The 102518-nt window shown below is 42.3% G+C and overlaps 3 protein-coding genes across 3 annotated transcripts; all 3 read left to right on the top strand.

The window, feature by feature from the left end:
- Positions 1–10238: 10238 nt before the first annotated feature.
- LOC308308576 (E3 ubiquitin-protein ligase TRIM35-like) lies at positions 10239–11690 on the top strand (the record flags this gene model as incomplete). Its single annotated transcript, XM_080753995.1, has 1 exon — positions 10239–11690. One exon carries the CDS (start codon positions 10239–10241, stop codon positions 11688–11690), a length of 1452 nt encoding a protein of 483 aa, XP_080610121.1.
- Positions 11691–18164: 6474 nt separating this feature from the next.
- Positions 18165–24244, top strand: LOC308308473 (vesicle transport protein SFT2B-like; the record flags this gene model as incomplete). The annotated part of the gene is made up of 9 exons (XM_080753888.1): positions 18165–18227; positions 18345–18434; positions 19042–19127; positions 19235–19316; positions 20418–20453; positions 21032–21090; positions 21201–21230; positions 22377–22434; positions 24089–24244. 9 exons carry the CDS (start codon positions 18165–18167, stop codon positions 24242–24244), a joined length of 660 nt encoding a protein of 219 aa, XP_080610014.1.
- Positions 24245–25315: 1071 nt separating this feature from the next.
- chd1l (chromodomain helicase DNA binding protein 1-like) lies at positions 25316–96750 on the top strand. The gene is given in 28 exon segments (XM_080722744.1): positions 25316–25482; positions 26869–26981; positions 28344–28450; positions 28884–28995; positions 30551–30582; positions 36396–36477; positions 37192–37354; positions 41783–41938; positions 42485–42577; positions 44755–44768; positions 44770–44816; positions 45379–45423; positions 52358–52431; positions 53470–53580; positions 61479–61593; positions 64739–64892; positions 66145–66346; positions 67790–67935; positions 71515–71678; positions 74498–74694; positions 82741–82839; positions 84943–85013; positions 87826–87940; positions 89193–89301; positions 90554–90730; positions 91147–91277; positions 92310–92398; positions 95022–96750. Coding segments are annotated over 28 exon segments (3138 nt in total). The 5' UTR covers positions 25316–25388; the 3' UTR covers positions 95148–96750.
- Positions 96751–102518: the final 5768 nt, after the last annotated feature.

Genomic DNA, 102518 nt, shown 5'->3' with positions numbered 1-102518 from the left:
CCGTTTGTTTCTTCTTTAACCTCCAGTGTTAGTAGTGTTGCTGCTACGTCAAACTGTAGCTTGTTTGTGAAAGCTTCAGTGATGCTTTGGTTTGTGTAATGAACCTTTATCAAGATGTAACTTGATGTATGTGTTAGTGTGATATCTTCAGTGGTTGTTGCTCTGTTGATTTGAAATCCAAAATATTTGATATTCCTAAGTATTTTCCACATTGAGTTACAACACTTTGCACGATGACAAAGGTCTCCAAGCAACACAAACAGTGGATTCTGCCCATGTAGAAAATGACAAAAACCAGACAGCGTCAAAACAACAACTTTTGAATCCTTTGAAGTTCCATGTTTTGTTAGTGTGCATGTAAAGGCCAGACCACAGCAATGCAACTCCTTGCAACATGCAACTACTTGCAACCTCTCACAGCCATTATCCTCAATGGCAGTTGGAGTGAAATGGCCTTAAAACTGTTATGTTGCAAGGACTTGTGCAACTAGTTGCATCGGTACGGTCTGGCCTTTTAGAGAAGTTTAGCTACGCTACATTGTGTCAGAATGTGCTTTGCTCTGACTTGGAGACCTGTTTGAGCGTTGAGTGTAACTCAATGTGGGAGACAAGAATTTAAATGATCAGTTTATTATCAACAGAACAACTGTTGCCGATTGCAACATGGTGAGGTAACTACAGAACCCAAACCTATTCTCCAATCCACAGAGCGTTGCCACGCTGTGGATTTGTCTATAGCAAAGTGTTGTTTATTCTTACATTTTTGTTCCTTAATTTATAATGAAGTGAGTCATATTGTGGCAACCAACTGGCAGTGCCAAGAGACATGATGTCTGTGGTGTTGGGGATATTTGATGTGGAGATCATATTGTTACACATGTAGCCATCATCATCATCATCATCATCATCCTCACAGCTGCAGCTCTGTGTCAGTGTGTCTCTGTGAGTCTGGGCCCTCCACGGGACTTCATCTGATAATAACAGCTTTTACACAATTCCTAAACCTGGGCTAGAACTACAGCAATACACTGTATAACCTCCATACATCTAGAACTACAGCAGTACACTGTATAACCTCCATACATCTAGAACTACAGCAGTACACTGTATATAACCTCCATAAATATCCATATTTTTGTAAGTTAAATCCCTACTTGATCATACTGCTGCGTCACAAAAGCATCAAAAGTAGCAGATCTACAAGCTCAGAACTCGGAGTCCCTTGAAGGGGTTCCAAATGGACCCTTACTGTTCTGTAACTCTGAGAGTGTACAACACATGTGCACACTCTCAGAGCTCTGGGTCTTTGAAATCAAAAAGGTTTGACAACCACTGAAGAAAGATGTTGACAAAAGTATGACAGTTTGTTCAATTCATCTGGGACAATCTATAGGAAAAGTCTGCCCCCTGTCTGTCACCATGCGGTAGTGCAGTAGATAGATACCAACCTACAGTTGCCCAGAGGCAGCACAGCAGTATAAGGTTAGTATTTGATGCCCATAACAGTCAAGTGAACAGAGAGTGCTTAAAGCCTAATCTTCACTAAGCACGTGGCAAGTTCCAAACCATCTTTCTAAGTATTAGGTCGTTCCAAATAAATAGGCTTCCATTTTTATTTGCAATTTTCATGGCCATGAAGTATTCATTCTAGTTTTATTGTATTGGATTTATTTTTACATGGTTCTTGTTAAAGGCCATAAATATGCCATTTTGAGTGAACACTCCTGTTATTTTATGCCATGTGGTTTTTCAATGTGGATTTATACTGTATCATATACTATGTCGATTTTTAATCTTCTTTGTTATCAGTATCGAGGGATTTATCCTGCAATTTACAGTACAGGAAGGCAGGCTCAAAACGAGCCTTGTCCAAAACTGTAAAAGTAATTTATATACGCACAGATATGAGTTCCTATTTTAGAAAAGTCCACTTTGAAGGTAAGTAGCGTTTAACCACTTAAACCCCAGCATCTCTATTATATTGTGGGGAAATCTTTTGTCAGAAAATAGCAGATCAACAATAACAGAAAACAGAACATACACTAGTATAGAGCCCTGAGGGACTCCGGTCAATCACATAGGGTTTAAGAGGTCAATGTTTTAACCCAAGTATATTTGCACTGATTAACCAAGAGTTTATGCTTCCTATGATGGTGAAGTTGAAAGGAGTAGGTCTTGGAATATATTTAAGTATAAAGATTATTAACTTTGGAGCAATTGTTTTTTTTGTAGTGTGTGACTGTTCAAATCTATTGAAATGAAATGCATTATTAAGTATGTTTTATGGTAGATTTGAAGCTATGTTGGTTAATGTGGATCTGTTTTAATATGCAAAGATGATAATAAATTGACTACAAACAGTCTCTTCTCAATTCATTTGTTTGCTATCATAGACCCTTCTTTGCTCCCTTTGAAAATAAAGTTGGATTTGTATTACTGTCCAGACAAAACGTATTAATTAATCTGGATTAACATCTGGCTTGAGAATGGGGGGAAAATACTTATATATGCTGTGTGTGTATATATATATATATATATATATATATATATTATATATATAATATATATATATATATATATATATATATACCAGTAAGACTCCCTAATCAGGAGATAAGCGACCGTAGGTCACTTATCTCCACAAATAGGGCAAAAATGTGTTTTTCCAAAATCTTCCTGATCCATGTTGATGACATGAGTGTCGACATACTGTGTAGTGATTTTCGTGATTTCCGGGCAAAATCTGTAGGAGCAGTGTCCAAAAATGTGTTTTTAAAAATCGGCCTGGAGGTGGCGCTATATGGGAGAGATTCATGTTGATGGGATGAGTGTAGACATACTGTGTACCGATTTGCGTGATTTTAGGGCAAACATTTTAGGAGTGTCCAAAAATGTGTTTTGCAAGAATCGGCCTCATGGTGGCGCTAGAAGAGGGCCATGTGAAAAATGAGGGGTGGGGCCTCCGCGCCGCCAAGGCGGACGAATAGGTACCGGCCCCGGCTGTCCCGGTCGCTTCTAGCCGGAGTTACGGCATTTTATGTGAGCTGCAGTGTAGGGGGTCCTCCACTGGGGGCGCCACCACTTTTGCATCCGTTCTGGAGCACCAGGAGTCGGTGGTCCCCGGGAATTCCCCGTGAGCAGCCCCGTTGGGGTGGTCATTTGGTCAGTTTAGCACATTTGGTCATTTTTTACATCTGGGGGTCCCCCAGGGACCTGGGGGTCCCTGGAGCTCCGGGGGTCCTTGGAGGTTGTAGTTTGGCCAATCTGAGTTCCCAGAGGTTCTTTTTCTCGCCACTAGGGGGGCGAGAAGAGCCTCTGGGCCAAAACTATGATATTCCTGGGCAGGAAGTTGTCCCAGGCTCAGAATCTGAGCTGGGACAATACAGGAAGTAGAGCCCTGTGCAAACCTTCAAAACATTCAGAACAGAAACCAACCAAAAACACTACAACAATATGCAGCCCATGTTTCAAGGTAGGGCTGCACAATTAATCGTTTTTAAACCGAAATCGTAATTTGGAACCACGCAATTAGCAAAATCGCAAAGGTGCAAATAATCGCAAAAGTGATTTCTGTGTGACGGTGGCTCCCCTCCTCCGTCCCCTGCATACATGTGGAACATGGTGTGTCTTAGGGTGCATTTTTTTTGCGACATACAGTACTTTCTTTCTTGACTGAATCAAACCATTTGCATGATTGCCAATAGAGAAACGAAGCCATGTCGTCATTTGTGCGTAATGACGCCCTCTAGGGGGTTCATGCTGGTATTGTTTTGTATTCAAATCGCCATTGGGAAATTTGCGATTGCCGCATATAAGGACTGTTAAAAAAATAAACACACCATGTGCGCGTTTCTGTCAGCGGGGGGGGGGGGGGGGGGTTCTGCATAGTTTATGATATTCATTCATATCTGATATAGCCTGTTGTCAGAGAAAATGTAATCAACGCTGTCCTAAATGTTGGAAACTACAGAGAGACACTCGTGTCTGGGGACAGACTGTCGCTGAGAGCATGTCCGCGCACATGGTGTGTTTATATTTTTAACACAGTTCGTATATGCGGCAATCGCAAATTCCCCAATGGCGATTTGAATACAAAACAATACCAGCATGAACCCCGTAGAGGGCGACATTTCACGCCATTTCACGGAAGTGACATCACACTTCGCTGCTGAATTAGCCTAGTTATTAATAATCAGTTTCTTTTCAAATATGTACAATAAATATTCAACGGAAGCTTCGGAAGCTTTACTTAAGTAGTGAAGTGATTTTATTTGTTTAAAATAATTTATTATATCAACCTTTTAACAAAAAAAATAAAAATAAAAAAACTATCACTTATCCTACCTTAAAATAAATATCGCGAATAAAATCGCAATCGCAATATTAGTCAGAAAAATCGCAATTAGATATTTTACCAAAATCGTGCAGCCCTATTTCAAAGTGAATCCTACCAGACTATAGTTTGGCAGGTAAGGAGTGTGTGTGTGCAAAATTTGGCATGGATCGGGGCAACGGTTGCGGAGATATGAGCAGGGCAAGAGTGTGACGTGTGACTGACGGACGGACTGACTCACTCACGGACAGCCTGTGGAGGTTTTGGTAGTAAATGCGACCTACGGTCGCAATAATTTTATTTTATTGACAATTAAATGATGACAGAGGTAGAGGGAATGAGTTTGTCATTGCTGACACCTCTCCTCGTTTCTTTACTTTGTGCTGTCTTACTTATTAGGCTGTCAAAGAAAGTAAGTTCTGATTTTCATGATTTTATTTGACAGAAAATCAATCTGTGGTTCGCAGTCAGACCATTCAGACCTGTCTCACTGTGTGGTAATATGAGTTATATGAGATACTTGAGATACTAAGGTGTGGTTCCTGTGGAAATAAGCCTCGGCTTTCTAGGCTCTCCTTTTAGTTGACCTTGTACCAGTGATTTGTACTGTCATGAAACTGTACTTGTTTCTATTGCAATCTTCTAATAAATTCTTCAATCAATCAATGTTTCTGAATCTGCCCGGAACCAATATAGTGGTGTGTCAGGTGAGGGGGACACTTTAGTGGTTGCACTTTCTTTCTCCATTTGAAGAACACGTGCGGGAGTTTAAGGTTTGTTATTGTTTGTCACGAGTAAGTTTGTTAAAGAATATGATATTGTAGTCCCTATAGTTGTGTTAGAGATTGTTGTAGCAATTTGCAGGCATTGTTGTAATGTTATGGACGTTGTGTTATCATATTACAGTTTGTTTACAGGCAGCAGCCGTTCGCAACTGGTAAAAAACTAACCTAGCCCAACCCTACCCTCCCCTGCCCCTTCTTTGTATATACTGTTTGTTTAGACTTACTGTTTTCTTTTTTCTTTTTCTTTACATATCTACTGCATAGTACTGTGTTCTATTTGTCTGTCATTCAATGTTATATGAGATGCTTCAATGGTTTCCAGTGGAAATAAGCTTAGTCTTTTCATGGATCTCCTTTTAGTAGACCTTGTACCAGTGAACTGTACCGTCATGAAACTGTACCTTTTCCTATGCAAACTTCTAATAAAGTCTTCAATCAGTCAATGTAAATACATGGACGTTATGTTATTATATTACAGTTTGTAATGTTATGGACGTTGTGTTATTATATTACAGTTTGTAATGTTATGGACGTTGTGTTATCATATTACAGTTTGTAATGTTATGGACGTTGTGTTATTATATTACAGTTTGTAATGTTATGGACGTTGTGTTATTATATTACAGTTTGTAATGTTATGGACGTTGTGTTATCATATTACAGTTTGTAATGTTATGGACGTTGTGTTATTATATTACAGTTTGTAATGTTATGGACGTTGTGTTATTATATTACAGTTTGTAATGTTATGGACGTTGTGTTATTATATTACAGTTTGTAATGTTATGGACGTTGTGTTATCATATTACAGTTTGTAATGTTATGGACGTTGTGTTATTATATTACAGTTTGTAATGTTATGGACGTTGTGTTATTATATTACAGTTTGTAATGTTATGGACGTTGTGTTATCATATTACAGTTTGTAATGTTATGGACGTTGTGTTATTATATTACAGTTTGTAATGTTATGGACGTTGTGTTATTATATTACAGTTTGTATGCAGGACAGGACGCAGCTGTTCTTGGACTCATTCATTCATTCTTCCATCTTCCTTCAGGTATGTTTGTTTGAAGTGCACGCAGAGGTGGAAAAAGTACGATTTGTTTTAAGTGAAATTATCAATTAGGCGATTTAGGAATACTCTCTTAAAAGTCTCAAAATGTACTTGGGCCTAGCCGCCTATATCAAAACGTACGTAAAAGTAAAACTCTTGTGCAGAATGTATGAAATACGCCCCATAGTGCATTGCGCAAACGTCTGCATCGATCTTCCGCCGCCGATTTACAAGCTCACAACGGGTTGCATCTGCGACGCGACGTGAGCTTGTATGTCTGCTGTTAAACCCGGAAGTTTGGTCCTGATAGTCTCCAGAGGGGCCAGTTGCACCACCAGAACGTAACTTCTGCCCTAAGTTAAGGCCGTATCAGAGTGTACGGTGGAGAGCTATCCACCGGTGGAGAGCTTTCCACCGCAAGTCAGAAAATAAGTGCAGGACATCATAGTCACGGGGCCCACGGTGAAGTCCTCCCCCGCCTCCCTCTGGTTCAGACGCAAACTCCGACCAGGTCGACCAATCAGTGAACGAGGTGTAGAGCCCGTCTGTCTGATAGTAAAAACAGAGAGATGTGTTGGGACTTGCGGTGTAAAGCTCTCCACCGCGAGGAATGACGTAACGTTGTAGTTTCATGACTCAAAAAGACTCGAAAAGACTACACGGCGGTGTAAAGCCTTCCACCGCCCAGGCGACTATGATGTCGGCTTAAGGGAGTAAAGTCCTTACTAGATAGAGGCTTAGTAACTACTAGTTAGTTTGTAACTAAGTGAGTTACTAACAGGTGTTGCACCATGACTTCTTAAGGCATAACGTAACTAGTAATGCGTAGACTGTTCCCAAAGTAATGTATAGTCGCATAAAATGACGTCATAGCTCCCGAATCCAATGAAAGCGAACTGTTTCTAGTAAGGAAATAAAGCTTGTATCGACTTTTGTCAACAGAGACCTCCGTCTCTCCACTGGCATGTACAGTACACAAGTCACTGATAAGCGCGCACAGGGCGAGCGCATCCCTGCGCAGCGCACTGCCCTGCAAACGGATTGTATCCCCCGTTGTGAAGTAACGCAGAGCAACGCATAGACCTATTTGGAGACAAAGGGGAAGAGAGCGCACCGTTCAATTCGCTGTTGTGCTGTATATGCAGTGGTTGAAAAGTACTCAAATGAATTAAAAAAGTATCAATCCTGCAATATAGAAATACTCTATTAATAGCAGACACATCGTGTGCTTGTAGATCGGCTATTTTCAAATGGCCGAAATATATATAGGGCTTAATGTATGTTTTAAACAGATGGGTCGTTTCATTGTTGAATTAATTAGATAGCCGATATAATGCTGTCTGCCACGTTAGTAGTGAAAGTTGCTCTACTCCCATAGAGATAGGTTACTTAGTAAAGACTTAGTGCTGCCCAAGGGATGGTGTAAATATTTAGTTGTTACTTAGAGATACGTAATAACTAATTTGTGTGGTGCAACACCTGACATTTTAGTAATGCGTAAGTCTTGACTTAGAAGCAATTTACGTTGCAACTAGGCTACGTTTGAACTTAGTAACAGCTGGTGCAACCCCGCCCAGTAAACTCCCGCGGAAACTTGTGGATAAGATTAAGAATCTTTTGAAAATGGACGAGATGTATATAGGCTATAATAGAGTCCTACAGTGGCCATATGTTGGGTCAAAGGTGTTTCAAATGTTTGATTGGCATAGAACCAATGATCTACCAATCAGTACACCTGTGTTTGACAAAATATGGCCGCTGTAGGACTACAATTGGCACACTATAGGGCTTAAAGGAGTAGTTCACCCCCAAAATGACTTTTTTTCTATTGATTACTCATGCCTTGGAGACTAGAGTTCAATAATATTTTTAGTTTTTTGTCGCATTCCTAAAACAAAAATGTGATAACAATAAATGTACCCCCATTCATTCCGGATAAAACGGGTCCCCATCCGGAATCAATGGGGGTACATTTACGAATCATATTTTTGTCTTAGGAATGTGACAAAAACCAAAAAATACTATTGAACTCTACTCTCCATGGCATGAGTAATCAATAGCCGCAAATTGCAACACTAGATTTTATTTTAATCGGATGAATCTAGGGTTGCAATACCTCCCATAGGGATCCAATCCATCAAAACGTTTTTTTTTTTGCTATCTGATTGTATACGACTTCAAACTCACCAATATCGTGGCTCTATGGAAAGCTTGGAATTTACTCTTGCTATCTGCAAAGTGTTTGTTTCTGAAAATCCAACGTAGAATTGTCATGATTTATTTTCTGTCAAGAAATCCAAGCAGACATGGTTTATCCGAGCAGACATGGTTTATTTTCTAAGTGTTGAACTTCGGAAGCACTCGTCTTCCATTACGCAGCGTCCCGCTGCCTCCTGCATTATGTGACATTTAGAACCAGCTGGTACACAGGACCGCTGAGTGACTTCCCACAAGCGCTTCCAATCTCCAGCACTTAGAAAAAATAATCACCTGAAGCCAATTTCTTGATAGAAAGTAGCTCCTAACATTTCTACGGTGGATTTTTCAGAAACAAACACTTTGCAGATAGAAAGAATACATTCCAAGCTTTCCATAGAGCCACAATATTGGTGAGTTTGAAGTCGTTTAATACAATCAGATAGCAAAAAAAAAACTTTTGATGGATAAAAACGTTTTGATGGATTGGATCCCTATGGGAGGTATTGCAACCCTAGATTCATCCGATTAAAATAAAATCTAGTGTTGCAATTTGCGGCTAAGTAATCAATAGAAAAAGTAATTTTGGGGGTGAACTATTCCTTAAGTGGTTAAGTGGTTAATTAATGTATGTTTTGTAGTAGCCGCAAATTGCAACACTAGATTTTTTTTTATCAGATGAATCTAGGGTTGCAATACCTCCCATAGGCAGCCAATGCATCAAAACAGTTTTTTGCTTTGATTGTATTAAACCACTTCAAACTCACCAATATTGGTAGCCTGCTTCCAGACCATAGACCCCGCCCACTCTCAGAGTGGACTGTTTCTGGAGAGCTTGAAGAATCATCTTTCTATCTGCAAAGTGTTTGTTTAATAAAAACCCAGTGTAGACATGTTATGAGCTACTTTCTATCAATAACTTCAGTTCAGGTGATTATTTTTTCTAAGTGCTGGAGTTTGGAAGCGCTTGTGGGAAGTCACTCAGCGGTCCTGTGTACCAGCTGGTTCTTCTTCTAAATGTCACATAGCCTTGTGCAGGAGGCAGCGGGACATGGTGTTACAGAAGACGAGCGCTTCCGAAGTTCAACACATATCTTTTACAGAGACTGTTAGGAAATAGCCGATCTACAAGCTAACATTGTGTCACTGTCTGTCCACAGCTACAGGAGGGAGCGCTGACCCAGACCTCTGGAACCTACAGGAGGGAGCACTGACCCAGACCACTGGAACCTGCTGCTACAGGAGGACTGCTGACCCAGACCACTGGAACCTAGAGGAGGGAGCGTTGACCCAGACCACTGGAACCTACAGGAGGGAGCACTGACCCAGACCACTGGAACCTACAGGAGAGAGCACTGACCCAGACCACTGGAACCTACAGGAGGGAGCACTGACCCAGACCACTGGAACCTACAGGAGAGAGCACTGACCCAGACCACTGGAACCTGCTGCTGACTGGACTTTAACAAGAAGCAGGATTCACCGTGGAAGTCAACTTCAGGGAACATTCTAGTGTTGCCAACATTAACTGACTGGCTGGTGTCCTTTATCGAGCAGAGTGTTTGTAGCTTCACTAAAATTAACTGACTGGCTGGTGTCCTTTATCGAGCAGAGTGTTTGTAGCTTCACCAACATTAACTGACTGGCTGGTGTCCTTTATCGAGCAGAGTGTTTGTAGCTTCACTAACATTAACTGACTGGCTGGTGTCCTTTATCGAGCAGAGAGTTTGTAGCTTCACTAACATTAACTGACTGGCTGGTGTCCTTTATCGAGCAGAGTGTTTGTAACTTCACTAACATTAACTGACTGGCTGGTGTCCTTTATCGAGCAGAGTGTTTGTAACTTCACTCGGCAAAATGGCTTCCATGTCCTCTCTTCCAGAAGAGGATCTGACCTGTCCTGTGTGTCAGGACATCTTTACAGATCCTGTTGTCCTGTCATGCAGCCACAGCTTCTGTAAAGAGTGTGTGCACAATTGGTGGAGAGAGAAGAGAACAAATGAGTGTGCAGTGTGTAAGGATGTTCATCCGACGGATCATCCACCTCGTAGCCTGGCTCTGAGGAACCTGAGTGAGGCCTTCATACAGGAGAGACGCCAGAGAGCTTCAAAACGTCAGAGAACTTCATCAGGGTCTGAGGATTTCTGCAGTCTGCATGCAGAGGAACTCGAACTGTTCTGTCAGGAATGTGAACAGCCAGCGTGTGTTTTCTGTGTTCATTTAGAAAAACACAGCGGTCACAGTTACAGACCCGTCTATGCAGTTGCTCTGGAGCGCAAGCTGGAAGTCGAGAAAACACTGAAGACGTTACAGAGGAAACTGAAGGTCTTTAATAAAGTTCAAGTAGACGGTGCGATCACAGCAAGACATATTGCAGCCCAGCTACGACATACAGAGAGTCAGATTAAGGAGCAGTTTAAGAAGCTTCATCAGTTTCTGAAAGATGAAGAGGAGGCCAGCATCACTGCACTGAGGGAGGAAGCAGAGCAGAAGAGTCAGATGATGACGGGGAGGGAACGTCTTGAGCCTCTGAACATCACTATAAAGACCCTTTCACAAACAATCAGAGCCATCAGGGAGGAGCTGAGAGCTGACAACGTCTCATTCCTGCTCAACTACAAGACCACCATGGAAAAAGCGCAGCTCTCACTGCCAGACCCACAGCCGGCCTCAGGGCCACTGATAGACGTGACCAAACACCTGGGCAACCTGACCTTCAGAGTCTGGGAGAAGATGAAGGACATTGTCTCCTACAATCCAGTCATTCTGGACCCCAACACCGCCCATCCAGAACTCCTCCTGTCTGATGATCTGACCAGTGTGGGACAACGAGAAGACAGACCGCGGCTTCCTGACAACCCAGAGAGGTTTGATCTCAGTCCCCGTGTCCTGGGTTCTGAGGGCTTTAACTCAGGGACTCACAGCTGGGATGTTGAGGTTGGAGACAACGATGGGTCCTGGACACTGGGGGTGGTAGCAGAGTCTCACCAGAGGAAGGGGGGCGCAGGCCTAGGGGCTGAGGAATGGAATATAAGGCTGCACAATCATGATTACTACACAGCTTCCACTCGTCCAGGGCACCAAAGCTTGGGGTTGTTTGTCAGACTTCTGCATTTGAAGCAGGATCCCCAGAGGATCAGAGTCCAGCTGGACTGGGATGAAGGAAAGCTGTTGTTCTATGACCTTGATACCCACACACACCTGCACACCATCACTCACAGGTTCACTGAAACTCTCTTCCCGTGCGTTGGCACAAATCATGCTCTGAAGATGCTGCCAGGGAAGGTCAGTTGTAACTCTAGTTTAGGATTGTACTGACATGTAGAACCCTGTAGGAATCAGAGAGCCCTCGCAGCGTGCTGGAGGAGATTGGACTGACATGTAGAACCCTGTAGGAATCAGTGTAACTCTAGAGGATTGTACTGACATGTAGAACCCTGTAGGAATCAGTGTAACTCTAGAGGATTGTACTGACATGAAGAACCCTGTAGGAATCAGTGTAACTCTAGAGGATTGTACTGACATGTAGAACCCTGTAGGAATCAGTGTAACTCTAGAGGATTGTACTGACATGTAGAACCTTGTAGGAATCAGTGTAACTCTAGAGGATTGTACTGACATGTAGAACCCTGTAGGAATCAGTGTAACTCTAGAGGATTGTACTGACATGTAGAACCTTGTAGGAATCAGTGTAACTCTAGATGATTGTACTGACATGTAGAACCCTGTAGGAATCAGTGTAACTCTAGAGGATTGTACTGACATGTAGAACCTTGTAGGAATCAGTGTAACTCTAGAGGATTGTACTGACATGTAGAACCCTGTAGGAATCAGTGTAACTCTAGAGGATTGTACTGACATGAAGAACCTTGTAGGAATCAGTGTAACTCTAGAGGATTGTACTGACATGAAGAACCTTGTAGGAATCAGAGAGCCCTCACAGCGTGCTGGAGGAGATTGGACTGACATGAAGAACAAACCAGACACTCATCATCAACATCACTCGTCTTCCACCAGATACCCTCCTGTATGGAGTCTAGTACGTTGGTTCTCAACCTGTGCAACATTGTTTCCTCACTCAGTAACAGTAAACAAACCAACAAAGTTTAAGTGTATACAGGGTTTATCTGCACATTTCTAAAGTGACAATTTAAGGACGTTTTAATAGCTCTAAAATGACAAATTAAACATTGGCCAAATTGTCAAATATTAGAGGCAGACATTGTGAAAATAGTCAATCTACATGCTCACAACGCCTCGCAACGCTCTCGGGCTGTAAAGTCTCATTGATTTTACAGTATAAATATTGGCGTCTCAGAGATTTGTCATTAAATACTAAATGCATGTCAAACTGCGGGTCCTTGAAATTATAATGATTGGGAATCACTGCTAGAGCTGTAAAAATCTCCTCTAAATGGGGGTCTCTGGCATATATTTTCAATTTGGGGTCCATGGGTTAATAAGTGTCAATTTGGGGGTCCCTGACATGAAAAGGTTTGGGAACAAATGGTCTAGTTTACAGTTTCCAAAAGAGTGGGTCTGACTCTGGTGTCAGGGACCAATTTTCTTTTTTCGTGTCACGAGTCACGACCGTACGTTTTTTTTTTTCTTCTTCGAAATTACATTTTATTCATAAGAAAAAGGTTGCATAGTTCTACAGTACGTTGAGTTTTCTGTATATTCCAAAGCAGCAGTTACACTGTATTACAATATTACTGATCTGTGAAGTGGATTTATGTTGTTAGTTTATACACTTGATTACAATATTACTGATCTGTGAAGTGGTTTTATGTTGTTAGTTTATACACTTGATTACAATATTATTGATATGTGAAGTGGATTTATGTTGTTAGTTTATACACTTTATTACAATATTACTGATCTGTGAAGTGGATTTATGTTAGTTTGAACCACGGTTATTATAGTAGTAACTAAAACTGAGGAAATGACAAAAAACACAGGTGAAAACAAAGCCCTACTACTAGGTTTGCAGATCTTCAAACTCACCACAATGTGGGCTTGTAGATCAACTAATTTCACACAGTGTCAACCCTGGGGGGGCTACGGTTCATTGGAATATACACTGCTCAAAGAAATGAAGGGAACAAAATGTTCCCTTAAAGGAGTACTACAGTATACTATACTCAAATAAATTAAGGGAACATTTTTTTCCCTTCATTTCTTTGAGCAGCAGTACTATACAAGTATACATCATAACTAAAATCATTTAGAAAATGGCTGATTGTCATTTTCTATTCCACAATACTTTTTCTGACCTGTTTTGATAAATACCCCATATTACATTCTAATAATAAAAACACTGCATTAAACTAAACTATGCCCTTTTCACAGAATTGGCTAAATTAAACTAGCAAACCCGCTTTGAAAAGAAAAATAACCCCTTTATTGAAATAGAAAAAATAACAAACATAAAAACTATAATAACCTTGGTTTGAACTAGTCCTGACTCCTGGGTTTAGAGTCTGGCCAGAAGTGAACAGGCAGAAATCCTTGTTATTGTGATTAGTCACCTTGTTGTATAAAAGGAAAGTCTTAAAGTATTCCATTTATTAAAACCAAAGAGTTCTGTTTCCTCTTGAGGTTTCTTTCACCTTGCATGAAGAATTGCACACTGTTCTGTTAGGCTGAACTATAGCTTTTAATATTGGGTCATAGTAGTTGTAACTTGGAAGCACAAAGCCAGGTGCTTGAACTCATGACCCTGAGTATTATTGTTAGAAATGTCCCACTTGTGCAAAATGTAAGACTAGAATAAAGTGCTGTAAAATATACAATTGTTGTGCCTTTACTAAACATGAACAACTTGTGATTTAAAGCTGCAGAGTGTAATCCTCGTGTCCCACTCCTACCCAGGGATTCCAACCCCAGAAGACTGGCAACATCTATACTATAATTTTGCGAATGTCTGTCTGAGTGAGTGTCTGTCTGTCTGTCACAGCGTTTCTCCTCAGTGGCTGGAGCAATTGATCTGAAATCGCATCACCATTAGCATATGAACACACCTGACATAACTGTGAAGCCCGTTTGTCACTTTCACAAATCATATGCTGTATATTAGCATTTTTATGGTGTAACTACTATCTATTCTGCATCTAGCATGAGGCATATCTATTCTAGCATGGGGCAACATGTTTAACCAGCTCTGTGTGTGTGTGTGTGTGTGTGTGTGTGTGGGTGTGTTCACTGTGTTGGCTGGCCCTCTTTCAGATGTTGTCATGTAGATCGGTACACAGTATCTCTGTAGCCTTTAAACGAAACAGGTATTTCTTACATTGATGCTCCTACATATTATCATGCAAGCACCAGTTAAAGTTACTTTCCATCCCTCATACTGTGTGCACAGTGCACACCCCATAACCCACACACTGCACATCATTTCGGAGCTCATATCTTTGAACGGTTAAGGACTAGTTTCAGTAATCTAACTTTAAAGGAGAGCTCGCTGGGGAAATGATGGGAACATTTCTTTGAATGTCATGCAATACCTCTTTTCAACCAGCAGGTGTCCTACCGCACCACAGGATCTAATGTCAGGCCTACAATCACCACAGTTATGTTAAATACGTTATATTGTATTATCATTCTAGGTTGGTTAAATTAAAGGGCAAGTTCACCTCTGGGACAACCTGATCTTATTGTATTGTTGTTTGGGACAAGATCAACACAATCCTGAGATATTTCTTTTGGGTTCAATCTGTGTTTTAGATATTTTAGTATTTCAGCATGAATGAATCAAGTCTAATTTTGCTGCATGTATGATGCATTTTGCATGATATGATGCATCATGCTGCATGATATGATGCATCATGCTGCATGATATGATGCATCATGCTGCATCATATATGATGTGTTCATCTTGTCCCAGACAACAATAAAATAAGATCAGGTTGTCCCAGAGGTGAACTTGCCTTTTAACCTTTTATTCAACGGTATGGATTGCATTTTTAACTCTGGAAGGGTAAAAATGTATCCATTTGTGTTGATAAAGACACCAGTGCTGTTGAAGTATGTTCCTTGGCAACCAGAGATCCATGTATTGAATTGTGTGTGCAATACAATAGACTCATATTTGTACTATTCTGCTTGTTACAGGCATGTTAGATTAAAAAATAAAATCCTCAATAATAACAGCGACAATACAATCCATGTAGGCCTACTGTATGAAGAGATGAATGACTTGGTTTGATCGAGCCTGACCGATACTGTATGTTATGATCTACATTAACACTCAACAAAAGTTGAAGCCTTTTGTTCAAGGACCACTTCACATGTTTCTTCATATAATATATAATTGGTCCAATATGACATCTGTATATTTTACTTACTCTGTCAGAGGATGGCTGTGGACAGTTGCTACATCACAATCAAGTCCTTATGCCCATACTGTATGTGGACGTCGCTGATGTCATCAGTATATGCCCAAATATGGGCATGCCCCCTTTTGTGCCCAAGTGCCTATATATGGAGCTGACTGATTTGTTTGCGCCTGATGCCATGCGTATAGCTACATTGGGAACTAGACCTAAGATAATCAAGTTGGGAGGTCTGATGTTTTATTTGAAAGATAATATATGAAGAATATTTAATCTAAGAGAAGAGTTAATTTTGTAATTTATACAATTATTGAGATGATATAAATCCAAGGGCCGGTTCCTGGCATATAAGCAACATAAGCGGCCGCTTAGGGCCACAACCATGGGGGCCACATCAAGGGAAGAAGATATTTTTTTAAACATCCATCCAGCCATCTTCAACCGCTTATCCGGAATGGGATCGCGGGGGTAACAGTTCTAACTGAGAGCTCCAGATTTCCTTATCCCGAGTAGTGGCGGAAAAAATTACCTCTGGGAACTCAGATTGTATCCCGAGCAACTTCCTCCACTCCCTCAGGGAGTATACCGAGGCGTTCCCAAGCCAGTTTGGAGATATAATCCCTCCATCTGGTATTTGGCCTGCCACGGGGTCTCCTCCCAGTGGGACGCGCATCGAGGACCTTCCTAGGAAGGCGCTCGGGGGGGCATCCGTACTAGATGCCCGAACCACCTAAGCTGACTCCTTTCCAAGTGTAGGAGCAACGGTTCTACTCCAAGTCTCTCTCGGGTGACTGAACTTCTCACCCTATCTCTAAGGGAGATACCAGCCAGCCACCCGTCTGAGGAAACCCATTTCGGCCGCTTGCACCCGCGACCTTATACTTTCGGTCATGACCCACACTTCATGACCATAGGTGAGAGTAGGAACGAAGATTGCTCGGTAGACAGAGAGCTTTGCCTTCCGGCTCAACTCTTTTTTTCTTCACCACATTTTTTTTAAACATATTGTTACATTATGTCATGTATCCCCAATCCAAAAACTAGCGTTATTATTTTAATATGCGCTCCCCTTCCTCATAATCCCAAACTTCACTCTATGCCTGGCTGCCTGTACTTGATTCATGAGCAAGTCAATATGCACATTTTGATCTGGTGCTACCAGGCCTGGGATTTTGTCATTTTAGGGGCAAGGCCACTTGGCCTTTGATGTTGTACATTTTTTGAGGGCACAAAGGCCAAATGCTAGGGCAGGAAGGCCATCAAATGGGCAGGAAGGCCATCAAATAAAACAAGATTTTAGTCCATTGAAATAATTGTTGAATGTTTTGGGTTCGGTATGATAACCTAATCTGCAGTTAACTAGATAAATTATGATATTTACAATCTGATCCATGGTCAGATCTGCTCCAATCAAAGTAACTGGATTGTTTTAAAGATGGGGACCAGGGGGAGTTAAGATTTTAGAATTTCAACAAAAGACACTGGTGTCTACATGACAAGATAGAGACACTGGTGTCTACTGTTTACATATAGATAAGAAAGAGACAGAGTAGAACGTTGTACAGTCAGCTAGGGCATTAAGGCCACTGTGGCCTCAAGTCATGCCATTGTTTTGAGGGGCACCAGGCCAAACTGAGGGGCAACGGTGGCCATGGCCTTCACGGCCTCCATGAAATTCCTGCCCTGGGTGCTACAGATTATTTTAGGTGGCCCCTCACTAACGGTCGGATGTGCGCGTATGCGCGCATTCGTTAGTGAGGGGCCACCTAAAGTAATGCATAGGGCCACCTGAGTCCTAGAACCGGCACTGATTTATCCAAAAGACATGAGTAGGCCTATAAGTGCAGTACCAAAATAAGGGAGATACATGCAGTTTCCTCAGCAAATCAATCTTAGAAACCTTAAAATATTGTACAAACACTAAAGGCTAAAGCTATGAAACCAGAAGAATCTGTGATGAATGTATTGCCTATTACCTCGAGCTTATTATTATTATTATTTTACAGTAATGTGACTGCTTTTTGCCTTGTTCCTTTTGTATAGGCCTGTATGTATTATTGATATTTTGTCCAAAAAAAAAGGGAGGTGTTGGTGTTCTTCTGGTAGTCCTCCTTCACAGGTAGTCCTCCTTCACTTTTGTACTTTACCCAAGTGAAAAAAATGTATAATCGACAAGTAGGTCTATATGTCTACATTGTGGTATTCCACCTCTTAATATCATTGTGCTGCCACGGGCAACTGGTCCCATAGGCCGGCAGGTTAGTGACGTCGCTGATTGGAGGAGGAGTAACCCGTAGCAACAGGTAGCAGCACATGAACGAAGCTGATTGGAGTTGGAGAGGAGTAGTATCCCGGAGCAACAGCTTTTACGCACATGAATGAAGCGCGCCGCACACAAAATCATCAAAGTGTCTCCACAGTGGAAGCAGAGAGACGTACTGTGAGGATCTGAACTGTTATGGACAAATTAAAGTCTGTGGTGACTGGACAGGAGCGCTCACAGGACCGCACCGTACTGCAGGTAAAGTCTGCTTTATTTATGCCATTAATCCAGGTTAACATTTGATCCATTACGCACACAACAACTGTGTTAAAAACAAAACAACAACATTACAAACGTGACAACTTTGTTTCGTAGGCTGCCGAGGAAGCGTCCACTCTAGGCTGGGGTACACGTGTGAAGGGCTTCATCGGTTGTTTTGTGATCGGGGTGGTGTGCACTGTACTGGTAGGTAATGATATCATTGTATTGATTTATTTAGTTACTAAATGTAATCGTTGAGTTCCATCAGCTTTGACGCACAGGATGACAACACGAAGAGCCACCAGTGCTGCTCTACTGGTCTATCTGGCTCTGTGGAATGTCTTCTCCATTGTTCTTCCTCTTAAACTGTCTTTCTATTAGAAGAACACACGCCATGCAAAGATGGGGATTTCTCAACCTATTTCAAGGAAGTTATGGAATGATAAGGTCACAGAATGTAGCAATTAATTGACACTTATTTGTATTTTCTCTTGGCAGCAGTGCAGGGGAGCACAATCTGTAAAACAAGTGTTTATGCAAGTTTGAGAGTGTACAAATGGTTGCATGTGTACACAGACTACACACCCTGAGTTATAGAGTTCCTGCATGCAAATGTCCATTTGGTTCCAAAATATTTAATCATTTAGCTGGGGAGTGGGGACCCCCTGAACCCCCTCCAGGACTCCTGGTGGGGTGGGGGTCCCCACTCCCATAGCCCTGGTTGAGAAGCCTTGCTTAAATATGTGATCGATAAGCTAAACAAAGTACAGAACCCAAGTCAATGTGACATCTTTATGTTCCATCTCTGCAGGGAGTATGCATGCTGTTCATCCCCAAGATTGGGATCATTCTCTTCATAGTGATGTACACGTTTGGGAACGTGTGTTCACTGTGCAGGTAAGAGTTAACACCACATCATCATCACACAACCACTGATAAAGTGTGAGTGCTTGTTTCCTGGAAGGTTGTGACTGTGTATCGTTGTGTGATGTGTGTCCCCACAGCACCATGTTCCTGATGGGTCCAGTGAAGCAGCTGAAAAGAATGTGTGACAAAACCAGAGCCCTGGCCACTGCCATCATGCTGGTGAGTGTACTGTATATAGTGTTAATTTATTTCAGGGGTTCAGGTGAAGGACCCACCACATTGATATGTATTTGACTGCGTGAGGTTAGATGTGTGCTGAGCACTACACTGGCTGCGGACCCCCGTTTGAATGGGATTCATCTGTGACAGGGATGTGTAAAGCACCAACCTCTTTATTTTAACAACATTAGACGTTTTGTAGTTTTTGTATTTTTGTACCAGCACCCGCCACCCAACGATGTGCAACAAGTTCTCCAAGTTATTCTGTGCCAGGGACTACCAACATAAGAATTGTGCTGTTAAGGTTTTCAAAAGGACCTCCATAAGAGAAGATTTGTCAAAATGTTGTTATCAAACATCAACCTTTTCCCCTGAAAGTAGCCGACAAATTAAGTGTTTAAAGTGTTTTGTTGTGGACCCCCCTGGAACCTTTGAGGGCCTTAACAACAGACCTCGCCTCACTGCACAGACCTTAGTTTGTGCTGTCAGCTGACTGTCTTGTTCTGTTGTCACTGCTGTCACTGTGTGCTCATGTGTGCTCTTGTATGTTTTGTTGTCGAACAAGAACAGAACAATTTGCCCCATGGGAGTATAAAGTCTTATGGTCTCATAGTTTTGGCAACCTAAAACCATAACATTTAATGCCCTCAAAGCCAAATAGACTATCTACACTTGGATCTCGTTTCTTGGGTGAAAAGTGCGCTCTTTGTTGAATTGTCCAAAAACTATTTTCTGGTCAGATGTGTCAAACAAAAAAACATCCTCAGTCGGATTAATGAAAGAACGAATGACTTAATTCAACTTAATGTCACAAGACATGAAGGAGTGTGGGGACAAATACTTTTTGATAGATCAGTTTTAGTTTAGTTTTTTAAACCGAAACCAACCTCAACCTTTTTGGTAGCACTTTTGAATGTTGTCATTATGGATCATTAAATAATAGTAATGTAGCATCTGCCAAACCTCAGTGGACATTCATTCCCTTTATGTTAGTGAGCGAGCGTTGCTTGTCTTCTTGGCCATGTCATATTGACAATGAAAATGCAGAGTTAAAGTATTAATCTAATCGTTCCATGTTTCTTGTCCCGTCCATTTCTTTAGACGTGCCTTGTGTTGACTCTCTGTGCAGCGTTCTGGGTGAGTAAGCCTACATTTGATGCAAACAACAAAAAAAGTGCTGTTTTATGCAGATATATTATGCAACACAGAGTGTTCCATTGACTCTGGAACTGGGAAATATGAGAATTAATATCAATATTGTGATATGAGACTGGGTGTAATATATAATGGCTGTTTTGTTTCCTGGTTTTAATCACTTTAATAGGGCACGGTCACCCCGCACGTTTATTCTACCTCTGGTGGATTCTGCCAATGCATTTTAATGGGAATGGAGCATATTGTTTGCAGAAATCTGCAAATGGCAGCAAACTGCTTCATTTCCATTGAAATGCATTGGCAGAATCTACTCTCATAGATAGAATAAAAGTGTGGCAAGACTGTGCCCTTAAGCCTTATTTTATGCTTAAGTGATGTGGGCTTGTACATTGGCTATTTTTACTGTTTCTGAACAATTCTTTTAAGAAACCTTTACGTCACAATATCTAGGTATTTGGTTAAAACTATTGTGATATTAGATTATCCCTAATTGTCTCTTTTGACAGAGTCCTCTATATGCTTCTATCCAAGTCACCACTGATGTATTATTTCTCTTACAGTGGAAGAACTTTGGTCTGGCGTTGTTATTTGTTATTCTACAATGCTTATCGTTTGCCTGGTGAGTTACAGTTTGGCCTCCATTACATTTAAAGATTGTACTCACGTTCTTATAGTACGACTTGACACAAAGAAAACCTTGTGACACAACAAATCCTGTTCTGCTTTCAGGTATGGCTTGTCGTACATCCCATTCATAAGGTTTGTTAACTTTCACGTTTATTTATTCAAAGCTACGGAATAAATGCACAACATCCAAAAGTGGGGAGCACGCTCTTATCATTCTATGCCATAACTTAATGTATGTGTTTCTATTGCTTCCTAGGGACGCGATACTGAAGGCTCTTTCATGTGCAATTAAGTGACACCGTGTCACTGGGATTGGACACGAAGGAGACTTTAATGACAGGTGGGTGTCCTGTTGTTTGCTCTTTCTTTTTCAAGGATGGCAGGAGAAGAGGAGTGCTTGTTTTTCTTTAATCAACGTTCTCGTACGTAGCCTGGCGTCCCTATTTTGTTGGAACATTAAGCAAAAGTTTCAGATCCTCAGAATGCGTCGCATTGTGACACTTTGTGAGCTTGTAGAGTTTGTAGAGCTTCTATCTTCACGAAGAAGATATTTATTGTTTATCAAAAACCTGAGGGGGGCCTATTATAGAGCCCTAGCCGAACTAAGTATATAATAATAATAATAATAATAATAATACATTTTATTTATAATGCGCTTTACATTCTTGCGAATTTCAAAGTGCTACAAAGCAGAATACTAAAAACAGGCAGAGAAGAAAAACAGCATAAAAATAAAAAAATAGGCAACCAGTCCACAAAGGACATAAACATATAGGACCCAACCTATAGTAAAAGGTCGGATCAAACTAAGCTAAAACAGGGCATAGACTAAGTTAAAAATGCTTTGTTAAAAAGGTGTGTCTTTAGTCCATTTCTAAAAGCATCAGTGGACTGTGGAGCTCTCAGGTGCTCAGGGAGGGCGTTTAAAAGCATCAGTGGACTGTGGAGCTCTCAGGTGCTCAGGGAGGGTTAGGGTTAGGGTTAGGGTTGTGGAGCTCTCAGGTGCTCAGGGAGGGTTAGGGTTAGGGTTGTGGAGCTCTCAGGTGCTCAGGGAGGGTTAGGGTTAGGGTTGTGGAGCTCTCAGGTGCTCAGGGAGGGTTAGGGTTAGGGTTGTGGAGCTCTCAGGTGCTCAGGGAGGGTTAGGGTTAGGGTTGTGGAGCTCTCAGGTGCTCAGGGAGGGTTAGGGTTAGGGTTGTGGAGCTCTCAGGTGCTCAGGGAGGGTTAGGGTTAGGGTTAGGGTTGTGGAGCTCTCAGGTGCTCAGGGAGGGTGTTCCACAGGCTGGGGGCTGTGAAGCTGAAGGCCCGGTCACCCATGGTGCGGAGGTTGGTGTCGGGGGTAAGGAGAAGGTTGGTGTTTGAGGAGCGGAGGCTTCGGTGTAGCAGTTCTTTGAGGTATAGGGTGGTTAAATCACTTGACGACAATACACCAGGGGTACCGACAGTGAGGCCCTGAGGCTTGAGGGAGCTGCAAGGCTGAAGTTTGACCATTATAATACTTCTTTAGAATATTGTGGGACAGTCGATGAGTGCGCTGTCTGATCGAAGTCGTGGCGGACAGAAACGTGAATCCCAACCAGCTTGGGGAAAACAATATGGTGCCTGTTGAAGTCTCTGAAATGGACTGAACTCCTATTTGATCTATCTTCACAGTAATATCCTCCTATATGGTTAGTTAATAATAATAATAATAAAACTTTATTTGTATAGCACCTTTCATGACATGAAATGCAGCTCAAAGTGCTTTACAGAGCAGAAAATGAAGCACAAGTGCTTAACAGAGAGAAAGTAAAAAAAAAAAAAAAAAATACAGAATAAAAATAAATAATTAAAATGATTACAATTAAGCAGAGAAATAACAATTTCAGAACAGTGCGGACGTCAATTAGCAGCACAGGGATTTAAACATTTAGCTAAAAGCAAGAGTAAAGAAATAGGTCTTGAGCTGTGCTTTAAAGCTATCCACAGAGGCTGCCTGTCTTAGGTGTAGTGGGAGTTTATTCCAAGCTGCCGGTCCGTAGAAGCAGAAAGCTGCTTCACCATATTTTTGTCATTGTTGGCGCCTCAAGTAGGTCTGCACTTGACCTGAGTGGGCAGGTTGGAACATATCTATGCAGGCAGTCATAGAGGTACGAAGGTGCCAGACCATTTAGAGCTTTATAAACAAGTAAAAGTATTTTAAAATCAATCCTAAAAACAACCGGGAGCCAGTGTAGCGATGCTAAGACTGGAGTAATATGTTCTCTTATCTTAGTTTTAGTTAAAACTCTGGCTGCCGCATTTTGAACAAGTTGTAGTCTGTCAGTTGTTTTCTTTGGCAGACCAGAGAGAAGTGCGTTGCAGTAATCCAGCCGAGAGAAAACGAAAGCGTGGATCAGCGTTTTTGCATCGTTCAGCGACAGATAAGCTCTAATTCGTGCAATATTTCTAAGGTGAAAAAAGGCAATCTTCGTGACATGATTAATGTGTGTATTAAAATGTAATTCAGCATCAATGATCACCCCCAGGTTCTTTACAGAAGTGTTACTTTCTTTAGCCAGGTTACCAAGTCTACTTATTATTGATTCTCTTTGGGCAGTAGAACCAATTATGAGAACTTCTCATAATTGCAACTTCTCCTTGCAACTTCTCATAACGTTGCAAGGAGTTGCATTGGTGCGGTCTGGCCTGTAGTGTAATACTAAATGTCTCTTTATGTTTATGTCCATTTGGTGTCGTTGTGATCTTGTAGATCCGCTTTTTGGCAAACGTTCTGTGGCTTCCGCCCCAGAATAATGGATGTGGGGAATATTTTGATTATCGCTGTGATATCGTAAATCACAATTATTTGGGTCACAATAATCGTGACATGAAATGTTCATATCGTCCCAGCCCTGCTTCATATTGTCTCAACATTAATAAACATAAACTTGATTTAGCTGTAAAGTAATAAGAATATAATTGATATGTCTGTATTGACACAACCACATGTTTCTCTCGTTCCTCCTCTTCAGATGTTCTTCATCTTCTTCTCAGAGGTAGCCTGTCTCTTCTCCCTGCTGCTCATCATATCCATCAAAGATGGCACATTCTTCCTGAAATTAAAGTCCCTCCACCAGGATCTAGAGCTAACAGACCCACAACAGTCAGCTCACCCATTGCTACTATGAGAACAACATAGAATCCCTTCTCTTTCTGACTCAGGGCTGACACTACGCATGAAACTCATGGTTTTCCTTTTGAATGAAATGAACACTCAGGGATTTTGCTTTAAAAAAATGTATTTTATTAATTTTAGTACACAACCATCAATGTCAAATCTGGCATTTTTTTCTGTAATGTGGATCATAGTGATCAGATTCTGTGAGTGTGCCTGAATGCTTTGCCACCAGGCTGCAACTCCAAAAGAGACCACAAGGTGTCATCATTTGATCAAATGTTGTTTTAGTCTTCATTTATGGAATTTGATACAGCCATAGATGTTTCTAAATAATAAACTGTATATTTTTGTGTGAAGCACATGGAGTTGACGTTTTATGTAATACGCTACTGTATATAAATAAAATATATGACTTTACTTGACGTGTGTTTTTCTCAGGTTATCTAGCAAAACAAATCTAAGTTATTACAACTCATATGCTACTTTACTGTTGTGTGTAATGTGCTATATTAATGTCATAGACATGATAGTCAATCTCAACCGTTTTGAAGTGTTCTTTATATCGTAATACGATAAGAATAATACGATAATCGTATTATTCTTTTTAAGGGTAATCATGTGGAGGTTATACATATTATTCACTCGTACATTTAAAATCTACTCCCAATATAACCTTATTTAAATAAAATATAAGGTTTTCTTTCAGTGAAGCCAGAAACGCGGCGAAAATGTGGGATCTACAATCTCACAAGGCGTCGCGGTGCGACCATAGAGTTGGTTGCGACGCGTTGTGAGCTTGTAGATCTGATATTTTCGCTGACTTCCTACTTGGGTGACGTCACGCTCCGTAGACCAAGGAATATCTACAAGGAACAGACAACACCCGGAAGTTGGCACGCCGGGTGGCCACTTTTGGGTGGCGGAAGTGACGAAGTGCTCATAGACGCTAATGTTAATTTTGGGTGGCCAAAGTGTCATGGCGGCGTCCCATGGAGCCTGAAATGACGAAAATGACGTTGGTGTCCGTTCCTTCTTTGATCTTCCTTGCCGTAGACCAGGAAGTGAGAGAGGGAGATAAACATTGGCGCGTTGAGCTGTGTGTCTGTACATGTTTATGAAGTATAAACTCCAGTGTAAAAATATTAATATTAAATATGTCTAGTTTCTATGTGAGGGTTCACAACAGCCTTACAACTGCTAAGAAGAAGACCGTCTCTCAGCAGGACTTGGAACAGTGGGGTTTACAGGGTCTGTCTGTTTATTCATGTTTAACTGTAGTTTTCATGTACATGTAACCTCGCATCACCAGGCTTTCCGCTGGGGGAAATGTACATGCAAACAGCATGCATGCAGTAGGTAGTGGAAGACATTGACAAGTACAGTCTCCGACTTGTATTTATTTTATTACTTGACTCAAAGTAGCAATACCCCCATGCCCCATATAGAACATTATGATACTTTAAGTTTAGGTAATGTATTCAAAGTTCACATTAATTTTATCGATATACTTACAGTATCAAACATGAAAGTACTCATTATTATAAAGAATGGTCCATACCGTCCATTTCACAATAATATTGGATTGTAAATTATTAATGTGTTCATCACTTAAAGGTGGGTGGCTGATTTGAATGACTTCAGGTGGTGTGTACTGATTACTAATACATTATTTATCAGGTAATAACTTATATTTTGTATTAGAAGAAGTGCAGTTCTAGAAGCTAAAGCTGATGAACAATAATAGTGAACCAAAAAGTTTTCTTTTGACATGTACAGTAGAGGACCTGTCACAGACCTGTCGTTATTGCACTTAAATCAAACTTGAGTAGGCCTATAAGAACTGAACTTGAGTAGGCTTCTTAGTTACTGAACTTGAGTACCTAAAGTACGACTTAATTAGATTTTTGAGTATGGGTATTGGGTAGTTACTTCTTTACAGCAAAGTGACCAACAGACTCTATGTTTGAAGTGTTTAGTACTTAGTTATTTTACATCCAGTGACCAACAGACAGTATGTTTGAAGTGTTTAGTACTTAGTTATTTTACACACAGTGACCAACAGACAGTATGTTTGAAGTGTTTAGTACTTAGTTATTTTACACACAGTGACCAACAGACAGTATGTTTGAAGTGTTTAGTACTTAGTTATTTTACACACAGTGACCAACAGACAGTATGTTTAAAGTGTTTAGTACTTAGTTATTTTACACCCAGTGACCAACAGACAGTATGTTTGAAGTGTTTAGTACTTAGTTATTTTACACACAGTGACCAACAGACAGTATGTTTGAAGTGTTTAGTACTTAGTTATTTTACACACAGTGACCAACAGACAGTATGTTTAAAGTGTTTAGTACTTAGTTATTTTACACCCAGTGACCAACAGACAGTATGTTTGAAGTGTTTAGTACTTAGTTATTTTACACACAGTGACCAACAGACAGTATGTTTAAAGTGTTTAGTACTTAGTTATTTTACACCCAGTGACCAACAGACAGTATGTTTGAAGTGTTTAGTACTTAGTTATTTTACACACAGTGACCAACAGACAGTATGTTTAAAGTGTTTAGTACTTAGTTATTTTACACCCAGAGACCAACAGACAGTATGTTTAAAGTGTTTATTTTCCAACAGGCATCCAGCTGAGGTCCTATCAGCTAGACGGGGTCCAGTGGCTGATCGGTTGCCAGGACAACCAGGAGGGATGCATCCTGGGAGATGAGATGGGCTTGGGCAAAACCTGCCAGGTATGGGATGATATGATGATGATGATGATGATTGTACAAAACCTGCCAGGTATGGGATGATATGATGATGATGATGATGATGGTACAAATTACAAAACCTGCCAGGTATGGGATGATATGATGATGATGATGATGATGGTACAAAACCTAAAAACAAAACAAATCCGACACTAAAACATGATGTCTGTCAGCATCTTGAATATCATTGGTGTCGGATGGAAACCTCATATGTCCAAAACTGTTACTTTTCATGATTCAAATTCCCAAATAGCAGACGTAGAAGCTCAAAATATGTTGCAGCGTGATGTGTTTTGGGCTTGTAGATCGGCTTGCATATCAGTTGTACTTTTCAGGGCAGTTTTGAAGGACCTAACAATCTATCATGCGGGTCCCTGGCACACAATCTTTTCAAATGGGGATCTGCAGCCTAAATTAGGAGTCCTTGGCATGAACATGTTTGACAATCATTGATTTACTACAGTAACACTACCATTTCAGGGGCAAGGGAAACCTGGTTTAAAATCATTCATTTATTGCATATTATGGGGGCAGTAGATTATTGCAGCTAGTGTCATTGTATCTGTGATCCTAGTTTACTGAGACACTACTGTCTCAGCATTTTACAAGTTTACCTTGCTTATTTATTGTAAGTCATTCTGGATAAGAGCGTCTGCTAAATATATAATTGTAAGCTTATCTCTTAAGTTTGTTGTCACTAGTTGCGTTTCCATGAAGCTTATTCGAAAATAGGAAGCGAATGTTCAGAAATTTGAAAAAAGAAAACGCGAATTTAGCCTGTTTCCAATTTCACTGTTGAAATACGATTCTTGGGAGACCTCTGCGTCTGGAAGGTGGCCGATCTGCAAGCTTGCAACGCGTCACGGATGCGAGGTGCTGTGAGCTTGTAGATCGGCCACTTTTGACACGCAACACTGTGTAGACGAAGTATTTACTCGGGTGATGTGACGGACGAGGCTTGCACACAACAGCGCCGTAAAATAAACATCCGATGCAAGGTACAGTAGTTGGGAACACAGCGCCAACAAGTTAGTAGCTTCCTTCAGCTCCCTTCAGCAAAATCAATATCATGCAATTTCAATGTATTTCAATTCAAAACCTATTCGCTTAGTGTTTCCATTTCCCTTTTGTGCATTTAGTTTTTTTCGATAAAGCCTCAAAATCCACCTCCTCCAAGCGCTTAAATGTTTTTGCGAAATAATGAAAGAATTTTGAAGTGTTTCCATTAAAAGATTTATGAGCTAAAGCCTTAATGCACAAAAACGGCTTTATGGAAACGCCACTACTGTCACCAACAGACTATCTTTCTTTTGGTCTAATGTGTCCTGTCATTGTCCCCTCTAGACTATCTCTCTACTGGTCTACATGACGGGAGCTCTGCAGGACGAGGGTCCGTTCTTGGTTCTGAGCCCGCTGTCTGTGATGGAGAACTGGAGACAGGAGATGGAACGGTACTCACTCAGAGTCTGACTCCTGTTCCATGCTTTTGCCTAAATGTTTTATTAGTCTGTTAGGAAGGACTTAAACAGAGAGGACGCTGTGTTTCCCTTTTCTTTGATGATGGCTTCCCAGATTGGGAGGACTAGAGCCAGACCAGTGACAGCCTTTCTGGTCCTATCCTGATTTTGTAGAGTCCTAGACCACCCATCACTGATGGCAACAAGATTACAATATGTCGCACCGCAATACATTGTCAGCTTGTAGAACAGATTTTGACTCCATAATTGCAGATACTGATGTGCCATTTCTCAAAAGTGTAGGCCAAATCGATAATACTCTATTGGTCTGGTTCTAGTTACAGTAGGTCACAGACTCACAGTAAACATAATCGAGTCTCACGTTAAAACCATACAACTTTTCTGTGCATCTCCGATCTTCCCGTAGCTTTTCTCCGTCTCTGAGCGTGCTGTGCTACACTGGAGACAAAGACCGAAGGGCTGAACTTCAGAAGGACTTCCGCAAGCAGCGCTTCCATGTTCTGCTCACTACCTATGAGGTGATCGTCATCTGCATGAAGTTTATTTTGTATTTTTTATTCTTTTAACTGATTTAATGCCAGGGGCCGCAAGGTGCCGCTAGAGTGCTAGACATTTCTGTATAGGCCTTCGCTCTAACTTCCGTCGACATAGGCAGTAGTGGCTTGGGATTTCACTGCAACCACTGTTATGGATGAAGACCGGAGGAAGTTAGCTAACAGTTAGCTATTAGCTTCTTTATTTTTTAGAAGCCCGATCTGAAGCTATTTTAGTCGCAAAAAAACGTTGGCGCTGCACTGGGAACACAGTTCAGAGAAAAAGGTCTCTAAAGATGTGAGTTTGTATTGGAGTGGGCGGCGCGGTGCGGCGGCGTTGCCCGATTACGGGCCGATGTAAACAGAATCGCGGCCCCGGGCATGGATGGAAAATTAGACTGGGGCTTCGTTGAGGCCTCCGATTAATTATTTCATTTTATTAAATATCCCGGACTAGAGCGGGATAGGCACCCCGGAATACGTCGCGCCGCCGACAGTATAGATTGAGTTTTTTTTGCGGGGCTCTAAACTTTATTTTAAACCATTTTCAATGGAATAAATCGTCGGACCATCTAGAATCACTTGTTGGAAAGCGTAGGACGAGCCAGGACCACCCACATCTCTACAAGCAGCTCAGGGTAAGTAAAATAGCAAAAAAAACATTGTATTGGATTGAAAAATAGCTGAACTTGTCCGGGATAGGCACAAAAAGGGTTAAGATATTTTTTGGGCCTTTTTTGCCTCCATTGATAGGATAGTAGACTGACAGGAAACCGGGAGAGAGACGGGGAGTGGCGCGCAACGACATCTGGTCGGGCTCGGGAATGGAACCAGCGACCCACTGCAGGCTACACAGAGCCTACAGTATGTGCTATGCGCCCGGTCCAGTAGGCCAGCGGGCGCCCCATCCCGCGGGGGCCAAGTTTAAATGCAAAGCAGACATTCCCAGGCTGCTCTGCATTTAAACAAAACCCCTGGCATGAGGATATTGCAAGTGGAAGAAGATAATTGAGTCTGCAAACTTCAACATTTCGATCGAAACGTTGAAGCAATAAACACCAGTGGAGCTGAGACGAAACCTGTGTTGTTGCGGACTCTGCTATTTTCATCTTGTGTTGTCCAGCACCTGGGCTAGAGTGGATCTGTGCATTGACTAGCACCTCTCATATTGCAAGTGGGCCTCCAAATAATTGGAAAAACACAGAGATTTGATTGATAATGTAAGATTAATGTTTAAAATAAGGATGCAATGATGATTAATAGTTAGTTTTCATTGTGATACTGATACATTGGAACTTAAAGTATCCTACGTTCCTTCTATTGATCCAATGTGAAAAAGCACGCGGCCCACCCATCTGAGCAGTGAACACAGCATCAGTTAAGTGGTCAGATGGGGGGTCCGTGAACACACTGAGGATTTTCAGGTGGGCCTGAACCAGAAAGAGTCGGGAACCACACTGTGTTACATCTTTCTTTACCGGAATGGAAACATCAACTGTTGCTGAATTTCTCTCTCTCTCTCTCTCTCTCTCTTTTTCAGTTGTGTCTCAAAGATGCTTCGTTCCTGAGAGGGTGAGCAGCCTGCTTCGTTCACAACACACTGCTCATTTAACCCTGAAAGTGTAGGGGTCAGTTCTAGAGGCTGACCGATAGTCTGGACCATTATATCAGCCATAATCTGACTTTATTCATCACATCATCGGTGTCAGCAATTATGCAGCCGATGTGTCACGATTCTTAACCACTTTACAACCTGGCGTCCATATTTTGTTCATGTCATTATTTGGCATTATTATAACTCACTCCCTAGCTTCCGCCGTGGCCTGAAGACTCACCTCTTCAGACTCCACCTAAACCCATAGCACTACTGTAACACTCCCCTTCCCTCAATGACCATACATGAAGCCAGATAGCACTTTTAGGTTTTAGAAAGTTTTTTTGCTGATTAAGTGTGTGGTCTACCTATGTCATTATTTTCTTTCTAGATTGATATTCCTATGCATTTGTTGTATTGTTGTTGATGTACTGACATATTATCTTGCTTATTATATTGATGTATTACCAGCTTGTTGTAAATCACTTTGGATTAAAAGCCTCGGCTAAATGCCTAAACTGTAAACTGTCGGCAGAATGTTTCAAAAATAGCAGATCGACAAGCTCTGAGATTTGTATTGTAGCTTATTTACAAAATACCTGACAACACATCAGGATTATGTGTGGTGTGGGATAGGATCCGTACTCAGTGCTCTGTTATGTTCCTGGTCTAGGGTTTACATGGAACATAACAAAAACTGGGGGAGACGCAGTCAAAACAAAGTTTAAACAATTTATTTAAATAATCAAAGTTAAGAAAACATACCAAAATGAAGAGTGAGGTGTGGAAGTCAGTCAAGTCAGTAGTGAAGTGCATGTATGGATGAGTGAGAGATGTAGTGTGTGAGTGTTGCATGTGCTAACAGAAATAACAAATAAGGGGAATGGTGGGAGAGGAGCTGGAGTGATATGAGGAGAGCTGGGAGAGGACTGGGGAAGCAAGCTTATATAGGCGTGGACCGGGCCCAGGTGCACGCCAATCAGACTTAACGATGCTGCTCCCCAGTCCTATGGGAAGGAGAACACAACAAATGAATACAAAGCAAATAACTATAACCAAGGAGTGATACAATACCATAAACCCTATATGGCCTATATGCTCCTAATGAGGGAACCGTCACACCCCCCCCCATAAAGACGGGGTCCCAAAGGGATCACCGGACACCCTGTTACTTTAAATAATGTATTACATACTACCTGTACTATTTATCCCCTATATCCACTTTTAACTCCACCCCGCCACACCATCCTGCCTACCACCTCAGCAGCCTTTGTACACAGGAGCACTTTTAAGAGATGACAAACATGATGGCCTAAAATGGAGCAAACCCAGGAGACATTTTAGGGTAAAAGAATAACACAGGTCATGCAAACATTTGAGGCCTCCAAACTCTAGAGTTAGAAGTACTATATAACCTCATTTTAAACTTTAACATGACACTGGTCAGTAGTAATAATAACGTATAAAAAAAAACAGAATCCCAAATGAACACCAGCACTGTATTACCAAACCCAACCACTTGCTCCTCCAATGGTTAACCCCCCCTGCAGGCCATCACCCCGGCAACTGATCAATGAAGACCTTGGGATGATGACAGGACAAAAGAAGGACCCACTGGAGAATCTGTAACGTGGAAAATAATCAGGTTTAGTGACAATATTTTTTAAGCAAATTTACATGGCATAGTTGGGTGGAATTCTGACGATTGGGTGTTGAGATCATGTAACTTTGCTCTGAGACCTTTTTCACCACCTTGTGTGGACCAGAGAACTTTGAAATTCTATGAAATGGTGATATAACCATTGGAAGTAAAGCCAGGACCTGGTCTCCTGGACTAAACACACGGCACTCAGCTTTAACGCCACACACCGGTTTTATCTTATCCTGAACTAATGCCAACTTTTCTTTAGGCTTGTCAGTTTTGATACTTTGAAACTTCTCAGATACTTTGACCTTTGGACAGTCACGGTCACTTTTATTCCCTTCCCCCGTCACCAGGGGAACAGACGTCACCATTGCCGGCGGTGGACCCTCTGCCCACACCCGAGCACCAACCAGGTCGTTACCCAGAATCACCGTCACCCCAGGAATCGGCAGTGCTGGGCGCACAGCGAGCTTTGCTTCTCCCTGGAACAATTCACATTTAAGCATCACTTTATGCAAGGGAACCAACAGTATGTTCATGTCTATGCCCCGGATATGGACTTTGTCACCCGTGTCAGAAACATTAGTCAAAGGAAGAACACCAGCCTGAATAAATGAGTCAAAAGCCCCTGTGTCTCTCAGAATAGTTACGGGCACTTCTTCCCCACCTTGCACCAAAGAGACAGAACCCTTCATGATAAATGGACGGTAAGAATCTACTGCTGCAACTACTGCATCTTTATTTTGACCGAAATGTGGTGTAACACAAGTGGACACCGGATGAACTGGAGCGGACATGCCAGCCCCTTTTGGTTGCCGATCACCTGCGTTAAAATTGTCAGTCTTTGGGTAACCGTTCAACTTAAAACAATCTGATCTCCAGTGGCCCCTCCTATGACAATGATTGCAGACCTTTTCCGACTCACGCACATTACCACTGCTGTTACTTTTAGCTTCGACAGGATGAGGTTTATCATATCGGCTATGTGACTCATTGGCAGCATGATTGCCACCTCCCGCATTAAACTCTTCACGGTGCGTCAAGACAAAATCATCAGCGAGCGCTGCCGCGTCTGCAGCAGTGCGCGCTTTCTGCTCATTAATATAAGTCGCCACTCGAGCAGGAACAGAATTTTTAAACTGCTCCAAAATCATCAAGTCACACAACTCTTCAAACTCTGTTACCTCCGAGGCGTTGCACCAGCGGTTAAAAGACGTAGTTAAATCACGTGCAAATTCCAAATGACACTGCTTGTCATGTTTCTTAGAAAACCTGAACCGCTGGCGGTATGCCTCGGGGACGAGCTCGTAAGCATTAAGCACCGTTGCTTTAACACGGTCATATCTTTGACTGTCAGCCACACTCATTGCCGAAAAAACCTCTTGCGCTCTGCCGGTTAAGACACACTGTAACAGCAATGTGCGCGCCGAATCAGGCCATTTACGCAGGTTAGCCACACGCTCAAACATTACAAAAAATGTCTCTGGATCACGTTCTGAAAACTTGGGCACCAGACGGAGATTTCCATTTATGTCAAACGACCCCTCGGACTGATCTGCAGGTCTAGGAGATACTTGTGCAGCAGGTTCCATCTTACCATCCCTTATCAAATCTAACTTGCTCTGCTCAACCTGTATTTTAGCTTGTTCAGTATCATGTTTCATTTTTTCAATTGCATACTGAGTATCTAGTCGCACTTTTTCCTGCTCTAGTCTCACTTTCTCTTGATCGGATTGTAATTTAGCTTGCAAGATAATTAACTCTTTTTGTTGTTCAAAAGACAACCCTGCCGACACTACAGGCATCACAAATTGCGGCGCCACCGATGTGACATCTGACTTTGTTGGAGTAGACAACGCCCCTTGTCCCACATGCTCAGGAACACTTTTCTGAAATAAATTCTCTCTCAACACTTGAAATAACGTCTCCTTTAATCTCTTGTCAGCTGACTCAATCTCAATGTTATAGTTTTCTGCTATTTTCAGTAATTGGTCTTTGGTGCATTGACTTAACACTTCCTCAGAAGGAGAATCTACAAATTCATCAACAGTAACCATCCTGGCTAAAGTGCGCTTTAACAGTCCCCCAGCTGGCAAACCAAAACAAAATACAAGTGCCCCACTATTTAAACCACCCCGCTAACTCCACCCGACTGCTCGTGCTGGTTAACGGTGGGTATTTATGCACATGAAGGCCACCGCAAAGGCCTAGCTTAACCCAGGGGTAGGAAAGGAAACCACTAGCTGGCGACCTGCGTACACCACCTGGCTGTGCTCCCGAGACGGGGTACGCACACACCGGTACGCACCCGCAATCTCCAGCCGCCCCGTGCACCTAAACCACCCGGGCCTAAACGACTTGCATTATTTTAACCCCAGTAGCTGGAAAATAAAAAACGCACCTCACAGGGACACTTGTATGAAAAATGAATTAAGGACCAGCCAGGAAACTCTAACTTTCTTTAACTTTCACTTTAGCGGCACAATAAACCAGGAAAAACCTCCCCACCAAACTTAACCAAATACTAATGCAACTTAAGCAAAACTCATGTTAAATTCAACCCAAAAAGTTAACTGCATCTCCCCAAACTTAAAGTCCAGACCAAAAAGCATAGTAGCGCTTTCTGTACTCACCGGACTGTTGATCAAACAGGACAAAGGAACCCCCGGAATGATTCCCAAATGAAGACACTGCATTCACAAAACCACAGCGCCAACGAGCCATTAACCGACGCCCAAATTAGCCAATTGACTCTACTATTGCAGAATTTAGCCAATTGACTCTACCATTGCAGCGCAGCACTAGCAAACAAATGCAGAAGGGAGAATCACTTGAATCTCCAAACTCACTGCATAAAAAAGTCAAAATTTACCGGCACGAGCCCCCACTTGTTATGTTCCTGGTCTAGGGTTTACATGGAACATAACAAAAACTGGGGGAGACGCAGTCAAAACAAAGTTTAAACAATTTATTTAAATAATCAAAGTTAAGAAAACATACCAAAATGAAGAGTGAGGTGTGGAAGTCAGTCAAGTCAGTAGTGAAGTGCATGTATGGATGAGTGAGAGATGTAGTGTGTGAGTGTTGCATGTGCTAACAGAAATAACAAATAAGGGGAATGGTGGGAGAGGAGCTGGAGTGATATCAGGAGAGCTGGGAGAGGACTGGGGAAGCAAGCTTATATAGGCGTGGACCGGGCCCAGGTGCACGCCAATCAGACTTAACGATGCTGCTCCCCAGTCCTATGGGAAGGAGAACACAACAAATGAATACAAAGCAAATAACTATAACCAAGGAGTGATACAATACCATAAACCCTATATGGCCTATATGCTCCTAATGAGGGAACCGTCACAGCTCATACACATAAAGTACAGGACGGACAGGACGGCCATACAAGGAGATATGTTTGCAAATGTAGTACTGTCTATGGGGTCAATTAGGCAGAAATGTCTCTGTTGTCCAGGTTCCCCAGCAGAACCCAGCAGCTCTCATAGCATAGAGTGGAGCTTATAAGCCTATCGCTTTTACACTATTTGTTGTGGTCAAAAGTGTTTTTATTTTTTACATGACTGTGTTACTAGTTTTCAATACAAACACATCCATGCCATCGTTGTCCCACAAAAGCCATCACACTCTGCTAAACAGATGTTATGCTTCTATGTGTTTTGCCAAGTCCCGGAAACGATGCACTGTGATTGGCCAGTACAGTCACTTTGATTGGCAGTTGTGCCAAATGCACACCCTAAAACATGATTTATAAGATTGTGGTGGCTTGTGTGGGACAACCAATGCATGGATGTGTTTGTAATGACAACTAGTAACATTCATGAAAAAAATCAAATCAAAAATCACGTTTGACCACAACAAATAGTGTAAAAGGGATAGGCTTTAGCCTCCATTCTATGCTGTGAGAGCTGCTGGGTTCTGCTGGGGAAACTGGACAACAGGGGCATTTGTGCCTAATAGACCCCATGGACAGTAATTTTGGATCAATATAACTAAGAAAATTAGCCTACAGTAGATGTGATTTAGGGCGGAGTTGTCCTTTAATGCTTGCATGAAGTGTGGACATAGACCTTCTAGTCATGGGTCTGTGTGGACCAGAACAGACCAGAACAATATACATGTATGATCTCCCTGCAGGTGGAAGTGGAAGGTTCTGGTGGTGGATGAGGCTCACAGACTGAAGAACCACAACTCACTGCTGCACAGAACACTGACAGAGGTACTGACCTTATAGAACCACAGAACACTGACAGAGGTACTGAACTCTATTCTAGGCATGTGATAATAGGCAAAACATTCATTAAATATAAGACAGGTGAATGGAAATAGGCAGATCTACAAGCTCACAAAGCGTCGCAATTTGACGCTTTGTCTGCTTTTAGGTCTGCTATTCATGAGCGATGCTCATGTACGCCCAATGTCCAGGCTCTGAAGCATGGCCTACATCTGGCCTACATCTGGCCTACATCTTGGCACAAAGCGCTCAGAGTTTGTTGTACGCCCAGGGTCACACTGGCCAAGCTTCACGTGATGCTTAATGAAATTAGTCATAACTAGCACTGCTCACTTCACACTGGGTGTGATTGTTGTTATTTGTCATACAAGAACTTTTAATACCTAAAAAAATAAAAAGACAATTACTGCAACAAACCATACTATACAAACTGGTCAAACATTGGCCAAACTGACAAATAATATAAGAAAGAGGCGAAGCTTACAACACCCGCAACACCTCTGCTGTTTTCACAACATTTATCTTGTCAAACTAGTCAAACTAAATGTAATGCCTCAACTCCTACATTCCATTCCTACAGTCCCCAGCTCATATATGATTATTTTGGGGGTCACGGCCTGAGAAGTTTGAGAACCACTGGTTTATTTGAAGATAATGTTGGTCTGAATGTGACTTTGACCTGACTGTAACTGTCCACAGTTCACAGTGGGCTTCAGGGTCCTCCTGACGGGGACCCCCATCCAGAACAACCTGAAGGAGGTCTACTCCCTGCTGAGCTTCATCCAGCCCAGCCTCTTCCCAGACCAGGAGACGGAGCACTTTGTCAGCTGCTACTCTACGGTCCAGGACCAGCCTTCTCTGGGTAGGACAGATAGTTATCACTACTCTACTGCTCTGGGTAGGACAGATAGTTACACACTGAGCATGGACCAAATAAAAAGGAGAGAATTGTCAGGAGGTCAGAGGTCAGATTGTATCCAAACATGGACAATCTGAAGGCTCCAAGTCCATCTCCAGAGACCTTGATGTTCCTTCTCTGTGCACAATCTAGACCATTGTGTGTTGTGTATTTCTTTAAACAAATTCAAGGGTGCCAATACTTTTAGCCACTACTGTAATATACGTATGAGTTGTGTTGGTGAACCCAGCCAGTGAGCTGCAGTGTTAAACAGTATAATATATGTAATGAGCTCCGAGTTGCTGAATGCCCTTTCACCTTTTAAGGCAAACCTCGACGCCGTCCGGAACCCTCCTTGGGTCCTAAGCCCAAGAAGTTACCAGATCTTTTTTAACACTAACACTACACTACACCTTTAAGTTAACACAAACAGGTGTTATAACCTTTCTCATTTGCATAAACCTACTATTACACATATACATAATACATATTTACATATTTACATTACATTTACATATTTAACACTAACATAAATACACTTCTCTGAATAAAAGCTGAGCTATCAATGAGACCCTCTTTAACTGGTGAATATTATTACTTTCTACAGCGACTATTTATTTTAGAGACCAGGATATGCACCTTACTTTAGAAATGTAGACCTTAGGTCTGAATGGAGAATGCAAAACCACAAAGACAATGAAAGTATGAGTCTGTTATCCTTGTAGCTCTCACCAAGGGCTGTTTATGGAGAGAGGCAGCTCGACTTATTAGTACAAAGAGCCCACTGCGGACAAACTGTCCGTCCGGTTAGGGTGAAGGGATTTGTACTTTATTGTCCGCCGAGCATACCCAACTGACACCTGCCCGCGCAGCGTCAGCCTCTGAAAAGGTGAAAGACTTTTAACTTAAGAAAACACTCTTGTTGATTCTTACCAAAAGTCTAGTTCAGCTCCACAGCCAGAAGTTACTTCGAGTGCCTGAAGGTGTTCAAAACCTTCCTCCCATGAGTGCAGCCTTCCCCGTGGGGAAGGAGAGAAAGTCAGACCTTAAAAAGTTGTAAACTCTTAAAAAATGAGTTCAGACAGACACCAGATAAAAGTGAATAATAAAAAGCTTTACTGGTAAAAACAGTTACAAAATATAAAACCACCAATACAGTAATTGGCAATGAAAATAATGAAGAAGTACAATATAAGTACTTGACTAAAAACAGAGAATCTAACAGAGTCAAAGTCTCTCTAAGTACAGGAACAAGTGGTGCAGAAATTGCACTAAGTACAAAAAGGTCCATCCCCGGCCCCTTCGGGCCGGGGATAGCTGCAACAACTCAACACACTCTCTACAGACTCAGACTCTCAACTAACAACACAGACTAAACAGGAGACACGAAGCAGTCTCCTTTATACAGAACTCCGTCGTGTCACAGTGACGTGATTTACACACACAGAACTTTAGTTTAGCACACACATACTGACACTCGCTTGCGCACGTACATGCACTAACACGCACATCTTTGCAAAATCAGACATTCAAGGTCAGGCTAGGACTCCCCTATTCATGCGAGACTGGGGAGTGTCCGCTCTTGCATCAGAAGTCTTCTGGGAAACACGCTCTTCCCAGGATGTCTTATCTCATGTTGACGGATAGGAGATAACAACACGGACCAAATGCTAGGGAATCTCCCAGCACGGGCTGGCACCTCAGTCCAAGATTTGTGTTCCCAGACAGAGAAAAGATAACAGCTCGTTAGCGTGGCCAGCTGCATTTGATGAGTCATCTCCAGTCCAAGGCCATCTTGGAGCTGGATGCCTCTCTCTCTCCACTCAGCAGACACAGTGCACAGGGTTCCAAAAGACAGGGTGCCATACACCTGGGGTCACAGGCGGGACCCCTAACAAATATATGTGTTGTGTTGGTGACCACAGCCAGTGAGCTGCAGTGTTAAACAGTATAATATATGTGTTGTGTTGGTGACCACAGCCAGTGAGCTGCAGAGTGTTAAACAGTATAATATATGTGTTGTGTTGGTGACCACAGCCAGTGAGCTGCAGAGTGTTAAACAGTATAATATATGAGTTGTGTTGGTGACCACAGCCAGTGAGCTGCAGAGTGTTAAACAGTATAATATATGTGTTGTGTTGGTGACCACAGCCAGTGAGCTGCAGAGTGTTAAACAGTATAATATATGTGTTGTGTTGGTGATCACAGCCAGTGAGCTGCAGAGTGTTAAACAGTATAATATATGAGTTGTGTTGGTGACCACAGCCAGTGAGCTGCAGAGTGTTAAACAGTATAATATATGTGTTGTGTTGGTGACCACAGCCAGTGAGCTGCAGAGTGTTAAACAGTATAATATATGAGTTGTGTTGGTGACCACAGCCAGTGAGCTGCAGAGTGTTAAACAGTATAATATATGTGTTGTGTTGGTGACCACAGCCAGTGAGCTTCAGAGTGTTAAACAGTATAATATATGTGTTGTGTTGGTGACCACAGCCAGTGAGCTTCAGAGTGTTAAACAGTATAATATATGTGTTGTGTTGTGTTGGTGACCACAGCCAGTGTGCTGCAGTGTTAAACAGTATAATATATGTGTTGTGTTGGTGACCACAGCCAGTGAGCTTCAGAGTGTTAAACAGTATAATATATGTGTTGTGTTGGTGACCACAGCCAGTGAGCTGCAGAGTGTTAAACAGTATAATATATGTGTTGTGTTGGTGACCACAGCCAGTGAGCTGCAGAGTGTTAAACAGTATAATATATGTGTTGTGTTGGTGACCACAGCCAGTGAGCTGCAGAGTGTTAAACAGTATAATATATGTGTTGTGTTGGTGACCACAGCCAGTGAGCTTCAGAGTGTTAAACAGTATAATATATGTGTTGTGTTGGTGACCACAGCCAGTGAGCTTCAGAGTGTTAAACAGTATAATATATGTGTTGTGTTGGTGACCACAGCCAGTGAGCTGCAGAGTGTTAAACAGTATAATATATGTGTTGTGTTGGTGATCACAGCCAGTGAGCTTCAGAGTGTTAAACAGTATAATATATGTGTTGTGTTGGTGATCACAGCCAGTGAGCTTCAGAGTGTTAAACAGTATAATATATGTGTTGTGTTGGTGACCACAGCCAGTGAGCTTCAGAGTGTTAAACAGTATAATATATGTGTTGTGTTGGTGACCACAGCCAGTGAGCTGCAGAGTGTTAAACAGTATAATATATGTGTTGTGTTGGTGACCACAGCCAGTGAGCTTCAGAGTGTTAAACAGTATAATATATGTGTTGTGTTGGTGACCACAGCCAGTGAGCTTCAGAGTGTTAAACAGTATAATATATGTGTTGTGTTGTGTTGGTGACCACAGCCAGTGTGCTGCAGTGTTAAACAGTATAATATATGTGTTGTGTTGGTGACCACAGCCAGTGAGCTTCAGAGTGTTAAACAGTATAATATATGTGTTGTGTTGGTGACCACAGCCAGTGAGCTGCAGAGTGTTAAACAGTATAATATATGTGTTGTGTTGGTGACCACAGCCAGTGAGCTGCAGAGTGTTAAACAGTATAATATATGTGTTGTGTTGGTGACCACAGCCAGTGAGCTGCAGAGTGTTAAACAGTATAATATATGTGTTGTGTTGGTGACCACAGCCAGTGAGCTTCAGAGTGTTAAACAGTATAATATATGTGTTGTGTTGGTGACCACAGCCAGTGAGCTTCAGAGTGTTAAACAGTATAATATATGTGTTGTGTTGGTGACCACAGCCAGTGAGCTGCAGAGTGTTAAACAGTATAATATATGTGTTGTGTTGGTGATCACAGCCAGTGAGCTTCAGAGTGTTAAACAGTATAATATATGTGTTGTGTTGGTGATCACAGCCAGTGAGCTTCAGAGTGTTAAACAGTATAATATATGTGTTGTGTTGGTGACCACAGCCAGTGAGCTTCAGAGTGTTAAACAGTATAATATATGTGTTGTGTTGGTGACCACAGCCAGTGAGCTGCAGAGTGTTAAACAGTATAATATATGTGTTGTGTTGGTGACCACAGCCAGTGAGCTTCAGAGTGTTAAACAGTATAATATATGTGTTGTGTTGGTGACCACAGCCAGTGAGCTGCAGAGTGTTAAACAGTATAATATATGAGTTGTGTTGGTGACCACAGCCAGTGAGCTTCAGAGTGTTAAACAGTATAATATATGTGTTGTGTTGGTGACCACAGCCAGTGAGCTTCAGAGTGTTAAACAGTATAATATATGTGTTGTGTTGGTGACCACAGCCAGTGAGCTTCAGAGTGTTAAACAGTATAATATATGTGTTGTGTTGGTGACCACAGCCAGTGAGCTGCAGAGTGTTAAACAGTATAATATATGTGTTGTGTTGTGTAATGTGTTGGTGACCACAGCCAGTGAGCTGCAGAGTGTTCTGGAGCCCTTCCTTCTACGTCGGGTCAAGTCGGAGGTGGCTGCAGACCTGCCTAAGAAGACAGAACTGGTTGTCTACCACGGCATGTCTGCCCTGCAGAAGAAATACTACAAAGCTATCCTGATGAAAGACCACGGTGAGACACACCTCTGATCTGCTGCTCCGCTGGGTCCAAAGACATGGACTGTTGTTTTCCCCATGAGCCTGAGGGGGTTTGTTTAGTTGTTTAGCTCAGAAAACACACATGCACCTAAAGCAGTGTTTCTCAAATGGGAGTATGTGTTCCCCTAGGAGTACTGCAAGGGGTACAGCAGAAAATGGGAATATGTATTTTACTGTTATGGGTAATGCCAAAACATTGACAGTGTTTGTGTGAACCTTCTTATCTGTGAATTGTTAAACCAAATTACATCAACACCTTGACTAGTACAACTGTTATTGAATAGAAAGCAATGTGTATTTGCCATTATGTGGTATTTATTTTGAACATATTGGCATTGATTGGAACTGGACGTTTGATGTACATTTTATAAGCAAAATGCTGTAGTCAGAAATCCGTATGAGGGGGTAGTGAAACCAAACATGTTTGAGAACCAGTGACCTAAAGCATTTAACTTTTGCATTATTCTCGATACTTGAATACTTGTCATAAAAACTCATAACTGATGTGTTTGTTTCTCAGAGGCCTTTGTAGACGAGCAGGGCAACAAGACCAGGCTGCTGAACGTACTGATGCAGCTGAGGAAGTGTGTGGACCACCCATATCTGTTTGATGGTCAGTAGGACCACCCCTACCTGTTTGATGGTCAGTAGGACCACCCATACCTGTTTGATGGTCAGTAGGACCACCCATACCTGTTTGATGGTCAGTAGGACCACCCCTACCTGTTTGATGGTCAGTAGGACCACCCCTACCTGTTTGATGGTCAGTAGGACCACCCCTACCTGTTTGATGGTCAGTAGGACCACCCCTACCTGTTTGATGGTCAGTAGGACCACCCATACCTGTTTGATGGTCAGTAGGACCACCCATACCTGTTTGATGGTCAGTAGGACCACCCATACCTGTTTGATGGTCAGTAGGACCACCCCTACCTGTTTGATGGTCAGTAGGACCACCCCTACCTGTTTGATGGTCAGTAGGACCACCCATACCTGTTTGATGGTCAGTAGGACCACCCATACCTGTTTGATGGTCAGTAGGACCACCCATACCTGTTTGATGGTCAGTAGGACCACCCATACCTGTTTGATGGTAGGACCACCCATACCTGTTTGATGGACAGTGATGATGATAGCACCATCTATAGTGATTTTTCTACACACCTAGCTTATCCCAAGTGGGAACGTAACCCACAGAGGAGTGCTGAGGGGGGAGCAGTTAGGGGTTAGGGGTCTTGCTCAGGGACCCATCGACACATTGCTGGCCTGGCCTGGAATCCTACCTGCAACAACCAGGGGCTCTGGTTCTCCAGGTAGAGCTCTGGTCACCCCACATCATAGTGTGTGTGTGGACCATCCATACCGGTTTGATGGTCAGTGATCATGATCAGATAAGATAGATGCTGCTGGGGGACCAGTACTACAGTTAAATACAGATTACATATTGTGATATCCTATTGTGTGTGTCTAGGATTATTATTATTATTTGTATTATTATTATTATTTTGCTGTGGTATTGAAAAAGGTATTGAGTATCCTTTTCTGAATATCAGTATTGTATATAATTTTTAAATGTTGGTATGGTGACAGGCAGAAACCCACCTGCCCGTGGCAGTGCCAGGTAAATAAAACCTTTAGTGCAGGTGGAGTTTGAGAGCGGATGCATGAACACAGGATATCTGTCTAAACACCTGAACGTGGCTAACCTGTCTGCGGAATGTAAAAGCTAGCCACTGCTTACCTATTTATGTGCCGTTTCACTGTTGCTACACTTAAAGGACAACTTTGTTTTTTTTACAACAAGGGTTCATATTTTAGTCATTAGAGGAAAAGAAGAGTGTTAAAATGTTTTCATTTACTTCTGTCTATCGTTTTAGTGATTTTAACGATTTTGATTTGCATGCATGGCCCTAGCTTGGGGGCATGCATGCAAGTAGCTAAATATGTATTTTTAGACACAATAATCCCATTCCCAAGATGCACCGCAATCCTTCATGGGCATTGGGCAGATGTGACTTATGGGGGTTGGTGTAACCGTGTAAATAGTAACTAAGAAATTGCCGGCTTATCGTGTCTAAAAAGAAATATTTAGCCACTTGTACGCATGCCCCTCCCACTGAAATCAAAATACTAAAATCGCTAAAACAATAGAAAGCAGCTAAATGAAAACATTTTAACACTCATCTAATATATGAAACCTTGTTGTAAAAAAACAAAGTTGTCCTTTAAAAATATAAAATAAATAACAAGTGTGAACCCATAATCACATTCATAGCTACATATGTATTTGGCATAAAAGTTGAGGTATGACATTTCTTATCGCACAGCTCCAGAAAGTAAAATAAATGTGTTAACTTGAACTATAATTCAAATTATTCTTATAATTTTATAATGAACTATTTACTTTTCGGGCAAGTGAAAACATGACCTGTACTTGCCAAACAGACAGTGCCTCTGAGACCCAAACTCTCTCTCTCTCTCTCTCTCCTCTCTCTCTCTCTCTCTCTCTCTCTCTCTCTCTCTCTCCTCTCTCTCTCTCTCTCTCTCTCTCTCTCTCTCTCTGTCTCTCTCTCTCTCTCTCTCTCCTCTCTCTCTCTCTCTCTCCTCTCTCTCTCTCTCTCTCTCTCTCTCCCTCTCTCTCTCTCTCTCTCTCTCTCTCTCTCTCTTTCTCTCCTCTCTCTCTCTCTCTCTCTCTCTCTCTCTCTCTCTCTCCTCTCTCTCCCTCTCTCTCTCTCTCTCTCTCTCTCTCTCTCTCTCTCTCTCTCCTCTATCTCTCTCTCTCTCTCGTAGGAGTGGAGCCAGAGGCCCTTTGAGATAGGAGAGCACCTGATCCAAGCCAGCGGGAAAACTGTGTCTGCTAGACAGCATGCTAAGCTACCTCCATAAAGGGTAATTAACTAATAACTAGGGCTGGGATGCGATTACAATTTTTAATCTAATTAATTACAGGCTCTGTGATTAATTAATCGCAATTAATCGCATTTTAATCGCACATCGATATTTGACCTGAGAAGCATTTTTTTCAAGTAAAACACATTTTGTTGTACGAGTTAATCAACAAGTGAGTTTTTTAAATCTAGATTTCGCATCCACTGGGCCAAGCAAAGCGCTCTGATCGGCTACTTCTCCCTTTGCGTTTGTTGTCTCTTCTTGGTTGGTGCATCGCTATGATCAGTATGCCCGAAACTGAAGGTTCTGTGGTGCAAAAACTAAGTGCGATTAAAATGCGTTAATTTTTTTAATCACGTTAATTTTCTGTAATTAATTAATCGCAATTAATCAGTTAAAGTCCAGCCTTACTAATAACTAATTATAACTAATTAGTTATAGTAAACTGTGTCTGCTAGACAGCATGCTAAGCTACCTCCATAAAGGGTAATTAACTAATAACTAATTATAACTAATTAGTTATAGTAAACTGTGTCTGCTAGACAGCATGCTAAGCTACCTGCACAAAGGGTTAGTTCTAATAAACTGTCATCTTCTATCTAGACGACAGTGTACTGCAGGCAGGCAGACTTTTACAACAACTTTTACACAATATTCAATCTGTATATAATTAATAGGCTCCTACAAAATGATATAATTGAGTCAATCAAAATGACAGAATTATAGCAGGGGCCTGGGAGCTTCTGTTCACATACAGTATGAGTATAGCATGCAGGTGCCATACTGTAGCACCCCAAATCATCTCTATTATCAATCCTTGTTCTGAGTGGTCTTGTGTAATTATTGTAATATTTTGAGACATGGATTTTTGAATATTTCTCTGCATGCACAACTTAAGTATCTGGAATATATTAAAATGTTGACATATCAGAACAAAATGAACTTCAAAGGATCGCGATAACAATAATGATAATGATCTGACATCACTCATGAAGTGATAGAGCAGAACATGATCCAAGCGATATCGTTTATGGCTATCGTTGTCTAAGATGCTGCTATCCACTTCAATGGAATACCATATTTATGGCTATCGTTGTCTAAGATGCTGCTATCCACTTCAATGGAATACCATATTTATGGCTATCGTTGTCTAAGATGCTGCTATCCACTTCAATGGAATACCATATTTATGGCTATCGTTGTCTAAGATGCTTCTATCCACTTCAATGGAATACCATATTTTTATCATTTTTATCATTCTTCAATGGGAACTAAGACTAAGACTAAAAGACTAAAAGACTACAGAGATTAGCAGACAGTGTCAGATGTGATTGATACTGTTACTATATTATTATAGAGTAGCAGACAGTGTCAGATGTGATTGATACTGTTACTATATTATTATAGAGTAGCAGACAGTGTCAGATGTGATTGATACTGTTATTATATTATTATAGAGTAGCAGACAGTGTCAGATGTGATTGATACTGTTATTATATTATTATAGAGTAGCAGACAGTGTCAGATGTGATTGATACTGTTATTATATTACTATAGAGTAGCAGACAGTGTCAGATGTGATTGATACTGTTTACTATATTATTATAGAGTAGCAGACAGTGTCAGATGTGATTGATACTGTTACTATATTATTATAGAGTAGCAGACAGTGTCAGATGTGATTGATACTGTTACTATATTATTATAGAGTAGCAGACAGTGTCAGATGTGATTGATACTGTTACTATATTATTATAGAGTAGCAGACAGTGTCAGATGTGATTGATACTGTTACTATATTATTATAGAGTAGCAGACAGTGTCAGATGTGATTGATACTGTTACTATATTATTATAGAGTAGCAGACAGTGTCAGATGTGATTGATACTGTTATTATATTATTATAGAGTAGCAGACAGTGTCAGATGTGATTGATACTGTTACTATATTATTATAGAGTAGCAGACAGTGTCAGATGTGATTGATACTGTTATTATATTATTATAGAGTAGCAGACAGTGTCAGATGTGATTGATACTGTTACTATATTATTATAGAGTAGCAGACAGTGTCAGATGTGATTGATACTGTTTACTATATTATTATAGAGTAGCAGACAGTGTCAGATGTGATTGATACTGTTACTATATTATTATAGAGTAGCAGACAGTGTCAGATGTGATTGATACTGTTACTATATTATTATAGAGTAGCAGACAGTGTCAGATGTGATTGATACTGTTACTATATTATTATAGAGTAGCCTATATTATTATAGAGTAGCAGACAGTGTCAGATGTGATTGATACTGTTACTATATTATTATAGAGTAGCAGACAGTGTCGGATGTGATTGATACTGTTATTATATTACTATAGAGTAGCAGACAGTGTCAGATGTGATTGATACTGTTTACTATATTATTATAGAGTAGCAGACAGTGTCAGATGTGATTGATACTGTTACTATATTATTATAGAGTAGCAGACAGTGTCAGATGTGATTGATACTGTTATTATATTATTATAGAGTAGCAGACAGTGTCAGATGTGATTGATACTGTTACTATATTATTATAGAGTAGCAGACAGTGTCAGATGTGATTGATACTGTTACTATATTATTATAGAGTAGCAGACAGTGTCAGATGTGATTGATACTGTTTACTATATTATTATAGAGTAGCAGACAGTGTCAGATGTGATTGATACTGTTACTATATTATTATAGAGTAGCAGACAGTGTCAGATGTGATTGATACTGTTACTATATTATTATAGAGTAGCAGACAGTGTCAGATGTGATTGATACTGTTATTATATTATTATAGAGTAGCAGACAGTGTCAGATGTGATTGATACTGTTACTATATTATTATAGAGTAGCAGACAGTGTCAGATGTGATTGATACTGTTACTATATTATTATAGAGTAGCAGACAGTGTCAGATGTGATTGATACTGTTACTATATTATTATAGAGTAGCAGACAGTGTCAGATGTGATTGATACTGTTACTATATTATTATAGAGTAGCAGACAGTGTCAGATGTGATTGATACTGTTACTATATTATTATAGAGTAGCAGACAGTGTCAGATGTGATTGATACTGTTACTATATTATTATAGAGTAGCAGACAGTGTCAGATGTGATTGATACTGTTACTATATTATTATAGAGTAGCAGACAGTGTCAGATGTGATTGATACTGTTATTATATTATTTGCAGAGCAGAGATTGTGTACCTGACAGTGGCACTGTGGCACACACTAGGCATGCGCTTTTATTTTTTTATAACTCAGTATTGCACTGTATTTGTATTCATCTGTTTTGTTTTACAGACAGTAGAAGACAATGACTTGTTCTCAGTTCAGAGTTATGTGGTTATATTTAGCCTAAAAGACTTAGCCTAACCCTAACCAAAAGACCAAGACTAAAAGACTAAGACTAAAATATTGTGATATTTAGTCTAGACTAGACTAAAACAATTTCAGAAGACTAAGACAGGACTAAGACAAAAGACTAAGGACTAAGACTAAATCAAAATTGTACACTGCTTTACACAATATCAAACATATAATTTTCGGAATGTCTGAGTGAGTGTCTGTCTGTCTGTCTGTCTGTCTGTCTGTCTGTCTGTCTGTCTGTCTGTCTGAAACAGCATTTCTCCTCAGTGGCTGGAGAAATCGCATCACAATTAGCATATGAACACACCTGACATAACTGTGAAGCCCGTTTGTCACTTTCACAAATCATATGCTGTATATTAGCATTTTTATGGTATATCTACTATCTATTCTGCATCTAGCATGAGGCATATCTATTCTGCATCTAGCATGAGGCAACATGTTTAACCAGCTCTCTCTCTCTATGTGTGTGTGTGTGTGTGTGTGTGTGTGTGTGTGTGTGTGTGTGTGTGTGTGTGTGTGTGTGTGTGTGTGTGTGTGTGTGTGTGTGTGTGTGTGTGTGTAAGCAGGCGGGTGTGTGTGCAGGCGGGCGGGAACACAGTATCTCTGTAGCCATTAAACGAAACGGGTATTTCTTACATTGATGCTCCTACATATTATCATGCAAGCACCAGTTAAAGTTACTTTCCATCCCTCATATACTGTGTGTGCACAGTGTACATCCCATAACCCACACACTGCACATCATTTCGGAGCTCATATCTTTGAACGGGTAAGGGCTAGTAATATATATTTTTTGATGGATCTTCTGTATGTAATTGAGTCAACCAAAATGACATAATTATAGCAGGGACCCGCCCGGGAGCTTCTGTTTACATACAGTATAGGGATGTTAATCGACGCATTATTTGCGAATCGACGCGTCGCGGCCGAAAATCGACGCGTCGATCGACTTTTTTCACTTTTTTTTTTCTCCCCCGCTATACTAATACTAAGCTGCAGCTGAGAGGAGACCAGTGCAGACCACAACTGGCAACGGTGCATTACTTTAAGCAACACAACTTGCAGCAGCACCCACCAGAACTTGCATCAAAGCCCTAATAATAATTATAATAAACAATTGCTCTTCCTTGCGTTAGCATGGAGTCTGTTCTCTATAGACTAGAAGCGGACTGAGTGACAAAGTCCATGTATGAAACCGTTCCGTTGTGGGAGCGCTCAGGCTTGCATTGTTTGGTCTGCCTCGCTGGCTCGCACTCCACGCCCGACGCGTCGCATTAACGGCGAGTAGTGTATTTATTTTGTGTTGTGTTTTATTGTCAATCTTGACAAAATCACTGCACACGAGGCGACGTTGCCATTAAATAAGCGAGCTTTCGTGGGTCAGCAAGCATGCATGCAAAGGCAGGAGGTAAACAACACATCCAGTCAGCGCGCACTGCTATGACGCAGCACACGAACAGACCGTTTCTCAACCAGTAGTCCGCGGACCTGACCAGCGCCGCATGCATGCGAATCTGCGCTCCATGCATGCAACACAGACATTCACTCGTCCCCGACACAGACACACACAAACACACACACACACACACACACACACACACACACACACACACACACACACACCGGTCCTCTCACATTTGGAAAACATTGACGCTTATAACGAACAAGCGATTAAAACATTTTTGGGGGAAAAACGTATATAAAAATAATAATAATAATTTAAAAAAAATAAAAACTTCGATTTTTCGACTCGTACTTTTTGAGTCGCGGTGAGCGCGAGTCGATCGACGCGTCGATTTTTTTTTTTTTTTTCACATCCCTAATACAGTATAAGTTGGGACATCGACAGAGTGCAGTCTAGTCCAGTCTTTTGGTAAAGCAAAGCCCTGCTTCATCATATAAGACTGTCGCACAAAACTAGTGAAAACAGCCGATCTACAAGCACACAGCGCCTCGCGATGCGAGGCGCTGTGTGCTTGTAGATCTGCTGTTTTCACTATGCTGCTATAAATATAAGGTGCTGGGAGTGAAATTTATAATGTAGGGGTGCCTCGGATTAAAACAAACATATTTATGGGGTGCCCTGAGACAAAAATGTTTGGGAACCCCTGGTCTAGTCATCATGGTCCTTCAAACATGTATGCATTTTTTTATATATGTTTTTTTGGGGGGGGACCTTTCTGCCTTTATTATTAAGAATCAACTCCAGTGAGCAATGACAGTTTGTTCTAAGGATTTGTGTTTTAAGGGCTTTTCAGTTGCAATGAAGGAAGGAAAAAAAATTACACGCCAAACAATGTGACCCTGGGTGTACAACAAACACTACGTGTCACCATATAGGCCAGATGTAGGCCAGATGTAGGCCAGATGTAGGCCAGATGTAGGCCAGATGTAGGCCAGATGTAGGCGACGCTTCAGAGCTCGGAAAGCTAATAATAATAATAATAATAATAAATAAACTGCTTACCTGAGTGTGTCGCTGTTGGGGGATTTTGCTTCGTTAATTGGCCAGCCCAACTGATCGGCTTTGTGGATCGGCCATCGCGGCTTTGTGGATCGGCCATCGCTTTGCCTGACGTCTTTGCCTCTGAACCAATATAAGCGTTAACTCCCACCCACTCGGTCGTTTCTCAGAGTAAGATTCAACGTATCCAGTGTGATTTACAGGGTGAGAAATGTTCTGCTGGACGGTACATGTGAAGAGAGGACAACAACCAAACGGTTATCCTGCTGTAGCAGTAGAGAACAAGGTGTACTCCTTCGGAGGGCCCTATGATGACACAGCTCAGATTGATGTGCACGTGTTCAACACAGTGTCTCTGCGCTGGAGGAAGCTGGCCCCGGTGACAACAGGAAGAGAACGTCACCTTGATGTTCCCTCCAGGCGCAGGGGCCACACAGCTGTGGTGATTGAAGATATAGTCTATGTCTGGGGAGGGAAGCCTTACTGCAATGTGCTTTATGCATTTGATGTTGACGTCCACAGATGGTTCAAACCCAGGGTTTCTGGGACTGTTCCAAAGAGGAGGTACAACCACTCAGCCTGTGTCTTGGGGAAGGTCATGTTTATTCATGGAGGATACATCCAGCGGACTAGACACACTAATGACATGTACAAGCTGAACACCAGCACAATGGTCTGGTCTTTAATTAACACCAGAGGAACTGCACCTCCTGTTTCATCACGTCACTCTGCCAACATCATCGGGACAAAGATGTTTGTATTTGGGGACTACAACTACATCATGGGGTACTACAACACCATCAGAGTGTTTGACACAGAGACCAACTGCTGGATGAACACACCTTCTGCACAGCTTGTTCCAGAAGAACGCAGGGATCATTCAGCCTTTGCCGACAATGGAGAGCTGTACATATTTGGTGGTTGCAAATATGACCAGAAGTTCAATGATCTGTGGAAATTCAATCCAGAGACCTTCTGCTGGAAGAAGGTTGAGCCCAAGGGGAAAGGACCGGGTCCAACGCATAGGATGCGCTGTTGCATGATGGGAGATCGTATCATCCTCTTTGGAGGAGACAACACACCTGGTGACCTGTATGTCTTAGACTTGAATCCTAGTCTGAAGACGTTATGTAAGCTAGCAGTTATTCAGTGTGGTCTGAAGCAGTCTGGACTCCCACACAACATCAGATGGGAACTGGCAGCCATGACTACCAACATGGTTGACCTTCACAGATGACATGGCTAAGGACAATGTGAAGTACAGATGTGCCATTGGAGAACTTCACACGTCATGCCATCGGCAAGTCAGTGGATTGTCAGTGAATTCTCAGAACAGAGATAGGAGGGCATTTGTCCCTCCTTTCTATTCAGATTCTGTTTTCCAATGAAGGGACACTAAATTGAAAGTGTTTTTTAGCTTATATAATTTGCCTCTGTATTGGTAAACCAAGAATCATCAGTCTAAATAAACATTAACATATCAATAAATAATGTGTACATTAAAACTATACAAACTATAGGATTCCTGGTCAATGAATGGACCTGGCATCTGTCTAAGTAACCTGCTAGCGTTTCTAAATGAATGGGTTTTAATGGTCCATGTTTGTGTTCCCATCAACGACCCCAGAGGCCACCGGGTTCTGTTGTTCTCCCAGATGACCAGAGTGTTGGACATCCTACAGGATTACATGGAATACAGAGGTAATAGATTACATCCTACAGGATTACATGGAATACAGAGGTAATAGATTACATCCTACAGGACTACATGGAATGCAGAGGTAAATACATTACATCTAACTATGAATTAGGCAAATGTAAGTCCATGTGCCTGTGAAAAAACATTCCTTTGGCTAAAAACGGCCACACAAAACTGATATATATAATATATATATATATATATTTTTTTTTTCTTTTTTTTTTGCAAAACAATGAATAACCACTAGTTTGACCCCTCATATGCTACTAAAGCAGATTCTTTTTTTTCCTGTTTAGTGAAGTCAATGGGACAGTGAACGTCTTTTCGCAATGTTTCCGGCAGAGCAGCAGGCCTCTCATTCTGTGGACCTTAATGACCAAACTAATACATAAAAAGTAGGGCAAGACATCACAGGTCATCTCACATTTTGGGTGACTGGGTCCCCGGCTAATGAGAACTGAAATAAATCAAAAGTTGATTGATATACTGGCCCAAGACACCTGGGAAAAACAAGGTGTGTTTGAAAAGAGAACACCAGCACTCACGACGGTTCAGTCCTTTTAAGGCACTTTTTTTATTATCTTAAGGTCGGTATGGAAAGCTGCAGAGCAGCAACAAACGGAGGCGTTTCGGCATTAAGCCTTCATCAGCGTTGCATGCTGGGGGCAAGGGAAGTGTCGTACTTATAGTCCGTTGAGTAGACAACTTCCTTTGCTCAAGTAGCGAACAACTCTCAACCAACAGTTACTTACAGTAAAGCGTTTAGAAAATGAAAGAAAAACAAGGTGTGACAATGCATGGAAGAGTTGGAAGCAGGAATACTGATATAATGAGACCAGAAGCACTGCTCCATTCCCTGAAACGGGAGCACACATTGACAACATCAGTGGAATAACCATGTTTAAGAACAAGGTTTTGACATACAAAAAAAAACGTTGAATCCTTCGTTTAATAATGCATTCAGATATGTATGCATTGACACGTCTCTTCATGCGTGTGTGTGCGTATGTGCATGTGTGCATGTGTGCGTGTGCGTGCAGGCTACAGCTACGAGCGACTGGATGGGTCGGTGCGAGGAGAGGAGCGTAACCTGGCCATCAAGAACTTCAGCCACAAAGACATCTTTGTGTTCCTGCTGAGCACCAGAGCAGGTGATGATTCACAACCCACCAGGAGGGAGCATGTTTGCGACGTCAGGGGTTCCCAAACCTTTTTGTCTCAGGGCACCCCATGAATATCTGTTTAATCCGAGGCACCCCTACATTATAATTTTCACTCCCAGCACCTTATATTTATAGCATATCATTGTTGTCGGGTGGAAACCTTGTATGTCCAAAACCGTTCGTTTTGTCTTTATCATCTATAAAATGTACTAAACTAGTGAAAACAGCAAATCTACAAGCACACAACGCCTCGCATCGCGAGGCGTTGTGTGCTTGTAGATCGACTGTTTTCACTACTTTTGTGCGACAGTCTTGTGTGATGAAGCAGCGCTTTGCTTTGCGAAAAGACGTACACATTTGAAACTTGCAGATACGAGGTTTCTTCCCAACAGTGACAATATTTTAGTGATTATGTTGCGAGGAAAACGTTGAGATAACAGCCATTTTGGTTAGAACTGACTGAAAATAACTTTGTACTTCAAGTCTAAAATGCTACGAAATATTTTTTCAAGTTCAAATAAATTCCAATTTTTCAAATGATCTCGCGGCACCCCTGGACTGCCGTCACGGCACCCAAGGGTGCCCCATCACCCACTTTGAAAACCCCTGTGCTACGTAACACTCACTTCCAACCCACCAGGAGGGTGCATGTTTGTTACGTAACACTAACTATCAACTAAAAGGATAAGCTCAAGTAAGAACATGACCTATTTAAATTGAGATGCTTTTTTTTTATAACATTTCATTTTGTATTTCTTATAACATTGAATGACAAGACAGATAAAACACAGTACTATGCAGAGAAAATAAGAAAAACTAAAATGGTTTTCACAAAACGTTTAGAGTTTTCACAACTCAGCGTGTTTTTAAGGTTGGCTTCCCAGTTTCCTCTTCTCACTATAATTGTGACACATATTTTTCCAGTACTGGAAAAGTTTTGGAATTGATGAAGGGTCCCGGAAGGTCCTGGAAAAAATAGCTATGCATTGTCTTTGGTTATTGATTTTGTTAATACCTCAGAAATGACAAATTAACTGTTCTGCTGCTGTTGACGGCGCTCACCGTCATTGAAAGGGTTAATACCATGGCGCCGTTGACGGTGAGGACTGTCAATCTGACTGTATATACAGTAAAGGTATAATTACTTACAGTACGTCGGTCCACTCCCGCCCGCATCGGTAATGTCCGCGATTTGTTTACAACGCACGTCGGGTGTGCACGCGAAGTTAACGTCCTCCATAGTAAATCCATTGCGAGGCCCATAAAGAGACTTCATTTTCTCCAAAAGGGACATTCTTATACAAAGGATGGTCTCCACTCCTCCATACTGTACACAAAAGCTGGGCGCGGCCATGTTCTCTTCTGGCTCACACTGTCATGTGACTAGATGACGTAATCGTTGCCGTCAAGTGATAATCCAAAAAAACTAAAACAACCCCCTTCCAGCCCTTCAAAATAATAGCGGCGGCCTATGGAGGAAACGGCGTGGCACCGAGGCACCAAGCAACCTTCAGATTAAGAGGCACTATTAGTGTTAAACATGGCCAAATTGTCAAATATGAGAGGCAGAAATTGGGAAAATAGCCCATCTACATTCTCACAACGCCTCGCGTTGCAAGGCGTTGTGTGAGCATGTAGATCGGCTATTTTCACAATAGAAACGTGTTATACAAAATTCCTCAACTCTTAGTGCTCGTCAGGGTGCCGGAGTCCCCAGTTAAAATATGATTATTTCGGGGGTCACAGCCTGAAAAGGTTGAGAACCACTGGCATACACTACCTGTCTTTGGGCATTGTGCATAGGGGTAAGCGACTTGTTATTGAGCTGAATTATTGTTTTACAGTCCTGGAAATTGGGTTAAATATTCTGGAAAAGTTTTGGAGATTAATTGGTAAAAATGTGTGGGAACCCTGTGGTGTCCAAAGAGGAATTTTGCACCTGCAGTAATTGTCTTAATTCTCATCCAAACTGGTCCCATCGTGTCCGTTGACCTCCCTATATGGAGCTTACATACTGTATCTCCTTGTATGGGCTGTTGTATCCGTGACATCAGCTGTGGTGATGTGGGCCTCCGCGTACGGTCAATGACGTCAGTCTGCTGTGACCTGCTGTAGGTGAAGCCAGGCCTGCTCCTTGTATGGTGATGTCAGATTGGCCCTTCGTTCCATGAGTCGCATCATGTTAACCAGGAAACAGCAGCGCGCAACGTGTCGTGACGCAGCACTGTTACGTCAGTGGCGGTTTGGCGCTATAAAAGGATGCACAGCCAACATGTGCCAGTCAGGCAGACAGTGAGAAAACAGACAGAGACATAACTGAAGCAGCTCTTTTTCTCTCCTTCACTTGAAGTTTTGTTCACATCTTCAAGGGTGGTCTGTCTTTGTAGTTTGAAAGACCACTAATCATTCATTCATAATGGGAGGACACGACAGTGGATCTCAGCACCAGTTCACTGGCATCGCCAAGTACTTCAACGCATGGACCATCGTAGGGAGGAGGAACTGTGTGTTGGCCACGTACGCCGGCCTGTTGGCCGCTGGTCTCTTCTTCACACTGAAACCCAAGAAACAACACGCCGCTGTCACTGAGAGGTAACGTGTGTGTCCATTCAGACTTCTATGTTTGATTTCCCCATCTCACCTTATTTCTCCCAAAGAAGACTTCTTAACGCCATTTAAACAGTCTTACCTGGCTGCACACTTGCATGAGAACGTGTGAGGCAACGACTTCCACATTTGACGACAGTTTGACCAGCCTGCACTGGCTGCACAACGTGTGCATCCCCAGATCAGAGCCTCCAGACAGAGAGAACACCAGGGTTGACAGTTACGAGCATGTTTCTGCTGCTGCTGCTCGCTATGCCAGCAGCAGCTTCCACCAGGGTAAAGTAGCTGCCATCCTGGGTGCTGTGGACCCAGGGAACATAGCCTCCACCAGGGCAGCGCTGGCTCTTCATCCAGCCCTCTGGCTGGGGACACAGTGGCTGCCAACCTGGGGGCTGTGGACCCAGGGAGCCCTGCATGGCTCCACTGGGTACCTGGCGGCTGCCCAGAGAATCCCTTACACTGCTGTGTTCCAATGCATATGGGCCTCTCAGCAGGAGAGAGACAGTGTACCGACCCAAAGACAAAAAGGGGGAGAAGCAGTGCCAGACCGAGGTACCAATAGCCTGGCATGGCCAGTTTCTATTTTGTACAGCGGCTATTTTCACTATGTTTTTTCCTTCTTTCTTTTTACATAATAATGAAAAATCACATCTGTGCGAAGTGAGCGGTGCAAACACAACATATCTCCTTGTATGGGCGGTTCTGTTCCTGACATCAGTTACTTTATGTGTATTAGCACAGATCTCCATATATGGAGATTCTGTACTGATACACACAAAGTGAAATGTAGGAGCGGTTTGCACCACTCAAATATAAATGTTTTTGGACATGCCAACCCGACAGCAGCCATATACAGATGACTGTAGATGGCTGCCGTGAACATATTGCGTGTACCCCAAATAATTGGCAAAACACGTAGGTTTTTGATTAATATTAATAAATAGAAATAAATACTTAGACTGCACTGTGTCGAGGTGCCAATTTGCGACTTGTGCACTTGTGGCCATATATGGCCTGCTTGTGGGCCAGCAGAGTGCGCATATACTACTTTCAGTGCTGTTTGGTGCTGTCTGTATTATATGTACGATATGTGGGTGGGCAAGTTGACCGGACACAAGACGGCACCGAAAGTAGTACTTACGCGCTATGCTGGCGCAAGTAATAACATGTCTTAGGACTAGAATATCTGGCTTAACACAGTTATCATTGCTTGTATTTTTTTCGTTACCAATTATTAGACTTTTTCAGATTTTTGAAAAAAAAAAAAAAAAAAAGTTCCCAGTTTCCTATGGGAAATTAATTTTGTCTACTGCCATCCACATGATTTTTCACTTAAAACTAGTCCTCGTATTTTGAGCTACAAATTTCGTTCAAACTTCAACTTGTTCAGCTTTACACGGTTTCTCGTTACCATACTTTTTGAGGTTTGGGGGAAAAAAACTGCTTGGGCTTGAGCTGAATCCAAAGTCTGCCTGGGGAATGGATGTGTACATTTCCTAGTGTACATAATATTCTACTTAGATATGTTAGTTCCATTAATATGCTCTGAAAACACATGCAGGACGCTGCCCACCCATCTGGCCTCCTAACTGTGTCAGCCAGCTTCAAAAGACTCAAAACACGTCGCTTCGTGCAGCGTTTTGAACAGATAACAGACTAGTGGCCGGGGAGCCACAGGCCCAAAAGCTCAAAGAATAGGGTTTTACCTGTGACGTCATGACATACTTTTTATTTTAGTTTTTGCCAGACCCATGAAATGGGTAGGCCTACATAAGCAAATGTCGGTCTGTCCGGGTTTTCTATATAAAGGGTATATATGATGATGACATGATGATGACATGCCTACAAAAGGCATGATGTCATAAATGATGATGACAGACATCATCATTTATGAAATTTATAGGCCCAGAGGGTTGGCAGAACCGGGGTCTGGCACAACCAGGTTGACCTGGTCTAGTTTCTATTCATTTGGTCATTAAGGTACAGAGAATGAGAGGCCTGCTCTGCCGGAAACTCTGCGAAAAAAAGTTATGGCCATTTGTATATTCACTCCATCGACTTCAATATACAGGAAAGAAACACACCCAAAAAAATATGCTTTAAGTAGCATGTGAGGGGTCAAACTAGGGGTTCTTGATGATTCTGAATCCATTGCAAGCATTTGTTTTGCATGAAAAACATTCCTTGGGCTAGAAAACGGACCAAAATAACGGTGAAAAGTGATGACTCATCACTTTTCACAGGTTTGAGAGGCTGAAATCTAGCCCAAGGAATGTTTTTCATGCAAAACAAATGCTTGCAATGGATTCAGAATCATAAAGAACCCTTAGTTTGACCCCTCACATGCTACTTTTTTTGGTGTGTTTTTTTTCCAGTATAGTGAAATCAATGGGAAACTTTTTTTCGCAGTGTTTCCGGCAGAGCAGGTCTCTCATTCTGTGTACCTTATTGACCAAATTAATAGGAAAAACTAAAATTTGGAGTATGTCATGACATCACAGGTCTTCTTTCATTTTGGCACAGTGGCTCCCCGGCTATAGTGGCTAGGGATGGGACCATATGAAAATGTTGTTGTGACAAATTGTGACAAAAGAGCTCACAAAAAATAGGCGATCTACAAGCTCACAACGCGTCGCAACGCGTTGTGAGCTTGTAGATCGCCTATTTTTTGGCAAAGACATTTGATAGAGAGTTAAAAGATACTGTATTAAGTACCTATATTATAAGTACCTTTTACCAATTATAGAGGGTTTAAGTGGTACCGGAAATGCAGCTCGGCAAATAAAAGGTGAATTGATCCCAGTGCATGACGGAGGACAATATCATCATGTTAAATCTCCACGATACGATTATCGTGAGTGTTTTTTATCACAATGAATGATAATATCGCGTATCGTCCCATCAGGTTGAACCAGGCCACAACCACAACATCTCTCCTCTCTCTCTGCTGGTGTGTTTCTGTGTTCTCATCCTCTCCTCTCTCTCTGCTGGTGTGTTTCTGTGTTCTCATCCTCTCCTCTCTCTGCTGGTGTGTTTCTGTGTGTTCTCATCCTCTCCTCTCTCTCTGCTGGTGTGTTTCTGTGTTCTCATCCTCTCCTCTCTCTGCTGGTGTGTTTCTGTGTGTTCTCATCCTCTCCTCTCTCTCTGCTGGTGTGTTTCTGTGTTCTCATCCTCTCCTCTCTCTCTGCTGGTGTGTTTCTGTGTTCTCATCCTCTCCTCTCTCTCTGCTGGTGTGTTTCTGTGTTCTCATCCTCTCCTCTCTCTCTGCTGGTGTGTTTCTGTGTTCTCATCCTCTCCTCTCTCTGCTAGTGTGTTTCTGTGTTCTCATCCTCTCCTCTCTCTCTCTGCTGGTGTGTTTCTGTGTTCTCATCCTCTCCTCTCTCTCTGTTGGTGTGTTTCTGTGTTCTCATCCTCTCCTCTCTGCTGGTGTGTTTCTGTGTTCTCATCCTCTCCTCTCTGCTGGTGTGTTTCTGTGTTCTCATCCTCTCCTCTCTCTCTGCTAGTGTGTTTCTGTGTTCTCATCCTCTCCTCTCTCTCTCTGCTGGTGTGTTTCTGTGTTCTCATCCTCTCCTCTCTCTCTGCTGGTGTGTTTCTGTGTTCTCATCCTCTCCTCTCTCTGCTAGTGTGTTTCTGTGTTCTCATCCTCTCCTCTCTCTCTCTGCTGGTGTGTTTCTGTGTTCTCATCCTCTCCTCTCTGCTGGTGTGTTTCTGTGTTCTCATCCTCTCTCTCTGCTGGTGTGTTTCTGTGTTCTCATCCTCTCCTCTCTCTCTGCTGGTTTCTGTGTTCTCATCCTCTCCTCTCTGCTGGTGTGTTTCTGTGTTCTCATCCTCTCCTCTCTGCTGGTGTGTTTCTGTGTGTTCTCATCCTCTCCTCTCTCTCTGCTGGTGTGTTTCTGTGTTCTCATCCTCTCCTCTCTCTCTGCTAGTGTGTTTCTGTGTTCTCATCCTCTCCTCTCTCTGCTGGTGTGTTTCTGTGTTCTTATCCTCTCCTCTCTCTCTGTTGGTGTGTTTCTGTGTTCTCATCCTCTCCTCTCCTCTCTCTCTGCTGGTGTGTTTCTGTGTTCTCATCCTCTCCTCTCTCTGCTGGTGTGTTTCTGTGTTCTCATCCTCTCCTCTCTGCTGGTGTGTTTCTGTGTTCTCATCCTCTCCTCTCCTCTCTCTCTGCTGGTGTGTTTCTGTGTTCTCATCCTCTCCTCTCCTCTCTCTCTGCTGGTGTGTTTCTGTGTTCTCATCCTCTCCTCTCTGCTGGTGTGTTTCTGTGTTCTCATCCTCTCCTCTCTCTCTGCTGGTGTGTTTCTGTGTTCTCATCCTCTCCTCTCCTCTCTCTCTGTTGGTGTGTTTCTGTGTTCTCATCCTCTCCTCTCTCTCTGCTGGTGTGTTTCTGTGTTCTCATCCTCTCCTCCCTCTCTGTTGGGGTTTCTGTGTAGAAAGAGAACACAAGGGGAAGTCAGCCTGGTGATATCCTGTCTGTCAGACATACTGTAGTCTTTGTGCAAATCATTTACTATGCAGACACACCTAACTGTACCGTAGCGTACACATGATAGATGTTCCTGTACCGTAGCGTACACATGATAGATGTTCCTGTCATGCAGTCAACAGTGAAACAACTTTATGTAAGAAATATACCTCCTAAAGCAGGGCTATGGATGGCCCTCATAAACAGCTGTTGTCTCTGACTCTGCCCTCCTCATTGCAAAATGGCTTTTGTTAAAATAAAACAACAACAAACAAACCAAAAAAACAATCGACCAGTTTTACAAGTTCCTGATTCTTTTCTGTGACGCAGAATGAGAATGTAGGATGATCAAGTAGGGCCATTAATGTACAAAAGTAAAATGAAAAAATAATTAAAATATGTATATTTAAGCTGTGTGCTACAGTAAGGTTTGTGTAAAGTTTGAGTTGCTTCCTTCTGGCTCTCAGGTGGAGTAGACATGAAGCTCACAGCAGTACAGTATATAAATACAGTTATTACAGTGTGTGTGTGTGTGTGTGTGTGTGTGTGTGTGTGTGTGTGTGTGTGTGTGTGTGTGTGGAGTAGACATGAAGCTCACAGCAGTACAGTATACAGTATAAATACAGTTATTACAGTGTGTGTGTATTGTGCAGGTGGAGTAGGGATGAACCTGACAGCAGTACAGTATATACAGTAAATACAGTTATTACAGTGTGTGTCTATTGTGCAGGTGGAGTATATAAATACAGTTATTACAGTGTGTGTCTATTGTGCAGGTGGAGTATATACATACAGTTATTACAGTGTGTGTATTGTGCAGGTGGAGTTGGGATGAACCTCACAGCTGCAGACACCGTCATCTTCATGGACAGTGACTTCAACCCCCAGAATGACCTGCAGGCGGCGGCGCGCTGCCATCGCATTGGACAGAACAGGTAATGCACTGTAAAAAAAAGTTTTACAAGTCTGCTTATTATCATGTGTGTACATACTGTGCACGCATGGACAATTGCTAAGAAAGGTACAGCTCTTACACTAAATGGAGTCAAATTTAAAAGTGTATTTATTCTTGGGAACCATTTTATTTTCCTTTCAGCATCAGAACTGAGCAGAGCTGGTTTGAGTGAGGACAGTGACAAAAACCCCTGTCAAGGAAGGGTTGTTTGTGCATGTGTTGAGCATGAGTTCAAGAGATTAATGGGAGAAATGAGAGAAATGAACCAAACGGGAGCTCAGCGGGAGAAAGGGTTAAAAAGAGGGTTACTCCCTGTAGAATCATTAGTGTTGACAGATATGTAATGTCGTAATATCAGGGGCGGCAGTGGCTCAGGGGTAGAGGTACTTACTGTCTTTGAACACGGAAGGTTCCCAGTTCGATCCCGGGCTCCCCCAGAGTTAGTGTGGAAGAGTCCTTGAGCAAGACTCTGAACCCCTAGTTGCTCCTGATGAGCAGGTTGGTGCCTTGCATGGTTTCTTCCGCCATCGGTGTATGAATGATGTGTGTGAATGGGTGAATGTAACGCACAATCTATGTAAAGCGCATTGGATATAGGAGCTATATACTGTACTTTAAATGCGCCATTTACCATTTATCATATGATTTCTCTCTGGGTGGTGTCTCAGGACAGTGAAGGTGATCATATGATTTCTCTGGGTGGTGTTCCAGGACAGTGAAGGTGATCATATGATTTCTCTGGGTGGTGTCCCAGGGCAGTGAAGGTGATCATATGATTTCTCTGGGTGGTGTCCCAGGGCAGTGAAGGTGATCATATGATTTCTCTGGGTGGTGTCTCAGGACAGTGAAGGTGATCATATGATTTCTCTGGGTGGTGTCCCAGGACAGTGAAGGTGATCATATGATTTCTCTGGGTGGTGTCCCAGGACAGTGAAGGTGATCATATGATTTCTCTCTGTGGTGTCCCAGGACAGTGAAGGTGATCATATGATTTCTCTGGGTGGTGTCCCAGGACAGTGAAGGTGATCATATGATTTCTCTCTGTGGTGTCCCAGGACAGTGAAGGTGATCATATGATTTCTCTCTGTGGTGTCCCAGGACAGTGAAGGTGATCATATGATTTCTCTGGGTGGTGTTCCAGGACAGTGAAGGTGATCATATGATTTCTCTGGGTGGTGTCCCAGGACAGTGAAGGTGATCATATGATTTCTCTGGGTGGTGTCTCAGGACAGTGAAGGTAATCATATGATTTCTCTGGGTGGTGTCCCAGGACAGTGAAGGTGATCATATGATTTCTCTGGGTGGTGTCTCAGGACAGTGAAGGTGATCATATGATTTCTCTGGGTGGTGTCTCAGGACAGTGAAGGTGATCATATGATTTCTCTGGGTGGTGTCCCAGGACAGTGAAGGTGATCATATGATTTCTCTGGGTGGTGTCTCAGGACAGTGAAGGTGATCATATGATTTCTCTGGGTGGTGTCCCAGGACAGTGAAGGTGATCATATGATTTCTCTGGGTGGTGTCCCAGGACAGTGAAGGTGATCATATGATTTCTCTGGGTGGTGTCTCAGGACAGTGAAGGTGATCATATGATTTCTCTGGGTGGTGTCCCAGGACAGTGAAGGTGATCATATGATTTCTCTGGGTGGTGTCCCAGGGCAGTGAAGGTGATCATATGATTTCTCTCTGTGGTGTCCCAGGGCAGTGAAGGTGATCATATGATTTCTCTGGGTGGTGTCCCAGGACAGTGAAGGTGATCATATGATTTCTCTGGGTGGTGTCCCAGGACAGTGAAGGTGATCATATGATTTCTCTGGGTGGTGTCCCAGGACAGTGAAGGTGATCATATGATTTCTCTGGGTGGTGTCCCAGGACAGTGAAGGTGATCATATGATTTCTCTGGGTGGTGTCCCAGGACAGTGAAGGTGATCATATGATTTCTCTGGGTGGTGTCTCAGGACAGTGAAGGTGATCATATGATTTCTCTGGGTGGTGTCCCAGGACAGTGAAGGTGATCATATGATTTCTCTGGGTGGTGTCCCAGGACAGTGAAGGTGATCATATGATTTCTCTCTGTGGTGTCCCAGGACAGTGAAGGTGATCATATGATTTCTCTCTGTGGTGTCCCAGGACAGTGAAGGTGATCATATGATTTCTCTGGGTGGTGTCCCAGGACAGTGAAGGTGATCATATGATTTCTCTGGGTGGTGTCCCAGGACAGTGAAGGTGATCATATGATTTCTCTGGGTGGTGTCCCAGGACAGTGAAGGTGATCATATGATTTCTCTGGGTGGTGTCTCAGGACAGTGAAGGTGATCATATGATTTCTCTCTGTGGTGTCCCAGGACAGTGAAGGTGATCATATGATTTCTCTCTGTGGTGTCCCAGGACAGTGAAGGTGATCATATGATTTCTCTCTGTGGTGTCCCAGGACAGTGAAGGTGATCATATGATTTCTCTGGGTGGTGTCTCAGGACAGTGAAGGTAATCATATGATTTCTCTGGGTGGTGTCCCAGGGCAGTGAAGGTGATCATATGATTTCTCTGGGTGGTGTCCCAGGACAGTGAAGGTGATCATATGATTTCTCTGGGTGGTGTCCCAGGACAGTGAAGGTGATCATATGATTTCTCTGGGTGGTGTCCCAGGACAGTGAAGGTGATCATATGATTTCTCTGGGTGGTGTCCCAGGACAGTGAAGGTGATCATATGATTTCTCTGGGTGGTGTCTCAGGACAGTGAAGGTGATCATATGATTTCTCTGGGTGGTGTCCCAGGACAGTGAAGGTGATCATATGATTTCTCTGGGTGGTGTCTCAGGACAGTGAAGGTGATCATATGATTTCTCTGGGTGGTGTCCCAGGACAGTGAAGGTGATCATATGATTTCTCTGGGTGGTGTCCCAGGACAGTGAAGGTGATCATATGATTTCTCTGGGTGGTGTCCCAGGACAGTGAAGGTGATCATATGATTTCTCTGGGTGGTGTCCCAGGACAGTGAAGGTGATCATATGATTTCTCTGGGTGGTGTCCCAGGACAGTGAAGGTGATCATATGATTTCTCTGGGTGGTGTCTCAGGACAGTGAAGGTGATCATTTATCATATGAATTCTCTCTCGGTGTCCCAGGGCAGTGAAGGTGATCCGCCTCCTGGGCAGAGACACGGTGGAGGAGATCGTTTACAGCCGCGCCGCCTCCAAGCTCCGCCTCACCAACACCGTCATCGAGGAGGGACGCTTCTCTCTGCTCCAGCAGGCTCAGTCTGCAGCCGCTGGACTGCAGGTAGTGTATCTTCTCTCTGCTGCTGCAGGCTCAGTCTGCAGCCTCTGGACTGCAGGTAGTGTATCTTCTCTATGCTGCAGGCTCAGTCTGCAGCCTCTGGACTGCAGGTAGTGTATCTTCTCTCTGCTGCAGCAGGCTCAGTCTGCAGCCTCTGGACTGCAGGTAGTGTATCTTCTCTCTGCTGCAGCAGGCTCAGTCTGCAGCCTCTGGACTGCAGGTAGTGTATCTTCTCTCTGCTGCAGCAGGCTCAGTCTGCAGCCTCTGGACTGCAGGTAGTGTATCTTCTCTCTGCAGTATCTCAGTCTGCAGCCGCTGGACTGCAGGTAGTGTATCTTCTCTATGCTGCAGGCTCAGTCTCTAATATATTTGACACAGGGGTTTTCAAAGTGGGTGACGGGGCACCCTGGGGTGCCGCGAGATCATTTGATAATATTTGGACACTAATATTTAGTATCATTTTAAACTTGAAGTACAAAGTTATTTTCAGTCAGTTCTAACCAAAATGGCTGTTATCTCAACGTTTTCCTCGCAACATAATCACTAAAACATGGTCACTGTCGGGCAGAAACCTCGTATCTCCAAGTTTCAAATGTGTACATCTTTTGGTAAAGCAAGGCCCTGCTTCATCATACAAGGCAGTCGCACAAAACTAGTGAAAACAGCCGATCTACAAGTGCATCTCGAGGCGTTGTGTGCTTGAAGATCTGCTGTTCTCACTAGTTTAGTACATTTTATAGATGATAAATACAAAACGAACAGTTTTGGACATACAAGGTTTCCACCCGACAACGACGATATGCTATAAATATAAGGTGCTGGGAGTGAAAATTATAATGTAGGGGTGCCTCGGATTAAAACAATATTTATGGGGTGCCCTGAGACAAAACAGTTTGGGAACCCCTGCCCTAACACCCCCCCACTCTCCCCACCACCTAACCCTAACCACCCCACCCTAACACACACCCACTCTCCCCACCACCCCACCCTAACCACCCCACCCTAACACACACCCACTCTCCCCACCACCTAACCCTAACCACCCCACCCTAACCACCCCACCCTAACACACACCCACTCTCCCCACCACCTAACCCTAACCACCCCACCCTAACACACACCCACTCTCCCCACCACCTAACCCTAACCACCCCACCCTAACACACACCCACTCTCCCCACCACCCCACCCTAACACACACCCACTCTCCCCACCCCCCCCCCCCCCCCCCCCAACTCTCCCCACCACCCCACAGTTGAGTGAGATCTTGAAGTTCGGGGTGGACCAGCTGCTGTCGTCAGAGGAGAGCTCCATCCAGGAGGTGGACCTGGCCAGGATCCTGGGGAGGTCACGTGACGGACAGTGGCTGGAGGAGGAGGATGAGGAGGAGGAGGGTCCTGACTCTCCTGGCTCCCTGGTAGAAGAGGAAGAGGAGGCCTCTGGATCCAACGCACAGAGTAAGAGCAGTGTCTAAGTGCCTGCCTGCTACCGCCGAGTTTAGTGCAGTGGTTAAGTGTCTTCCCACTAGGCCTGGGGCGGTATGGACATTTTGTTACCGCGATTACCGTCTTCCCATTTACCGCCGGTACTGCGGTAATTACCGCACCCCCGTATCTATTAATTAAGGTTCGGCAATAAGTCAAAATATTGCAATCATCTTCCCAAAAGTCGCCTCTCCACAGTGGAGAGCCGACACAGCCTGACTGCCCGAGTTATACTTCTCCGTACAGCACAGCGGGTCTGGCTTTCAAAGGAGCAGATCTACAAGCTCACAACACGTCGCATCTGCGACGCGTTCTGAGCTTTTAGATCTGCACTGTCGGGTTACCATAGTAACGTAGGCTAGCTACTTGGGCTTTTCAGACACAAACAGCTGTGAGAACAAACCAGAAGAGGACGGGTAGTCAGATCGTGTACAGTGATTCTGTAAACTCACGTCACGTCACGTCTCAACTCTCAAATCGCAGTGATTGAGTGCTGCTATATACAGGTTTTAGTTACAAGACTTGACAGAAAAGGTTATAAAATCGCCGACGCGCCGCCGGACGAAACGTGTGACGCGGTGAAAAAGTAAAATAGTTTCATTTTCGGTTTTAGTCCACGCGGCCCGCGCTCCGCCAGTAATCCGTATGAATAAAAAAAGATATGTCACAACACAAGGTATGTATTAACATCCTTGTGTCGTGTGGATTACAGAGAAAGAGTTGTGCTCCGTACTCTAGTGCACTGTGTGCAGGTCTGTCTGAGTGAGCACTGAGCAGAGTGACGTATGTGGCTTCCAACGTGTGGTACACGGCCCAGAGCAGAGCGGCATGGAGCGCATGCGGTCCTCGCTTCTCCCCCGTTTTAAAACTCGCTCGTTCTCAATAAAAATAGCCTATTTTTTGTCTTTTTTGACCGCGGTAAGGACCCTGACACCGCGGTAGGCCGCGGTATACCGCGATACGGCGGTACGGCGGTTACCGAACCCAGCCCTACTTCCCACTACCACAGAGTAAGAGCAGTGGTTAAGTGTCTTCCCACTACCACAGAGTTTAGGACAGGGTTTCCCAAAGTGGGTGCCGTGGCACCCTAGGGTGCCATGATGCCAGTCCAGGGGTGCTGCAGAATACTTTGATAATACTTGGAATTCATCAATATCACATTAACCACTTAGTCCCTCTAGCTTAGTAAAACAGACCTGATTTGCACTGTACTTGATGAGTTATTTTTTTTATATCTACCCTAACTCTTTTCACCAAAAATAGCCGATCTACAAGCTCACAACGCGTCACAACGTGACGTGAACCTTCCCCCCAGACTAGGGGTTCAAGTGGTTATAAACTATAAAGTATATATTTAAGTATAAAGTTATTTTCAGTCAGTTCTGATGGAAACGGATGTCCTTGTGTCCTCCACAGACCACATGTACTACTTTGAGGGCAGGGATTACTCCAAGGACCCCAGCTCTGAGGACCAGCACTACTTTGAGCGTCTGCTGGAGGAGCAGCGAGCCGAGCAGGAGGAGGATGAGGGAGAAGGACGATCTCTGAGACGCAGCGCCGCGGTGAGATGCTCTGGGGTCATGTGACCTCTCTTTACTGTATATGGGGGAGACTATTCAACATAGAGGCAAATTCTATCCACCTGTTTCCGCAAACATTTACTGAAGCATTATGTGTAGGACACTTCCGGTAAACAGCAGACATACAAGCTCACGTCGCGTCGCAGATGCAACCGTTGTGAGCTTGTAGATCACACTCGGTTGCGGCGTCGGAAGCTCTGTGCAACTTCTGCGCAATGCACTATGGGATGTTGGAAAGTTGTGGATATATGTGACTAGGTCTGGTACTTTGTTCCTTATGTCTGCATTGGTCATTTTTCTTTTTTGTACATGTTATCCAAGTACAGAATCTAAGCTTTAATATGATGTATCATTTGTTGAAATTGGAGCATATTTGACGAAGTTATGGACATTTTAAACTTGTTGCACCATAAACCCAAAGTGCTTAAAAAGCCATTTGAATGCAAGGTACATTTGGCACCTCTAGGTAGCCAGAAGTGGGTGTGACAATGGGAGGGACAATAGGTACTTGTCTACACCCCTAAATCACTCCCCCCAAGTCAAACCACACCCACAGTTTTATAGCTGTCAACTTCAAATGTTGTACTTTTATTCCACTACAATTATTTAAAACTACTAGTTATTTAGTAGACTAGATTTAGATTATTATTGCAAAACATATACATTACCCACTTAGCAGATCTTGTACTTGTACTTTGCAAAGCTGCTATAACACATGCACCTACCCATAAGCCATAAGGGTCTATTTGGTTCCTATCATTTAGATGGCACACATCATGTGTTGGTCTACTTGTAATCTTAATGTCAAGGACCCCCAAATGGACACATTAGCCCGTCGACCCCCATTTTAATGTCCAAGGCTCTATCATTGATTCTCAACCATTTACATTTCAAGGACCCCCAGTTTGTCATGCATCAGAATCTGCAGTGTATACGGAACCAAATGGACCCATTCCATGTGTACCCATACCCATAAGGGTCAATTTTTTGGTTCCTATCATTTAGCTGGCGACCCCCTAAAACTCCCTCAAGCACTTAGAGAACCAGTGCTCTAAATGTGTAGTCCCAGTTTTGCAATAAAAAACGGGCGCCCCCGCGATGTATTACCTTTTAGTTCGGCACGTTCTGAACTTCTGAAGGTACAGGGAAAAGTGTTGTGTATATCCAATCCATTGGTGCATTTTTAATATAAATCCAAACTTTGCGTTTCTCCACTGGAATTATATCCATCACGTTGATTTGTTTACAGTCGGTGGTCGCGCTTGTGAGCGTCATTGTCCACGCACCAGTGTGCTGCACCGTAAATAGCAGATCTCCAAGTTTACAACCGATCGAAATGCAACATGTTGTGGGCTTGTAGATCTGTGTTTTCCCCCGCAGGACAGAGAAGGCAGCTTTTTCTTTTAGTTTTTTTCTTCTTCTTTTGGTTGTAGACTACTGCGTTATTCAGAAGCCTACTCACTTTTGAACGAATGATTTGTAAACCCTGAGTAAGTGAGTTCAGAGTCTCTCAGCAGGTTATTTATTTAATGCTTAAAGCAAGTGAAACAATTAATAACTTTAGGACCGAAACATCGACCGATTCAAGCGGTGTGTGCTCATGCAGTGAGAAGGAGGAGGAGGAGGAGAGCGTTAGAATGAGCCTTGACGCTATGTTACCAATGAGCCCCTACGAGGCAAGAACGGCTGCGCTGCCTGCGCACCCTCTCGTCTGCATGTAATAAACATAAAATACGGTTCGTTACTCAACAAAACAAAGACGGTTTAAGGGTGATTGAAGCCTAATTTACTTAGTGGGAACACTCAGAAACCCCCACCTCACGTCTAAAATACACTTTAATACACTTTTTTACCAGAGAATAAACTTTTTCACCAGAGGTTTTAGTTACTCCACACCGCCCTCTACAGATCTTGTCAATAGAAATGTCCATTGACCACATTTTGCCTTCCGGTGAAATATTATGTTATCTGGATAAAAAAGTGTATTTTAGACGCGATGTTGGGAACTCTGAGTGTTCCCACTAAGTAAAGTAGGCTTTCAACTCCCCAAATCCGTCTTTGTTTTGGTGAGTAGCGAAACTGTATCTTTTATTTTCACTACAGACGAGTGAGCGTGTCGCCTGTAATGCCAGCACAAGGACTCATGATGACATAGCGTTTTCAACACGCTGCCTCGATTTTCCACGTTTTCTTTGTGTGTCCGAGAGCGACTGAGATCACGATGTATACATAAAAAAAATACATCCTTCCAGAATACTGTCTTCAGCAAACCGTTAACATTAGCGAGATGAAGTTAGTTACTGTGTAGACTGTTTACAAGCACATAGCACGCTGTATGGGCGTGCTGAAATACGAGACAATGCATTCCTTAAACCAATCGTGCTCCCGTGAAATCGCTATGCAAATCTAAAGAGCTCCATTTCTCCGCCTCCTAAAACAGCAGTAAAACTCTGCCAAAGAAGGCAACTTTGCTACACTAATCTTGCCATATACCGACCTTAACACTTTGCAGTCCGAAATAGAATGGTGGTTGGTAGATTAGCCGTGAAATTTCTATTATTGTATTGTGATCTGAGACATAATATTATGTTTATAAACATGAGCCCGCCGCGCCTCCATCTTGGACAGCGGCGTTCTTTTTTCTTTTTTTTCCCCCCTCAGGGCAGTAACTCACCATGTTTTTCTCGATCTCCGTTGGGATAGAATGGGGGTTTTGGCCGATCGTCGATGTCCCCGTGCGTTTCGCGTGCGCGATCCTTTCACGTAAATGTCCCCGCAAATAATCCATGTATGACTGAAGAAAAGAACTGAAAAGTTTCGCTAGCATAGCTCCAAGCATGGCTGCTGTAGAAGCACCAAGGTACAGACAGGAACCGAATAGGGTAATGTGCCTTGGAAAAGGAAAGGGCCATGACGTCACCTCTGCTTCATGTCAGACCGTGCGTGAGCTATCGATGCACGAGTGGTGACTAGGGAAGGGTAGACGATCGCCGATTTTCGGATCAAAATCTTTTATAACGGTTTTAAAGACAAAGTCCGAGTAAGTACGGCGTGGCTGAGGGGACCTGGGGGGAAGTGCGATATGGTACGGTTTTAACATTAAGGGGCTCCCCTTGGCTTAGAAGGTGTTAACAAAGATATCTTATGGAACGAAAACCCTCTTCTATATTCAAACTGTTAATTAAATACAAAAACGAAAAACAAAGACAATTTTAAATCAATCTTATTTTCGCATTTTCTGACCTGTAAAATTGCCGACATTTGGACGTTTCCACCAGCCTCGGACACATATCTTTAAAACACATACTTCACCCTGGTTAGTTGGGGCGCCTGATGGAGAGGAAAGGAACTGGTTTGGATGCGTTAAAGTGTTCCTTCCACGTGCTTCGTCCTATTGGGGGAACCTCCCCCCTGTGAGGTGATAAGAAGCGACTTGCTCACTCCTCGTCCCCAGGTGTGGCAGAGGGAGAGCACAGCCCAGGATTACAGCTTAGGCAATTGGCACCGAGTGAAAAATGGGTTACAAAATCGGGAATTTAAGCTTGTTTCCATGTTCCTCAGGCGTGTCTGTCGGGGCCCCTGGGGGTCCCGTCCAGGAAGAGGAAGCAGCTCAGCGACACAGAGCTGGAGAAGAGGAGACAGCAGAGGAAGGAGGCTGCAGCCAAGAGAGCTCGCCTCCTAGAGGACCGGAGGAGGAAACTACAGGAACAGAAACACATCAAGAAGTAAGAGCTGACCCTAACCCTAACCCTAACAGAAACACATCAAGAAGTAAGAGCTGACCCTAACCCTAACCCTAACAGAAACACATCAAGAAGTAAGAGATGACCCTAACCCTAACCCTAACAGAAACACATCAAGAAGTAAGAGCTGACCCTAACCCTAACCCTAACAGAAACACATCAAGAAGTAAGAGCTTGTAGTTTGTAGTTTGTAGTAGTGAACTACAAATTATTACTTTTTTGGATCCCAACACACAAAGCGCCACTCGAGGTTGAGTTAACATGCTGGTTTCTTTACTGCCTCTGCTCTATCTCTATCTATCCCTTGACTCTTTCCTTCTTTCTTCTTTCCCTTCCTTTCTCTTTTTCTCTCTTTTCTTAGCTTTTATGGGTGGGGGGTAGGGGTAGAGAGGAGCTGGGGGTAAACGGGAAGGGGCGTTTAAAAAAAAAGAAGAAAAACCACAAAGCACCAACCTTGACATTTTAAGAGCTTTTGTATTGAAGAATGTAAGAAAATGTACCTACTTATTTGAATTTTGCTTTCTTGCTAGAATGTACTTACCTATTTACTTAATGTAATTTACCATTCAGATGTTGAGGCATGCTGTATGACGTATGCAATTTGTTAACTGTGTGAATAATTTGTGGAATCAAATTTATATATAAAAAAAAAAAAAAAAAAAACAAGAGCTGCTGAACCATAGATATTATAACCTACATGCCTCATTAACCATAGATATTATAACCTACATACCTCATTAACCATAGATATTATAACCTACATACCTCATTAACCATAGATATTAAAACCTACATACCTCATTAACCATAGATATTATAACCTACATACCTCATTAACCATAGATATTAAAACCTACATACCTCATTAACCATAGATATTATAACCTACATGCCTCATTAACCATAGATATTATAACCTACATACCTCATTAACCATAGATATTATAACCTACATACCTCATTAACCATAGATATTAAAACCTACATACCTCATTAACCATAGATATTAAAACCTACATGCCTCATTAACCATAGATATTATAACCTACATGCCTCATTAACCATAGATATTAAAACCTACATACCTCATTAACCATAGATATTAAAACCTACATACCTCATTAACCATAGATATTAAAACCTACATACCTCATTAACCATAGATATTATAACCTACATACCTCATTAACCATAGATATTAAAACCTACATACCTCATTAACCATAGATATTAAAACCTACATACCTCATTAACCATAGATATTAATACCTACATACCTCATTAACCATAGATATTAAAACCTACATACCTCATTAACCATAGATATTAATACCTACATACCTCATTAACCATAGATATTAAAACCTACATACCTCATTAACCATAGATATTAAAACCTACATACCTCATTAACCATAGATATTAATACCTACATACCTCATTAACCATAGATATTATAACCTACATACCTCATTAACCATAGATATTATAACCTACATACCTCATTAACCATAGATATTATAACCTACATACCTCATTAACCATAGATATTAAAACCTACATACCTCATTAACCATAGATATTATAACCTACATACCTCATTAACCATAGATATTAATACCTACATACCTCATTAACCATAGATATTATAACCTACATACCTCATTAACCATAGATATTATAACCTACATACCTCATTAACCATAGATATTATAACCTACATACCTCATTAACCATAGATATTATAACCTACATACCTCATTAACCATAGATATTAATACCTACATACCTCATTAACCATAGATATTATAACCTACATACCTCATTAACCATAGATATTATAACCTACATACCTCATTAACCATAGATATTATAACCTACATACCTCATTAACCATAGATATTATAACCTACATACCTCATTAACCATAGATATTAAAACCTACATACCTCATTAACCATAGATATTAATACCTACATACCTCATTAACCATAGATATTAAAACCTACATACCTCATTAACCATAGATATTAAAACCTACATACCTCATTAACCATAGATATTAATACCTACATACCTCATTAACCATAGATATTAAAACCTACATACCTCATTAACCATAGATATTAATACCTACATACCTCATTAACCATAGATATTAAAACCTACATACCTCATTAACCATAGATATTAAAACCTACATACCTCATTAACCATAGATATTAATACCTACATACCTCATTAACCATAGATATTAATACCTACATACCTCATTAACCATAGATATTAAAACCTACATACCTCATTAACCATAGATATTAATACCTACATACCTCATTAACCATAGATATTAATACCTACATACCTCAGTGAGAGCTACTAGATACCTCATTCTCCACTGCAGTTCATTGGAGCGACCTGTATCTCCTATCGCAGGAGGGCAAGTTTCCACGTGCATCACAGAAACTGAGGTTCGGTTGGCACAGCGTTCAGTGTTGATTTCGTCGACTAAAACTGTGACGGACAATGTTTGTCGACGTCCTTTTTTCACTGATGAAAACGAAATAAGAACTAAATAAAATAAAAGCTATGATGACTAAAACTAAGACTAAACATATTGACAATTTCGTCAACAAATAAAAACTAGACAAAAATGCTAGGGAGGGACTAGTAGAGAAGAGATCCAATAGAACTAAAAGATAAGTAATTTTATGTTTGGTTGCACTCTGAAAATAGCAGATCTACAATCTCTGTGTGTGTGTGTGCGTGCGTGCGTGTGTGTGTCTGTGCGTGCGTATCAGGATGGCGTGGTGGGAGTCGTGTGGCTACAGGTCTCTGTGTTTACACTCTGAAGACAGCGAGGAAGAGGAGGAGGAGGAGGAGGAGGAGAGCAGCGTGTGTTCCTCTGACTCTGATCACACAGCCATCAGCTACGTGTTAGGAGATGTCACTCAACCACAGGCTGCACGGGAAGACACTATCATTGTACACTGTGTTGGTAAGATGTTAGGAGATGTCACCCAACCACAAGCTGCCCGGGAAGACACTATCATTGTACACTGTGTTGGTAAGATGTTAGGAGATGTCACCCAACCACAGGCTGCCCGGGAAGACACTATCATTGTACACTGTGTTGGTAAGATGTTAGGAGATGTCACCCAACCACAGGCTGCCCGGGAAGACACTATCATTGTACACTGTGTTGGTAAGATGTTAGGAGATGTCACCCAACCACAGGCTGCCCGGGAAGACACTATCATTGTACACTGTGTTGGTAAGATGTTAGGAGATGTCACCCAACCACAGGCTGCCCGGGAAGACACTATCATTGTACACTGTGTTGGTAAGATGTTAGGAGATGTCACCCAACCACAGGCTGCCCGGGAAGACACTATCATTGTACACTGTGTTGGTAAGATGTTAGGAGATGTCACCCAACCACAGGCTGCACGGGAAGACACTATCATTGTACACTGTGTTGGTAAGATGTTAGGAGATGTCACCCAACCACAGGCTGCCCGGGAAGACACTATCATTGTACACTGTGTTGGTAAGATGTTAGGAGATGTCACCCAACCACAGGCTGCCCGGGAAGACACTATCATTGTACACTGTGTTGGTAAGATGTTAGGAGATGTCACCCAACCACAGGCTGCACGGGAAGACACTATCATTGTACACTGTGTTGGTAAGATGTTAGGAGATGTCACCCAACCACAGGCTGCACGGGAAGACACTATCATTGTACACTGTGTTGGTAAGATGTTAGGAGATGTCACCCAACCACAGGCTGCACGGGAAGACACTATCATTGTACACTGTGTTGGTAAGATGTTAGGAGATGTCACCCAACCACAGGCTGCACGGGAAGACACTATCATTGTACACTGTGTAGGTAAGATGTTAGGAGATGTCACCCAACCACAGGCTGCACGGGAAGACACTATCATTGTACACTGTGTTGGTAAGAGGTTAGGAGATGTCACCCAACCACAGGCTGCACGGGAAGACACTATCATTGTACACTGTGTTGGTAAGAGGTTAGGAGATGTCACCCAACCACAGGCTGCACGGGAAGACACTATCATTGTACACTGTGTTGGTAAGAGGTTAGGAGATGTCACCCAACCACAGGCTGCACGGGAAGACACTATCATTGTACACTGTGTTGGTAAGATGTTAGGAGATGTCACCCAACCACAGGCTGCACGGGAAGACACTATCATTGTACACTGTGTTGGTAAGATGTTAGGAGATGTCACCCAACCACAAGCTGCCCGGGAAGACACTATCATTGTACACTGTGTTGGTAAGATGTTAGGAGATGTCACCCAACCACAGGCTGCCCGGGAAGACACTATCATTGTACACTGTGTTGGTAAGATGTTAGGAGATGTCACCCAACCACAGGCTGCCCGGGAAGACACTATCATTGTACACTGTGTTGGTAAGATGTTAGGAGATGTCACCCAACCACAGGCTGCCCGGGAAGACACTATCATTGTACACTGTGTTGGTAAGATGTTAGGAGATGTCACCCAACCACAGGCTGCCCGGGAAGACACTATCATTGTACACTGTGTTGGTAAGATGTTAGGAGATGTCACCCAACCACAGGCTGCCCGGGAAGACACTATCATTGTACACTGTGTTGGTAAGATGTTAGGAGATGTCACCCAACCACAGGCTGCCCGGGAAGACACTATCATTGTACACTGTGTTGGTAAGATGTTAGGAGATGTCACCCAACCACAGGCTGCACGGGAAGACACTATCATTGTACACTGTGTTGGTAAGATGTTAGGAGATGTCACCCAACCACAGGCTGCCCGGGAAGACACTATCATTGTACACTGTGTTGGTAAGATGTTAGGAGATGTCACCCAACCACAGGCTGCACGGGAAGACACTATCATTGTACACTGTGTTGGTAAGATGTTAGGAGATGTCACCCAACCACAGGCTGCACGGGAAGACACTATCATTGTACACTGTGTTGGTAAGATGTTAGGAGATGTCACCCAACCACAGGCTGCACGGGAAGACACTATCATTGTACACTGTGTTGGTAAGATGTTAGGAGATGTCACCCAACCACAGGCTGCACGGGAAGACACTATCATTGTACACTGTGTTGGTAAGATGTTAGGAGATGTCACCCAACCACAGGCTGCCCGGGAAGACACTATCATTGTACACTGTGTAGGTAAGATGTTAGGAGATGTCACCCAACCACAGGCTGCACGGGAAGACACTATCATTGTACACTGTGTTGGTAAGATGTTAGGAGATGTCACCCAACCACAGGCTGCACGGGAAGACACTATCATTGTACACTGTGTTGGTAAGATGTTAGGAGATGTCACCCAACCACAGGCTGCCCGGGAAGACACTATCATTGTACACTGTGTAGGTAAGATGTTAGGAGATGTCACCCAACCACAGGCTGCCCGGGAAGACACTATCATTGTACACTGTGTTGGTAAGATGTTAGGAGATGTCACCCAACCACAGGCTGCACGGGAAGACACTATCATTGTACACTGTGTTGGTAAGATGTTAGGAGATGTCACCCAACCACAGGCTGCACGGGAAGACACTATCATTGTACACTGTGTTGGTAAGATGTTAGGAGATGTCACCCAACCACAGGCTGCACGGGAAGACACTATCATTGTACACTGTGTTGGTAAGATGTTAGGAGATGTCACCCAACCACAGGCTGCACGGGAAGACACTATCATTGTACACTGTGTTGGTAAGATGTTAGGAGATGTCACCCAACCACAGGCTGCACGGGAAGACACTATCATTGTACACTGTGTTGGTAAGATGTTAGGAGATGTCACCCAACCACAGGCTGCACGGGAAGACACTATCATTGTACACTGTGTTGGTAAGATGTTAGGAGATGTCACCCAACCACAGGCTGCCCGGGAAGACACTATCATTGTACACTGTGTTGGTAAGATGTTAGGAGATGTCACCCAACCACAGGCTGCACGGGAAGACACTATCATTGTACACTGTGTTGGTAAGATGTTAGGAGATGTCACCCAACCACAGGCTGCACGGGAAGACACTATCATTGTACACTGTGTTGGTAAGATGTTAGGAGATGTCACCCAACCACAGGCTGCCCGGGAAGACACTATCATTGTACACTGTGTTGGTAAGATGTTAGGAGATGTCACCCAACCACAGGCTGCCCGGGAAGACACTATCATTGTACACTGTGTTGGTAAGATGTTAGGAGATGTCACCCAACCACAGGCTGCACGGGAAGACACTATCATTGTACACTGTGTTGGTAAGATGTTAGGAGATGTCACCCAACCACAGGCTGCCCGGGAAGACACTATCATTGTACACTGTGTTGGTAAGATGTTAGGAGATGTCACCCAACCACAGGCTGCCCGGGAAGACACTATCATTGTACACTGTGTTGGTAAGATGTTAGGAGATGTCACCCAACCACAGGCTGCCCGGGAAGACACTATCATTGTACACTGTGTTGGTAAGATGTTAGGAGATGTCACCCAACCACAGGCTGCCCGGGAAGACACTATCATTGTACACTGTGTTGGTAAGATGTTAGGAGATGTCACCCAACCACAGGCTGCCCGGGAAGACACTATCATTGTACACTGTGTTGGTAAGATGTTAGGAGATGTCACCCAACCACAGGCTGCACGGGAAGACACTATCATTGTACACTGTGTTGGTAAGATGTTAGGAGATGTCACCCAACCACAGGCTGCACGGGAAGACACTATCATTGTACACTGTGTTGGTAAGATGTTAGGAGATGTCACCCAACCACAGGCTGCACGGGAAGACACTATCATTGTACACTGTGTTGGTAAGATGTTAGGAGATGTCACCCAACCACAGGCTGCACGGGAAGACACTATCATTGTACACTGTGTTGGTAAGATGTTAGGAGATGTCACCCAACCACAGGCTGCACGGGAAGACACTATCATTGTACACTGTGTTGGTAAGATGTTAGGAGATGTCACCCAACCACAGGCTGCCCGGGAAGACACTATCATTGTACACTGTGTTGGTAAGATGTTAGGAGATGTCACCCAACCACAGGCTGCCCGGGAAGACACTATCATTGTACACTGTGTTGGTAAGATGTTAGGAGATGTCACCCAACCACAGGCTGCACGGGAAGACACTATCATTGTACACTGTGTTGGTAAGATGTTAGGAGATGTCACCCAACCACAGGCTGCCCGGGAAGACACTATCATTGTACACTGTGTTGGTAAGATGTTAGGAGATGTCACCCAACCACAGGCTGCCCGGGAAGACACTATCATTGTACACTGTGTTGGTAAGATGTTAGGAGATGTCACCCAACCACAGGCTGCCCGGGAAGACACTATCATTGTACACTGTGTTGGTAAGATGTTAGGAGATGTCACCCAACCACAGGCTGCACGGGAAGACACTATCATTGTACACTGTGTTGGTAAGATGTTAGGAGATGTCACCCAACCACAAGCTGCCCGGGAAGACACTATCATTGTACACTGTGTTGGTAAGATGTTAGGAGATGTCACCCAACCACAGGCTGCACGGGAAGACACTATCATTGTACACTGTGTTGGTAAGATGTTAGGAGATGTCACCCAACCACAGGCTGCACGGGAAGACACTATCATTGTACACTGTGTTGGTAAGATGTTAGGAGATGTCACCCAACCACAAGCTGCACGGGAAGACACTATCATTGTACACTGTGTTGGTAAGATGTTAGGAGATGTCACCCAACCACAGGCTGCACGGGAAGACACTATCATTGTACACTGTGTTGGTAAGATGTTAGGAGATGTCACCCAACCACAGGCTGCACGGGAAGACACTATCATTGTACACTGTGTTGGTAAGAGGTTAGGAGATGTCACCCAACCACAGGCTGCACGGGAAGACACTATCATTGTACACTGTGTTGGTAAGATGTTAGGAGATGTCACCCAACCACAGGCTGCACGGGAAGACACTATCATTGTACACTGTGTTGGTAAGAGGTTAGGAGATGTCACCCAACCACAGGCTGCACGGGAAGACACTATCATTGTACACTGTGTTGGTAAGAGGTTAGGAGATGTCACCCAACCACAGGCTGCACGGGAAGACACTATCATTGTACACTGTGTTGGTAAGAGGTTAGGAGATGTCACCCAACCACAGGCTGCACGGGAAGACACTATCATTGTACACTGTGTTGGTAAGATGTTAGGAGATGTCACCCAACCACAGGCTGCACGGGAAGACACTATCATTGTACACTGTGTTGGTAAGATGTTAGGAGATGTCACCCAACCACAAGCTGCCCGGGAAGACACTATCATTGTACACTGTGTTGGTAAGATGTTAGGAGATGTCACCCAACCACAGGCTGCACGGGAAGACACTATCATTGTACACTGTGTTGGTAAGATGTTAGGAGATGTCACCCAACCACAAGCTGCCCGGGAAGACACTATCATTGTACACTGTGTTGGTAAGATGTTAGGAGATGTCACCCAACCACAAGCTGCCCGGGAAGACACTATCATTGTACACTGTGTTGGTAAGATGTTAGGAGATGTCACCCAACCACAGGCTGCACGGGAAGACACTATCATTGTACACTGTGTTGGTAAGAGGTTAGGAGATGTCACCCAACCACAGGCTGCACGGGAAGACACTATCATTGTACACTGTGTTGGTAAGATGTTAGGAGATGTCACCCAACCACAAGCTGCACGGGAAGACACTATCATTGTACACTGTGTTGGTAAGATGTTAGGAGATGTCACCCAACCACAAGCTGCCCGGGAAGACACTATCATTGTACACTGTGTTGGTAAGATGTTAGGAGATGTCACCCAACCACAGGCTGCACGGGAAGACACTATCATTGTACACTGTGTTGGTAAGATGTTAGGAGATGTCACCCAACCACAAGCTGCCCGGGAAGACACTATCATTGTACACTGTGTTGGTAAGATGTTAGGAGATGTCACCCAACCACAAGCTGCCCGGGAAGACACTATCATTGTACACTGTGTTGGTAAGATGTTAGGAGATGTCACCCAACCACAGGCTGCACGGGAAGACACTATCATTGTACACTGTGTTGGTAAGAGGTTAGGAGATGTCACCCAACCACAGGCTGCACAGGAAGACACTATCATTGTACACTGTGTTGGTAAGATGTTAGGAGATGTCACCCAACCACAAGCTGCACGGGAAGACACTATCATTGTACACTGTGTTGGTAAGATGTTAGGAGATGTCACCCAACCACAAGCTGCACGGGAAGACACTATCATTGTACACTGTGTTGGTAAGATGTTAGGAGATGTCACCCAACCACAGGCCTCTAAGGAAGACACTATCATTGTACACTGTGTTGGTAAGATGTTAGGAGATGTCACCCAACCACAGGCCTCTAAGGAAGACACTATCATTGTACACTGTGTTGGTAAGATGTTAGGAGATGTCACCCAACCACAGGCCTCTGAGGAAGACACTATCATTGTACACTGTGTTGGTAAGGACCTATGTTAGGAGTAGAGGTTGCGTTAGTTCGGTAATTGCCGGTTTTGTCCAATACTTTATAGACCGGTTGACAATGATACGGCAGTTCATTAATATCGCTGCAATATATTCTCTCTCTCTCTCTCTCTCTCTCTCTCTCTCTCTTTCACACACACACACACACACACACACACACAAACAAACACTTATGCTCTGAGGAGGAAAGTCTGGTCAATTTTAATCCTAGCACAACCTCTGGTTAGGAGATGTTATTCACCCTGTGTTGGTAAGAAGCTTATGTGTTAGGATATGTGACTAAGATCTGACTTCTCACAGTTCATTCAGTGGACACAACCATAATGTTCTCCTAGGCATGGTGTTGTGAAGCAGGTTTGAATACAATGTTATCAATGTTATCCTGAGTGAGTGGAGGAGGATGCTTTGACCTGTGGCTGCAGCCAGACAAGGCCTTGAAAACAACATGGGCACAGGGTTCCCACGGTCATGCAATTCCTGGAAATATTTTGAAATTAGAAAAAGAAAATCCAGTATTGGAAAAGTTTTGGAATTTATCAAGGGTCCTGGAATATATCTATGCATGTCTTTGGTTATTGATTTTGTTAAAGTGATCCCTGACTAATACGACAAATATGTCTTAAAACATTATAATTGTCCTCTATAACTACAATGTAAAATTAAAAACACCTTAAATATTTTATTTCTTCTAGAAATAGCTAATCTTTCACTCAGTAGGGGAAATGCCTGTCGCAAGTTGATGATGTCATAAATGTCATGTGTCATTTTTATGGCATGCATGTGCAAAAAAACAAAACACAAACACATTTGAAATATTGATTTGATGCTCATATTAACCATAGGAAGTATTAAGTTTGTTTTTATTTTCACATGCATGCCATTAATTCCATAGGGATAGATCACACTTGACATTTATGACATCATCAACTTGCGACGGGCATTTCCCCTATTGAGTGAAAGATTAGCTATTTCTAGAAGAAATAAAATAATTGAGGTGTTTTTAATTTTACATTGTAGTTATAGAGGACAATTATAATGTATTAAGGCATATTTGTCGTATTAGTCAGGGATCACTTTAATACCTCTGAAATGACAAATTAAACATGGGCCAAATTGTCAAATATTAGAGGCAGAAATTGTGAAAATAGCCGATCTACATGCTCACAACGCCTCGCAACGTGATATACGAAATTGTTGAGGTTGAGAACCACTGGCATACACTACCTGTCTTTGGGCATTGCGCATAGGAGTAAGCAACCTGTTATTGAGCTGAATTATTGTTATATAGTCCTGGAAATTGGCTTAAATATTCTGGAAAGGTTTTGGAAAAGTTTTGGAAATTAATTGGTAAAAATGTGTGGGAACCCTGTGGGTAGTATACAGTAGTATGTTATGTTGTTTTGTGTGTATCTTGTTTGTGTAAATATTGTGTGTGTGTGTGTGTGTGTGTGTGTGTGTGTGTGTGTAGATGACTCAGGTCACTGGGGTAGAGGAGGTCTGTTCACAGCTCTAGAGGTGAGGTCTGACGAACCACGCAAACAGTACGAGCTGGCAGGCACCATGAAAGGTACGATTCCTTTACTTACTTCAAATCTGATTCCAATCTGAACCTAAACACTCCTATGTACAGTACTCCCTGCTTTGAGCTCTTCATGGCTTTAGATCAGTGCTTTTCAACCCTTTTGAAGCGGTGAAAGCCGCTTCCAAGGAGTGGCTTTGTGTGTCCCGTGCGTTCAGGATTGAGGATTGGTCAAGCCTCACATGACAATTTGGCCCTCCAGATAAAAATCATTCATTCATTCAGAATTCATAAAAATATAGAACTAAAGCACATAGAAACTATAGATCTAGAACACAGAATGTATAGATCTAGAACACAGATTTCATAGCTCTAGAACACATAGAATAAAAATTCACCGCTTCACTTCTAACCAAGGTTTGATTTTTCTTATCAAGGTCCATTATTTATTTGGTATTTGAGCCACGGATCATGTACCATTTGATATTTAGCCTCTCAGACACAAAACGTAGAATATTTTGTTATCTTTGGATAAGATTTTGTCCACAATTCCATGCTGTACTAATGTGGTGCTATAGAGATAACGGATAACAGTTGATCAAAATAACAATTCTTCTACATTCTCTAATTGCGTAGACTTGTGTAGTAATAACAATAGTAACAATAGTTTTACTCTTTAGAGCGTAAAATGAAACCAAACGTATACTTAATGATCTATAAAGGGTCCATTTGGTTAACAACTCTCCACCATTTAGCTGGGGACCACCTGGAACCTCCTCAAGGACTACTGGTTGAGAACCACTGCCTTAGCTGCAGGGGTGGAGGTGGTTGAGATCATTCTAAATGTATTTACTTGTCATGTGTTTCAGACTTGGAGCTGGGAAGGTGTGCTCTTCATTCTAAATGTGTTTACTTGTCATGTGTTCAGACTTGGAGCTGGGGAAGGTGCTGCTGTTCATTCTAAATGTATTTACTTGTCATGTGTTTCAGACTTGGAGCAGGGAAGGTGCTGCTCTTCATTCTAAATGTATTTACTTGTCATGTGTTTCAGACTTGGAGCTGGGGAAGGTGTTGCTCTTCATTCTAAATGTATTTACTTGTCATGTGTTCAGACTTGGAGCAGGGAAGGTGTTGCTCTTCATTCTAAATGTATTTACTTGTCATGTGTTACAGACTTGGAGCTGGGGAAGGTGTTGCTCTTCATTCTAAATGTATTTACTTGTCATGTGTTCAGACTTGGAGCTGGGGAAGGTGTTGCTCTTCATTCTAAATGTATTTACTTGTCATGTGTTCAGACTTGGAGCAGGGAAGGTGCTGCTCTTCATTCTAAATGTATTTACTTGTCATGTGTTTCAGACTTGGAGCAGGGGAAGGTGCTGCTCTTCATTCTAAATGTATTTACTTGTCATGTGTTACAGACTTGGAGCTGGGGAAGGTGCTGCTCTTCATTCTAAATGTATTTACTTGTCATGTGTTACAGACTTGGAGCTGGGAAGGTGCTGCTCTTCATTCTAAATGTATTTACTTGTCATGTGTTGTAGACTTGGAGCTGGGAAGGTGCTGCTCTTCATTCTAAATGTATTTACTTGTCATGTGTTCAGACTTGGAGCTGGGGAAGGTGCTGCTGTTCATTCTAAATGTATTTACTTGTCATGTGTTCAGACTTGGAGCAGGGAAGGTGCTGCTCTTCATTCTAAATGTATTTACTTGTCATGTGTTTCAGACTTGGAGCAGGGAAGGTGCTGCTCTTCATTCTAAATGTATTTACTTGTCATGTGTTTCAGACTTGGAGCAGGGAAGGTGCTGCTGTTCATTCTAAATGTGTTTACTTGTCATGTGTTCAGACTTGGAGCTGGGGAAGGTGCTGCTGTTCATTCTAAATGTATTTACTTGTCATGTGTTACAGACTTGGAGCTGGGAAGGTGCTGCTCTTCATTCTAAATGTATTTACTTGTCATGTGTTACAGACTTGGAGCTGGGGAAGGTGCTGCTGTTCATTCTAAATGTATTTACTTGTCATGTGTTCAGACCTAGAGCTGGGGAACGTGCTGCTCTTCATTCTAAATGTATTTACTTGTCATGTGTTTCAGACTTGGAGCAGGGAAGGTGCTGCTGTTCATTCTAAATGTATTTACTTTTCATGTGTTTCAGACTTGGAGCTGGGGAAGGTGCTGCTCTTCCCCATCGATGACAAACAGTCCAGGATGGAGGGGCAGGACCTGGTAGGTGATCACTGGTCCTCGGTGTTGTTATTTTATTGTTTGATGTAACTTTTCTGGGAAGTGCAAAAAAGAAAAAGGAAAACGGTTCAATGTAGATACAAGCTGTTTTCATTAGCTAAACTATGTATAAATCCCACAGACATGACCACTCGCAAACATCCACAAGATCACAACGTGTTTGTGAGCTTGTAAAGTAGCTCTGCTGTTTTTGCTATGTTTGCTTTCTTTTTGGTATTCTTTTTAGACCTCAATGCCATGTTGATGCACCTTATGTATAAAAACCTCACATACATACTGTAAATGGATATGCTGTAGGGCATTCACGAATAGTGATTTTTAGTATTCAAATTATTCGACCTCAAAGTATTCGAATAGTCGAATTTTCGACAGGACTGGCCAAACTGTCAAATATTAAGTAAGCAAGAGGCGAACATTGTGAAAATAGCCTATTTTCACAATATTTATCTGCGGAACCGAGTCACATTAAATGTAATACCTACAATTCCAAGTGCTTGTCAGGGTGGGGGTCCCCAGTTCAAATATGTTTATTTTGGGGGTCACGGCCTAAAAAGATTTGAGAACCCCTAGAGAGCATTAACAAATTCATCCACCAGGGGCATTGACAACTCATTCTTATGACTTCATATCTAGCCAAGCTTTATAAACTACCGGTATATATTTTTCAAAGAGAGAAAAAAAAAAGAAAAGAAGCGAATAATATATAAGTGACTTTGATATTCGAATATTCAGATATTTGGTGAATGCCCTAATATGCTGTATACATGTAGATATGTGTTGTTGATGTGTCCTCAGATGGCTGTCATGGTGTACTTACTGTACCAGATGGATATGCTGTATACATGTAGATATGTTGTGTCTTCAGCTGGCTGTCATGGTGTACTTACTGTACCAGATGGATATGCTGTAAACATGTAGATATGTTGTGTCCTCAGATGGCTGTCATGGTGTACTTACTCTACCAGATGGATATGCTGTAAACATGTAGATATGTTGTGTTCTCAGCTGGCTGTCATGGTGTACTTACTGTACCAGATGGATATGCTGTAAACATGTAGATATGTTGTGTCCTCAGATGGCTGTCATGGTGTACTTACTGTACCAGATGGATATGCTGTATACATGTAGATATGTTGTGTCCTCAGATGGCTGTCATGGTGTACTTACTGTACCAGATGGATATGCTGTATACATGTAGATATGTTGTGTCCTCAGATGGCTGTCATGGTGTACTTACTGTACCAGATGGATATGCTGTAAACATGTAGATATGTTGTGTCCTCAGCTAGCTCCATACTGTACCAGATGGATATGCTGTATACATGTAGATATGTTGTGTCCTCAGCTAGCTCCATACTGTACCAGATGGATATGCTGTAAACATGTAGATATGTTGTGTCCTCAGCTAGCTCCATACTGTACCAGATGGATATGCTGTAAACATGTAGATATGTTGTGTCCTCAGCTAGCTCCATACTGTACCAGATGGATATGCTGTATACATGTAGATATGTTGTGTCCTCAGCTAGCTCCATACTGTACCAGATGGATATGCTGTAAACATGTAGATATGTTGTGTCCTCAGCTAGCTCCATACTGTACCAGATGGATATGCTGTAAACATGTAGATATGTTGTGTCCTCAGCTAGCTCCATACTGTACCAGATGGATATGCTGTAAACATGTAGATATGTTGTGTCCTCAGCTAGCTCCATACTGTACCAGATGGATATGCTGTATACATGTAGATATGTTGTGTCCTCAGCTAGCTCCATACTGTACCAGATGGATATGCTGTATACATGTAGATATGTTGTGTCCTCAGCTAGCTCCATACTGTACCAGATGGATATGCTGTATACATGTAGATATGTTGTGTCCTCAGCTAGCTCCATACTGTACCAGATGGATATGCTGTATACATGTAGATATGTTGTGTCCTCAGCTAGCTCCATACTGTACCAGATGGATATGCTGTAAACATGTAGATATGTTGTGTCCTCAGCTAGCTCCATACTGTACCAGATGGATATGCTGTAAACATGTAGATATGTTGTGTCCTCATCTAGCTCCATACTGTACCAGATGGATATGCTGTAAACATGTAGATATGTTGTGTCCTCAGCTAGCTCCATACTGTACCAGATGGATATGCTGTATACATGTAGATATGTTGTGTCCTCAGCTGGCTCCATACTGTACCAGATGGATATGCTGTATACATGTAGATATGTTGTGTCCTCAGCTGGCTCCATACTGTACCAGATGGATATGCTGTATACATGTAGATATGTTGTGTCCTCAGCTAGCTCCATACTGTACCAGATGGATATGCTGTATAAATGTAGATATGTTGTGTCCTCAGCTAGCTCCATACTGTACCAGATGGATATGCTGTATACATGTAGATATGTTGTGTCCTCAGCTAGCTCCATACTGTACCAGATGGATATGCTGTATACATGTAGATATGTTGTGTCCTCAGCTGGCTCCATACTGTACCAGATGGATATGCTGTATACATGTAGATATGTTGTGTTCTCAGCTAGCTCCATACTGTACCAGATGGATATGCTGTATACATGTAGATATGTTGTGTCCTCAGCTAGCTCCATACTGTACCAGATGGATATGCTGTATACATGTAGATATGTTGTGTCCTCAGCTGGCTCCATACTGTACCAGATGGATATGCTGTATACATGTAGATATGTTGTGTCCTCAGCTAGCTCCATACTGTACTTACTGTACCAGATGGATATGCCGTATACATGTAGATATGTTGTGTCCTCAGCTGGCTCTCATCGTGGCACAGCAGAGAGACAGGTCTAACAACCTGTCTGGGATCCACCTCACTGCTCTGGACCAGGCTCTGATGAAGATCTGCACTGCAGCCAAGAAGAAGAAAGGTACCATGATGGAATATTAAAATGATTCTTTAGTCTTTATTTATTTTTGTATACAGTAGAGTTCATATGCAGAATACACCTTAAAAGTGTTTTATCATATGAGAGCCATAGACAATGTTGTTGCTGTCAGTCAGAATCCATCCATGTCCAAAACACACTAATATTTCTATAACTATTATTAATGAATTATTACATTTCAGGGAGAATGTGTTCCAATGGATCCAGCCAACATAGTTATTGTATTATTATTCCTAAACTCTTGTTAATACTTTTCATTGGTTCAATATTTATAAAACACACAGACTGAACCACCTTCAACCTGTTGTCCCTAATTTGGTCGTTATAGGCAAACTGAGCTTGGTGGATCTTTTGTCATGACATGTCATAGGATGAAGTATTAAAAAAAGCTGACATCTGAAGACAGCGAGGATATATATCAGAGCAGCTGCTTTGCAGCGATGTAAACATGTTAAGGACTAACAGCTATTAACACTATGCTGTGTCTCCTAATGGGAGTCATCTGTCAGCATGTCTAGCCTGTTAGTTTGTTCAGGGACTCAGTATCAAGCGTAAAGAAAAGAAAAGGCAACAAAGCAGCGCAGAGTAATCTGTCACCGTGTCACTGCTGTGTTGATCAACACGCTGGTTGATGTCAACCATGCGTCAGACAAGTGAGAACATTATAAAGGAAAATGTAAAGCCTGTGGTTAAAAGAACATGGAACTGACTGATGGAGAGAATGACTTTAACACCCATTACTAGCAGGAATGGTGTGAAGAGAGAAGGTGAGTGGAAGTGGTTAAACAACCCTTTTCTCGGGGCATGAGATGCAGTCGGTAGAGATACAGAGCAGACGCTCTTAATCCAGAGCGACTTACAATAAGCAAGGTAATACATCAATACAGATATGTTCTGTTGATCACACACTATCTAAACACTAGCGCTGTTGCTGGGGACACTGTTCACGCTGGGGGCGTGTTCCAACTAGGATTATAGCTTTGTAGCAGCTACAAACATTGGGCATGGCATTGTTCGTTCACGTTGCTGGTTTACATTGAAAATGATTGGTAGCCTGTAGCAAAGGGTTGTTACTCTGATAATGATGTCAACTGTCAAGTCACATGATCATCACAGTGCCGTGTGTGTGTGTGTGTGTGTGTGTGTGTGTGTGTGTGTGTGTGTGTGTGTGTGTGTGTGTGTGTGTGTGTGTGTGTGTGTGTGTGTGTGTGTGCGTGTGTGCGTGCGTCCTCAGCCAGTGTGCACCTCCCCCGCATCGGTCACGCCACCAAAGGTTTCAACTGGTACGGCACGGAGAGACTGATCAGGAAACACCTGGCCTCCAAGGGAGTCCCCACCTTCATGTATCCTGATGCACCTGAACAGCTAGGGCAGGGGTTTTCAAAGTGGGTGACGGGGCACCCTGGGGTGCCATGATGCCATTCCAGGGAGATAATTTGATAATATTTGGAATTCGTCAAAATCACTTCACTATGCTTAGTAAAACAGACCTGATTTGCATGAAACTGGAGCATGTTGTAATAGGCAACCATCTGACGAGAATAGACCATGTACAAGCTAGGGCATTAACGAAAAAGTCGACAAGTCGACTCAGTCGACTTCATTACTCAAGTCAACTCCCACCAGAGAAAGTCAAAGTTGAAAGAAATATATACTTTCTATTGTGAAAATAGCAGATCTACATGCTTGTGAGCATGTAGATCTGCTATTTTCACAATTTCTGCCTCTATATATTTGACAATTTGGACAATGTTTAATTTGCCATTTTAGACGTGTTAAAAAGTCCTTAAATTGTCTCTTTAGAAATGTGAAGATACCCTCTATACACTTAAACTTTATGTTGGTTTGTTTACAGTTGAGTGAGAAAACAGTTAATCATCTGGGGACCCCCCAAAATAATTGGGGGGTTGTGTGTGATGTGATGACGTCATCAAACGATAAAGTCAAACGATAGAGTCGAGTCGACTTGCAAAAATCACAAGTCGTTAATGCCCTAGTACAAGCTAGATTGGCTATTTTCTGCAAAGAGCTTTGGTGTTTGGTGGGCCAAGTGTAGTCCCCTGGGGGATATAGGTTATAAGTGGCTAGAATGAAAATGTATTTGTGTGGACGACGTTTCATTTAGATATTTAACACATATGGTGCCAACCCTGAGTTTCCCGAGTTTGTATTGGTACCACCCCTGTGCCAACCCAGAGTTTCCCGAGTTTGGGCCGTTTTTGAAGAAAAAAAAAATCAAAAAATGTTTTTTGGACCTCCAGAAATGTATTAGGCATGATCGCGATCGCGAAATTGCATGTTTAACCCCCATACCAACCCATTCTTTCAAACATGGCAGCCATGTTTGCTTACATCTGAAGAAAACATATTGGCTGATAAATCATGAATGCCTGAACGGATTTCCAAGTGGATTTTTTTGTTTGAAAGCTGTGAACAGCATCTACACACGTGGTGCATGATTAGGCATGGGCGTGCACGATCCGTGCACTATAAATTACATGGAAGTCTATGGAGACCATGGCATCGCGGACCATTGAAGAGAAAAAATCATTGCAACATAAGTGTTAATGCTTTGTCCTTGACCTGAGTGATCAGATATTACCACAGTAGAGCAGCCAGGAACACAGGGACCGCACCGAAGACCTCACCTCCACCTCCAGCTGCAGCCACCTCCCCCTCGCCCACCTCACCTTCCCCCAGACCAGACAGCCTGACCCTGGGCACAGAGGAGACAGACTCCCCTGGAACCTCCGCTGGCTCCCACCGCCACACGTAGGGCTGTCACCATGATGACATCTTACATGACAATTAATTGTCACTCCAATAATAGTGTGATTAACGATTTAATTGTGTTTTTGTCATGGCGATTACATTTCTGTTTGGCTTGTAGGCTTTGAAGTTGCACATGGCAGATAGGACACATAACCTAAATATACAAAGACATTACTGACATATTGACAACTTTATACTTAAAAAAGAACCGTAATAGTGGAAATAGCCAATCCACAAGCTCACAACGCGTCGCATTGCGACACGTTGTGAGCTTGTAGATCTGCTATTTCCACACATTTTTGTTGGAACATATATATGAACATTTTTCAACGTGGAAACGATTGACGATGATGACAAAATAACTAAGATTTATTATGTAAAATAAATGCGATTAGACGATTATGTAATTGTCACAGGCCTAAGGACACGGAAGAGACGGACCCCCCCGGACCCCCCTCTGCTTCCCAGCTGCCCTGCTTCATGAGTGGAGTGCATGTTTTCTTCTACAATCTGGCAGCGTCCGACAGGAAGAGGCTGGCTCGCTACCTCTTCACATATCCTGACTTAACACAAACAAAAACTCACATACTTTATGTAGTTGGTTTTGAAATCAGCAGATTCTTTCAGTTTTTGGTGTTAGATTGTATTTGAGTTCATGAGTTGATTTTTTATGACAGCATGAGTAGTTGACTTACTTGACTAGTTTTAGATTTGTTTTTATTTTGTTTAAGTTGATCAGGTGTTGTGAGGAAAGCCTTGATTTATAGAATCTGAAAAGGTTAGCATGAAAGAATGTGTGACATCGCATGGCGGGGAAAAACTAAAACGAAGATGCTTTCATTTAGAAAGTTAGCTTTTGTTTTAGTTGGTTTTGCCTTGTTAATTTGTTCTCATTTAGATGTAGTCTCAGCTTTTAGTTAACAATAATAACCCTGCATTGTAGACAGCCAACAGCCTGGGTTGATAGTAACAAAGTTCATGCAACAGGGTTGCACTCTGACAGAGTGTTGATCTACAGCTAACAATGTGATGCAACACATTGTTTGCTGTAGATCAAATAGCTTGTAGCACTTTGCCTTAGCCTTGACGACCATGTAATCTTATTCTAAGGTTAGAATGTAATTTAGATTTGGACAGAAGCCAGGTTCATTAGTAGACCTGGCATCCTTTAGTTTGTATAGTTTCAATGTACACATTGATTATTGATATTATAATGTTTAGACTGATTGTTTACCTATGACACTAGATTACTGAGACACCATTACCTTGTGTTTACCTTTCTTACTGTAAATCACTGTGGATTAAGAGCGTCTGCTAAATGACTACATTGTTAATATGTGTTGTACAGTCACGTTACAGTGGATTATAAATAGGTTTTAGACTAGTGTTTCACTGACACTCGGACTGTGCTAATTATAGCTCATTAACACAGTAGATACAGTTTATTTAAAGTTAGGTTTAAGACTAGTGTTTGACTCTCAGACAGCTCCTTAACACAGTAGATAGTTTATTTAAAGTTAGGTTTAAGACTAAGAGGTTTAGTGTGTGTGACTCTCAGACTGACAGCTCCTTAACCCAGCCTTCACTTATGACGGTGATGAAGAGGAGATCCTGAGTTCAGAGGTCACACACATTGTTGCCGAGGTGGAACACAGCGTTCACACACAGGTTAGTCACCTTAACACACTGAACACAGCGTCCACACACAGGTTAGTCACCTTAACACACTCTAGCTTCTGCTTCTTCTTGCTTATTTTCGCCGAAAATAAAAATTAGAACCGCTTTAGTTATGGCCCGTAAAAAAAGGCTTGTTTTGACAAATAATTCGATCTGGGATCCTAAAGTAGATAGACTCATTTTTCTAAAGCTCTGTCCACATGGAAGTGGACAGAGCGGACAATTTATGTTTGACATCTTCTCCAGTTTGACAAAATGTTGACTGACGTCTGACATCATAGATGTCTGACGTCATAGACTGCATGAGACTGTTCTGACATCACAACACCTCATCACAGCTCAGCAGAAGGATTTAGCATCATATCATTGTGATGTCAGAAGGATATAGCATCATATCATTGTGATGTCAGAAGGATATAGCATCATATCATTGTGATGTCAGAAGGATATAGCATCATATCATTGTGATGTCAGAAGGATATAGCATCATATCATTGTGATGTCAGAAGGATATAGCATCATATCATTGTGATGTCACAAGGATATAGCATCATATCATTGTGATGTCAGAAGGATATAGCATCATATCATTGTGATGTCAGAACAGTTCAGCTATATCCTTCTGCTGAGCTGGGATGAAGTGTCATTGTGATGTCAGAAGAGTGACAGACAGACATGAGCTGGACGTTCTCATACTAAGTATGGACCTACGGTCGCTATTATATTAACCACATGAACCCTAGCGTCCCTATTTTGGGGTGAAAAGATTTGGTGTTAATAAACTGGGCCTAGTACAGAGCCCTGGAGGACCCCGGTCAGCTAGGGCCTAGTACAGAGCCCTGGAGGACCCCGGTCAGCTAGGTATATACAGTAGGGTTTAAATGGTACATAGAAAGCACATAGAAACTGCATATTATATGAATAATGCCAAAACTGGGACTGGGAAGCCACAACTGTGTATAGTTTTTTTACGGAGGTTATTTGACCAACGTTTAAAACCATCTACTTAGGCCATCCCAAGTAAAAACAGGTGACAAACATGCAATCCAAGTCATAATTTCTCCCATTCACCTGATTCAGTACAGATGGTACTGAAAGGCTGCAGTTGGTAGTAGGTCTGCTCTACACAACACAACAACATGCCACTACAGGCCTTAGTTTCTTGGCTCAGCCTCAGCGCTGTGCTGTTCATCCATCTGTGTGCGTAGGAGGGATGATTGATTGATTGATTGACTGATTGAATGTTTTATTAGACAGAAATGTAAAAACAGCACAAGTAACAGTAAAACACTTTGTCTAAAACGATTTACGATTACACCAAAAACAGTCCTTGCTGTCTTGTCTCCATTGGTGTCCTATGATTCAATTCATCAACATATTAAAGTGATCCCTGATTTGTAAGCCATGTAGGCCTTAATATGTTATAATAACCCTCTTTAACCGAAATATACCTTTTAAAACACTTGGAATATATTCCTTTGAGAGAAAAAAAGTTATATGTTCATAACCTTTTATGCACCACACTACTAACTACAGTTAATCTGAGCTTCAAGACAATGTTTTAAATATTGTAAAGAGAACGTTGTTTTGACGTTCCATATTAAACCTATGGGCCCGACCAGCCAAAATGCATTGCCTACGTCATCACTGCATGCGACGAACAGTGCAATGGCTCCCCCCAGGGGTTGAACATATAACTTTTTTTCTCTCAAAGGAATATATTCCAAGTGTTTTAAAAGGTATATTTCGGTTAAAGAGGGTTATTATAACATATTAAGGCCTACATGGCTTACAAATCAGGGAAAAACAAATAACACCACAAATGTAAAACACTCTCTGTTAAAGGAAGCCAATATGCACTCATTTGGCAGTGCTCTAGAAGGAGAATTTACCCTTGTATGTTTTATAGATGGGTGTTACCAGATTGTTAATTTAATTCCCTCTCGTAGTGGCTGTGGGAGATGTGGTGTGTATTTAACGATGTGATATTTATTTAACGGTGTGATATTTATTTCCCATTCAGAACGGGTACACTATATTGTTTATTATTATTTTATGCTTTAACTATTAAAAAATAGCAGATATACAAGCTCACAGTTGTAGATCTGCTATTTTTGAAAAATCGTGAAAATTAGAATTTTTACCCGATTCTATAAGTGTCTTTTGAATCCTTCTAAGGTTTTTTGAAAAAATGTTTATATTATGTCAGCAATCTGGCCAGCCATCGTCAAAGAAAAGGTCCTTTTCACTTAACTGGAGCTTGGTTAGTCTGTTCTTGAGAGACTACTGTGTCAGTGGTTCTCAAACCTTTTCATGTGAAGGACCCCCAAAATGATATTTATTTGGCCAAGGACCCGCATCTCAAAATATTTAGTTCCAGCGACCACCCAGAAGCAAAATTTGATTTACAAACGTTCGCTTTAAAAATACATACATATATTCACAGATTTGCACACATTTTCACGACTTTTACAAAAATAGCAGATTACAAGCTCGCAGCGCGGCACTTGGTGCCGCGCTGTGAGCTTGTATATCTGCTATTTTTCACTGGTTAAAGCATTCAATAATTGTAGGCCTAAATGGGTTAACGGTGTGATGGTGTTTGTGTCTCTAGGAGCTGGAGGACATGGTGACTCGCTACCCTCAGGCTGTGGTGGTCCAGAAGACCTGGCTGGAGGCCTGCTTCTCCAAGCAGAGGAGAGTCAGCACTGCAGCCTTCCTGCACCACCAGCTCACATAATGGACTGATTGAAGAATGCATTAGAAGTTTGCAATAGGAAAAAAAAAGCACAGTTTCTTGATAGCACAAATCACTGGTACAAGGTCAACTAAAAGGAAATCCTTGTAAGCTTTACGGCTTATTAGCCCTATTCACGGCCCGCCCACTCAGCATCCAACTGGTGCTGAAGTCACGCTTTGAAGGGTAAAACCCTGCTAAAAGCCCATAGAGTTAACACAGCAATCGCTAATTTAATGCAATTTCCGAATAGTAAAGTATAAAATACGGCTAGCATGATCAAGAACACAAGATAGTAAAAGGCACAAAGCATTATAATTTACTTTACCGTTCGGAATAATGATTTGTTGGCTTTAAGTCCAGCAATTTCTGTATTAATTTCCCTTCAAAACTGACATCAGCACCAGGAAGTTGCTGAGAAATTTGCTGAGTGGACGGGCCGTGAATAGGGTTAATTGACACTGGAACCACTTTATGTGTCAAAAAAATAAAGGGGGGGGGACGACATAAGGGGGCTTTGTCTATTTACAAGTCTCGAGTAGCAGCCTTCTGAAGGTGACACTTTTGAAGGAGGCTAATAGGCTTGCACACTGCACCCTTCCTACATCAGCCCAGATGATTAATATAGGGCAGGCAGGGGTCCTCAATGTGTTTAAGGCCAAAAGCAGGGACCCCCCACTCCATATTGGATTCATGTTAAATGTGTGTTTTCAGACATGTATCCACTTAAACCCTCAATAACTTGACCTTTGGCTCGCTTACTTGCCCTACTCTTTTTTTCCCCTCTACACCAATTTACAATTTAGATATTTAGCAGACACTCTTAATCCAGAGCGACTTACAATAAGCAAGGCAATACATGAACTCATTTACCGCCTCCCCCGATAGTCCCGATAGAATCTCTATGTTCTTCCCCGCCAGGCACGATAATCCTGAGACTTTAATATGCTTTAATCGCTAAAAAACATTTAAAAGTATAATCGCCGATCCGGATTGTTTATCACCCTTGGAGAAGTGTTTCCGGTCGCATTTCCGTGTTCTGGTTTTCCGGCGAGACCGGAGATTCCGTTAGCTTTCATGTAAACAGTAGAAGAAGCTGCTCAGCGATGGATGCATCTTTTTTCAATCAAATTTTTTAAATTTGAAAACTGTGATCGGGTGTACACACGCCTGGTACATGATCCTTGCAGAGATCGCCCATGTTGAAAGGTAAGGACGACGCGGCAGTTGATGAGTTCAGCAATGTTTTAAAAGACAGTAAATTAGTTAATACATCAACATCAATATATCAAAAGCATAGAAATAGCAATCCAAGAAAAAGAACGCAGGTAGACCTATTCAGTAAAAACTTTATATAAAAACCTGACCTTTTATATAAATAGACGATCTACAAGCTCACAACAATGCATCGTATATTGACTATTTTCGTCTAATGTTCCCCCCCAGAATAGGGATGCTAGGGTTCTACAGTATCTCTGACTGAGGACCCCCTAGGGGTCGAGGACCCCCTGCCAAAGACCCCTGTTATGGGGCTTCTCAGGTTGAGCCCTCAAAAGAAACATTTATGATTGTAAAAATCATAGCACTGACAAAATAGTAAATGTTATTCTTGTTCACTCTGTGTTGTATGCTTTTGTTAATTAAATACGCTTTGCCTTTGTTATTTAGTTGTGTTGTCTCATCAATATTAAGCCCATATCTGTGAATGCCAATATATAATCACTGTGATGTGAGGGGAATCAAATCCCTTTGGCCAGATGGCCAAGACATGGTGCGACCTGCCCTTTATCTATGTCTGTCTGTCTCTGTGTGTTTACGTCATCCAATAACCATTTAAGCAGAGCATTTTTAACTAAAATCTTTGCTTCTGGGGGTTCCTGGACAACATATTTTAGATGAAGGTCCACAGCCAAATACATATAATTTGTGGGGTCCTTTGTGGGGAAGTTTGAGAACCAATGATATAGCAACATTTGAGACAAAAAAAGCATTGGTTCCCGTGGTTGAAAAATATTGACGTCACTATATCCATCACTATGAGCTTAGGGCAGAGGTTCCCAAACTTTTTAGTCTCAGGGCACCCCATGAATATTTTTTTAATCCGAGGCACCCCTACATTATAATTTTTTTCCTTGTATGTCCAAAACCCTTCGTTTTGTATTTATCGTCTATAAACATGTACAACTAGTGAAAACAGCAGATCTACAAGCACACAACGTTGTGTGCTTGTAGGTTGGCTGTTTTCACTAGTTTTGTGCGACAGTCTTGTATGATGAAGCCTGCTTCATCATACAAGACTGTCGCACAAAACTAGTGAAAAAAAGACCCTTGGCTTAGGGGACATTGCTACTATAAATTATCTTACATTCATTTTGACTTGAATTAGTTTATCATTCCTCAACTTTCTGTTTACGGCAACCGAACTGTCATGTAGGACAACTTGATACAACACAGTATCAGGGCTGGGACTTGAACCTCTGACTTCTCATTCTCATGAGTCAAGGCAGTTACTCTATCTATTGAGCTGTGATGACCCTGCTCCGCGCATAAGCTCTCAAGCTTTTGTCAAGGAAAACTTAAGCTAATTTACACAAACGTGTCCGGCTGTCCGGAGTCCCCTATCTGAAAACATGTAGTGGCAGGAGCTCCTATAAGAAAGGTTTGTATTAATTAAAAGATTATTATTATAAAATGTCAGATGTTGGAGACAAATAGTCAAGCTGGGGAATCAAACCTGTGACCTTCTACTCCCTAGGCTGCGCACGTGCGTGTGCGCGCGCGCTGGCGTGCGCTCTGATGAGGAGAATAAACGGACTGAAGAGAAACGTGCAGTGTGCTGCGTTTAAAGGCTCCAAGGCAGGTCGCAGGTTGCTGAGAAAAGCACCATCATGACAAACAAACCGAAAATGACTTTAATACCTCTGGACTAGAAAACAGCCTATAGCCATAGATAGATAGGCCTAGTATAGATTCCTTAGTGCAACAATGGACTATAGGCCTACTGTTAATTTAGACGATAAGAGATCATACACAGCTCCAGACCAGTGGTCGGCACATGAGAGGAGAGGCACGCACAACTAATGGGCTTTAATTTCATTTAATGGTCTCTCGCCAGTTATTGAACTTATTATAACCTTCTGTCTCTCTCTCAGGCAGGTTTTCAGTCCAGTGAGTCACTGGGGTTTTCAATATTTTAGCTGGATAATAAGACAAAGGGTAGAGTCCTGTTTCTATTGTGGTTCATAAACATTCAAACATCCAGACATGCAACAACAATCCATAGACAATATGCTGTTAAAGGTCTTTTTTTCCTTTTTTTTTTGAAACGTTGTTTGTTGCTCTTGTAATAAGAAAAAAAACATCATGGTTCATGCAGCTAGTAGCTCAATGAGTTAATGTACTGAGCTGAAGATGCAGAGGCCGTGGGTTCAATTCCCACTGCAGACTTTACTTTGAAGACTGATTTCAAGCAGAATAACATCAAAAGTAGCACGAAAAGCAATGTGAGACGAAATCTGGCGCAGCGGACTATGTTCTGTTTAGTCCGCTGCATAAATAATGCGGTCTGTGACATGTAAAATACTCCAGTGAAGTAAAAGTACCAATACTGCAATATAGAAAAACTCTGTTACAAGTAAAAATTCTGAATTCTGCCAATGTTTTTTCAATGGGAATCGAGACGTTTTTTTGCAGAAAAAAGTGAGTCCCAAACATTTCTGTGTCTGAGCAGCGCTGATTGGCTGTCAGGACGTAATGGGTGGAGCCGGGGGAAGCGAATGTCGCCTCTCTCCTCCAACCCTCCGAGCGGCGGTCACACCTGTAGAAGTTGAAAAAAATCCACAACTTTTTCAGGTGTGACCGCCGCTCGGAGGGTCGGAGGCGAGAAGCGACATTCGCTTCCCCCGGCTCGGCGGCTCCACGGCCTAGCTGCATAGTCAGGTCCCTTATGCTTTGATTTATACTTTTGTTGGATTTTTGTGAAGATTTGCAAAACTATACATTTTTGGAAAGGTTATTGTCTAAGGAATCAGAAAATCAATGTTTCCATTTGCCCAGATGTGTTTATGGTGGCCATATTGGAAGTTACAAAATGGCCACCATAAAATTACGTTTTGTAATATCTCAGCCTCTAAATAAGCTGGAACATTGATTTTAACTGCTAAACCTACATTTTCAGGGTCAAGGAATCCAATGGTGGTAGTTATAAAGCTCAAATAATTACAACATTAACCCTTAGATGCATGACTGGGTCCAAAACGGCCTGGCGTGGTTGTTTTCTTGCACTATTATTATTATTATTATTATTATTATTTCTGAAGATTTGCATTTTTGGAAAGGATATTGTCTAAGGAATCAGAAAATAAATGTCCCCATTTGCCCATATTGGAATTAATAATAATAATAAAGCTTTATTTGTATAGCACCTTTCATGACATGAAATGCAGCTCAAAGTGCTTTACAGAGCAGAAAATGAAGCACAGTTACTTAACAGAAAAAATAAAATACACATGAATACAATAAAGCAGAACAATAAAAACATAAAACATTGAAGAACAATTTCAGAACAGTGTGGACGTCAATAGCATCAAAGAGATAAAAAAATAATTCAGCTAAAAGCAAGAGTAAAGAAATAGGTCTTGAGCTGTGCTTTAAAGCTATCCACAGAGGCTGCCTGTCTTAGGTGTAGTGGGAGTTTATTCCAAACTGTCGGTCCGTAGAAGCAGAAAGCTGCTTCACCATATTTTTTATATTTCATTTTAGGCACATCGAGTAGGTCAGCACTAGAAGACCTGAGTGGGCGGTTTGGAACGTATCTATGCAGGCAGTCATAGAGGTACGAAGGTGCCAGACCATTTAGAGCTTTATAAACAAGTAAAATAATTTTAAAATCAATCCTAAAAACAACCGGGAGCCAGTGTAGCGACGCTAAGACTGGAGTAATATGTTCTCTCATCTTAGCTTTAGTTAAAACTCTGGCTGCCGCATTTTGAACAAGTTGCAAACTGTCAGTTGTTTTCTTTGGCAGACCAGAGAGAAGTGCGTTGCAGTAATCAAGCCGAGAGAAAACAAAAGCGTGGATCAGCGTCCAATGTTAGATAGGCTCTAATTCGCGCAATATTTCTAAGGTGAAAGAAGGCAATCTTGGTGACATGATTAATGTGTGTATTAAAATTCAATTCAGCGTCAATGATCACTCCCAGGTTCTTTACAGAAGTGTTACTTTCTTTAGACAGGTTACCAAGTCTACTTATTATTGATTCTCTCTGCGCAGTAGAACCAATTATGAGAACTTCTGTCTTGTCCTCATTTAGTTTGAGAAAGTTGTCACTCATCCAGCATTTTATGCTAGACACACACGTCAGCAATGGGTCTAGAGCACAGGGGTCGTCCGGAGCTACCGAAAGGTACAGCTGGGTGTCATCAGCATAGAAATGGAAATTCACACCGTGAGCGGAAATAAGTTCTCCCAGCGGCAGTATATAGAGGGAGAATAATAAAGGACCAAGAATTGAGCCCTGTGGAATACCAGAGCAGATGTTGTGTTTGTTTGACTCAAAGTCAGCTAGATTAACAAAGTAGCTTCTGCCTGTTAGGTAGGAGTAAAACCAGGACAAAGCTGTGCCTGACAGCCCTACCCAGTGTTCAAGACGTTGTATTAGAATTGTATGGTCAATTGTGTCAAAAGCCGCCGTTTGATCCAGCAGTAGGAGAACGGATACATTTTTGTTATCAGCAGACACCCTAAGATCATTAATTACTTTTAAAAGTGCAGTTTCTGTGCTGTGTCCTTTCCTGAAGCCGGATTGGAATTTGTTGTGCACCTTATTGTTCTGCAGAAATACATCCAATTGATGAAAGATAATTTTTTCTAGGACCTTGCCCAGAAAAGGCAAATTGGAAATGGGTCTATAATTACACAGCATGGACGGGTCGAGGTTGTGTTTCTTGAGTAAGGGCTTAACTACGGCCGTTTTCAGTGTTTCTGGAAAGACACCTGATTGTATAGAGTTATTTACTATTTTTAGGATATCTCCAATCACACAGTCTACAACCTCTTTGAGAAATGGCGTGGGTATTGCATCCAGCGAGCAAGAAGACGATGTCATTTGCGATATGGTTTTACGAAGTTCCTCTTCATCAATTTCACAAAATGATACTAGGCTGCCCCTAGATTTATCTACACTTTTACACATGGCACCATTAACCGCATTTGCATTTGTGACAGTATTATTCATAATACCAGCTCGAATGTTCACAATTTTGTTGTCAAAGAAGGATGCAAACTCATTACACTTTGCTTTAGAGGCAAGGAGTGACTGCTTGTAGGACTGGGGGGGGTTTAAGAGGCGTTCAATAGTGGAGAATAAGACCCTAGCATTGTTCTTGTTCTCATTAATAATTCCGGAAAAATAGGCCTGCCTAGCCAGACGCATGGTTTTATTGTACGTGGCTGTTAATGACTTAAAAATCTGTAGATGGATAGTTTATTTTTATTTTTTCTCCAAGCTCGCTCTGCTTTGCGGCATTGTTTCTTGAGTGAGCGTATATGATCGTTTATCCAGGGTGTTTCTTTTACTTTATGTTTCTTTTTAGTTTTCATAGGAGCCACTATATCCAGAGCTGACTCTAATTTAAGATTAAAATGTTGAACCATATCATTTACTGAGGGAATATCAGGAAGGGGGGGTGCACATGCAAGATGGCGAGCAAACTCTTCTGCTGCCGATGCCCTGAAAAATCTCTTTTTTATAGTATATTCTCTATTGTATTTTTCTAGATCAGAGACAGTCATATTAAAACACAGTAAATAGTGGTCCGATAAGTCAGGCTTAGCGATGATCCTGTCCATAGAAATACTTAGCCCTTTAGAGATCACCAGGTCTAGGGTGTGGCCCTGATTGTGGGTTGGCCCGGTAACATGCTGAACAAAATCAAGGGAATGTAATAACTGTAAGAAACTCATAGCAGTAACATCTGTAACAATATCCACATGTAAATTTGCATCGCCAGCAATCAAGGTTCTCTCATAGTCAGTGGAACAGATAGATAAAAGTTCTGATATTTCTGTAAGAAATAAGGCTTTGCTACATTTTGGTGGGCGATATATGGTAATCATTAGAACAGAGGATTTACTCTCAAATAAGTTAGCTTGGTATTCAAAGGATGAAAAACTTCCAAAAGACAGGTTCTTGAATTTAAAGATGTCAGAGAAAATGTACGCCAAACCTCCACCTCTTTTTCCTTCGCGCACTGATTGAATAAAATGATAGTTTGGTGGGCAGGCGACGCCAAGTGCAACAGCTCCATCTGTGCCCAGCCAAGTCTCTGTTAAAAAGATTATATCTAGCTTCTCTTCACAGATTAGATCATTTA

The sequence above is a fragment of the Nannobrachium achirus genome, assembly GCF_963921795.1.
Source record: "Nannobrachium achirus genome assembly, chromosome: 1".
Classification (NCBI taxonomy): domain Eukaryota; kingdom Metazoa; phylum Chordata; class Actinopteri; order Myctophiformes; family Myctophidae; genus Nannobrachium; species Nannobrachium achirus.
This window is presented reverse-complemented; position numbering and strand designations above follow the sequence as displayed.